We start from the raw sequence: 144179 nt of genomic DNA, 5'->3' as shown, positions 1-144179 counted from the left end.
CGGAGTCAACATTAATTTTGCGTGCTGCTGGCATTACTTTCAATGTGTGGGGGCAAATTGTGCATCACAATCCCCACGCCAGTTTTTGTGCCTTTTTTTAATTTAGCCCCCATAGACTTTAATCAATTCAATAGACTGACTATCTAAAGCTTGCAACTCATTGGCTATCTAAGGAGTCTTATTCTAAATTTGCAATCTCACCTATTTATATCAATTTCAGGCACTGATCTCAGCTGTAAATAAGATAAGAAATAGGAGCAGGAGTAGGCCATTCGGCCCTTTGAGCCTGCTCCGCCATTCAATGAGATCATGGCTGATCTTCTGCCTCAACTCCATTCACCGGCCCGATCGCCATATTCCTTGATGCCCATACTAGTCAGAAATCTATTGACTTCTGTTTTGAATATACCCAATGATTGAGCCTCCACCGCCCTCTGGGATAGAGAATTCCAAAGATTCACCACCCTCTGTGAATAAATTTCTTCTCATCTCAGTACTGAATGGCCTACCATTTATCCTGAGGCTGTGGCCCCTGGTTCTAGACTCCCCAGCCAAAGGAAACATTCTCCCAGCATCCACCCCATCAAGCCCTGTAATAATTTTGTATGCTTCAATGAGATCCCCTCTCATTCTTCTGAATTCAAGAGAATACAGGGCGAGTTAACACAATCTCTTCTCATACGACAGCCACGTTTTCTCATACGACAGCCATGCCATCCCAGGAATCAATCTCGTGAACTTTCGTTGCACTCCTTCTATGGCAAGTATATCCTTCCTTAGGTAAGGAGACCAAAATTGTACACAGTACTCCAGGTGTGGTCTCACCAAGGCCCTATAAAATTGGAGCAAGACATTTTTACTCCTGTACTCAGGTCCTCTTGTAATGAAGGCCAGCATGCCATTTGCCTTCCTAATGGCTTGCTGCACCTGCACATTCATTTCAGTGACTCATGTACAAGGACACCCAGGTCATAGAACCAGAAGATGGTAGCAGGAGTAGGCCATTCGGCCCCTCGAGCCTGCTCCGCCATTCAATGAGATCATGGCTGATCATCCAAATTCAGCACCCTGTTCCTGCATTCTCTCCAATATCCAACTCCTTCTTGAATATAATTAATGAATTGGCCTCTACTGCCTTCTGTGGTAGAGAATTGCACAGGTTCACCACTCTGGGTGAAGAAATTCCTCCTCATCTCTGTCCTAAATGGCTTACCCCTTATCCTTAGACTGTGACCCCTGGTTCTGGACTCCCTGACCATCGGGAACATCCTTTCAGCATCTAGTCTGTCCAGTCCTGTTAGAATTTTATAAGTTTTGATGAGATCCCCTCATTCTTCTAAACTCCAGCGAGTACAAGCCCAATCGACCCAATCTCTCCTCATACGTCATTCCTGCCATCCCAGGTATCAGCCTGGTGAATCTTCGCTGCACTCCCTCCATGGCAAGAACATCCTTCCTCAGATATGGCAACCAAAACTGCACACGAAACTCCAGATGTGGTCTCACCAAGGCCCTGTACAACTGCAGCAAGACATCCTTGTTCCTGTACTCAAAACCTCTCGCTACGAAGGCCAACATACCATTTGCCTTCTTAACCGCCTGCTGCACCTGCATGCTTACTTTCAGCGACTGGTGCAAAAGGACACCCAGGTCTCGTTGCACTTCCCCTTCTCCCAATCTATTGCCATTCAGATAATAACCTCGCATTTATCCACATTATATTGCATCTGCCATGCTTCTGCCCAATCACCCAACCTGTCCAAATCATACTGGAGTTTCTCGGTATCCTCCTCACAGCTCACACGCCCACCCAGCTTTGTGTCGTCTGCAAACTTGGAGATATTACATCTAGTTCCCTCATCCAGATCATTAATATATATTGTGAATAGCTGGGGTCCAAGGACCGATCCCTGCGGTACCCCACTAGTCACTGCCTGCCACTCGGAAAAAGAGCCGTTTATTCCAACTCTTTGCTTTCTGTCTGCCAACCAGTTCTCTATCCAAGTCAATACCTTGCCCCCAATCCCATGTGCCTTAACTTTACATGCTAATCTCTTATGCGGGACCTTATCGAAAGCCTTTTGAAAATCCAAATACACCACATCCACTGGTTCTCCCTTATCTATTTTACCAGTTACATCCTCAAAAAATTCCAGTAGATTAGTCAAGCACGATTTACCTTTTGTAAATCCATGTTGACTTTCTCCGATCCGGTCACTTTTTTCCAAGTGTTCTGCTATTACATCCTTTATAATGGACTCTAGCATTTTCCCCCACTACCGATGTCAGGCTTACCGGTCTGTAATTCCCCGTTTTCTCTCTACCACCCTTTTTGAACAGTGGGGTAACATTAGCTACCCGCCAATCCATGGGTACTGTTCCAGAGTCTATCGAATTTTGGAAGATGACCCGCAATGCATCTATTATTTCTAGGGCAACTTCCTTAAGTACCCTAGGATGTAGATTATCAGGACCTGGGGATTTATCAGCCCTCAATCCCATCAATTTCCCTAACACCATTTCCCTACAAATACTGATTTCTATCAGTTCCTCCCTGTCATTAGACCCTATGTTCCCCAACATCTTTGGGAAGTTATTTTTGTCCTCCTTTGTGAAGACAGAACCAAAGTATGTATTTAATTGGCCCGCCATTTCTTTGTTCCCCATTATAAATTCCCCTGATTCTGACTGCAAGGGACCTACGCTTGACTTCACCAATCTTTTTTTCTTTACATATCTATAAAAGCTTTTACAGGCAGTTTTTATGTTCCCTGCAAGCTTACTCTCATACTCTATTTTTCCCCCTTTTAATTAATCCCTTTGTCCTCCTTTGTTGAATCCTAAACTGCTCCCAATCCTCAGGTTTACTGCTTTTTCTGGCCAATTTATATGTCTTCTCCTTGGATCTTATGCTATACCTAATTTCCCTCGTTAGCCACGGTTGAGTCACCTTTTTTGTTTTATGTTTATGCCAAATTGGGATGAACAAATTTTGTAGTTCATCCATGCAATCTTTGAATGTTTGCCATTGCCCATCCACCGTCAACCCTTTGAGTGTCATTCCCCAATCAATCCTACCCAACTCACACTTCATACCATCATAGTCTCCTTTATTTAAATTCAGGACCCTAGTCTGAGTCAACTATTTCACTCTCCATCTTAATGAAGAATTCTATCAGATTATGATCGCTCTGACCTAAGGCACCTCGCACAACAAGATTGCTAATTAATCCTCTCATTACATAATACCCAGTCTAAAATGGCCTGACATATTGGTCCAGGAAACCATCCCGTATACAGTCCAGGAATTCCTCCTCCACAGTATTGTTACTAATTTGCTTAGCCCAATCTATGTAGATTAAAGTCACCCATGATAACTGCTGTGCCCTTATTGCATGCTTCTCTAATTTCCCATTTGATGCCATCCCCGACCTCCGCATTTCTGTTTGGAGGTCTATATACCACTCCCACTAATTGTCCCTTTGAGCATTTGCACTCCCCAATCTTTCACCATTTAGGAAATATTCTGCCTTTCTGCTTTTTCTACCCAAGTGGATAACTTCACATTTATCCACGTTATATTTAATTTGCCATGTTCTCGCCCACTCACTGAGCATGTCGAGATCCCCTTGAGGCCTCTTCACAACTGACACTGCCACCTAGTTTTGTATCATCAGCAAATTTGGAAATGTTACATTTAGTCCCCTCATCCAAATCATTGATATAGATTGTGAATAGCTGGGGCCCAAGCACCGATCCTTGCGGTACCCCACTAGTCACAGCCTGCCATCCTGAAAAAGATCCATTTATCCCTACTCTGTTTTCTGTCTGTTAACCAATTCTCAATCCATGCTAGTATATTACCCCCAATTCCATGTGCCCTAACTTTGTTCACCAACCTCTTGTGAAGGACCTTATCGAAGGCCTTCTGAAAATCCAAATACACCACATCTACTGGTTCCCCTTTGTCTACTCCACTAGTTACATCCTCAAAGAACTCCAATAGGTTTGTTAAACAGGGTTTCCCTTTCATAAATCCATGCTGACTCTGCCCAATCTTATTAGTTTCTAAGTGCCCAATTATTGCATCCTTTATAATAGATTTCAGCATTTTCCCAACTACTGATTAGGCCAACAGGTCTGTAGTTCCCCGTTTTCCCTCTCCCTCCTTTCTTAAATAGCGGGGTTACATTTGCTACCCTCCAATCTGCAGGAACCATTCTAGAATCTATAGAATTTTGGAAGATGACAACCAATGCATCCACTATCCCAATGGCCACCTCTTTCAAAACCCTAGGATGTAGGTCATCCAGTCCTTGGGATTTATCGACTTTTAGTCCCATTAATTTTGCTAGTACTTTTTTTTTTACTAATAGTAATTTCTTTAAGTTCCTCATTCTCACCACATCCTTGGTTTTCTCGTATTTCTGGGAGGTTTTTTGTGTCTTCCTCTGTGAAGACAAAAACAAAGTATTTATTTAATTTCTCTGCCATTTCCTCATTCCCCATTATAAATTCTTCCCTACAAAAAGAAAATACTGCAAATGCTGGAAATCTGAAATAAAAACAGAAAATATTGGAGAAACTCAGCAGGTCAGGCAGCATCTGTGAAGAGAGAAACAGAGTTCATATTTCAGGTCGATGATCTTTCATCAGAACTGGAAAAAAAGCAGGAAATGGAACAGATTTTTAAGCAAGTGTGGCTGGGAAATGGGGGAGGGGATAAAAGAACAAAAGGGAAGGTCTTGTGAAGGAATAAGCCATATTTCAGAAAGATACACCATAATATGAACATAATTGATATTTATTAATACATGAGAAACTGGGTTTAAAAATCTTAGAAGCCTCAGAGACACAGGCTGCAAACAGAAAACAGGCTTCTGAGATAAAGATCAGTTGTTAAAAGTTGTAAACATACAAGCTTTGAAATGGGAATTGGTTAAATATGCTAAAAGAATGACCCTATTGAAATGGCAGTTTGGCACTTCCAAAAGGTCTGGAGCTTGGAGGGAACACAATGAAATGCCAAGTTTAAGGTGTTATAAGCGAACACTCAGGGAAACAGAAAATTAAAAAACCATGTGCCTTTGAAAAGATGATATCAAGTAAAAGAAACACCTGCTGGTCAAATCGTTTTTATGTTAAACTTGGAAGACAGGAAACAAGATTAAATATGCAACCAATTAAGATAGCTAGAAAACAAGTAAACACTCAGGTTAAAGTGGTTTTAATTTACATATAGTAAATATGATACCTGCAGCACACTTTAAAGATATGACTTCAATAGATGCACCAAGCAATTACATTGTTTTTGTATTGAACTTGGAACACCACGGAGTCACAATGTCTGCTAAAAACCAGTTAAGCCAATGTTAAGAATTGAATAGAAAATCTTCGATAAGAATGGCATCAAACAGAAACCATTGCTGTCATATTGTTTTTATGATGGTTTTTGAAACACCTAAAGGTAGAGACATAATTATGCATGCAGCAGTTGAATTGACAGTAAGGATAGAAAGCATTCAGAGAGAATGAATAAGACAATTAGCTTACATCAGCAGAGAACTTCAAAGAATAAACCACTGCAAAACGGGTATAAAAGATAGACCTTTTCAAACAGAAAGTCAGAAGTTGCTGAACGGGCCAAGCATTTCTGAACTTTACAGGCACCATCTAAGTTTTTAATTTTGAGTCTCGGGGATAAAATGGTACTATAATTTGATGTTGGTGAATAATCTGGATTTGGAGACAAGAAATGTAGATATATAACTAAGTATAGATTTGAGAATAAGGAGCTCTGAGAAATAAGAAATGTAAGCTATTTGTATTTTGAATTGTTAATGTTGCGACTGACTCAACAGCTGTTAAATGAATGTCGGCTCTTAAATAAATACATTTTTAGAATTGTCTCAAAGCATATTTCTGTATAAACTTGCAAACCTAACTTCTGTACACTCTTGTAAGGAGTTGCAGAATTCTGGACCCTCAATATCTGGAAGGTTACAGTCTAGTTAAACATATTAAAAGTGCTATCTGAAGGATGGTAACATCTTCAATCATTCTTTTCCTTTAGGGATAGATAGCCTGAACCTTTAGGCCCATTTAAGCATCTTATAGAATTCGGCTATCTCTAACTTTAGTTGAGGGTGAACGTCTGGGGAATATGCCTGATCTGGGGTAGCCCGAAAAGGGCTAGCACTTGTAATTATCCCTTCAGCCTGTGATAAGATAGAAGTCAGAAGAGATTAAGAGACATTAAGAGATATTCAAGGCAAAAGGCGATGGTAATGGAACAGGTTAAGAAACAGAGGATGGCTCTAGATGAAGTGTAAATTGCACTGGCAGAATGGAAGACAGCTGCCATGTGGGAGAGAAGAACAGAACAAAAGTGTGGATAAAAAAAATATATATAATAGGGGCCAGGTTATGATCAGAAATTGTTGAACTCTAGGTTGAGTCCAGAAGGCTGTAAAGTGCCTAATCGAAAGATGAGGAGCTGTTCCTCGAGCTTACGCTGAGCTTCTGTGGAACAAAACAAGAGGCCGAGGACAGTGAGGTCTGTGTGGGAGTGAAGTGGAGAATTAAAGTGACAGGCGACCGGAAGCTCAGGGTCCCCCTTACAGACTGAACAGAGGTGTTCTGCAAAGCGGTCACCCAATCTGCATTTGGTCTCCCCAATGTAGAGGAGACCACATCGTCAGCAGCGAATACAGTATACTAAATTGCAAGAAGTACAAGTAAATTGCTGTTTCACCTGGAAGGGTGTTTGGGGCCCTGGACAGTGGGAAATGGGGAGGTATAAGGGCATGTGTTGTATCTCCTGCACTTGCATGGGAAGGTGCTGGGCGAAGGGAAAGGGGCGTTGGGGGTGATAGAGGAGTGGACTAGGGCATCGCAGAGGGAGCGGTCCCTACGGAATGCTGAAAGGGGTGAGGGGAAGATGCGTTGGGTGGTGGGATCACACTGGAGGTGGCGGAAATGGCAGAGGATGATCCGTTGAATGTGGAGGCTGGTGGGGTGAAAGGGGAGGACAAGGGGAGCTCTCGTGGTTCTGGGAGGGAGGGGCAGGGGTGAGGGCAGAAGAGCAGGAGATAGAATGGACACAGTTAGGGGCCATGTCAACCACTGTAGAGGGAAATCCTCGGTTGAGGAAAAAGACAGACATGTCAGAAGCACTGGTATGGAAGGTGGCATCGTCAGAGCAGATGCAGCGGAGACAGAGAAACTGGTAGAATGGAATAGAGTCCTTACAGGAGGCTGGGTGAGAGGAAGTTTCGTCCAGATAGCTGTGGGAGTCAGTGGGCTTGTAGTGAATGTTTGTCAATAACCTATCCCCAGAGAAGGAGACGGAGAAGTCAAGGAAGGGAAGGGAAGAGTCAGAGATGGACCACGTGAAGGTGAGGGAAGGGTGGAAATTGGAAGCAAAGTGAATGAAATTATCTAGTTCAGGGTGAGAGCAGGAAATGGCACCGATAAATTCTCCCATCTCTGACTGTAAAGAACCTACATTTACCTTCGCCAGTCTTTACCTTTTCACATACCTATAGAAGCTTTTACAATCCGTTTATATTTTTTGCCAGTTTGTGCTCATATTCCATTTTCCCTTTCTTTATCAATTTCTTGGTCCCCCTTTGTTGATTCCTAAAAAGACTCCAATCCTCAGGCTGACCACTTTTTCTGTCAACTTTATAAGCTTCCTCCTTTAACTGAATACCAGTTTCAATTTCTTTTGTTAGCCATGGTTGGATCATTTTTCCTTTTGGGATTTTATGCCCTAGAGGAATATGTTTGTTGCAAATTATACATTATTTCCTTGAATGTTAGCCATTGTATGTCCACCTTCACACCTTTTAGTGTAGTCTCCCAAACTACCATGGCCAACTTGTCATTCATACCCTTGTAGTTTCCTCTGTTTAGATTGAAGACCTTAGTTACAGATTGGACTACATCACTCTCAAACTTAAAGTAAAATTCAACCATATTATGCTCACTTGTCCCTAAAGGCCCCTTTACCACAAGATTATTGATTAGCCCTTTCTCATTACACAGTACCAGATCCAGAATAGCCTGTTCCCTGGTTGGTTCCTCCACATACTGATCCAGGAAACCATCTCACATGCATTCCAAGAATTCGTCCTCCACACCATTAGTGATAATTTGATTTGCCCAGTCAATTTGTAGATTAAAGTCCCCCATGATTTCATATTGTCCTTGTTACATGCACTTCTAGTTTCTTGATTGATACTGTGCCCTACATTACCACTACTGTTTGGTGGCCTATACACAGCTTCCACCAATGTTTTCTGCCCTTTGCTGTTTCTTAGCTCCACCCAAACTGATTCCAGTTCTACATCACGATCTGCTGAGTCAAGATCTTTTAACTTTACCGTACCGATCTCATCCCTTATTAACAGTGCTACGCCACCTCCTTTTCCTTTTTGTCTGTCCTTCCTAAATGTTGAGTACCCTGGAACATTCAGTTCCCAGCTTTGGTTACCCTGCAACCATGTCTCTAATGGCAATTAAATCATACCCATTTATTTCTATTAGTGCCATTAATTCATCCACCTTGTTGCAAATGCTACCTGCATTTAGAAAAAGTGCCTTCAACTTTGCCGGTTTAATATTTTTCTGCACTTTGACCCTCTTTGCTGTTGGCCTCGGTTTCTGCTCCCTACTAGTTTTGCTGACTACTTTTCTAACTTGCACTTCCAGCTTTGCCTCTCTCTGTTCTGGGCCCATACTTAGGTTCCCCCTGACAAACTAGTTTAACTCCTTCCCAACAGCACTAGCAAACCCCCCTGCAAGGATATTGGTCCCGGTTCTGCCGAGATGTAATCCGTCCAGCTTGTACATGTCCCACCTTCCCCTGAATTGGTCCCAATGCCTCAGGAATTTAAATCCCTCTCTCCTACACCATCTCTCCGGCCACACAGTCATCTGGTCTATTCTCCTATTTTTGCTCTCACTAGCACGTGGCACTGGGAGTAATCCTGAGATTACTATCTTTGAGGCCCTGTTCTTTTTTAATTTATTTCCTAGCTCCCTATATTCTGCTTGCAGGACCTCACCCCTCTTTCTACCTATGTCTTTGGTACCAATATGGACCACGACCTCTGGCTGTTCACCCTCCCCCTTCAGAATGTCCTGCAGCCGCTCAGTGACACCCTTGACCCTGGCACCAGGGAGGCAACATACCATCTTGGAGTCATGTCTGTGGCCACAGAAACATCTATCTGTTCCCCTTATGATAGAATCCCCTATCACTATTGCTCTCCCACTCATTTTCCTCCCCTCCTGTGCAGCTGAGCCACTTGTAGTGCCACTGACGTGGTCTTGCTGCATTCCCCTGAAAAGCCATCCCCCCCCCAGCAGTATCCAAACCCGCAGCAGTATGCAAAACAGAAATTCTGTTGGAGGGGGAGATAGACCTAGGGAACTCCTGCACTACCTTCCTAGTTCTTTTATTCTGTCTGGCGGTCACCCATTCCCTTTCTGCTTGTGCACTCTTTACCTGCGGCGTGACCACGTCATTAAATGTGCTAGCCACGTAGGTCTCATCCTCACGGATAGAAACATAGAAGATAGGAGCAGGTGTAGGCCATTCGGACCCTCGAGCCTGCTCCACCATTCAATGAGATCATGGCTGATCATCCAAATTCAGTACCCCGTTCCTGCCTTCTCCCCATATCCCTTTAGCCTTAAGAAATATATCCAACTCCTTCTTGAATATATTTAATGAATTGGCCTCCACTGCCTTCTGTGGTAGAGAATTCCACAGGTTCACCACTCTCTGGGTGAAGAAATTCCTCCTCATCAGTCCTAAATGGCTTACCCCTTATCCTTAGACTATGACCCCTAGTTCTGGACCCCCCAGCCATCGGAAACATCCTTCCTGCATCTAGTCTGTCCAGGCCTGACAGAATTTTATAGGTTTCAATGAGATCCCCTCTCAATCTTCTAAACTCCAGTGAGTACAAGCCCAATCGACCCACTCTCTCCTCGTACGTCATTCCTGCCATCCCAGGTATTAGCCTGGTGAATCTTCGCTGCACTCCTTCCATGACAAGAACATCCTTCCTCAGATAAGGCGACCAAAACTGCACACAATACTCAAGGTGCGGTCTCACTAAGGCCCTGTACAACTGCAGCAAGACATCCTTGTTCCTGTACTCGAACCCTCTTGCTACGAAGGCCAACATACCATTTGCCTTCTTAACCGCCTGCTGCACCTGCATGCTTACCTTCAATGACTGGTGCACAAGAACACCCAGGTCTCTTTGCACTTCCCCTTCTCCCAATCTATTGCCATTCAAATAATAATCTGCCTTCCTGTTTTTGCCACCAAAGTGGATAACCTCACATTTATCCACATTATAGTGCATTTGCCATGTTTCTGCCCAATTACCCAACCTGTCCAAATCGTACTGGAGTTTCACAACATCCTCCTCACAGCATACCCTCCCACCCAGCTTTGTGCCATCTGCAAACTTGGAGATACTACATCCAATTCCCTCGTCCAGATCATTAATATATATTGTGAACAGCTGGGGTCCTAGGTCCGATCCTTGCAGTACCCCACTAGTCACTGCCTGCCACTCGGAAAACAACCCGTGTATTCCAACTCTTTGCTTTCTATCTGCCAACCAGTTCTCTATCAAAGTCAATACCTTGCCCCCAATCCCATGTACCTGAATTTTACACGCTAATCTCTTATGCGGGACCTTATCGAAAGCCTTATCAAAGTCCAAATACACCACATCCACTGGTTCTCCCTTATCTATTTTACCAGTTACATCCTCAATAAATTCCAGTAGATTAGTCAAGCACGATTTACCTTTTGTAAATCCATGTTGACTTTGTCCGATCCTGTCACTGCTTTCCATGTGCTCTGCTATTACATCTTTTATAATGGACTCTAGCATTTTCCCCAGGCTTACCGGTCTATAATTCCCCACTTTTTCTCTACCACCTTTTTTGAATAGTGGGGTAACATTAGCTACCCTCCAATCCATGGGTACTGTTCCAGAGTCTATCGAGCTCTGGAAGATGACCAGCAATGCATCTACTATCTCCAGGGCCACTTCCTTAAGTACCCTAGGATGTAGATTATCAGGCCCTGGGAATTTATCGGCCTTCAATCCCATCAACTTCCCCAACACCATTTCCCTACAAATACTGATTTCTTTCGGTTCCTCCCCCTCATTAGTCCCTATGTTCCCCGACATCTCTGGGAGGTTATTTGTGTCCTCCTTTGTGAAGACAGAACCAAAATATGTATTTAATTTGCCTGCCATTTCTTTATTCCCCATTATAAATTCCCCTGATTCTGACTGCAAGGGACCTACGCTTGACTTCACCAATCTTTTTCTCTTCACATATCTATAAAAGTTTTTACAGTCAGTTTATATGTTCCCTGCAAGCTTACTTTCATAATCTATTTTCCCCCTCTTAATTAATCCCTTTGCTCCACAGCGACTCCAGGCACAGCTCCAGATCCAAAATGTGGATTTCGAGTAGCTGCAGCTGGAGACACTTCCTGCACACGTGTTCGCCCTGGACACCAAAAGGGTCGCTGAATTCCCACATAGCACAGGAAGAGCACTCCACGCTGCTGAGCTGCCCTGCCATGCCCTACTATTAATTTACTCCCTTTACTTCCTCTAAATTAAAGAATATTAAATACACTAGGGACCTTACTTCACTTTACACACTACTTACTCTAAACTAGAGACCTTACTTTTACTTTAACGACTGGACTGTAGAAATACTCACCAGGTCCTACTTATCAATCAGCTCCTTCCCTGGTTGTGACATCACTTTAGCAGTTTTGCAGTAGTTGCTGTTGTTTGACTGCTCCCACGCTCAGACTCTTTCCTTGGTGTAAAGTAAGAACCAATTCCTACAGGGTGAACAGTTAGGAAAAGCAAAGGTGAAGCAAGGGAGCTCCTCCTTCCATGCACTCTTTTCAAACCACACTTAGTGCAAATCACACTGCGAAGCCTGTTTTTATAGGTCCTGAAACAGAGGAGCTGGCTGAGCCCTGCTACAGCAAAACCAGTTTAATCTAGTTTCCCTAATTAGCTGCCTTCAGCTGCTCTGATATATAGTCAACAAGCAGTAAATATTCCGCGGCCATGTTCATGCCCGGGTGGCCCTGGAGATGGAGCACGCGGTGTCCGCCGGCACGCTCGAGTACTTCCGTGACCGGTGGGCGCCGCGGGGACTGGAGTGCATAATTGATTTGGACAACCAAATTTTAATTTGATTTGCTAAGGTTTATTTAAAGTTTTACAGTTTTAATTACAGTCTATTTGTTTAATTTACTTGGTCCAATCAAAAGAGGACAAGCAGTAAATACTGAATTGCTGCAACATAACTGAACTGCTTTTGTAACCTCTGTTATGTATTTTGTCCATTAATCCTACCTACTAATTATTTGCATAATTAATGTTTAAGGTTAGTTACTGCTAACTATCGTCCTAAGGTTAATAAAAAATGTTAATTCATGACTTTGTTTTCTGACTTCTTCTCTGCTAACTGGAAACATTTTTTAATTCATTCTTTCAGCAGCTTGTACGGGTCCTAATGGGTGACTGTTAGTATAGATGCTAATATAATCTGATGTATAATATAAAACAGTTTTGCGAGCCAAAATCTAAGCATCATTAAGTCCTAGACATAAACTGGGTAGCAAGCCCCATACGGTTCCTTGATGAGGAGCTACAGGAAAAGGATAAGGACATTATTGTCAGGGGATCTGGCCTCAACTTTTTACAATTTATATAAATGACTTGGATGATGGGACCGAAGGTATGGTTGCTAAATTTGCTGATGACACAAAGATAGGTAGGAAAGTAAATTGTGAAGAGGACATAAGGAGGCTACAAAGGGATATAGATAAGTTAAGTAAATGGGCAAAGATCTGGCAAATGGAGTATAATGTGGGAAAATGTGAAGTTGTCCATTTTGGCAGGAAGAATAAAAAAGAAGCATATTATCTAAATGGTGAGAGATTGCAGAGCTCTGAGATGCAGAGGGATCTGGGTATCCTAGTGCATGAATCGCAAAAGGTTAGTATGCAGGTACAGCAAGTAATTAGGAAAGCTAATAGAATGGGCTGGAGCACTTCAGCTATGAAGAGAGACTGGACAGTCTGGGGTTGTTTTCCTTAGAGCAGAGAAGGCTGAGGGGGGACCTGATTGAGGTGTACAAAATTATGAGGGGCATAGATAGGGTAGATAGAAAGGAACTTTTCCCCTCGGTAGAGGGGTCAATAACCAGAGGGCATAGTTTCAAGGTAAGGGGCAGGAGGTTTAGAGGGGATTTGAGGAAAAACTTTTTCACCCACAGGGTGGTTGGAATCTGGAACTCACTGCCTGAAAGGGTGGTAGAGGCAGGAACCCTCACAACGTTCAAGAAGCATTTAGATGAGCACTTGAAATGCCATAGCATACAAGGCTACGGACCAAGTGCTGGAAAATGGGATTAGAATAGACAGGGCTTGATGCCCGGCATGGAAACGATGGGCAAAAGGGTCTCTTTCTGTGCTGTATAACTCTATGACTCTATGGCCTAGAAATTCAGCTGTTTGCGCCAGCCGCTAGCGCCTTAGGAGGAGGAGATGTGGGGCGCTAGGTGGCTAGCGGCCGGGCGCTGCGCGATCTGTGCCTCTCCCCAACTTCAGTAAAGATTTAGTGGCGGCGCAAAGCCTTTGCGCGCGCTCAGCCGCGCGCGCAGATCCTGACGCCATTTCATCATGCAACGCCCTTTGTGCGCCCCAAACCGGAAATTCAGTGGCGCCGGCCTATTGCGCACCTGGCGCCCCTAGCAACTGGTAGAGGGGAACGGTTCCCAATCGCTGCAGGGCGTGGGGGGCGCTAATTAAAGGGCACTCCTCCTGCAGTAGAAATGGCAGCCATTTTGCAACACTCCTTCTTTGTGAGAGACGGATCTTTGCAGAGAGACAAAGGTAGAGAGCTTTCTGGTTTGGCTCAACACTTGCACAGGTACTTGTGGCTTCAGGCCACAGCTTTGCACTTGTCTTTAACTTCAGAGCCATAGCATTGATTGGAAACATATAATGGGGGCTGCAATGGGTGCAAATGTTGGCCTTCTCCATTGCATTCAAAGGGCTCAGAGACGCCGTGAGAGAGTGGCAGTCATGGCCAGAGGGAGAAGGGGCAACAGGCGTCGGCTAAGGAGGCCTTACCCACCCAGGGTATACCGCCAGCAGTTCTCATATCTGAACATGTCTGATGAGCAGTGTGTTCGGAGGCTGCGATTCCGAAGGGCGGTGGTCACTGAGATCTGCCACCTGCTTCGCGGAGATCTGCAGCCATAGCTGAGGAGCAGGACATCTCTGTCGGTGGCAGTGAAGGTGACGGTGTCTCTCAACTTCTATGCCACCGGTTCCTTCCAATCCGCTGCTGGGGACATTTCCAACATCTCCCAGTTTGCCGTACATTGCTGCATCCGCCAGGTGACCAATGCCCTTTTCAGAAGGAGATGTCAGTTCATCTCCTTCTCCATGGCCCTTGTCAAGCAGCAACAGCGTGCAATGGGCTTTGCAGCATTAGCGGGCTTCCCCATGGTGCAGGGCGCCATTGACTGCACGCATGTGGCTTTGCGGGCACCTCTAGAGCATGCCGAGGATTACCGCAACCGGAAGGGCTACCATTCGCTCAACGTGCAGTTGGTGTGTGACCACAGGCAGATCATCCTAGCTGTCAATGCCCGCTTTCCAGGCAGCAGCCACGATGCCTTCATCCTGCGCCAGACTTCTGTGGCAGACATGTTCCAGCCCAGCCTTACCCACGAGGATGGCTTCTCGGGGACAAAGGCTATCCTTTGTGCACCTGGCTGATGACCCCGCTCCGTGCGCCCAGCACCCCTGCTGAAGAGGGATACAATGACAGCCATCAAGCAACCAGGAACCTCATTGAGCAAACAATCGGCATCCTGAAGCAACGGTTCCGCTGTCTGGATCGTTCCGGAGGAGCCCTACAGTACTCGCCTGAGCGAGTCTCCCATTTCGTGGTCGTGTGCTGCATGCTGCACAACCTGGCTATCCGCAGGACTCAGCCACTGCCACCAGACATTGGAGGACCACCAGAGGAGGAGGAGGAGGGGGAGGAGGACCAGCACAGGAGGGAGGCAGAAAGTGCAAGGGCCGCCCGTCAGCGGCTTATTGAACGTCGGTTCTAGGCCCCCTCTCAGGGAATGGCTTGTGGCACAAGATTAATGTAGCCGCTCCACAAGCCCTCAGCCGAGCAGGGCAACCAGGACTTCCAAAAGAAAGCATGGACAGTGCGATTTAAGAACATTTATTATTTTGATACCTCTGTGCCCTTCCCACATAACAAACTAATGGAGAGAAGCCCCCCCCAAAAACACAAATCGAGCAGTCTCAGCCTTTCAAAAAACACAAATACACCAGTCTCGGCCTTTCAAAAAAACAAATCCACACTCCCCCTTTAAGAGCTCACCGGCGCCAGAGTGTCTGCCGTCAATCAGCAACTCGCCGCACCTGCACTGCGCCTGCCCTCGGGGGTTTCGCCCCGGGCCGCCGGCTTAGCGCCTAATGATAGTCGTGCATCGCCTGTTTTTGCGCAGCAGCAATCTCTTGGGGTGATGCCACTGAATATCGGCGAAGGTGGCGCGAAGTTGCGCCGGGCGCAAACTTTAGCGGCCGCCTGGCTGTAGCGCCCCAAACGTGGCTATACTGAATTTCTAGGCCTATGACTCTAATGTTATCGTTTATTGCGAGGGAAATTGAATACAAAAGTAGGGAAGTTATGCTTCAGTTATACAGGGCATTGGTGAGACCACAGCTGGAGTACTGTGTACAGTATTGGTCTCCTTATTTACGGAAAGATGTAAATGCATTGGAAGCAGTTCAGAGGTGGTTTACTAGACTAACACCTGGAATGGGCGCGTTGTCTTATGAGTAAGGGTTGGACAGCCTAGGCTTGTATCTGCTGGAGTTTAGAAGAGTAAGAGCTGACTTGATTGAAACATATAAGACCCTGAGGGGTCTTGAGAGGGTGGACGTGGAGAGGATGTTTCCTCTTGTGGGAGAATCTAGAACTAGGGGTCACTGTTTAAAAATAAGGGGTCACCCATTTAAGACAGAGATGAGGAGAAATTTTTTCTCACAGAGGGTCGTGAGTCTTTGGAACTCTCTTCCTCAGAGGGCAGTGGAAGCAGTCTTTGAATATTTTTAAGGCAGAGGTATATACATTCTTGATAAGCAAGGGGGTGAAAGGTTATCGGGGGTAGGCGGGAATGTGGAGTAATCAGATCAGCCATGATCTTATTGAATGGCGGAGCAGGCTCGAGGGGCCGAGTGGCCTACTCCTGCTCCTAATTCGTATGTTCGTATCAATCCCAATTTTCTTACAACATTTTTTGGGGGGGGGGGAATGGCTGACCAAGTAGAACAGAGGAAGTAAAGCATCTTCAGGAAATTCACATGCAGTGGTAATAATTTGGATCTGCACCTCAGTATTTCCTATGTACAGTTGATGCAGATATATTGTGCCCGTCAGTAGAAATGTGTGAACAGAGGTTTGCATCACAAACAGCAGTCCCTCCTGAAAAGGCTGTGCAAGGTTAAGAAGGAAGCGCCATCCATGGAGAAAGCAGAGGTTGTCAAGACTCACCATATGGTTATCCTCCCAGAAATGGCTGGCAGCATGGTTGCTGCATACAATGACCAAACCTTTAACCAGGTTGACATCAAGCCTGAAATGATTTGCCATATCTTGGAGGGTTCTCTGTCACCTGCTAGCTTGTCAAGCATGGCTCTACATTTCTCTGAAGTAAACTGCTGAAAAACAACAAGGTAGAATTTCCGCCGGGGTACCCTAACTGTGGTGAACAATCAGCAGAAACCATGAAGAAATGGCGTAAGCGGCTGTTTATGCCATTTCTCCAGTGTTCCCACTGATTTTTCGTGAAGTTATATTGGGAGAGTGGGGGAGCTTGTGGAAATTCCAGGAGTGTATAAATTAGCAAAAATTAAGCCACATTGGGGGTAATTTTCAATTTCACCACCTGGGTGCTAATATGACAGAACAGTTTGCCCACCCATTGTAGAAACCACCCAATTTTTATCTCATTGATTTCAACTTTTATAACGGACAGGCAATCCGCTCCACCACATTACCACAGTGAAGATGAAAATTACCACACAGTATTAAAAAGGAATGTAGTCACATAGATAAAGATGTAGGCTGGAATTTTATGGGGAGTCAGCAGGCGGGATCAGTGGCGGGTCGGGTGGGAAAGTGTTTTTTTTGACAGCAGGTTGGGACCCCGCTGTCAACCCACCACCACGTGTCTTTCCCAATGTCGAGTCTGTCAGCGCTGAGCAGACCTGACAGGCAGCGGCAGGGGACCCAATTAATCTCATTAACATCTAGTTGACAGATCATTAACAGGCATTTTTAACTTACCTTTTCACTTTAACTTCATGGCCACGGGAACCACACTGTTCGGGGACCACGGCTGTCAACCTGAGGTGGGAGTTCAGTGGCCATTGCTCCAGCTGATTACTTGACAGCTTAAAATGTACAGTAAAAGCTCCCACCTGACAGATCATCACTTTCCTCAGCCACAAGCTGTACCTCAGTCCATTTCCAGCTCAGATTCTGCAGGCTTTCCTCTTTCCACTCTCCATCCACTCTTACCTCATTGGAAGAACTCTCTCACCATTGACAGAACCTTTACTTCACCTACCATCTATTCCATTAACATGGGTGGCCCTTTATACTGTCTTGCCTTGGTCTTTAGAATCCAACCATGATCAGCCCAACACCAGCAGCACCAGGCACACCAGCATCACCAACAACAACACCACCAACTTTCTCCGCAATCACCTGATGCTGCAGAGGACAGAAGGCATTAGCACCCAAGCACATTGCTGCCTGGGAGGCCAGGGAAGGCCTCATCATGGCCAGATTTACTTCACTTAATGCTGTGCACCCTAGATGCCACATGAGGCCCCCGGTTGGCAACACCCCACACCAACACCATAAAGCATCCCTACAATGTCCTTTCACACTCACCACCATTGCAGGGAAGTGGGGGAAAGTAGAGGGGGGGGGTCGGTTACTGTTATGTCTCACCATTCACTGCAACTCACTAAGCCACTTCCAAAAGTGCACACAAATCTGTCCAAGATTGCAAAGTGTTGAAAATAAAGGTTTCATAGAATTGCATAGGATATACGGCCATTCAGCCCAAACAGTCCATGCTGGCGTTTATGCTCCACACGAGCCTCCTCCCATCTATCCTCATCTAAATCTATCAGCATAATCCTCTATTCCCTTTTCTCTCATATGCTTGTCTAACCTCCCCTTAAATGCATCTATACTATTTGCTTCAACCACTCCCTGTGGTAGCGAGTTCCACATTCTCACCACTCTTTGGGTAAAGAAGTTTCTTCAGAATTCCCTATTGGATTTCTTGGTGACTATCTTATATTTATAGCCTCTAGTTATGCTCTTCCCCACAAGTGGAAACATTCTCTCTGTATACACTCTATCAAACTTTTTCATAATTTTAAAGACCTCTATTAGGTCACCCCTCAGCCTTCTTTGTTCAAGAGAAAAGAGACCCAGCCTGTTCATCCTTTCCTAATATGTATACCCTTACATTTCTGGTATCATCCTTGTAAATCTTCTCTACACCCTCTCCAGTGCCTCTATATCCTTTTTATAATAAGGTGACCAGAACTGCATGCAGTACTCTAAGTGCGATCTAACCAAGGTTCGATTCAGGTTTAGCATAACTTCTCTACTTTTCAATTCTATACCTCTAGAAATAAACCCTCGTGCTTGGTTTGCTATTTTATGGCCTTGCTAACCTGTGTCACAACTTTTAGTGATTTATGTATTTGCACTCTGAGATCCCTTTGTTCCTCTACCCCAACTAGACTCGCACCCTCCATGTGATAAGTGACTTCCTTATTCTTCTTACCAAAATGTAATACCTCACATTTATCTGTGTTGAACTTCATTTGCCAATTATATGCCCATTCTGCAAGTTTATTAATGTCCTCCAGTAATTTGTTGCAGTACTCCTCAGTATTGACTATCCCCCCTGCAATTTGGTGTCATTCATAAATTTAGAAATTGTGTTTTTGATCCCTAAATCGGTAATGTAAATTGTGAACAGCAGAGGTCCCAGAACTGATCCTTGTGGAACACCACTACCCACCTTCTGCCATTGTGAATAGCTACCCTTTACTCCCACTCTCTGCTTTCTGTCTTGAAGCCAGCCAGCAATCCATTCTGCTACTTGTTCCCTGACTCCACATTCTCTGACCTTGTTCATTAGCCTATTATGGGGTACCTTATCGAAGGCCTTTTGAAAATCCAGATAAATTACATCTACTGCATTACCATTGTCTACTCTCCCTGTTACCTCTTCAAAAAATTCAATAAGTTTGGTCAAGCAAGACTTTCCCTTTTGAAATCCATGCTGACTATTCATTATTATATTTTTGGTTTCTAGATGTTCTTCTATTTTCTCCTTTAGTGGGGATTCCATTATTTTTCCTATCACTGATGTTAAGCTGACTGGTCTATAATTCCCTGGACATGTTCTATCCCCCTTCTTAAATATCGGTATTACGTTAGCTATCCGCCAGTTCTCTGGCACTATACCCTTTTCTAACGAATTATTAAATGTGTGTAGTAATGCCTCTGCTGTCTCTTCCTTAGATTCTTTTAAAATGCGTGGATGCAATCCATACAGGTCAAGGGTTTTATCCTCTTTGAGTTTGATTAGTTTATTTAATATCACCCCTTTTTTATTTTAAATGCACTTATCGCATTAATAATCTCATCATCCAATGTTATGTCCATCTGTTCTATCTCCCTAGTAAACTCTGAAGCAAAATAATTATTTAATATTTCTACCATCTCTCTATTGTTACCTGTGGTATTATCCTGACTATCCCTTAATGGCCCTATTCCCATCCCTTTCAATTATCTCATTAGATCACGAAACATTAGTACAACGTCACACTCACCTCACCTTTTTTTATTGATGTGCCTATAAAATATTTTACTATTTTGTCTTATGTTCCTTGGTAATTTAATTTCATAGTTCCTCTTTGCCTCCTTGTTTTTTTGACTTCTCTCCTAATCTTTTTGTATTCTCTCTTATCATGCACTCCCCTGCTGTATATGTACTTAATATATGCCTCTTTCCTTACTCTCAGTTGTTCCCTTATGGCTTTATTCATCCATGGAGTCTCGTTATTGTTTAGTTTGTTCTTTCCTTTTAGTGGAATATATTTTTCCTGCACTCTGTTGAACACTGTTTTAAATGTTTCCCATTGCTGTTCTACATCATTGTTTGCCAATATTGTTGCCCATTTCTTTTCCCAAGTTCTATTCTCAGCCCCCCAAAATCAACTTTTCTCCAATCTATTGACCTGGTTTTCATCATACTTAAGTCCTTCTCAATTCTCAAGGTTTCAATGTTTAATAGCACATTAACAGAAACTTTACATGAACATTGGATAAAACACCCAAGTGGCTACCCTTGTGTGTTGTTAGTTGGTATGATTGCACTAGGATGAGGGTAAGTGTGAGGGGTGGCTAGTGAGATGGAGATGTGATAATGTAGATAGAGAGAGAGGGATGGGTGGAGGTGCAAGGTAAGTTGGTATGAGTAGGATATGCAGGGGTAGGGTAGGAAAGGCAGAGTGATGGGGATGTGATGAGAGGCACAGCAGGATGAAGGTGAGTGTGGCTTTGTACTAATGTTTCGTGATCTAATGAGATAATTGAAAGGTTTGTGTCACTGCACCCAGGTCCTCCTGATGACTTCCCTGCTTGTGACCTTCTGTACAATGTGCAACCAGGTTGTGTTTGTTTCCTGGGGAGGTCTCTTCCATCCATCGAAAAGAAAGAGGACCTCCCTGCATGCTCTGACTCCCTCCATAAGCATATGGAGTGAGTCATAGGAGAAACAGTGTGCAGCCCTGCACCTCTGTGCAGTCATTGTCAGCATTTGCAGCACCTCAATGCTGTAGAACACTGACAGCACAACTGTCAAAATAAAGTTGGCTATGGTCCCTGTGATGAAATATATGCCTTCATCAGCCCCTGTGTTTTACCTGCATTGTATTGTGTGTACCGCCCCCTTTTTCCTATTGTGTGTATTGGCTCCGCCCCTGTCTTTTGTCATATAAAGGTCTCAAGAGCGGTATGAGTCATTCTGCCAGACGAATCCGATGTGGAAAGACATGCAATGTTCTTAGTGATTAAAAGCCTTCAGTTGAATCCTTTAACTCCTTGTTTTGAGTTATTGATGGCACATCAATTTTAATCACTAAAACACCAAGATGGATCGACTCCTGAAACCAGAGCGCTTAGATCTGGACCCCCATGCCTCAGACGCAGCCACACAGTTCGGACACTGGTTCCAATGCTTCGAATTTTTCATCGAAAGCTCAGCCACCGCCATAGCAGCCGCGACCACCACCGGAGACGGGAAACTGGGAATCCTGCGAAACTGGGTGAGTCATCGGTGTGATGAAATATTCCATTCATCACTGCCTGTGACTGTGGTCGGTTTCAGTGTCATTTCCCTTCCCCCAGTCCTCATTGTATTGTTTATTGGAATGTGCTGGAATGTGCTGTGTGTAGGGCTCCGCCCATACCTGGCCCCTTTTGTAAGCCAGCTCAGTCTGGTCTCAGTCTCCAGAAGGAAGATACCTCTCTCTCTTACGTGTTACTTTCTAAGTTAATAAAAGCCTTGTTTTGTTTCGCTGACATCGGGTCTCGGAATTATTGAGGCACATCAACTTTATTAACTTATTTTTCAACACTATGGATCAACTCCTGAAACCCGAACGTTTGGATTTGGATCAACATGCTCCGGACGCATCAGCACGCTTCGGACACTGGTTTGAGTGTATGGAATTCTTCCTGGACAATTCCGCAGCCGTCAAAGACGCTACGGATGCTGCGAGGATGAGACTCGGAATTCTGTGGAATTGGGTAAGCCACCGGGTTTACCCCCTCATCCAAGACGCCGATATGTACCTGGCCGCCTGCGACATCTTAAAGGCGCACTACCAGCAGCCTACGAATGAGGTGTATGCTAGGCATCTGCTCGCTACTCGCGCACAGCGACCTGGGGAATCGGTGGAGGAGTTCCTAAGCATCCTGAAAATGCTTGGCAAAGACTGCAAGTGCCGAGATGTAAAAGCCGCAGTGTACACTGACGAGCTTGTTCGCGATGCCTTTATCACAGGCCTCAGCTCCACTTACATCCGGCAAAGACTGCTGGAAAAAACGGGGTTGGACCTGAAACAGGCTGCGGACACCGCGTGATCCCTGGATGTGGCCCAGAGAAACTCGGACGCCTACTCTTCAGCCCGCGCCGTACACGCTGCCACGTGTGCACCGAGGGCGCCGCCATCTTGGAAGGCATCTTCCCCGCCCGGCAGCCCGACACCGGCGGGGCCCCGCTCTCCCCCCAGAAGCCCTACGACAGCCGCGACGCGTCAGGGACCCAACTGCTACTTCTGCGGGCAGCCAAAACACACCAGAAACCTGTGCCCGGCGAAAGGCACCACCTGCTTTAAGTGCGGTAAGAAGGGGCACTTCGGGAAGGTGTGCAGAGGGAACCCCGCCGGAAAACCAACCGCCGGAAAGCCCGCCACCGCCGCGTGTGCGCCGTGGGAGCGGCCATCTTGGACGCCATCTTGCCCGACCTCGTGGGGTCCGCCATCTTATGAGCAGACAGCGTGGACGCCATCTTGTCTCGATCAGGGCCCTACAGTGGCATCGGTCACAGTGGACCAGACCAGGCCGCACCCGCTATCCAAATCAATGGTGGACATCGAGGTAAACGGGTGCGGGGTTAAATGTTTAATTGAGAGTGGAAGCACGGAGAGTTTTATCCACCCTGAACTGGCACAACAACTCTCCCTAAAGGTGGTCCCTGCTCAGGGTACCATCTCTATGGCTGATAAAACCCAGACATCGACCATTCTGGGTTACTGCACGGTACAATTGGGCGTTAACGGAACTGGATACGATAATTTTAAAGTATTAATCATGAAGAACCTATGTGCGAGCGTGATCTTGGGCCTGGATTTCCAGTGCAACCACCAAAGCATCACGCTCAAGTACGGTGGGTCCCAGCCGCCCCTCACAGTGTGCGGTCTGGCTATCCTGAAGGTAAAGTCGCCTTCGCTATTCGCGAACCTTACCCCTAACTGCCGGCCAATAGCGACCAAAAGCAGGAGGTACAGCTGGGAGGACAGGCGGTTTATCGCGACCGAGGTAGACAGGCTCCTGAAAGAGCGCATTATTGAACGCAGCAACAGCCCGTGGCGCGCCCAAGTGGTAGTGGTAAGGGGTAGCGAGAAGAAACGGATGGTGATCGACTATAGTCAAACGATCAACAGGTACACCCAACTAGACGCCTACCCGCTACCCCGCATATCAGAAATGGTGAACCAAATCGCCCAATACCGGGTGTCCTCCACCATCGACCTCAAGTCAGCGTACCACCAGCTCCCTATCAGACCAGAGGACCGCCCGTACACCACCTTCGAGGCGAACGGACGCCTCTACCAATTCCTCAGAGTCCCCTTTGGGGTGACGAATGGGGTCTCGGTCTTTCAGAGGGAGATGGACCGCATGGTCGATGACCACCACTTGCAGGCAACCTTCCCCTACCTCGACAACGTCACCATTTGCGGCCACAATCAGCAGGATCACGACTCGAACCTCGAGAGGTTCCTGGAAACCGCACAAAAACTCAACCTCACCTACAACGAGGACAAGTGCGTTTTCAACACCACACGCCTCTGCATACTCGGCAGTGTGGTGGAGAATGGGGAAATCGGACCAGACCCCGACCGATTGCGCCCCCTACGGGAGCTGCCCCTGCCCAACACTCCCAAAGCCCTGAAAAGGTGCCTGGGGTTATTTTCTTATTATTCCCAATGGGTCCCCAACTACTCCGACAAAGCCCGCCCCCTCTTGAAAGCATCCTCTTTTCCGCTCTCTGCTGAGGCCCACGCCGCCTTCAAAAGCATTAAGCAGGATATTGAGCGGGCCACGCTACAGGCAGTGGACGAGAACACTCCATTTCAAGTGGAAAGTGATGCGTCTGACTTCGCCTTGGCGGCCACCCTCAACCAGGTGGGGCGGCCCGTAGCTTTCTTCTCGAGGACCCTCCAAGGGCCCGAGATCAGACACTCCTCCGTGGAAAAGGAGGCCCAAGCCATCGTGGAGGCAGTGCGCCACTGGCGCCACTACCTAGCCGACAAACGCTTCACCCTACTTACCGACCAGCGGTCGGTAGCGTTTATGTTCAATAATAAACAGAGGGGGAAGATTAAAAATGATAAGATTCTTAGGTGGCGGATCGAGCTCTCCACCTTCGAGTACGACATCATTTACCGGCCAGGGGCCCTTAACGAATCCCCTGACGCCCTCTCACGAGGGATGTGTGCCAGCGCCACCGGGGATCGGCTACAGACCCTCCACAACGACCTCTGCCACCCAGGGGTCATGCGGCTGTTCCACTTCGTAAAGTCCCGTAACTTACCCTACTCGATTGAGGAAGTTCAGTCTCTGACCAGGAACTGCCGCACTTGCGCTGAGTGCAAGCCTCGGTTCTACCGCCCAGATAGAGCCCACTTAATCAAAGCTACACGGCCCTTTGAGCGGCTCAGCTTAGATTTCAAGGGCCCCCTCCCGTCCGTCGACCGCAATGTTTACTTCCTGAACATTGTGGACGAATACTCCCAGCTCCCATTCGCCTTCCCCTGCCCAGACATGACCAGCGCCACGGTCATTAAATGCCTCAACAGCCTGTTCTGCCTGTTCGGTATGCCGAGCTACATCCATACGGATAGGGGGGCGTCCTTCATGAGTGAAGAGCTACGCCAGTACATGCTGTCCAAGGGGATCGCCACGAGCCATACCACCAGCTACAACCCCCGGGGTAACGGCCAAGTGGAGCGAGAGAACGGGACAGTATGGAAAGCAGTCACTCTAGCTCTAAGGACCAAGGGCCTCCCTATCTCCCGCTGGCAGGAAGTCCTCTCGGATGTGCTCCATTCGATACAGTCGCTATTGTGTGCGGCCACTAATGCCACGCCTCATGAACGAATGTTTGTCTTTCCCCGGAAATCCACCTCAGGCGTATCCATGCCGTCATGGCTCTCCACCCCAGGTCCGGTACTCGTGCGAAGGCATGTGAGGGGCCACAAGACGGACCCCCTCGTGGAGCCAGTACACCTACTCCACGCCAACCCCCAATACGCATATGTCCGGCACGCCGACGGAAGGGAGGACACCGTGTCCATAAAAGATGTCGCCCCAGCTGGCATCGACAACAACCACGGCAATAGCAGCAACGACGATCACAGCAACTCTTACCCACCCACTACTCTTTCATCACCCCCGGAAGAACATCGACCAACGGCACCCCCACCAACTACCCCTTCAACAACCCTGGCGGCACCTCCGGCAGAGACCCAGGTGGCTACCGGGGACACCCAGCCGACACCCGCGGCACCACAACAGCCACGTCGGTCGCAGAGGACTATCAAACCCCCGAACAGACTAAATCTATAGAAGGGGTGAATGTGATGAAATATTCCATTCATCACTGCCTGTGACTGTGGTCGGTTTCAGTGTCATTTCCCTTCCCCCAGTCCTCATTGTATTGTTTATTGGAATGTGCTGGAATGTGCTGTGTGTAGGGCTCCGCCCATACCTGGCCCCTTTTGTAAGCCAGCTCAGTCTGGCCTCAGTCTCCAGAAGGAAGATACCTCTCTCTCTTACGTGTTACTTTCTAAGTTAATAAAAGCCTTGTTTTGTTTCGCTGACATCGGGTCTCGGAATTATTGAGGCACATCAATCGGGTCTACCCTCTCATCCGAGATGCCACCAGCTACGGGGATGCCTGCACCATTCTGAAGGCCCACTACGTGCGGCCAATAAACGAGGTGTACGCCAGGCATCTTCTGACTACTCGCACGCAGCGGCATGGTGAGTCACGAGAGGACTTCATGCTAAGCCTAAAAGTACTGGGCAGAGACTGTAACTGTAAGGCCGTGTCTGCCATCGTGTACACAGAGGAGCTGATCCGAGACTCCTTTATTGCGGGCCTCAGTTCAAATTACATTCGGCAGAATCTGTTTGAAAAGGAGGGACTGGACTTAAAACAGGCTATGGGCATAGCGCGATCGCTGGATATGGCCCAGAGGAACTCTGAATCCTGTTCCTCAGGCCACACGGCCCACTCCGCCTCGTGCACGCCGTGGGGGCTGCCATCTTGGAAGCCATCTTCACCTCCCAGGTCTCAGGCCAGCCCAGCACCATCGGAGCCCCAGCCTCCACCCAGGAGCCCCACTACTGCCGCGATGCATCGGGGCCCGAAATGCTACTTCTGCGGCCAGGACAAACACTCCAGGCATCTGTGCCCAGCGAAGGGCACCACCTGTTTTAAATGCGGGAAGAAAGGACATTTCAGCAAAGTCTGCAGAGGGAACACCGCCTCCAAATCCGCCACCGCCGCGTGCGCGCCATGGGGGCGGCCATCTTGGACGCCATCTTGTCCACCCTCATGGAGTCCACCATCTTGTCCCGACTACACGGACCTCCAGGACCCACTGGTGGCCTCAATCACAGTGGATCAATCCAGGGCGCATCCGTTGTCCAGATCGATGATGGACATAGAGGTAAACGGGAACAAGGTTAAATGCTTGATTGACTGCGGGAGAACCGAAAGCTTTATTCACCCTAGCCTGGAAAAACGACTTTCACTAACGATAGTCCCTACACAGGGCAAAATCGCCATGGCTGATAAGACTCATACCTCAAAAATTACAGGTTTCTGCGCGGTTATGTTGTCGGTAAAAGGCACTGATTACAGAGATTATAAACTATTGATAATGCCAGATCTCTGTGGGAGCGTGATCTTGGATCTGGACTTCCAGTGCCACCACCAAAGTATCACGCTTACCTACGGTGGGTCCCAGCCGCCCCTCACAGTGTGCGGTCTGGCTACCCTGAAGGTCAAGCCGCCCTCTCTGTTCGCCAACCTCGCACCCAACTGTCGACCCATAGCGACCAAGAGTAGGCGGTACAGCTGGGAGGACGGACGGTTCATTGCGTCGGAAGTAGAAAGACTCAAGCGGGAGGGTATCATCGAATGCAGTACCAGCCCATGGTGCGCCCAGGTAGTAGTAGTTAAGGGTAGCGAAAAGAAGCGGATGGTGATAGATTATAGCCAGACGGTTAATCTATACACCCAGCTAGACGCCTACCTTCTGCCCCGCATAGCGGATATGGTTAACCAAATTGCGCAATACCGGGTGTTTTCCACCATCGACCTAAAATCGGCATACCACCAGCTCCCCATTCGGCCGGAGGACCGTCCGTACACTGCCTTCGAGGCGAACGGACGCCTCTACCACTTCCTCAGAGTCCCCTTTGGGGTAACGAATGGGGTCTCGGTCTTCCAGCGGGAGATGGACCGCATGGTCGATGAGAACCAGTTAACAGCCACCTATCCATACCTAGACAACGTCACCATCTGCGGCCATGACCAGAAAGACCACGACTCGAACCTCGCAAGATTTCTGAAAACCGCCCTCAGACTCAATCTCACCTACAACGAGGATAAGTGTGTCTTTAGCACCACGCGCCTCTGTATCCTGGGCTGCGTGGTGGAAAACGGGGAAATCGGTCCGGACCCCGACCGATTGCGCCCCCTACTGGAGCTACCCCTACCAAACACTCCCAAGGCCCTGAAAAGGTGCCTGGGGTTTTTCTCCTATTACGCCCAATGGGTCCCCAATTATTCCGACAAGGCCCGTCCCCTCCTGAAATCAACGTCCTTCCCGCTCACGGCCGAGGCCCACGCCGCCTTCAACAGCATTAAACACGACATTGAGAAGGCCGCGCTGCAGGCAGTGGACGAAAACATCCCTTTCCAGGTCGAAAGCGATGCGTCCGACTTCGCTTTAGCAGCCACCCTCAACCAGGATGGGCGGCCCGTAGCCTTTTTCACAAGAACCCTCCAAGGGCCCGAGATCAGGCACTCCTCGGTAGAGAAGGAGGCTGTTAAGTATGTGTATTGTATTGAACAATTAACACAAAGACTTAAACGTATAACTCAAACAGGTCTTTACTGGTTGGAGGTAGGGACTATACATAGGTCTTTACTTCATGCCCACAGGCGGGAACTGAGGGGGATCAGTACCCACAGTACTATTTATACCCCTATGGCCAGGAGTGGTACTGCGTATCACTACGCCCAACAAGTAGTGCAGTCCTGTCCATAGGTTCAAAGTAGCACACATATTACATACACAACATTCCTCCCTTCCTAGCTTTACAGTCATCTCCCCATTTAACATAACGTAATAACATATATACATATATAACTTCAGGTTTACATAACAGAATAACATAGATAACTTCATGTCAAAACAGATCACAGATTCAGTCTCTGCGGAAAACAGTTCACAGATTCAATCTCTGTGGTGGAGTCGGTTCACGTTGCTGGAGTGACTCATTCAATAGTCCTTCCATGGATTTAACAGTTTGAACTTCCGAACTGAATTGGCTCCGTTCGGAGGGACCACGTGTGTGATCTGGTAGAGGTAATAATGGTTCAGATGGGTCATCTTCTGTTTCGACTTTTCCTTTTCTGCTTCTTGGAGACTCTCTGGGCTCCACTGTCAGCTGCCAGCTGTATGCGCAGTTCCTCCTTCTCTCCCTCCTTTTTCCGTAGTAGAGCCACCTTCTCCCGATGTTCTGTAGACTTTCGGTGCTCCTCCATGATTTCTGTATGGTGGGAGTCGAAGTTACAAGTTGGGCAGGACAGGACATAGTAATATTCGGTGTCGTCCTGATCTAGGCCAGCGAGAGGGTCTTCTATTTCCTCCATACCCAGCTGGGCGTTAGCCAGCTTTTGTTCCAAGTCCAGACATCTTTCCTGAAGAGACTTCTTCATGCGTACCTCTTCATCCAGCTTTTTCTGGGCTTTCAGCAAGTCGTTTACTAATGACCTCATTTGAGATTTTACTGCTTCAACTTCTTTTGGAGATTGATTGATCGGACTATTCAATCCCTCTACCGGAGCAGCTGTTTCAGCGGTCTGTTGTTCTACGTTGACGTGAGTCAGCGTACTTTTGGCATCCAAGGGCTGCTCTGTTGCAGTCATCTCAGTCTGTGTTGCCACCTCAGCTCTTCCAATAACCTTTGAGAGCTCCGAACCCCTTTCGTTTGAATATTGAAGTTCGTGTTCAAGTTTTTCCCATTTCAGAGTCCTGTCCTTCAGCATATGCAGGAGTTGGCTGACCGTTAACTCCTCTGACATCAGACGTTTTGTGTGCTCCTGCTCCATTTTCTCCATCAGCTGCTTCTGTTGTCTTTCCAGATTCTCCAACTCTATATCAAAGAACTCTTTCGTTGCATTCAACTCTTGCTCACAACGGCGAAGCATTTGTTCTAATTGCTGTTGTAGTTTGAAATGGAGTTGAGTTCGAGCCCGGTGTCCCTCAGAAATGGGCACATCAGTAGACTTGCCAGACTCAGAATCCACAGTTAAACTATGTTGTTGTTGCTCAGTGGAATTCTGTGCTGAAACTTTGTCTTTTGCACCTGAGTTGGGCTTACCATCATCCGTTCCAGAGTCTGGGCCGACTATCTTCACCGAGTTCTCACTCGTTATTGTTTGTAGGAAATGCCAGTCCATATTCATTTTCCTAATCCACTCCCGTCCTAGTAGTGGAGAACCTCTTTCAGATATCACATATAAGTCCATTATTTGACTGTCTTCGCCCTTGTGGACCACTGCAACCTCTATTTTCCCGATGGGGTACACTCTTTGCCCCGTGTATGTTTTCAATATAATCCCCGTATCCTGTAGGGGAACATGTTGGAATAACTTTCCGTAATCTTTCTTATTTATGACCGTCAATGCCGATCCAGTGTCCAATTCCAGTTTTACTTGGACTCCTTCTATCTGAAGAGTGACCCAAATTGTCTGGAGGTCTGCACCCTTACCAGCGTTGAGTACTCTTAAGCTAGCCAGTTCATTACTGCTAGCGTCTGAATCGGACTCCTGTTCGGTCACCTTGTGTACCTTTGCGTATTTTCCTTGCGGTGACTTCTTGTTGCTGGTCTTCTTCCCTGACCTGCATACTCTAGCTATATGTCCAAGCCTACCACAAGTTCTACATTCTTGGTTTTTAAACCAACACTGGTTCTGATCATGCGTTGTCTTTCCACAACGATAACATTTGCCAGAACTCACACCCAATTTGTGTGCACTGAGCTCCGGTGACCGTAGCTGCATTACTGCCGTGCCTCTCGCTGCGGCTTCGTGTGCTGCTGCCATAGTGACCGCCTTCTCAAGCGTCAGCTCATTCTCCTCGAGCAGTCGCTTTTGTGTATCCTGTTTAAATAAACCACACAAATTTGTCTCGAAGTGCCTCTGTCAGTCCCGTTCCAAACTGGCAATATTTCGCTAATTTACGCAATTCCAGCAAATAATCAGCATTGCTTTCATGCTGTAGCTGCCTTCTGTCATAAAATTTAAATCGTTCCGCTAGCATCAGCGGCGTGGGGTTTAGATGATCTTTCAGGACAGTAACAATCTCATCGAACGTCTTATCCGCCGGTTCATCTGGTGATAACAGGTGTTTCAATTGCCCGTATGTCTTCGCACCCATTAAATTTAATAATGTTAGAGCTTTATCTTGGTCATGAATTTTATTGGCCTTACAATAATTTTTTACTCTTTCAACATATATGGCCCAATCTTCGAGGTCACCATCAAAGGTGCCAATATTCCCGTGTTTAGGCATTGTAGATTTGCAATTTCTCAGATTTTATTTTGTTTACTTGTTATTAAAGATGGCGGCTTCCCGCTCTTGCCGTCGTCCTCCGCCCACAAAATGGCGGTTTTCCCGCTTCTGCCTTCTTCCCCAGCGGTTTTCCTGCGAAAAATGGCGGCTTCCCCGCGCTTCTCGCTCTCCCCGCCCACTTCAATGGCGGTTTTCCCGCGCTTCTCGTCGCTGACTTTCAGCCCGACTGCGGCTCTTATCTCCTGTGCGATCGCTGGTGCGCCGCCTGCCCGAAACGGTTCTCAGCCCTTATCACCGGTGCGATCGCTGGCCCGCTAAGCGCCTCCCGCTTGAAGCGGCTCCCGGCCTCTGGCTCACCCGCTCGGCAGCTCTTGCTCGCTCCCTCCCGGGCTCTGGCTTACCCGCTCGCGCCCTCCCGGGCTCTGGCTTACCCACGAGGTTATGGAGGCTTCAGGGTCCTAATGCCTGTCGCTTCCAGTCGCTGGAAGCTGTCAGGATTTCTGCTGCCCTTCAGTTTTCAGTGGGGTGTTGAGGATTGGAACCTCTCTTCAACGTCCTGTCTTTGGATGAAGCCGCTGTGGAATAACTGCCGCAGGGTTCGAACCGACTCGTCGCCAGTGTTAAGTATGTGTATTGTATTGAACAATTAACACAAAGACTTAAACGTATAACTCAAACAGGTCTTTACTGGTTGGAGGTAGGGACTATACATAGGTCTTTACTTCATGCCCACAGGCGGGAACTGAGGGGGATCAGTACCCACAGTACTATTTATACCCCTATGGCCAGGAGTGGTACTGCGTATCACTACGCCCAACAAGTAGTGCAGTCCTGTCCATAGGTTCAAAGTAGCACACATATTACATACACAACAGAGGCCCAGGCCATAGTGGAGGCAGTGCGGCACTGGAGGCACTACCTAGCCGGCAAACGCTTCACCCTGCTTACCGACCAGCGGTCGGTAGCCTTCATGTTTAACAACAAACAGAGGGGGAAGATCAAGAACGACAAAATTCTCAGGTGGCGGATCGGACTCTCCACGTTTGAGTACGACATAATATATAGGCCGGGAGCCCTCAACGAATCCCCCGATGCCCTATCACGAGGGATGTGTGCCAGCATCCAGGGGGACAGGCTACAGGGCCTCCACAATGGCCTCTGCCACCCGGGGGTCACCCGGCTATTTCACTTTATAAAATCCCGTAACCTGCCCTATTCCATCGAGGAGGTCCGGTCTATGACCAGGGACTGCCGCACCTGTGCGGAATGCAAGCCCCGTTTTTTTAGGCCCGACCGAGCCCACCTGATCAAAGCTACATGGCCATTCGAGCGCCTGAGCATAGATTTCAAGGGACCACTCCCCTTCACCGGCCGCAATGTGTACTTCCTCAACATTGTGGATGAGTACTCCCGCTTCCCATTCGCCTACCCCTGCCCAGACATGACCAGTGCCACGGTCATCAAGTGCCTCGGCAGCCTGTTTTGCACGTTCGGCATGCCTAACTACATCCACACTGACAGGGGGGCGTCGTTCATGAGCGACGAACTGCGCCAATACATGCTGTCGAAGGGGATAGCCACGAGTCGGACCGCTAGTTATAACCCCCGGGGTAATGGGCAAGTGGAGAGGGAGAACGCGACGGTGTGGAAGGCGGTCACCTTAGCACTAAGGTCTAAAGGCCTCCCTACCTCCCGCTGGCAAGAGGTCCTCCCAGACGTACTCCACTCGATAAGGTCACTACTGTGTACTGCTACTAACGACACTCCTCATGAGAAGATGTTTGTTTTTCCCCGCAAATCAACCTCAGGAGTGTCCCTACCTTCGTGGCTCTCCACCCCAGGGACAGTCTTACTACGGAAGCATGTGAGGGGCCACAAAACGGATCCCCTCGTGGAGGCAGTACACCTACTCCACGCAAACCCACAGTACGCATACGTCAAGCACACCGACGGGCGTGAGGACACCGTGTCCATAAAGGACCTCGCCTCGGCAGGAAGCGATGACGACCCATCCTCACCACCCCCAGAAGAACCTCCACCATCCCCAGAGGTATCCTCACCACCCCCAGAAGTAACTGCAACACCCCCAGCACATGGGTATGCCCAGGAGGGCACCACGGACTCCCGGTCGGAACCTGAGGTACTGTTGCGACGTTCAGGAATGACTATCACACCCCCGGACAGACTAAATCTGTAGAAGGGGTGAATGTGATGAAATATATGCCTTCATCAGCCCCTGTGTTTTACCTGCATTGTATTGTGTGTACCGCCCTCTTTTTCCTATTGTGTGTATTGGCTCCGCCCCTGTCTTTTGTCATATAAAGGTCTCAAGAGCGGTATGAGTAATTCTGCCAGACGAATCCGATGTGGAAAGACATGCAATGTTCTTAGTGATTAAAAGCCTTCAGTTGAATCCTTTAACTCCTTGTTTTGAGTTATTGATGGCACATCAGTCCCTTTTAAGATTCGGCTGATGGCGCATCATGAATGACGTCACCAGACCCGCTTCCTCTAATTGGCCTGGCAAGCGCGCTGGGCGGGCTTGTAAGGTTCTCAAAATTCCAACATTCCCCGAAGTTATTAATTAAAAGTGTCCCTGGATGGACTTGATTTTAAAACCAGGGTACCCAAAATGGCTGCAGTAAACCTTGTGACCAGGCCAAATGGGATTTTAAAACAAAGGTTCTGCAAAACAAGCAGGTCAAGGAGTTCAAGTTTTAAACTAATCAAAGACTTTGCAAGGACTGATAAAATGAACAAAAGACTGTACGTTCCAGTCATTAAGTTGGAATGGGCTCCATCAAGCCATTAGGCTTTCTGCATTTTAAATCGGGAACCGCTCACCAGAGACATTAAGCCTGAATGGGAGCAATTCACAACTTGTCTTTAACAATGGCCAGGGTTTCGAGGCTACTTTAGACATAGAAATATAGAAACATAGAAACATAGAAGATAGGAGCAGGAGTAGGCCATTCGGCCCTTCAAGCCTGCTCCGCAATTCAATGAGATCATGGCTGATCATCCAAATTCAGTACCCTGTCCCTGCCTTCTCCCCATATCCCTTGATCCCTTTAGCCTTAAGAAATATATCCAACACTTTCTTGAATATACTTAATGAACTGGCCTCCACCGCCCTCTGTGGCAGAGAATTCCACAGGTTCACCACTCTCTGGGTGAAGAAATTCCTCCTCATTTCAGTCCTAAATGGCTTACACCTTATCCTTAGACTATGACCCCTGGTTCTGTACTCCACGGCCATCAGAAACATCCTTCCTGCATCTAGTCTGTCCAGGCCTGACAGAGTTTTATAGGTTTCGATGAGATCCCCTCTCAATCTTCTAAACTCCAGTGAGTATAAGCCCAATCGACACAATCTCTCCTCATACATCATTCCTGCCATCCCAGGTATCAGCCTGGTGAATCTTCGCTGCACTCCTTCCATGGCAAGAACGTCCTTCCTCAGGTAAGGCGACCAAAACTGCACAGAATACTCAAGGTGCGGTCTCACCAAGGCCCTGTACAACTGCAGCAAAACATCCTTGTTCTTGTACTCGAACCCTCTTGCTACGAAGGCCAACATACCATTTGCCTTCTTAACCGCCTGCTGCACCTGCATGCTTACCTTCAGCGACTGGTGCACAAGATCACTCAGGTCTCTTTGCACTTCCCCTTCTCCCAATCTATTGCCATTCAAATAATAATCTGCCTTCCTGTTTTTGCCACCAAAGTGGATAACCTCACAATTATCCACATTATAGTGCATTTGCCATGTTTCTGCCCAATCACCCAACCTGTCCAAATCGTACTGGAGTTTCACGACATCCTCCTCACAGCATACCCTCCCACCCAGCTTTGTGTCATCTGCAAATTTGGAGATATTACATCCAATTCCCTCGTCCAGATCATTAATATATATTGTGAACAGCTGGGGTCCTTGGACCGATCTTTGCGGTACCCCACTAGTCACTGCCTGCCACTCAGAAAACGACCCGTTTATTCCAACGCTTTGCTTTCTGTCCGCCAACCAGTTCTCTATCCAAGTCAATACCATGCCCCCAATCCCATGTGCCTTAATTTTGCACACTAATCTCTTATGCGGGACCTTATCGAAAGCCTTCTGAAAGTCCAAATACACCACATCCACTGGTTCTCCCTTATCTATTTTACCAGTTACATCCTCAAAAAATTCCAGTAGATTAGTCAAGCATGATTTAACTTTTGTAAATCCATGTTGACTTTGTCCGATCCAGTCACTGCTTTCCAAGTGCTCTGCTATTACATCTTTTATAATGGACTCTAGCATTTTCCCCACTACCGATGTCAAGCTTACCGGTCTATAATTCCCCGCCTTTTCTCTTCCACCTTTTTTGAATAGTGGAGTAACATTAGCTACCCGCCAATCCATGGGTACCGTTCCAGAGTCTATCGAGCTCTGGAAGATGACCAGCAATGCATTTACTATTTCTAGGGCCACTTCCTTAAGTACCCTGGGATGTAGATTATCAGGCCCTGGGGATTTATCGGCCTTCAGTCCCATCAATTTTCCTAACACCATTTCCCTACAAATACTGATTTCTTTCAGTTCCACCCTTTCATCAGACCCTATGTTCCCCGGCATCTCTGGAAGGTTATTTATGTCCTCCTTTGTGAAGACAGAACCAAAATATGTATTTAGTTGGTCTGCCATTTCTTTGTTCCCCATTATAAATTCCCTCGATTCTGACTGCAAGGGACCTACGCTTGACTTCACCAATCTTTTTCTTTTCACATATCTATAAAAGCTTTAACAGTCAGTTTTTATGTTCCTTGCTAGCTTACTCTCATATTCTATTTTCCCTTTCTTAATTGATCCCTTTGTCCTCCTTTGTTGAATCCTAAACTGCTCCCAATCCTCAGGATTATTGCTTTTTCTGGCCAATTTATATGCCTCTCCTTGGACCTTATGCTATCCCTAATTTCCCTTGTTAGCCATGGTTGGGTCACCTTTTTGCTTTATTGTTGTGCCAAACTGGGATGAACAAATTCTGTAGTTCATCCATTCGGTCTTTGAATGTTTGCCATTGCCTATCCACCGTCAACCCTTTGAGTGCAATTCCCCAATCAATCCTACCCAACTCACTCCTCAGACCATCGTAGTTTCCTTTAGTTAAATTGAGGACCCTAGTCTCCGAGTCAACGACTTCATTCTCCATCTTAATGAAGAATTCGATCATATTATGATTGCTCCGACCCAAGGGGCCTCGTACAACAAGATTGCTAATTAATCCTTCCTCGTTACATAATACCCAGTCTAAGATGACCTGATCTCTGCTTGGTTCCTCGACATATTGGTCCAGGAAACCATCCCGTAAACACTCCAGGAATTCCTCCTCCACAGTATTGTTACTAATTTGGTTGGCCCAATCTATATGTAGATTTAAGTCACCCATGATGACTACTGTGCCCTTATTGCACGCTTCTTTAATTTCCCTCTTAATGCCATCCCCAACCTCCGCCTTACTGTTTGGAGGTCTATAAACCACTCCCACTAACGTTTTTTTCCCCTTAGTATTTCTCAATTCTACCCATACAGATTCCACCTCATCAGAGCTAATATCCTTCATTACAATTGTGTTAATCCCTTCTTTAACCAGTAATGCTACCCCACCTCCCTTTCCTTTTTGCCTATCTTTCCTGAATATCGAATAGCCCTGGATGTTGAGTTCCCACTCCTGGCCTTCCTTGAGCCACGTTTCCGTTATCCCAACCAAATCGTATTTGTTTACTTCTATTTGCGCAGCCAATTCATCCACCTTATTACAAATGCTCCTCGCATTAAGACACAAAGCCTTCAGGCTTGTTTTTTTAACGCTCTTAGACCTATTAGAATTATTATTTACTGTGGCCATGTTTGATTTAAACCGTTGACTTCTCTGACTGCCACTTTTGTTATTCTCCTTCCTATCTTTTGCTTTTATCCTTGTTTCCCTTTCCTCTGTCTCCCTGCTCAGGTTCCCAACCCCCTGCCATTTTAGTTTAAACCCTCCCCCACAGCACCAGCAAACACTCCCCCTAGGGCATCGGTTCCAGCCCTGCCCAGATGCAAACCGTCCGGTTTGAACTGGTCCCACCTCCCCCAGAACTGGTTCCAATGTCCCAGGAACTTGAATCCCTCCCCCTGGCGCCATTCCTCTAGCCACGTATTCATCTGAAGTATCCTTCTATTTCTACTCTGACTAGCACGTGGCACTGGTAGCAATCCTGAGATTACTACCTTTGAGGTCCTGTTTTTTAATTTATCTCCTAACTCCCTATACTCCGCTTTTAGGACCTCATCCCGCTTTTTACCTGTATCATTGGTGCCTATATGCACCACGACAACTGGCTGTTCACCCTCCCCTTCCAAGATGTTCTGCAGCCGCTCGGAGACATCCTTGACCCTTGCACCAGGGAGGCAACACACCATCCTGGAGTCTCGCTTGCGGTCGCATAAACGCCTATCTATTCCCCTTACAATTGAATCCCCTATTACTATAGCTCTACCCCTCTTTTTCCTCCCATTCTGTGCAGCAGAGCCACCCCTGGTGCCAGGAAGTTGGCTGCTGCTGCCTTCCTCTGATAAGCCATCCCCCCCAACAGTACTCAAAGTGGTTGATGAGCCATCAATAACTCAAAGACAAGAAGTTAAAGGATTCAACTGAAGGCTTTTAATCACTAAGAACATTGCATGTCATTCCACATCGGATTTGTCTGGCAGAATGACTCATCCAGCTCTTGAGACCTTTATATGACAAAAGACAGGGGCGGAGCCAATACACACAATAGGGGAAAAGGGGGCGGTACACACAATACAATGCAGGTAAAACACAGGGGCTGATGAAGGCATATATTTCATCACAGTGGTGTATCTGTTGGAGAGGGGGATGGCCACAGGGGACCCTTGCACTACCTGCCTGCGCCTAGTACTCTGCCTGTTGGTCACCCGTTCCCTTTCTTCCTGTCCAACCTCTACCTGCAGTGTGTCCAACTCCGTAAATGTGCTATTCACGATGTCCTGAGCATCGTGAACGCTCCAGTATGTATCCAATCGCAGCTTCAGCATCGCAATGCGGTCTGTCAGTAGCTGCAACTGGATGCACTTCCTGCACACATAGTTGTCAGGGACACGGGAAGTGTCCCTGAGTTCCCACATATCGCAGGAGGAGCAGATCACGGGGCCCGGCTGTCCTGCCATGACTTACCCTTTAATTAATTGAATTTAAATTAAATCAATCAATCCCACTAATTACACTACAGTTAACTGGTTTACCAACAGTCCCTGCTGCACTAGAGAGACCTTAGAAACTATAAAACAGAGTTAAAGTTTAAAAAAAGAGAGAAATACTCACCAACCAATCACTTACCTGCTTCCTGGTGACGTCACACTTTGATTACTTTTTACCTCTCTCCCCTGCTGTTGAATTGGTCGGGCCTCGCCTCGCCCCTCCTTTTAAAGTTGCCGCGCTGCTTGTACCTCACCAGGTCCGCTCTGGTCGGGCGTCGCTACTCACTCCACTCCCAGGTCAGCCGCTGTGGTCGGGCCTCGCCTCGCTCCTCCTTTTAAAGTTGCCGCGCTGCTTGTACCTCACGCAGGTCCGCTCTGGTCGGGTGTCGCTGCTCACTCCACTCCCAGGTCAGCTGTTGTGGTCGGGCCTCACCTCGCTCCTCCTTTTAAAGTTGCCGCACTGCTTGTACCTCACGCAGGTCTGCTCTGGTCGGGCGTCGCTGCTCACTCCACTCCCAGGTCAGCCGCTATCACTCTACAACGACTATCACTCTACAGGTCATTTTTATAAACATTTTTAAACATTTAAACGAGCTCACCCAAATCAGACAAAGGACTGTACTGATTTGGCGCACAGATAAGGGCTCCCGATGGGGGTATAACTATGGGCCCATCAGGAAGCCATGCTCTCTCTTGCCTCTTCTCTCCTGCCTCCTGCCTCTCAACTCGCTGCCAGATTACAAACAGGACGCGTTGTATGAAGAAGACTGCGTGGGGCTTCGAATAAACAGGCCCTCAGTCCAGCTCATTCAACCCAACAGGATCAACCAAGGAAGAACATCAACTGAAGAAGAGCCCATCCTGCGAGGTAAAATACCCAGGCAGAGACTTTAATATTGGGGTCTTTTACCTGGATGGCACCCTTGCAGCGCGCTGGAACCACATGACGTCGGCAGGCCACAGAGTGCACAAGGAGTGAACCCAAAACCTTCAACTGTTTTTTTAAACGTAACAAGTTCTTGGATTGGTGAGCATGAAGTTCTGGCCCCTCATAGTCTAATCTAGTTAGGTATAGGGGGTGGGAATTAAGGGGATTGCTAATATAGTTGTTTTCCCTCGATTGTGCTGTGTGTTCCCCATTCCCTTTAAGTATAAGCATTTTATGTCTGTAGTGTGCTGTACCAGTAATTTTCTCATGTAAGATCGTTTTAATTTTTCAGTTCAATAAAATCTTGGTTCTTTTACACCAAACCACTTGTCTACTCGATTTTCTGTATCGCTGCTTGTATCTAAGTCCGGTGTCCAGAACCCAGGGGGCGAGCGATTCGAACCGCTCAAAGAAGGTAGTCAGAGGCAAAGCTGACTGACCAAACACGCCTGTGCAAACCCCCTACAGGCTTAACAAGCCCCATCAACGGAAAGTCACTTCACAGAGCAGGATGGAGCCAGCAGCGGGGGGGAGGGGGGTTGATTCACCACCGACATCGCCCGCCCCGGACACACCGAGGTAAGTAAAATCTCAGCCTTAGTTAAGGGACAGGTAGCAGAGAGTTGAAGTAAATGAATGTTATTTGGAATGGCAGAATGTGGGTAGTGGTGTGCCCCGGTAATCTGTGCTGGCATCTCTTTTGTTACTTATTTATATAATGGCCCTGAAATTAGGATCGGGATCTTGGCGCGCTGACATTTTAATTCTGGCCCGCATTGCATTTCCTCTCACTGGCCCGCTTGAGGTCCTGCCACGCTGTGCGTGCATGACCCAGCAGCGTACTTAGTGCGATGAGCCGGCTGGGATCACGTGAGCACAGGGCAACCAATGGGAGGTTGCAAAAGTTCATTCATGAGTTTGACAGTAAGAGCTGTCAAACTCATGAAAACTCCTGGCCCCAAAACACTACTTAAACCTGAAATAAAATTTAAAAAAAACATTGCACTACTTAAATGAACCATAAAGAACTCTGAAAAACTATTTTAAACAATAATTTTAAAATTTGAAAAAAATTTATTTAAAAAATCGGGGCTAAAACTAAACTTACCTTACTGTAAATTCTTTAAAAATAACAAACCTGTGGAAAAAAAAATTCTCAATTGTATTAATAGACCACTTACCTTTAAAACTAAGTACTTACGTGTGGTTTTTCAATGCGTAAATACCGGAGGCCTTTACACACGCGCAACTCTCTAAAAATAGAGGAAATCCAAGTCGCACGCGCTGCCCGATACCACGCACGTGTTCAGCCTCTTAACCCCTTGGGTCAGAGGACAGGAAATGCCGGTTTTCAGCGCATGCACTGTGCATGCTGAAAACCGGCAATTCCTCCGGGCACACGCGTGAGTACCCCGTCCTTACTCACGTGTTGTGCCCGGAATTACTGGGCCAATGATTTGGACACAAGTACAGGAAGGCTGATATCAAAGTTTTCTGCTGATGCCAAATTAGGGATCATAGCAAAATGTGAGAAAGGACAAAGAAGATCATAGGTGGATGGAAGCGGTTTAATGGCGGGACAGATAGGTAAAAAATGAAGTTCAACGCAGAGAAGAAAAAAACATTGAAAGAAAGTACACCCTAAAGCGCTTGGGATTTTTTATTACGTTATAGGTGTTATATAAATTCAACTTGTTTTAGTTGTAAAGGGTAGGCTTCTTAACAATGTGGAGCAGCAGAAAGTTCCAGGAGTGGAGATACTAAGATCTTTAAAGGTGGGAGTGCAAATAAATAGGTCATAATACACAAATGGTATTCTGTACTTTTATATAGGGCAATTGAGTATAACAGCAAGGAAGTACTGTTGAATTTGTACAAGACATTACTTAAGCCACAGTTGCAGTATTGTGTGTAGTCCTGGTATGCAATGATTAGAGCCATGGAAAGGATACAGTGAAAGTTCACAAGAATGATAGAAATGAAAGGTTACAGTTATGAGCAAAAGCTTGAAAAATTGGAGCAGAGAAGTTTAAGGAAGGAATCTAACAGATATTTTCAAAATGATGAGACGTTTTGAGAGGTTAAAGGGGCACTCACCTGCTCTCATTTAGATCACTGGAATTGTTTGGCAGACATCTTGCTGTTCGGCACTGGCAATATATTGGCTTTTTTTCTCTCCATGACTGTTGCTTTATTTTACATGACACCCATCTGCCATCTAAAGGAAACAGGGCCTTTTTCCTGGGCTGGACTTGTTCAATAAGCACATCCATGGCGGTATCCGAATATTGGAGTGTCCTGGCCACCAACATTGTGCCTGCTGCTCCAAAAATGTACTTTCCACACACCACCAATGAAAATTCCACCTTCCCTTTAAGAGGAGCAATCTCTCTATAAGAAGTGGCAGGCCCATCTATTTTCCTGCCCTTCCAAATGCAATTACTGCTGGCAGCTTGCCAGTCAAAATTAAATGCGGCCCGACTACACAAAGGGAGAGGAGACCCGACCAGCTGCCCAACCTGAGTACGCTCCAGACAAAAATTGACACCGATAAGTCGTGAAAGATTATTTCCACTGGTTGATGGATTGCTAAGAAAGATAGAAAGAAAGACCTGCATTTATATAGCACCTTCCATGACCTCAGGACATCCCAAAGCACTTTACAGCCAATGAAGTAATTCTGAAGTATAGTCACTGTTGTAACATAGGAAACCAATTTGCGCACAGCATGGTCCCATAAACAGCAATGTGTAGAAAATACAGGGGGTATTTTTGGTGTAATGGGGTTATTGTCTCTGGCCAGTCAGAAGTATCTGAGCTGCTCCAGAGCCCCGTGCGGTTTCAAATCGCTCCCCTTTCTGGTTCTGACCGCCGGACTTATTTCAGTAGCGATGTAGACAAAACGAGACTCGTGGTTGGGTGCAAAGAAGATCAGTATTTATTGAAATAAAGAATAAATTGCTGTACAGTGAAAATAATAGTGAATACAGCACACCTATACTTAATACAGCGTACTTTTACTTAATACAGCACACTTTTACTTAATACAGCACACTTTTGCTTAATGGGAGGAGAAACAGATACATCGAGGGAAAATTGACTAAAATTACTATTTAACAAAATCCCCCTTTAAATCCCACCCCTAATATCTATCTAGGTTGCCTTGCAAAGGGCCACAAAGTTTTAGGCTCACCAGTGAATGCCTGCTCCATGACCCTGCGGTCTGTCTTAGATTCTTCACTGCCCCAAAGTAGAGATACCCCAGTAATTCAAAAATAATTGCTGGTATTCCACTTCTTTGGGCAGGCTGTTGAGCTGTTCCCCTTGTAGGCAGGGCATGGAGGTGAGGCAGCAGAGAGAGAGCGAATGGCTTCCTGAGGGGCTATCTTTATACCCCATTGGGAGCCGTTGTCTTCACGCCCAAATCTGGATGTCTCTGGGCTGTACAAAAGAGACTGAACTGTCCCCATTGACGGTAATGGGTTTGAATGTGTTACCCATTCATTTGAACTGGTATGCGACCAGTTTGAAATGTCCCACTGAATCCTTAAGTGTTCAGTCAACAGCACTCAAGTGGTTTGTAAACAATCCATTGTCCTGCGGTCACCGCCCAACCGCAACTGATTGACAGCTTTAAGTACTTAAGCCCTTGAGTCAACATTGTAGAGGGCCTATAAACAAACAACCCTTTGTCCTGTGAGTGAAACTTCCTAAACTGCAGTTGGTTGACAGTTTCAAGTACTTCAACATATTCACACAGGCTGGTGTTTTCAAATCCTTTTTGTCAGCCAGCGATGGGAGATATTCAGGCAGGCTGTCTTTGTCTTCTGCCACGAGGCCTGACAGACATTTTGATACCCTGGGTTTTTAAGGTATATTCCACCAGGTTTTCTTTAATCAAAAAAAAAAATCTTCGGGGGCTGTAGAAATTTTCCAAAATTCTTGCGAACCTCTGTTTTTTTGTATGTTGGTTGAGGGATAAATATTGGCCAGGACTTATGCTTCCTTTTATGGGTAAGAAGAAAGCATAAACTCAGGAATATCACCAAAAATTGAAGTTTTCATAGAGTTTTATTGGAACATGTAATGCCTTACCACAAGAGGTTTTTGAGGCGTAAGGCTATGACATCATTTAAAATTAGATATGTATTTGAAAAGGAAGAGCGTCAAAGGATGTGGGATAAGGGGAGGGAAATGGGATTAGAGTAGATTGCTCTAATCAAGAAACTAGTACTAGCATAGACTGAATGGGCCAAATAGCAATCCTCTGTTTTGTAATTGTAGCTTGTATGTATTAAAATATATTGGCCCTGAAGATATTCTGTGGGATACTAATGTAGAACCACTTAACGTGTTTATCTGAAATTCCATTCAGCTATTTTAACATGCCATTAACCCATTTAAAATAAATGGGTAGGGTAGAGTAAGGCCATGCCGGGATTTATAATTGAGGGCATGAATTTTGAAATCAATTTGATGGGGAATGAGGAGCCAGTTGATGCCTGGGAATATGGTGTTAGTATAGGATAGAAGGACTTGGAACCTGTGCAGTGTACAACTTGGGAGGTGAACAGGAGAATGTTGGAGAAATTGAACTTGAAGGTCACAAAAGAGCAGATGAGAGACATATGTTTTAGGAACATAGGAATAGGAGTAGGCCATTCAACCCCTCGAGCCTGTTCTGCCATTCAATTAGATCATGCCTGTTCTGTATTTACCATATTTACTCGTCTTTGCTCCATAGCCATTGATACCCTTACCTAATAAAAATCTATCAATCTCAGTCTTGAAAGCTTCAATTGACCAAGCTTTTTAGGGGAGAAATTTCCAAAGTTCTACTATGCCTTTAAGTGAAGATGCTTCTTGATTTGACTCCTGAATGGCCTGGCTCTAATTTTAAGATTATGCACCTTTCTTCTAGATTCCCCAGCATATGAAATAGATTCTCTTTATTTATCCAATCAAATCATTTTTAACATTTTAAACACCTCAATTACATCACCCCTCAATCTTCTATATTCAAGGAAATACAAGCCAAGTTTATGCAACCCGTCCTCATAATTTAATCCTTTAAGCCCCTGTATCATTCTAGTGAACCTGCACTGCACCATTTCCAAAGTCAATATATCCTTCCTGAGATGCGATACCCAGAACTGAATCCAATACTCCAGATGGGCTCTGACCAAAGCTCTATACAACTGAAGCATAATTTCCTCCCCGTTGTATTCCAGCCCAAAAGGCCAACATTTCATTAACCTTTTTCATTGCTTTTTCGACCTGTTCATTAGTTTTTAATGATTTGTGTACTTGGACACCCAAATCTCTTTGCTCCTCCACAGTTCCTAGCTTCTCCCCATTTAGAAAATACTTGTTCTATCTTTCTTCAGTCCAAGGAGAATGATCTCCACATTGAACTCTATCTGCCATAGTTTTGCTCACTCACTTAATCTATCAATGTCCCTTTGTAACTTCCTGCTCCCATCGGCACTACTTATTGTGCCTCCTAACTTAGTGTCACAAAAGTGAGATGAATGGTGTCTCAGCATTCTTTCACTTTCTGTGTTGTATCCTGCCTGGTAGCCCAGCTGAGAACTGATGAAACTTAGAAGATAGATAGCTGGTAGATACAAGTGCCAACCTTAGCTGATACTTGGAACTCCCTCAGAGATTTGATAAGTATGTTATCCTTTGTATTACTAGTGCATTATGAAATATCATTTCTTATTTTTTTGACAAGTTTCATTATTATCTTCTGATGCCTGACCTAAGAAGATTAGAGTTAGAAAAACATGGTTCAAAATGTCTGTGACACTATTTTTATGATTAAGTACAATTTGTCTTTCAAAAAAAAATGATTGTACAATGTTAGTTTGGTTCCTGTAGGAATTGAAACTCCTTGGCCCAGATTTTGCTGAAAAAATAACAGCGTGTGAACGACACATGCCTTTATTAATGTACAAATCGGCCAGCAACTTGTGGCGAGGAAGAGATACCCTGTGAATTGCGAATCGCCGCAAGTTGCTGGCCGATTTGCGGTGCTCCACCATTAATTCATGAAAACGGCATCTCAGCTTAACCTCCCTGTGATTTTCATGAAGTTGCTGCATTTGCACATTAATTGCCCATTAAACACACCACAGAAAGTTAGGTCTAGTAATTAACAGTGTAAGTATCCTTTTAACAATGTGATAATTGTTAATGAATGCCAATCAAGCTCAGAAAAGGAACAATTAAAAGTGTGGAGACCCATTCCTTCAGGTTGTTGGAGATTTAAAAAGTGTCAAATTTTTTTTTTTTTTCTTACTTTTCCTTTCTGTCTCTTTTATCCCTCGCTCTCTTAATCCAATTTTTCTTTCCATCACTTTATTTCTCTTTCTGTACCTGAGTGGACCTTAGAAACATAGAGACATAGAAAAATAGGAGCAGGAGTAGGCCGTTCAGCCCTTCGAGCCTGCTCTGCCATTCAATATGATCATGGCTGATCCTTTATCTCAATACCATATTCCCGCTCTCTCCCCATACACCTTGATGCCTTTTGTGTCTAGAAATCTATCTATCTCCTTAAATATATTCAGTGACTTGGCCTCCACAGCCTTTTGTGGTAGAGAATTCCACAGGTTCACATAGAAACATAGAAGATAGGAGCAGGAGTAGGCCATTTGGCCCCTCAAGCCTGTTCCACCATTTAATGAGATCATGGCTGATCATCCAAATTCAGTACCCTGTCCCTGCTTTCTCCCCATATCCCTTAATCCCTTTAGCCTTAAGAAATATATCTAACTGCTTGAATATATTTAATGAATTGACCTCAACTGTGGTAGAGAATTCCACAGGTTCACCACTCTCTGGGTGAATAAATTCCTCCTCATCTCAGTCCTAAATGGCTTACCCCTTATCCTTAGACTGTGACCCCTGGTTCTGGACTCCCCTGCCATCGGGAACATCCTTCCTGCATCTAGTCTGTCTAGTCCTGTTAGAATTTTATAAGTTTCAATGAGATCCCTTCTCATTCTTCTAAACTTTAGCGAATATAAGCCTAATCGACCCACTCTCTCCTCATACGTCATTCCTGCCATCCCAGGTATCAGTCTGGTGAATCTTCGCTGCACTCTCTCCATGGCAAGAACATCCTTCCTCAGATAAGGTGACCAAAACTGCACACAATACTCAAGGTGTGGTCTCACCAAGGCCCTGTACAACTGCAGCAAGACATCCTTGCTCCTGTACTCGAATTCTCTCGCTATGAAGGCTAACATACCACTTGCCTTCTTAACCGCCTGCTGCATTTGCATGCTTACCATCAGCGACTGGTGCACAAGGACACCCAGGTCTTGTTGCACTTCCCCTTTTCCCAATCTATTGCCGTTCAGATAATAATCTGTCTTCCTGTTTTTGCCACCAAAGTGGATAACCTCGCATTTATCCACATTATACTGCATTTGCCATGCATCTGCCCAACCACCCAACCTGTCCAAATCATACTGGAGTTTCTCTGCATCCTCCTCACAGCACACACACCCACCCAGCTTTGTGTCATCTGCAAACTTGGAGATATTACATCTAGTTCCCTCGTCTAGATCATTTATATATATTGTGAATAGCTGGGGTCCTAGCACCGATCCCTGTGGTACCCCACTAGTCACTGCCTGCCACTCGGAAAAAGACCCATTTATTCCAACTCTTTGCTTCCTGTCTGCCAACCAGTTCTCTATCCAAGGCAGTACCTTACCCCCAATCCCATGTGCTTTAACTTTGCATGCTAATCTCTTATGCGGGAACTTATCGCAAGCCTTCTGAAAGTCCAAATACACCCACTGGTTCTCCCTAATCTATTCTACCAATTACATCCTCAAAAAATTCCAGTAGATTAGTCAAGCATGATTTACCTTTTGTAAATCCATGTTGACTTTGTCCGATCCTGTCACTGTTTTTCAAGTGCTCTACTATTACATCTTTTATAATGGACTCTAGCATTTTCCCCACTACCGATTTCAGACTTACCAGTCTATAATTCCCCATTTTCTCTCTACCACCTTTTTTAAATAGTGGTGTTACTTACATTAGCTCTCCTCCAATCCATGGGAACTGTTCCAGAGTCTATAGAGTTTTGGAAGATGACCAGCAATGCATCTAGTATTTCTAGGGCCTCTTCCTTAAGTACCCTAGGATGTAGATTATCAGGCCCTGGGGATTTATTGGCCTTCAATCCCGTCAATGTCCCTAACACCATTTCCCTACAAATACTGATTTCATTCAATTCCTCCCTGTCATTAGACCCTATGTTCCCCGACATCTCTGGGAGTTTATTTGTGTCCTCCTTTGTGAAGACAGAACCAAAGTATGTATTTAATTGGTCTTCCATTTCTTTGTTCCCCATTATAAATTCCCCTGATTCTGACTTCACCAATTTTTTTCTCTTCACATATCTATAGAAGCTTTTACAGTCAGTTTTTATGTGCCCTGCAAGCTTACTCTCATAATTTATTTTCCCCCTCTTAATTAATCCCTTTGTCCTCCTTTGCTGAATCCTAAACTGCTCCCACACCTCAGGTTTGCTGCTTTTTCTGGCCAAATTATATGTTCTCTCCTTGGATCTTATGCTATCCCTAATTTCCCTTGTTAGCCACGGTTGAGTCACCTTTTTTGTTTTATTTTTATGCCAAACAGGGATGAACAAATTCTGTAGTTCATCCATGCGATCTTTAAATGTTTGCCAAGGCCTTTTCACCGTCAACCCTTTAAGTAACGTTCCCCAATCCATCCTAGCCAACTCATGCCTCATACCATCCTCTGAGTGAAGACATTTCTCCTCATCTCAGTCCTAAATGTCCTACCCTGTATCCTGAGACTGTGACCCCTCGTTCTAGAAACCCCAGCCAGGGGAAACATCCTCCCTGCATCCAGTCTGTATAGCCCTGTCAGAATTTTATACGTTTCAATGAGATCCCCTCTCATTCTTCTAAACTCCAGTGAATACAGGCCTAGTCGACCCAATCTCTCCGCATACGACAGTCCTGCCATCCCAGGAATCAGCCTGGTGAACCTTCGCTGCACCCCTTCTATGGCACGTATATCCTTTCTTAGGTAAGGAGACCAAAACTGCACAAAACTGCAAAGTCACCCTCCTTCTCAGTCTTTTAATCAGTCCTCAGTCTTTAAATCTCCAACAACCTGAAGGAATGAGACTCCACAGTTTTAATTGTTCCTTTTTTGAGCTTGATTGGCATTCATTAACAATTATCACATTGTTAAAAGGATACTTACACTTTTAAATAGTGAGAGGGAGGTAGAGGAGCAAATCTGCTGGGAAATCGCAGATATGCAAAAGCTATAGCGTAGTCATATTGGGGGACTTTAATTACCCAAATATCGATTGGGATAATGCTAGGGTAAAGGGAAAGGAGGTTGAGGAATTTCTGAAATGTTTTCAGGAGAATTTGCTTGACCAGTATGTCCTTGGCCCAACTAGGAAGGAGGCATTGTTGGATCTGGTGCTGGGGAATGAGGTGGGCCAGGGCGACCAAGTGTCTGTGGGAGAACACTTGGGTAGGAGTGATGATCGTATCATAAAATTTAGATTAGCAATGGAGAGGAGCAAGGAACAATCTAGAGTGGAACTTCTAAACTGGAATAGGGCGAACTGGGATGTGAAAGGACCTAGCCAGAGTAAAATGGAAGCAAAGGCTGACAGGGAAAACTGTAATGGATCAATGGGAGATCTTTAAGGAGGAGATGTTCCAAGTACAGGCTAGGTACATTCTAAAAAGAGGGAAGAATAAGGGAATCAAAGCAAGGGCTCCTTGGGTGACGAGGGAGATAGAGAAGATGATGAAACAAAAAAAGAGGGTGTAAGATGAATGTCAGGTGAATTCTTCAAGGGAGAACCAGACCAAATACAATAAATTGAGAAGTGAAGTGAAGATGAAAATAAGATTAACAAAGAGAGAATATGAGAGTAGCATGATGGGTAACATAAAAGGGAGCCCAAAAATCTTGTACCGGCATGTAAACAGTAAGTGGGTAGTAAGAGGCAGGGTGGGACCTATTAGGGACAAAGAAGGTGATATATGCTTAGAGGCACAGGGCAAGGCTAGAATACTCAATGAGTACTTTGTATCGGTGTTTACTAAGGAGGTGGATGCTGACAAAATATCAGTGGAAGTGGAAAAGGTAGAAGCAATGGAAGGGGTGAAAATTGATAGACAGGATGTACTAGAAATGCTGGGTATGCTTAGAGTGGATAAGTTGCCTGGTCCAGATGGCTTGCATCCCAGGTTGCTAAGGGAATTGGGGGAGGAGATAGCGGAAGGGCTTGCCATAATTTTCCAATCTTCCCTAGATGTGGAAGAGGTGCCTGAGGATTGGAAAGTGGCAAATGTGATACCATTGTTCAAGAAAGGGTGCAAGGACAATCCTAGTAACGATAGGCCAGTCAGTTTAAAATCAGTGGTGGGTAAAGTTTCAGAAGCAATAATCAAGGAAAAAATTAATGGGCACTTGGAGAGGTTTAAGCTAATTAAGGAGAGCCAACATGGATTTGTAAAAGGCAGATCATGTTTGACTAATCTAATTGAATTTTTTGATGAAGTAACAGAGGATTGATGAAGGGAATGCAATGGATGTTGTCTACATGGATTTTCGGAAGGCGTTTGACAAAGTACCACATAGAAGGCTGGTTAACAAAATTGAGGCTCATGGAATAGGTGGGTCAGTGGTAGCTTGGATAAGGAATTGGCTTAAGGGCAGAAAATAGCGAGTTGTGGTAAATGGCTGTTTTTCAGACTGGAGGATGGTAGACAGTGGTGTTCCCCAAGGGTCAGTGCTGGGACCACTGCTTTTTTTGATATATATAAATGACCTGGATATTGAAATACAGAGTAGAATTTCTAAATTTGCTGATGACACCAAACTTGGGGCTATGGCAAACAGTGATGATGATACCAATCGACTGCAACAGGACATAGAAAGGCTGGCAGAATGGGCAGACAAGTGGCAGGTGGAATTTAATACAGAGAAGTGTGAGGTGATGCATTTTGGCTGAATGAACAGGGAGAGGCAATATACACTTAATGGCACAGTTTTAAAGAGTGTTCAGAGACAGAGGGACCTGGGAGTTAATGTGCATAGGTCCCTGAAGGTGGCGGGACATATTGAGAGAGTGGTTAGCAAAGCATATGGGAACTTGGGCTTCATAAATAGAGGTATTGAAATTCGGGTCTCCACGGGTGAGTGCGCACGGGGCACTTACCCATAAGCCCAATGGAAGTGCTGGTTTCCTGCATGCACTGCGCATGCGCTGGAAACCGACACTTCCGTTCCCCTGAACGAAAAGGTTCAGGGGTCGAACGCGTGCGCAGGAGAGGCTGCACGTGCACATCGAACTTTGTTTTTTTTTACAGGTTTTCCCGGGAGGGTAAGTCTCCAGAAATTAGACATGTAAAAAGCAGGTGTAAGGCCTGCTTTTTACAAGGTAAGTGGTGAATTAATTAAAATTAAAACATTTTCACAGGTTTATTATTTTTAAATACTTTAAAGCAAAGTAAGTTTATTTTTAGCCCTGTTAGAAAATAAAATTATTTTTTCAAAAATTTAAATTATTGTTTAAAATAGTTATTTCATGTAATTTATAGTTTATTTAAAAAATGTGATTTTTTAAATAATTTATTTGAAGATTTAGTGCTGTTTTGGGGCTGTAGTATTTCTAACTTTTAACAGGTCTTCCTGTCAATCTTATGAATGGAGCATTCCCTGCTACGATTGGCTCCCCATGGCCCACGTGATCCCAGGGGACACATCGAACTAACTGCGCCCCTGGGATACGCAAGCACTGCGTGCCGGCAGCTGGACCAGGCCCCGGATCGGAATTCCACGGGGGCCCACAGCTCAACGGCCGGCGCGCAAGGTAAGTGCAGGTCGGGGGCTTACACCCCGTGAAGCCCCTGACCTGAATTTCTGGGCCATTGAGTACAAAAGTAGAGAAGTTATGCTGAACCTTTATAAAGCGCTGGTTAGGCCACAACTGGTGTATTGCATCCAGTTCTGGTCACCACACTTTAGGAAGGATGTGAAGGCACTTGAGAGGGTGCAGAGGAGATTTACCAGAATGGTTCAGGGGATGGGGGATCTTAGCTACAAGGACAGGTTGGGGAAGCTGGATTTGTTTTCATTAGAGCAAAGGAGGTTGAGGGGTGATTTGATAGAGGTGTACAAGATTATGAGAGGTTTGGATAGGCTAGATGGGGAAAGGCTGTTCCCACTAATTGATGGTACAAGGACTAGGGGACTCAGATTTAAGTTTTTGGGCAAGAGATACAAGGGGGATTTGAGGGAAAACGTTTTTACACAGCGAGTGGTGAGGACTTGGAACTCACTGCCAATGAAAGTGGTGGAAGCGGACACACTCAATGTTTTCAAGGGGAGACTGGATAGGCACTTGAGGGAAATAAACTTGCAGGGCTATGGGGGATAGAGCGGGGCAATGGGACTGACTGGGTTGCTCTACAGAGAGCCGGCATGGACTTGATGGGCCGAATGGCTTCCTTCTGTGCCGTTATGACTCTTTGATGGCAATTATTCCTCTCGATGTGGCTTGGGGTTCCAATCCCGCCCCCAACGGCGTCCGATGCATAGATGCGATATTGCGTCATTTGGCCTTGTTAAGCCCACCCTGTGGGCTTGCTGGCCAATTAAGATGACATCAGTTGACGACGCGTCATCTACCGGTTTTCTGAAAGGGGCAACGCACATTTTTTTTTGACATCTGATTTTTCAGTGTTTGACAGTTTTGAGGTGCTGCAAACACTGACAATCACTGTACAAAGGTGAGCCCTTGCAGCCAGGCTCTCCAGTGACTCCCTCCTTAGGCTAGATCAAATGGCAGCTGCAGGTGAGGTTACAGAAGCGATCTGTCACTGGTGAGGTAGGTTCTCCCAATGAGATGGGACTACACAAACATTTCCAAACTTGTCACCTACAGAAAAGTCTAAATACATTAAAAATGATTTTCCCAACATTTTCTTACCTCTGAAACTCACCAGTGTACCATTTGATCCTTCACACCGCTTCAGCAGCTGTCATCAATGCAGAAACATTACAGTTGACCCACAGCACGCCACACTTACCTGGCATGGTGTCTGGGCATCGGGAAGCCCACAGTAAACCGGTCAAAATTGCAAAAAGCCTCTTAGCTGCCAGTTAACAACCTGTTAACAAGCAGTTAAGTGCCTATAATCCTCTTCCCGCCGCTAGGTGTCAGGTCCATGCGCAAATCGGTGACCCAACACCTGGGAAGATTGTTTGGAGGCAGGATGACAGCGGGTTTCCAACCCGCTGTCAATCTTTGTGATTTTGCCAGATGTCCCGCCTCTAAACCCGCCCCCTGAGCACCGGCAAAATTCTGGCCGGTGACATGTTCCTTTGTTTATTTCTCAATCATTGGTTAAGGAGATACACTGTTTGTCCCATTGTTCACCATGGTCCCAGATGCCCTATTGCCCTCACTGCGCTGTTAATCAGCTCGCACTTCCAGCAGCTTTGTGAGCAAAAATTTTTAAAAGCTAAATGTGCGTAAACAAGTCTAACTGGCAGGGCACGCTGCAAGATACCCCATTCCAGCAAAATCTGGGCCCTTATTTTTTTACATAGAAATAGGTGAATTTTTCAACAATGAGATAAATAACCCGATAATCCATTTTAAGTGTTGGTTGAGGGATAAATGTTGGCCAGAACACTGGGAAAGCCAAATGTTAAAGACATGCAGTAGCTCAATGGGCCATTCAACCTTTTCAGGCCAAAGATGAACAGGCGCTTTTCAGACATGCCTTTCTGTTGTTGAGGGAGAGTTCAGAAGGTAGGAAAAATGGCCTGACCAAAATCAGTCATGCAAATGCCCTTCGCACAGAGTGCTTCAGATATTCTGAAAGTAAAAGGTAAATTTTCAACTTCATCGTAAGACCCCGACAACATCCCGGCTGTCATGCTGAAGACTTGTGCTCCAGAACTAGCCGCGCCTCCAGCCAAGTGGTTCCAGTATAGCTACAACACTGGAATCTATCCGACAATGTGGAAAACAGCCCAGGTATGTCCTGTCCACACAAAGCAGGACAAATCCAATCCAGCCAATTACCGCTCGATCAGTCTACTCTCAATCTTCAGCAAAGTGATCGAAGGTGTCATCAACAGTGCTATCAAGCTGCACTTATTCCCCAATAACCTGCTCACTGATGCTGAGTTTGGGTTCCGCTAAGACCACTCGGCTCCTGATCTCATTCCAGCCTTGGTCCAAACATGGACAAAGCAGCAGAATTCCAGAGGTGAGGTGAGAGTGACTGCCCTTGAAATTAAGGCAGCATTTGACAAGTGTGGCATCAAGGAGCCCTAGTAAAACTGAAGTCAATAGGAATCGGGAGAACTCTCCACTGACTGGAGTCATACCTAGCACAAAGGAAGATGGCTGTGGTGGTTGAAGGTCAATCATCACAGCCCCAGGACATTGCTGCAGGAGTTCCTCAGGGATGTGTCTTAGGTCCAACCATCTTCAGCTGCTTCATCAATGACCTTCCCTCCAACATAAGGTCAGAAATGAGGTTGTTCACTGATGACTGCACAGTGTTCAGTGCCATTCACAACTCCTCAGGTAATGAAGCAGTACATGCATGCATGCAACAAGACCTGGATGATATTCGGGCTTGGGATGATAAGTGGCAGGTAACATTCATGCCAAACAAGTGCCAGGCAATGACTATCTCCAACAAGTGAGAGTCTAACCACCACCCCTTGACATTGAACGGCATTACCATCGCCGAAACCCTCATCATCAACATCCTGGGGGTCACCATTGACCAGAAACTTAACTGGACCAGCCACATAAATACTGTCAACAAGAGCAGGTCAGAGGCTAGGTATTCTGCAGTGAGTGTCTCACCTCCTGACTCCCCAAAGCCTTTCCACCATCTACAAGGCACAAGTGAGGAGTGCGATGGAATACTCTCCACTTGCCTGGATGAGAGTAGCTCCAACAATACTCAAGAAGCCTGACACCATCCAGGACAAAGCAGCCTGCTTGATTGGCACCCCATCCACCACCTTAAACATTCATTCCCATCACCACCGGCGTACCGTGGATGCAGTGTGTACCATCTACAAGATGCACTGCAGCAACTCACCAAGGCTTCTTCGGCAGCACCTGCCAAACCTGCGACCTCTTCCACCTAGAAGGACAAGGGCAGCAGGCGCATGGGAACACCACCACCTCCAAGTTCCCCTCCAAGTCACACACCATCATGCCTTGGAAGTATATTGCTGATCCTTCATTGTCGTTGGGTCAAAATCCTGGAAATCCTTCCCTAACAGCACTGTGGGAGAACCTTCACCACATGCACTGCAGTGGTTCAAGAAGGCAGCTCACCACCACCTTCTCAAGGGTAATTAGGGATGGGCAATAAATGCTGGCCTTGCCAGCGATGCCAACATCCCATAAACGAATAAAAAATAAGTAATCTAGTGGAGCACATCACCTGCCCGTTACAGAACCCGATCATTTTTCATATAGAAGTACATGCTGAGAGGTGCATGGTCCTTTAAATATCTCCTGCTTGAACTATATGTCTTCACTCTGTCAACTCCCAGGATGTCTAGGCATCAGCTGGAGCTGGTATAATGGCAGTGAAGACAACGCAAAATCACATTAGTGGCAGAATGGTTTCACACATCCTTCACGTGAATTTATTAATGAAGCTCCTGCCTGTTTCTGCTGGGAGCTTCCACTGCCCGACAAAAAAAAATCACACAATGGGCAGATCAGATTGAGCTGATTATTACCCAATTTTCTGCTCCAGTACACCCTGTCTGTGCCTGCTTCCAATGCACAACGGAGACAGGAATCAGCCTCTGAGCTGGTTGGGGCATCTTCTACATTTATGTGGTGTCACTGCTTGCATATTTTATGCATTCCACAGCTGGATTCTATAGCGTTACATTGGTTTTTCCTAAGGATCTTTAAAATAGTTTTTATAAAACTGATTTTCATCAAAAATGCACATATTGGTGTTCTGATGGTGCATCAGTAAAAATGTCTTCCTCCTGCATTTGAAGAAACCCTCTAAAATGCCCCATTATTTTCTTACCAAAAATTGCAAAGTGCAAAGCACAAAGACTGACTTAGTATTTACAGCATAGAAGCTCAGGTCCTTTCTGGTGTTTATGCTCCACACGAGCCTCCTCCTACCCTTCTTTATCTCACCCCATCAACATATCCTCCCTCATGTGTTTATCTAGCTTCCCCTTGAATGCATCTATGCTTTTTGCCTCAAATACTCCATGTGGTAGCGAGTTCCACATTCCTGCACTCTCTGGGTAAAATATTTACTCCTGAATTCCCTATTGGATTTATTAATGACTATCTTATATTTATGGCCCCTAGTTCTGGTCTCGCCCGCAAGTGGAAACACTTTTCTACATCTACCCTATCAAACTCTTGCATAATCTAGAAGACCTCCAAAGGGTCCCCCCTCAGTCTTCTCTTTTCTAGAGAAAAGAGCCCCAGCCTGTTCAGTCTTTCCTGATAGATATAACCTCTCAGTTCTGGTTTCATTCTAGTATATATTTTTTTACCTTCTCCAGTGCCTCTATTATCCTTTTCATAATATGAAGACCAGAACTGTTCCCAGTACTGCAAGTGTGGTCTAACCAAGGTTCTATACAAGTTTAACATAAGTTCTCTGTTTTTGAATTTTATCCCTCTAGTAATGAACCCCAGTGCTTTGTTTGCATTTTTTTATGGCCTTATTAATCTGCGTCGCTACTTTTAGTGAACTGTATCTGTACCCCCAGATCCCTCTGTTCCTCTATCCCATTTAGACACTTGTCTAAGGAGTATGTGGCTTCCTTCTTCTTTCTACAAAATGTATTACCTTGCACCTTTTCTAATGTATTTATGTATATATGTAATAGTGCCTCTGCTATCTCTTCCCCAACTTCTTTTAATATGCACGAATGCAATCCATCCAGACCATGGGATTTATCCTCTCTAAGTATGACTAGTTCATCAACTATCTCCCCCCTTTCTATCTTATGTCTTTATATCCTTTTTGATCTCTTCTTCTAATGTCATGTCCACCTTGTTAGTTTCCTTGGTAACTACCAAGGCAATGTAATCATTTAATATTTCTGCCATTTCGCTGTCATTGCCTGAGTTTATTGTGTGTATCCCTGAGTGGTTCTGCCCCATCCTGATTTTTCTTTTGTTATTTATGCGTCTGTATAATATTTTACTATTTCTTTTTATGTTCTTTGATAATTTAATTTTGTAGTTTATCTTGGGCCTTCCTAATTGATTTTTTTGACTTCGTTCCTAACCTTTTCATATTCCCTTTTGTCATCCTCTCACTTACCAAAAATTGCATCCAGAGATGTACACGTATTGCATGAGTGACACCAGCATACTCACTGCATGCTGTTCATGTGTTGCTGACATCACACATGAGATGTGTGTGCATCTCTGGATCTGATTTTTAGCAGGAACTTTTGGAAGCCAGCTGTGTGCTTAGACTAGTCATTTACAACAGGTTAGTACTGTGTCTGAGCTGGGCAATAGTGACAAATGTATCTCAGATATACTGTAGTGCAGGTATTATTTATCTTGTTTGAAATTAGTAATAAGAATATAAGAAATCCGAGCAGGAGTAGGCCTTGAACTTGCTCCGCCATTCAATAAGGTCATGGCTGATCTTTTACATCAACTCCACTTTCTTGCCCTATTCTCATATCCCTTGATTCCTTTAGTGCCCAACAATCTAGCAATCTCAGTCTTCAATATACTCATCGACTGAGCATCCATAGCCCTCTGGGGTAGATAATTCCAAAGATTCACAATCCTCTAAGTGAAGAATTTGCTCCTCATCTCAGTCCTAAATGGTTGACCCTTTATCCTGAGACTATGCCCTCTTGTTCTAGACTCTCCAGCCAGGGGAAACAACCTCTCGGCATCTATCCTGTCAATCCCCCTCAGAATTTTATAAGTTTCAATGAGATCACCTCTCATTTTTCTAAACTCCAGAGAATATAGTCCCATTCTACTCATTCTCTCCTAATAGAACAGCCCTCTCATTCCAGGAATCAATCTAGTGAACCTTCATTGCACCCCCTCTAAGACAAGTATATACTTCCTTCGGTGAGGAAGCCAGAACTGTGCACAGTACTCCACGTGGGGTCTCACCAAAGCCCTATATAATTGCAGCAAGACTTCCTGGGGGCGAAATTGGGTTATTCTAGCAGTTCACCAATAATGTTACAAGAAATCATACATGCAACCACCCACCGATAATCAGTCCAGTGTTGATTGTAGGCCACGTCCTTTCGACTGCAGCTGTTTGCCTTTCGACTGCAGCTGTTTGCCTTTCGACTGCAGCTCTTCGAGTTGAGATGCTCAGCCAGGCCCCTCCTTCCGACTGCAGTGCCAATATTTTTCCTCACTGGTTTTTATACAGTTTTCTTCCCCTTTTCCAGTAAATCAATCATTCAAAAATGGTGAAATGCTCCTTTAATGTTCGACATGAGCTGTTTGAGCTGTCAAACTTTCACACTCACACATCCTGTGTGGCTATCCATTAGTTGCCTTTATCAAAGCACAAATTTGTTCACTCGCGCATAAAGTTTACAAAAGTGGCAGAACACCATTTGGTCACATTTCATGTGTTATGTCATATCCTGCATTTCAAAACTGCAAAGGTTTGACTCCTCCTTTTTAGCCATCAAAAATCGTTCTACAATTTTTTTGCCTATTTTGTTGTAGACACGATGGGCTCGATTTTTCAAGCCCCGTGGAGGTGGGTTTGGAGGTGGGAGTGGGGGAAAATTGCAGAATCGGGGGGCACGAACCCTTCCCGCCCCCAACCCGCCTCCATGCCCATTTCCCAGGAGGCGGATACCCGACCTGTGCTGGGAGCCGCCTCCCCGAGGCGAGAAGGGGATTAGTGCCAATTAACAGGTAGTTAACAGGCAGTCTTTGGCCTAATCCCTATTTTTAGCCCTGAAGTGTGGGCTTCCCGACGGCTCCAAACCACGCCAAGTTATCGAGGCGGGCCATTGGGCTGAAGGGCTTGGAGGGTTCGAGATGTCCGGTGTTCAGGTGAGTGATGGGTGCATGAGTGCAGAGGTAAGTGTGTTTGGTGTGTGTAAAGTGTTTAAATAAGTTTTACTTACCTTTACTTACTAATGCAGCCTTCTTTCCTTCAGGTCTCGGGAGTCCCTCATCTCACCGGCACAGAAAGCAGAATGGCCGCGAGCTGTCAAAAGCTGCAGCATTTAGCTTTCTGTTCTGGAGAGATTTCTAACTGAGTCTGTGGAGAAGGACTCAAGTTAGAAGTCAGATTGTCAGTGTTTGACAGCTGCACAGAGCTGTCAAACGCTGATATTTCATCTGTCAAAAGCTCTTGACAGATGAAATGTCAATCCCTGATGTCACCTGTAACTGGGTGTCCCTTAATTGGCCTGCTGAGCCCGCTGGGTGGGCTCAACAAGGTCAATCAAGGGAAAATCACGTGGGTTGGCCACAAATCGATGGAGGCGGGACTACAACCCAAAAAGTGAGTCCCGCCTCCATCACGTCACCATTGACAAAAACCAGCTCGATGTCTGCAAATCTAAGGGGGTTTGTTTATCTCTGTTGTCTATGACTACCCCCTGCAGTTATAACCATTAGTTCTGTCAGTATTTGCTTATCCAAAACACAGCTCTTGACATATCTCCATCACAAAGCAGCTTGCAAATACAACAGTTGCTTTTGAAAGCCCATTTTCTCCCAAGTGTTTGCTGCCTTTTAGTAAAGTACATCAAAGCACATTCCATGTCCACTTATCAGTGAAAGACCATCTGTTACAATTTTATTTCACTTCGAAAAACCTTTTGGCCTGGCAAAGCAATTTAGTATACACCAAAATTAAAAATTAAGGGTCTGTGTATGCCTTAAGTTTTCTCGAGCCTTTGTGCCAACTGTTTAAATTATTTTTGTGTCTAGCACCATTACTAGCATCAATTGGTTTGGATATAGGCTTAGAGGGAATGGTGTCAAAATCTGAAGATGATACCAGCATAGAAGGTACAGTTAATTCTTTAGAAGACCACATGAAGCTATAATGGGATATTGGTAAGGTATGTGAAAGGGCTAAAAAGTGGCAGGTGGAATTCAATGTCAGTAAGTATGACGCATGCATTCTGTTAAAAAGTGTAATAATTCAAATGTCAATGGAAGTAGGCCCAGTGCTCTGCAAGACAGAGGGATTTGGGGGTACAGGACATTACAGCTTCCTTTGAGCATCTCAATTGGAGCCATGGGAGTAGCAGGTATCCCTTGTCACCCAACAGCCACCCTGGTCTTTGCCTCTGCTATTAAAATAGAGCAGAGACACTGGGCTGCTGAAATATAAAAGCATCATGACAGTTTTCAGCAAGTCATGAATTCTCATTGATGGCCCTCTCGGCCTTTTGTGTTGGAGAACCGTCAAATTGTATAAATTGAGTTGCTCTAGCAAACAGGGCAGTGACGACTTGCTTGATAACGGTGTGCACAGACAATTGGCTGATTTGACAAAAGTCTCCTGTGGCTCTCTCTCCAATATGTTACCCCACTATTCAAAAAAGGTGGTAGAGAAAAAGCGGGGAATTATAGACCGGTAAGCCTGACATCGGTAGTGGGGAAAAGATGTAATAGCAGAGCACTTGGAAAGCAGTGACAGGATCGGACAAAGTCAACATGGATTTACAAAAGGTAAATCGTGCTTGACTAATCTACTGGAATTTTTTGAGGAGGTAACTGGTAAAATAGATAAGGGAGAACCAGTGGATGTGGTGTATTTGGACTTTCAGAAGGCTTTCGATAAGGTCCCGCATAAGAGATTAGCGTGCAAAATTAAGGCACATGGGATTGGGGGCAAGGTATTGACTTGGATAGAGAACTGGTTGGCAGACAGGAAGCAAAGAGTTGGAATAAACGGGTCATTTTCCGAGTGGCAGGCAGTGACTAGTGGGGTACCGCAAGGATCGGTCCTAGGAACCCAGCTGTTCACAATATATATTAATAATCTGGACGAGGGAATTGGATGTAATATCTCCAAATTTGCAGACGACACAAAGCTGGGTGGGAGGGTATGCTGTGAGGAGGATGTCGTGAAACTCCAGTACGATTTGGACAGGTTAGGTGATTGGGCAGAAACATGGCAAATGCACTATAATGTGGATAAATTTGAGGTTATCCACTTTGGTGGCAAAAACAGGAAGGCAGATTATTATTTGAATGGCAATAGATTGGGAGAAGGGGAAGTGCAAAGAGACCTGGGTGTTCTTGTGCACCAGTCACTGAAGGTAAGCATGCAGGTGCAGCAGGCGGTTAAGAAGGCAAATGATATGCTGGCCTTCGTAGCAAGAGGGTTCGAGTACAGGAACAAGGATGTCTTTCTGCAGTTGTACAGGGCCTTGGTGAGACCGCACCTTGAGTATTGTGTGCAGTTTTGGTCGCCTTATCTGAGGAAGGATGTTCTTGCCATGGAGGGAGTGCAGCGAAGATTCACCAGGCTGAGACCTGGGATGGCAGGAATGACGTATGAGGAGAGATTGTGTCGATTGGGCTTATACTCACTGGAGTTTAGAAGATTGAGAGGGGATCTCATCGAAACCTATAAAATCCTGTCAGGCCTGGACAGACTAGATGCAGGAAGGATGTTCCCGATGGCCGGGGAGTCCAGAACCAGGGGTCACAGTCTAAGGATAAGGGCTAAGCCATTTAGGACAGAGATGAGGAGGAATTTCTTCACCCAGAGAGTGGTGAACCTGTGGAATTCTCTGCCACAGAGGGCGGTGGAGGCCAGTTCATTAAATATATTCAAGAAGGAGTTGGATATATTTCTTAAGGCTAAAGGGATCAAGGGATATGTGGAGAAGGCAGGGACAGGGTACTGAATTTGGATGATCAGCCATGATCTCATTGAATGGCAGAGCAGGCTCGAGGGGCCGAATGGCCTACTCCTGCTCCTATCTTCTATGTTTCTATATGTTAATCATGTAAAGTGTGATTCCCATTGGGAAGCCCATTTTGCAGGTCTTAGATTGCTTAGATTCTGTTGAAATAGACTGTTTTCCAAGGATAGTGCAGAATGTAGAGGAAGACTTCCTAAGTATAAGAGTTTACAATACCTGCAGTTAATTCCCAAGATATGGCCAAAAATCTCCACAAGTAATCTCAATGAACAGTGCCTGTTAACAAAGTACTTCCACCTTTATGAAAGTGTCCTGGCAAACTGTTGCTTTTGAACACTGGCACACATTCACAAGGGTGGATGTGGAAGGTGGAAATCCTGGATTTGAGAACACCACCTCATCTCTGCTGATCTCAACCCTTCCCCTTCTATCCCATCTCTTCTCCTACTCTCTCTTATCTATTCTCTTCCCCATCCTCCTTCTTCCTTCCACCTCCTCTCCTTTCCCTTCCCTGCCGCTTCTCCTATCCTCCCCTCTGCTTTGCTTCCCCTTCCCTCCCCACCTTACCTTCCCTCCTCACCCCTCCCATCTTCTCCATACTCCATTCACCCTTACCTGTCTCTCCTACTTCCTGTCCCTTCCTCTCCTCTGCTTTCCTTCCCCTCCTTTACCTCTCTCAATCTCTCCACCTCTCTATCTACTACCCCCTCCCATCCCTGTCTCCTCTCTTCCTCTTCTGTTATCCTCCTTTCCTCTTCTCACTCCCCTCTCCTTCTCGCTCCCCACACTCTTTCCCTATCCTTCTCCCCTTCCTCCTCATTTGCCTCCTTTCCTCCCCCTCCTCACCTTCTCCCTGGCTCCATATCCCCACATATCCACCAACCTTGTTTGACCCGAATACTACAGTTGGTCTTGATTCTCCAAGTGCACTAATAAACAATAAAATCTCATGAAACAAAATAGACAACTACAACTTAATGTCTGTTTTAACCTCTAATCTGCATCCTGGGAAAATGTTAAATTACTAATTCAGTACCTCTGTTTTGTGGTAACTGTTGTGTATGTACCTTTAAGAGAATAACTGGTCTCAGACTGCAGTACCGGCAGTCACCACCCCTGTATAAAAGGCGCTAGTAAGCCTCTGTAGTTTCAGTTTCCCGATTGACTCCTTTCAGTAAAGACTTGTTTTGTTCAACTCCTGCTGTCCGTGTCTCAATCATACACGGACATAATACTGGCGACGAGCAGATACGAACTTACCTACAGTCTGCACCACCTCCTGGGATCCATTCCTGCAGAGAAGTGAGCAGAGGTCGAGGCCAGAAGGAAGAAAGAAGCAGTAGAACCGGGCGTCGACCATGGGCACCCGCCCCTGTGTTAGCGGAGTTGAAGATTGCTGGAGAAGCTGTCGAAAGCGGGGCCTGGTTTCTGTCGACGGTGCTTCAGCTAATCGGGCTGGTGGCAGGTAGTACACTGATCCTTCCTGGGCTGCGGCAGTCGCGAACTTGAGCGGGTGGCTTGCAACGGGGCCGAGCAGCGTTGTCGGGAAGAGGAGAGAGAGAGGGTGGAGCACACAGGGCGCGGCCGGTGCTACGAAGCCGGGCTGCATATAGACCCGAGAAGAGGGAGGCAAGAGTCCCACAGGGTTGTTCCATGACGAGAAAATAATAAAAAAAAGAAATATTAAACGCGCAGGAAACCGCGAGGAGCTGCAGGTTGCAACGGAAACCGTGGAAAGCAGCGCTAGCAACAGCGGGGAAGAAGGCAAAAGCGCGGGAGGCGCCATCTTAATCAGCGGGGAAGAAGGCAAAGCGCGGGAGGCGCCATTTTGTTAAATCGGGGAAGAAGGCAAAGCGCGGGAGGCGCCATTTTAGATTTTCAAGATGCCGAAGACTGGCTGTATCACTGCCTTTGATAATACAATAGAGGACTGGACTACGTATGTGGAAAGAGTCGAGGTATATTGCGAGGCAAACGAAATAGCCGATGAGAAAAAGGCATCGGTATTGCTAAACTTAATGGGCGCTAGAACGTACGGCCTATTGCGGGACCTGATTACTCCAGCCAAACCGAAGGCGAAGAGTTTTAACGAAATTGTTGCTGTCCTACAGGAACACCTAAACCCTGCACTGCTGTTGATAGCCGAAAGATTTAAATTCCACAGGAGAACTCAGCATAAAGATGAGAGCAATGCTGAGTACCTTACGGAACTACGCAAGCTATCAAAGCACTGCCAGTTCGGAGCAGGACTGGCAGATACACTACGGGACAAATTTGTCTGTCGACTCCTGAGTGAAGGAACACAGAAGAAGTTACTCTCAGAGAAAGAGCTGACGCTAGATAAGGCTTTCAGCGTGGCAGTATCATACGAAGCAGCAGCCAGGGGAGCTGCGGAAATTCAACAAAAGCCACAGGAATACGGCACCCACGAAATGACACGGGGATTTGCAAAATGTTATCGCTGCGGCAGAACTAACCATGACCAGAAGGACTGCTGGTCCAAGGACAAAATATGCAGGCAATGCAGAAAGATGGGACACATTGCACGAGTTTGCAGGTCTGGGAAGAAGACCAGCGACAACAAAAAGGCTACTAAAGAACCGTACAAGAAAGTACAAAAGATGACGGACAGTAGTTCTGAAGACCAGATGAGCGATAGTGAATCCGGGAACAGGAGACTAAGCTGTCTCAAACTTCACAATGTAATCGCAAAAGAGGATCACCGAACCATTTGGGTCACCCTCACGATAGCAGGGTCCCAAGTTAAAATGGAATTGGATACAGGATCAGCGCTAACCGTCAAGAATCGACGAGACTACGAGCGGCTATTCTCACACATACGCTTGAGAGAGACATCCATCATCTTGATGACGTATACGGGGCAAAAAGTATAACCCAGAGGAAAAATAAGGGTGCCTGTCGAATACAACGGCAAGAAAATACGGAAATTGTATCTCTACATACTGCAAAATGGTGGACCACCGTTATTGGGATGTGACTGGATCAGGAAGATAAGCTTAGATTGGCACTCCATTCATGCAATGACGGTGGAAGGTAAAAAAGATGAAGACGTCACTCCTGGACGATTGTCAACAATCTTAGCTAACGCCAAAGAGGTATTTCAACAAGAACTGGGCACTCTTAAAGGCGTAACCGCCTCGATAAAAATAGAAGAGAATGCAATTCCCAAGTTTTTCAAAGCAAGACCGGTACCATATGCAATTCGCCCAGCCGTCGAGGCAGAGCTGGAGAATCTGGAGAAGGCAGGCATGTTGTCTAAGGTCGACTGGAGCGAGTGGGCGACACCCATCGTTCCTGTCATGAAGAAAACGTTAAGCAATAAGTCTGAGGAGCCAAGGAAGGTTCGCATCTGTGGGGATTTCAAGGTGACGGTGAACCCAGTCCTTCACACAGTACAATATCCTCTTCCAAGGATAGAAGACATCTTCGCCTCACTGTCTGGAGGGAAGCGTTTTACAAAAATTGACCTAGCACAAGCATATTTGCTGATGGAGGTTGAAGAATCCTCTAGGAAGTATCTCACGATAAACACTCACAAAGGTCTTTACCAGTATCATCGATTGGTATTCGGAGTAGCATCGGCTCCGGCGATATGGCAAAGAGCGATGGAACAAGTCCTGCAAGGGATTCCGGGGACTCAGTGTTACTTGGACGACATCCTTGTGACAGGTGAAGATGACAGTGAACACCTTAACAACCTAGAACAGGTGCTCACTAGACTACGGGAACATGGGCTACGAGCCAATCGCCCCAAGTGTGAGTTTTTTAAGAAACAGATATCGTATTGTGGCCACGTGATTGATGAAGAGGGGTTACATAAGTCCCCTGACAAAATTGAAGCGGTTGTTAAGGCCCCAGCGCCTGAAAATGTGTCGCAACTGAGGTCATTCCTCGGATTGGTGAATTACTACCATAAGTTTTTGCCGAATTTGTCGACAATCCTGCACCCACTGAACGCCCTGCTACGAATGGGAGTAGCATGGAAATGGAGCAATGACTGTAAGCGGGCCTTTCAGAAGAGTAAGGACTTAATCACTTCAAGAGAAGTATTGGCTCACTACAACCCAGCATTGCCGATCAGACTGGCGTGTGATGCGTCTCCCTACGGCATTGGGGCGGTACTGTCACATAAATTCCTTGATGGTTTAGAGAGGCCGATAGCTTTTGCGTCACGCTCGTTAACTTCTGCCAAGCGTAACTACGCCCAGATTGACAGAGAGGCCCTCAGCCTAGTGTGGGGGGTGAAGAAGTTCAATCACAACCTGCACGGTCAAAAATTTACTCTACTAACCGATCATCAACCTCTTGTCTCCATTTTCAACCCTCAGAAGCGCGTACCGATAATGACAGCGCAACGGCTGCAGAGGTGGTCCCTTTTCTTAGGGGCACACCAATATGACATCGAGTACAAAGGAACTAAACAGCATGGGAATGCTGATGGATTGTCATGCCTACCGTTGCCGACGGTGGAAGAAGAAGACCTTGCAGTGGATCCAATGGAGTTATTCCACTCGACCATGGTCGAATGTCTCCCTGTGACGAATGCAAACATAGAAAAGGAAACACGGAATGACCCGACACTATCACGGGTCTATGATTTAACGGTGAAGGGATGGCCAGCACATGGCGAACCACTGCTGCCAGCATTCTCGCTGAGAAGAGAACAGCTGTCAGTGTGCAGAGGAACCTTGATGTGTGGATCCAGATTAGTAATTCCACCTAAGTTGACAGATAGAGTGCTCAATGAGCTTCATGAGGGTCAGCTGGGTGGGGTAAAAATGAAGAACTTAGCCAGAGCGTTTGTGTGGTGGCCGGGAATCGATAGAGAAGTCGAAGAGATGACCAAGAGCTGTGCAGGATGCCAGAAGGTCCAAAACGCCCCACCACAAGCTCCTCTACATCCATGGGAGTGGCCCTCATCTCCATGGCAAAGGGTGCACATTGACTTTGCTGGTCCCTTCATGGACTCGATGTTTTTAATTGCGGTGGATGCACATTCAAAGTGGCCAGAGGTAATAAAAATGTCCTCAACCACCACGGAAAAAACTATCACAGTTTTACGAACCATATTCGCCAGGAATGGGCTGCCTGAACAGATTTGCTCTGACAATGGACCATAGTTTGTGTCTGAAGAGTTCCGGAGGTTCTTAAAGAACAATGGTGTTAAGCATTACACATCTGCCCCATATCATCGAGCCACTAATGGATTGGCCGAGAGGTTTGTTCAAACATTCAAGAAGGCTATCAAGGCAATGTGTAATGAAGATATACCCCTACAACACAAGGTGGACAACTTCTTGTTTGCCTACCGGAATGCGACACATGCGGTTACCAACCAAACTCCAGCCATGATGTTCTTCAATCGAAGACTACGATGCCGCTTGGATTTGGTTAAGCCAAACGTCCGAAGAGATGTGGAGAACAGGCAGTTTCAGAACATGAATGAATGGCCGACCAGGAGTTTTAAGATAGGTCAACCAGTTTTGGCCCGGGACTACCGCACTGAGAAATGGCAGCCAGGAACGATTTGTACACGGCAAGGACCTCTCATGTATACTGTGGACGTTGGAGAGAGCATTGTAAGATGCCATGCTGACCAGATTCTAGAGTCACTGGAAAACGTCAACTCCACGCCACGATCTGATACACCTGGTAATGAAATCGACGTACCAATTGCAGCTACCGCAGAATCGGTGATATTGGAAGCAGATGAACCAAACAATGACATTGATCCCGACTCAACCTTGCCAGAGGAACCTGATACCCCAAAGAGGCGTTATCCAGACAGAATCAGGAAGCCTCCTCAAAGACTGAACTTATAATTGCTTAAACTTAACCAATGTATCTAGCAACCGTAATTGTGATTGTAATTAGTTATCATTTAGTTGTTAAATGAATGTTATGTACTGTTTATCTAAAAGGGGAGGAATTGTTGTGTATGTACCTTTAAGAGAATAACTGGTCTCAGACTGCAGTACCGGCAGTCACCACCCCTGTATAAAAGGCGCTAGTAAGCCTCTGTAGTTTCAGTTTTCCGTTTGACTCCTTTCAGTAAAGACTTGTTTTGTTCAACTCCTGCTGTCCGTGTCTCAATCATACACGGACATAATAGTAACTGTCTCACGAGAGTGCTTTATTCCCATCAGTGAACACTAAGGATAGAATTTACGTAATTATCTTTAGCACAATGGAACTCCTTTGAACGTCATCCTTTTAAAAACACTCCAGTGCAGCACTGAAGGAGTTCTGCATTATTGGAGTTGCCGTCTTTCAGATAAGACATTCAACTGAAGCCCCATCTGTCCTCTCAGAGAACGTAAAAGATCCCATGGCACTATTTCGAAGAAGAGTAGGTGAGTTATCCCCGGTGTCTTGGCCAAAATTTATCCCTTGATCAACATAACAAACACAGATTGGGCCTTAATTTGCCGCCCCCTACGGGAGCGTACGAGGTGTGCCCATAAGAGCCGCGCAAGTTCCAGGTTTAGGCATGCACTACGCTTTCACTAAAATTCAGAACTTGTGATCTGTCAAGAATTTTCTTGACAGATCATCTGCATCCCCAGGAAAAGGGCCTCCATGGGTGGAGAGTTGGGCTATTTACCCAACTTCTGCCCAGCGAATGCCCATGAAATTCTTACGCCTGGTAACAGCAGACGTAAGGCCCGCTTTTACCAGCGTAAGGGTTTTAAAAAACAGAAAAATAAAATTTTATCAATAATTTATACATTTAAAAATCTGTGAAATAAGATACATTTATTTTTAGCCCCTTTTAAACATGTAAATTTATTGTTCAAATAATTAAATATTTGTTTTAAATAGTTAATTAAATGCCATTTTAATTAATTTTAATATGTGATTTTTAAAAATTTATTTGAAGTGTAGAGGTATTTTTGGGGGTATTCCCATTCAAGCTTATCGGGTTTCCATACATACAGATTCCCCATAAGTATGAATGGGGTTTCCTTCTGTAATTCATTGTTCCGGCCCACATGATCCCAGGGGTGCTTGCGAACTGCTTGCGGCCCTGGGATACGTGGACCTCTACCCACGGGTACACAGAGAGTCCCAGGACCACGAGTCTCTGTACCTCCCGGACCACCAGGTACGCGCGGATGTTATTTGCGGATTGGAGGCATTTCCCCGCGGGAAGCCTCCAGCCACAAATTCAGGCCAATATCTGATCATTATCATATTGCTGTTTGTGGGAGCTTGCTGTGCGCAAATTGCTGCGTTTCCCACATTGCAACAGTTACTACACTCAAAAAGTACTTCATTGGCTGTAAAGCACTTTGGGACGTCCGGTGGTCGTGAAAGGCGCTGTAGAAATGCAAGTCTTTTTTTATCATTGGTAAGATCCAGTTAGGAAGATGACTTCTAGTTTACAGAACAGAGTTGATCTTTTTAGATCTTACCTATTTTGTTGTCTGGCTGATACATAAAGATATTCCTTCCACAATGTGACCAATTATCTTTGGTTCGTTTGATTAGTTCCTTGTAACTGCTGGCATCGTATTTTATGGCCATATATTTGTTGACAGGCAGTCAATTTAATGCTGCTCAAATTCTTCCACAGAAAAGGCAGATTGCCAGCACCTCTCTTATTTCCTCCCTTTGCATATCAGACACATTAGTCAACATTATGCTCCCAGGTTGCATTACCACATAAATTAGAAATTGTTTTTTGGAAATAATACATATGCTTTTCCTTTTTAATCAAATTATAAAAATGTACACAATTGAAGTTACGTCATTGAAGCAATAAAGGAAACCTCTAAATATAGAGATATATTAATACTGGTTTCCTGATTACATTATTTTTATATGCATTCACAAGATCACAAGTTGGGCTTGGAAGGACCTTTGGATCATTTGATCTCATCCTCCAGAATACCAATCTTACACCCTTCCCATTATCGTATCTAGATGTTTCTTAAATCATTCCTGTGTTCTGGCTTCAATCACCTTTTGGGGGTACATGTATCAGCTGTTGATAACACTGTGTAAAAAGGATCTTGGCATCTGTCCTAAACTTACCATTCACAACCCTGAACTTATGACCTACTGTCCTACTGTCTTGGCGTATCTGGAAATATTGATCAGGATTAATTTCTCTATTCCATTAAGTACTTTACATAATGACCCCTCTGAACCCATTAATGTGAAGTCAGCTGATTAACATAATTTTTCAGAGCTCCCAGAACATAATGTATGATGTGCTGGGACTGTGCAGGGGTGGGATTTCCTGCTGGCTGCTCTTAAAGGTACATATATTTTTATGCTGCAAAATCTTTGCGGAGTTGGGGGGTGGGGGTGGGTGGGTAGCAGGAGCAATGACTCCACTCAGTGACGTGGCTTTGGAGATCCTGCTACAGGTGATCCTGTAGCGAAGGGTGGCTCTATTTGGAGGAGATGGTCACCCTTCAATTAAAGTTATTGCCAGAGCAGTATGGATGGAGGTGATGGAGTGCGTCAATGCTGCATGATTTTCTGATATGAACTGATAGCAGGGGAGGATTCCTGTTGTTACCCCAACTTGAAAAATTCCAACCCCCCATGCTGTCTGGTCCAACCGCTATGTCACCCATCACATCTATAAGCTCAAGTGTAGCTATCTGACGGAAGGCTACTGAAACTGAGGTTCAGCAGGGAAGAATTTACAAACTGTGTCATCTGTTTCAAGATAACCTACAGACAACTCACACATGGGGATGGTACTGCCAGTGACAGTCAAGGTGACAATGACACGCAATGTCAGCAGGTTAAGGCAGAGGACGTCACCAGTATCAGCCAATGTTCTGTTCATAGATGTTTTGTTCAAGAAGGTCAACATCTTCATTTCCTTTCCCACTAACCAGCAGCACCAGTATGACAGGGCTGCCCAACTCCACCAGACTCCTGTTTTTTCGAAAGTATAGGGGGTGATTGTTGGCAGCACTCTGGCCGTCTGGTCTCCTCGCCATGATGCAATTGGCTATATGAACAGAAAAGGCTTCTACGTCAACATTGTATAGCTGATAAGTGACCATCAGCAATGCAGAATACAAGTTAGCTCCCATGATAATATTATTTAATAACAAGCATGGGCTTGACAGGCTGAATGGCCTTCTTCCATGCTGTAACCATTCTATGATTCTATAACCTGTTCTAGGTGTGACAAAAAATGAAATAGTTCTGTCCGGCTTTAAAAAAGAAAGACTTGCATTTATATAGACCCTTTCACAACCTCAGGACGTTCCAAAGCGCTTTACAGCTTAAATTAAATACTTTTGAAGTTTAGTCACCGTTCTAATGTAGGATAATGCAGCAGTTAATTTGCGCTCAGCAAGCCCCACAAACAGCAATGTAATAATGACCAAATAATCTGTTTTAGTGACGTTGGTTGAGGGATAAATATTGGCCAGGACACCGGGGAGAATTCTCCTGCTCTTCTTTGAAATAGTGCCACAGGATATTTTACGTCCATCTAAGAGGGCAGAAGGGGCCTTGGAGTAACGTCTCATACGAAAAATGGCACCTCCGATAGTGCAGCACTCCCTCAATACTGCACTGGAGTGTCAGCCTGGATTATGTGCTCAAGTCTCTGGTGTGGGACCTCAACCATGACCTTCTGACTCAAAGATGAGAATGTTACCACTGAGCCACCTCTGACACCTTAGCTTTATAAAGATTTCCAGCAGGGATAGGGGGAAAGAGCGAGGAGTGGAACTAACTGGATTGCTCTTCGAAAGAGCTGGTGCAGACTCGATGGGCCGAATGGCCTTCTTCTGTGCTGTATTTTTCTATGATTCTATGATTCTAAGCGACATAAATTTTGGGAGGCCTTCTGGATGGTAGATCTGGGGTGAGATACCATGGATGCACCCCATAGCCTGTCCCATATTCTGGAGTCTTGACATTTTGCACATTGATGGTAAGCATAAGTGAAACTGCTGTGCCGGCCCCAGTTGACTACAAAAGTTTGAAATACTTCTGCTGTCAATTTAGGCTGGTTTCTGGAATATAATCGACTGCTCTTTGATCAATCGCTTTTGGGAAACTGGCCTTTTGAATTTAAATCCCCGCTCCTTGAGTCCCTGAGCAAAACTGAAGTAGTCGGCTCTGATTTTTGTTAGGCAAGGGTATTATGAGATATACCAAAGTGGGTAAATGGAGTTAGATAGAGATCAGCCATGATCTGATTGAATGGTGGAACAGGCTCGAGGGGCTGAATGGCCTACTCCTGTTCCTATATCCCTATGGAGGTGACAAAACGATTTAGTGTTAGAGGGGCTGAGTCAATGGCAGAGATGGGAAATGTTGTGGAGATGGAAGTAAGTGATCTTTGTGATGGAAAGGATATGGAAGCTGCAGCTCAACTTGGGCTGAGCAGGATGCCAACATTGCAAATGACTGGTTCAGCATGAGATAGTTGCCAGGAAAGAAGCTGGAAGCAAAAGTGATGAGGAAGAAAAGGAGTCTACTATAACTGTTGCATTATTTTTGACATTCAGTGGAAGCTTCCCAATAGTAATATCATTTTGAACAAACAAATTATCCCTTTAATCAATTGTACCAATCAAGTGGTGGCTGTAGAATGTATAAGGAATGATCAACTAATTGTTCTTTCCATAATGGCTTCCATTAAAAATGCTTCATTAACTAACATGTATATGAAGTTAATGCATTCAGAAACCTTGTAAATATAAATTCTGGGCAGATATGATTAATAACTTTGCTAAATAAAATCTACTTCATAAAACCCATTGAAAAGCACATTTTTATAAAGTGCATATCTCTTCTGTATTTTCATGGTTTCAGATTCACAGGAAAGCACACAACTATATGTATGCACACTTGCTGCTTCTGCCATTTAGGCTACAAGCATTCTTTGTCTCCAGTTCTCCCTCAGCTGTTGACTATAGTTTTTATTTTATCCAATCTGACAGTAACCCTTGTTAAAGCTTTCTCTCATTTTGCTTGACTTTTGTCATGCAAGTGTATATGCTGATGAGAGTGCAGTGGCCATTATCTGTGTATTCTTGTCACTAACCTTTAGTTTGTGGCTTATTCTTTCCTTAACTGCTGCAAAAAAATCTTTCCTGGTGATGTTTCAATCCTCTAACACTCGAAGAATCAGTGGTACACACTGTTGCTGAATCTAAATTAGGCTGCATTAACCCCAGCACAAGTAACATAGCCCTCAGCACACCAAGAAAGACTGAAGGCACTGAACCATGAGTAATCTCATTATCCAGAACATGGCTGGAAAGGCATTGAATGCCAAGGAGCTACAGGATTGAATGAAAATACAAGTTCATTCCCATCACTGAAGCCCTGAGGATTTGCTTTCAAGTGCCGATTTGTATTGGGTATTCAAACTTCACAGTTGCATTTCTATATTTCTTCAGGTTATTGAATATGAAGAATAATGATGAGCAATGAGTTAATGTAAAAGAAGCCACTGAGTGGGATCACCACTCAAGACCCATTACATGAGCCTAAAGGATGACGTGATTGATTTTTCAGTTAAGAATCACTGAGTGCTGGCAGAACTGAGACCACAAGGACACACTTCTGCACATACTTTGCTGCTGCCCCAGCCTCTAACCTTTCTAGATAGAGGTCCTGAGGCCACTGGAGCTATGACTGGTCTAATCATTGCCCCAGGCCCAAACTTAATGCTTATACAGCCTATGGGAGCAGGACAAGGAACCAATGCATCCAGAGAACACATCAAGATGATGAACTCCCTCCTGTGGCGCTACCCAACATCTCCCACAACAAACATGTAGACAAAGCAAGTATGCTATATTTACCAGTCAGAGCAAGCATGCTGGAGCTGGGACACATGGAAAATGTAGCGGCTGCAGAACATTCTGAGGTGGGAGGGGGAACAGCCAGACATCGTAGTCCATATCGGTACCAATGACATAGGTAGAAAGAGGGATGAGGTCTTGCAGGCAGATTTCAGGGAGCTAGGAAAGAAATTAAAAAGTAGGATCTTAAAGGAAGTAATCTCCGGATTACTTCTGGTGCCATGCGCTAGCGAGTATATAGAAATAGAAGGATAGCGCAGATGAATGCATGGCTGGAGAGATGGTGCAGGAGGAAGGGCTTTAGATTCCTGTGGCACTGGGACTGGTCCTGGGGAGGTGGGACCTGTACAGGTCGGATGGGTTGCACCTCAACAGAGCCAGAACCAATATCCTCGTGGGGACGTTTGCTTGTGCTGTTGTGGAGGGTTTAAACTAATTTGGCAGGGGGATGGGCACCAAGATGTAACATTAGAAAGATGAAATAAAGTGCTCAAAGGATTGGGAGAGGCAGAGAGCACTAAAGTAAGAAATAGTAAGGTATTAGGGGGGGTCAAACTAAGAGAGAATACAGGATGGTCTAAGATGGGTTTACAGTATATGTAAGTGAACGCACGAAGCGCAGTAAACAAGGTAAGTGAGCTACAGGCACAAATAGCCACATGAGAATAGGCTGTTGTGGTAATAAGGGAATGGTAGCGTAGTGGTGATGTCACTGGGCTAGTAATTCAGAGCCCTGGACTAATGATCCAGAAATGTAAGTTCAAATCCCACTATGACAGCTGGGGAATTTAAATTCAGTTTATTAAATAAATCTGGAATAATTACTTGTATCAGTAGTGGTAATCATGAAACTATCGGATTGTCGTAAAAACCCATCTGGGTCACTAATGTCCTTTAGAAAAGGAAATCTGCCATCCTTACCTGGTCTGGCCTATATGTGACTCCAGACCCACAGCAATGTGGTTGACTCTTAACTGCCTTCTGAAATGGCCTAGCAAGCCACTCAGTTATAACAAACTGCTACGAAACAATAATAAGAATGAAACCAGGCGGGCCACCCGGCATTGACCTCGGCACCAGCTACGGACACGGCAATGGCACACCCAGCCCAGTCGACCCTGCAACATCGGGGGACTTGTGCCAAAATTGGGAGAGCTGCCCCACAACAGCCTGACATAGACATACTCACAGAATCATACCTTTCAGCCAATGTCCCAAACTCCTCCATCACCATCCCTGCGTACGTCCTGTCCCACCGGCAGGACAGACACACCAGGGGTGGTGGCACAGTGGTATACAGTTGGGAAGGAGTGGCCCTGGGAGTCCTCAACATTGACTCCGGACCCCGGTCTCCAAGCATGGGCAACGAAACCTCCTGCTGATTACCACCTACCGCCCTCCCTCAGCTGATGAATCAGTACTCCTCCATGTTGAACACCACTTGGAAGAAGCACTGAGAATAGCAAGGCCACAGAATGTACTCTGGGTGGGGGACTTCAATGTCCATCACCAAGAGTAGTTCGGTAGCACCACCACTGACCGAGCTGGCCGAGTCCTGAAGGACATAACTGCCAGTCTGGGCCTGCGACAGGTGGTGAGAGAACCAACATGAGGGAAAAACCTACTTGACCTCGTCCTCACCAATCTATCGGTCGCTGATACATCTGTCCATGACAGTATTGGTCAAAATTTGGAGAGCTGCCCCGCAACAGCCTGACATAATCGTACCGTTCAGCCAATGTCCCAAACTCCTCCATCACCATCCCTGGGTATGGTACAGTATTGGTAACAGTGACCACTGCAGAGTCATTGTGGAGACGAAGTCCCGTCTTCACACTGAGGATACCCTCGTGTTGTGTGGCACTACCACTGTGCTAAATGAGATAGATTCAGAACAGATCTAGCAGCTCAAAACTGGGTATCCATGAGGTGCTGTGGGCCATCAGCAGCAGCAGAATTGTATTCCACCACAATCTGTAACCTCATGGCCCGGCATATCCCTCACTCTACCATTACCATCAAGCCAGGGGACTAACCTTGGTTCAATAAGGAGTGTAGAAGAGCATGCCAGGAGCAGTACCCGGCATACCTCAAAATGAGGTGCCAACCTGGGGAAGCAGCAACACAGGACTAAATGCATGCTAAAAAGCGGAAGCAGCATGCTATAGACAGGGCTAAGCGATCCCACAATCAACGGATCAGATCAAAGCTCTGCAGGCCTGCCACATCCAGTTGTGAATGGTGGTGGACCATTAAACAACTAACGGGAAGAGGAGGCTCCATGAATATCCCCATCCTCAATGATGGTAGAGCCCAACACGTGACTGCAAAAGACAAGGCTGAAACGTTTGCAACCATCTTCAACCAGAAGTGCCGAGTGGATGATCCAAAATGGCCTACTCCTGAGGTCCCCACCATCACAGAAGCCAGTCTGCAGCCAATTTGATTCACTCCATGTGATATCAAGAAACGGCTGAGCACACTGGATACAGCAAAGGCTATGGGCCCCGACAAAATCCTGGCTATCATGCTGAAGACTGGTACTCCAGAACTAGCCTTGCCTCTAGCCAAGCTGTTCCAGTACAGCTACAACACTGGCATCTATCTCACAATGTGGAAAACTGCCCAGGTATGTCCTGTCCACAAAAAGCAGGACAAATCCAACCCGGCCAATTACCGCCCCATCAGTCTACTCTCAATCATCAGCAAAGTGATGGATGGTGTCATCGACAGTGCTATCAAGCAGCACTTACTCACCAATAACCTGCTCACTGATGCCCAGTTTGGGTGCCGCCAAGATCACTTGGCTCCCGACCTCATTACAGCCTTGGTCCAAACATGGATTAAAAAGAGGCTGAATTCCAGAGGTGAGGTGAGAGTGACTGTCCTTGACATCAAGGCAGCGTTTGATCGAATGTGGCATCAAGGAGCCCGAGTAAAACTGAAGTCAAGGGGAATCGGGGGAAACACGTTCCACTGGCTGGAGTCATACCTAGCACAAAAGAAGATGGTTGTGGCGGTTGAAGGTCAATCATCATAACCCCAGAACATCGCTGCAGGAGTTCCTCAGGGCAGCGTCCTAGGCCCAACCATCTTCAGCTGCTTCAATGACATTCCCTCCAACATAAGGTCAGAAATGGGGATGTTTGCTGATGACTGCACAGTATTCAGCACCATTCACAACTCCTCAGATAATGAAGCAGTCCATGCCCGCATGCAACAAGACCCGGACGACGTTCAGGCTTGGGCTGATATGTGGCAGGTAACATTTGCACCACAGAAGTGCCAGGCAATGATGAGCTCCAACAAACAAGAGTCTAACCACCTCCCCTTGACATTCAATGGCATTGCCATCACCAAATCTCCCACCATCAACATCCTGGGGGTCACCATTGACCAGAAACTTAACTGGACCAGCCACATAAATACTGTGGCAACAAGAGCAGGTCAGAGACTAGGTATTCTGCAGCGAGTGTCTCACCTCCTGACTCCCCAAAGCCCTTCCACTATCTACAAGGCACAAGTAAGGAGTGTGATGGAATACTCTCCACTTGCCTGGATGAGTGCAGCTCCAACAACACTCAAGAAACTCGACACCATCCAAGACAAAGCAGCCCGCTTGATTGGCACCCAATCCATCACCTTAAACATTCACTCCCTCCATCAACAGCGTACCGTGGCTGCAGTGTGTACCATATATAAGATGCACTGTAGCAACTCACCAAGGTTACTTCGGCAGCACCTCCCAAATGTGCAACCTCTTCCACCTAGAAGGACAAGGGCAGCGGGTGCATGGGAACACCACCACCTCCAAGTTCCCCTCCAAGTCACGCACCACCTGACTTAGAAGTGTATTGCTGATCCTTCATCATTGCTGGGTCAAAATCTTGGAACTCCCTACCATACAGCACTGTGGGAGTACCTTCACCACACAGACTGCAGCGGTTCAAGAAGGCGGCTCACCACCACCTTCTCAAGGGCAATTAGGGATGGGCAATAAATGCTGGCCTTGCCAGTGATGCCCACATCACATAAATAAATAAAAAAGAAATAACTGAGACCTGGCTCAAAAAAGGGCAGAATTGGGTATTAAATATTCCTGGTTATAAGGTGTCAGGAAAGATAGGGAAGGAAAGATAGGAGGTGGTCAAGAAGAATTTTACAGTGCTGGAGAGGGAGGATGTCCTGGAGAGGTCAAGGACAGAATCTGTATGGCTAGAGTTAAGAAATAATAGAGGTGCCATTACACTACTAGGTGTATTCTATAGACCTCCAAATAATGGGAAAGCTATGGAGGAGCAAATATGCAGCAAAATTACAGGGAGGTACAAGAACTATAGTGTAATAATAATGGGGGACTCCAACTATCCTAATGTAGACTGGGATCATAATAGTGTTAAGGGCAGAGAAGGGGAAGTATTTCTGAAGTGTGTTCAGGTGAACTTTCTTGATTAGTATGTTTCCGGCCCGATGAGGGAGGAGGCATTGCTGGATCTGATTCTGGGGAATGAGGTAGGTCAAGTGGAGCAAGTGTCAGTCGGTGAATATTTAGGGAACAGTGATCATCGCATCATGAGGTTCAGATTAGCTATAGAAAAGGACAGGGAGTAATCTAGAGTAAAAATGTTTAATTGGGGAAAGGCCAATTTCAGTGGGATGAGAACAGATCTGGCCCAGGTAAATTGGAATCAAAGATTGGCAGGCAAAACTGTGATGGAACAATGGGCTGCCTTTAAAGAGAAAATAGTTCAGGTACAGTTGAGGTACATTCCCACTATGGGGAAATGCAGGGCAACTAAAGTCAGGGCTCTCTAGATGACAAAGGTGATAGAGAATATGATGAAGCAGAAAAAGAACGCGTATGACAGATATCAGGCTGCAAATACATCTGAGAATCAGGCTATATATAGAAAGGTCGGAGGAGAAGTGAAAAAGAAAATAAGAGGGGCAAAGAGAGGGTATGTGATAGAATGGCAGCTGACATTAAAGGTAACCCAAAAGTCTTCTATAGGCATATAAATAATAAAAGGTTAGTAAGAGGAGGGGTGGGGCTGAATGGGGACCAAAAAGGAGACCTATACATGGAGGCAGAAGGTATGGCTGAGGTACTAAATGAATTCTTTGCATCTGTTTTCACCAAGGAAGAGGATGCTGCCATAGACATAGTAAAGGAGGAGGTAGTAGAGATACTTGATAGGATAAAAATTGATAAAGAAGAGTTATTAGAAAGGTACTTTCTAATAACTTAAAGTAGATAAATCATCAGGAGCAGATGGGATGCATCCTAGGATGCTGAGGGAATTGAGGGAGGAAATCGCGGAGGTACTGGCCATAATATTCCAATCCTCCTTAGATACGGGGGTGGTGCCAGAGGACTGGAAAATGGCAAATGCTACACAATTGTTCAAAAAAGGGTACAAAGATAAACCCAGCAACTACAGGCCAGTCAGTTTGACCTCAGTAGTGGGGAAGCTTTTGGAAACAGTAATCAGGGACAAAATTAACAGTCAATTGGACAAGTGTGGGTTAATTAAGTAAAGCCAGCACGGATCTGTTAAAGGCAACTCATGTTTAACTAACTTGATTGAGTTCTTTGATGAGGTAACAGGGGGAGTTGATGAAGGTAATGCGGTTGACGTAATGTACATGGATTTCCAAAAGGCATTCGACAAAGTGCCACATAATAGACTTGCCAGCAAAGTTGAATACCATGGAGTAAAAGGGACAGTGGCAGCATGGATACGGAATTGGCTAAGTGATAGGAAACAGAGAGTAGTGGTGAACGGTTGTTTTTCGGACTGGAGGAAGTTATACAGTGGTGTTCCCCAGGAGTCGGTTCTAGGACCACTGCTTTTCTTGATATATATTGACTTGGATGTGGGTGTACAGGGCACAATTGCAAAATTTGCAGATGACACAAAACTTGGGTGTATAGTGAACAGCGAGGAGGAGAGTGATAGACTTCAGGAAGACATAGACAGGCTGGTGGAATGGGCAGACATGTGGCAGATGAAATTTAATGCAGAAAAGTGGGAAGTGATACATTTTGGTAGAAAGAATGAAGAGAGGACATAAAAACTAAAGGGTACAATTCTAAAGCGGGTGAACAGAGAGACCTCAGGGTATGTGTGCACAAATTGTTGCAGGTGGCAGGGCAGGTTGAGAAAGCAGTTAAAAAGGCTTACAGGATCCTGGGCTTTATGAATAGAGGTATAGAGTACTAAAGTGTGGAAATTATGATGAACCTGTATAAAACACTGGTTCGGCCCCAACTGAAGTATTGTGTCCACTTCTGGGCACCACACTTTAAGAAGGATGTGAAGGCCTTAGAGAGGGTGCAGAAAAGATTTACAAGAATGATTCCAGGAATGAGGGACTTCAGTTACATTGATAGACTGGAGAAGCTGGGGTTGTTCTCCTTGTAGCAGAGAGGGTTGAGAGGAGATTTGATAGAGGTGTTCAAAATCATGAGTGGTCTGGACAGAGTAGATAGAGAGAAACTGTTCCCATTGGCAGAAGGGTCGAGAACCAGAGGACACAGGTTTAAGGTGATTCTCAAAAGAACCAAAGGTGACATGAGGAAAAACTTTTTTATGCAGCGAGTGGTTAATATCTGGAATGCACTTCCTGAAAGGGTGGTGGAGGCAGATTCAATCACAGCTTTCAAATGGGAGTTGGATAAGTATATGAAGGAAAGAAATTTGCAGAGCTACGGGGAAAGAGCGGGGGAGTGGGACTAGCTGACAAGCTCTTGCAGAGAGCCGGCACGGGCTCGATGGGCCGAATAGCCTTCTTCCGTGCTGTAACCATTCTATGATTCTATGATTCTAAGTAATGATAGACCCCCTTCCTGTGGGTCAGCCCTCCATTCAACCCAGCCCTTTATAGCCATGGTGACCCTAGGACTGACTGTTGAAGAAAAAGGCTGCTGTACCCCAGGGGACAGTGACCATAGAGCGATAGAGATAGAAATTCATCTGGGCCTGTTTATGGGCTGCCAGCACTGGTCACTCTGTTTGTTGGCAACTCGTCTCAGTAGCAGTATGAATATCGGGCATTCCTGACCCAATTTGAAAGCAGCAAACACCTCTTAAAGGAGGTGCATATTTTGTTCACATCATACACGTTTGTTTGTACTATATTAAAAAGTTATAGCTTTTCTTCATTCACAGTATTTATTAACAACTTAGATGATGAGATAGAGAGCCACATATCCAAGTTTGCTGATGACACAAAGATAGGCAGCATTATAAGGCAAATGTGAGGTCATCCACTTTGGACCTAAAAAGGATAGAACAGAGCACTTTCTAAATGGTGAAAAGCTAGAAACAGTGGCGGTCCAAAGAGACTTGGGGTGGTCCATGTACATAGATCATTAAAATGTCATGGACAGGTACAGAAAATATTCAAAAAGGCCAAAGGAATGCTGGCCTTTATATCTAGAGAACTAGAATACAAGGGGGTAGAAGTTAGGCTACAGCTGTACAACGCAATTGATGCTAGGTCAACTGTTAATGTTAAATCTGAAATTGATAGATTTTTGTTAACCAAGGGTATTAAGGGATATGAGGCAAATGGAGTTAGGTCACAGATCAGCAATGATCTCATTGAATAGCAGAACAGGCTCAAGGGGCTAAATGGCCTACTGTTGTTCCTATGTTCTTTGTTGTCATCTTTAATGTTCCTTTCAGGTTTATATATTAGGTGATGCAGTCTGTCGGAGGTCAATATCATTGAGAGTCCAGTTCCTGATTATGGATGTCTCTGCACAAGTTGGGGGCTCTGTGTAACTGTTGTAGCTAATTTGGGGCTAAGCGGGCCAGGTGATATTCTAGGTCGACGCAATCCCAACAGAAGCTTCTTAAAGTCAATAAAACTCTGACTACGAGTGAATGGCAAAGTAAAAGAATGCTTTATTGCAGAGCTCTGGGAGAAGCTGCTGTGCATCCCGTGTGCAACCGCCGCACTTCTCGTTTTCCCCAAGAAAGTCTCCTGCTTTTATACAGGAGTCAAAACAACTTTGACAGTTGAATACCTAATTCTAGCGATCCCCCGTGACATCTAAAACGGTTATCTATTCTTGAGCAAACGGTTACATATTCTTAAACAAGTGATGACCATATGTTAAAACCGGGGCGGCCTCTGGCCGCAGACGAGATAAGCAGAAGTCCAAACTGTTTTTCGTTGTAAGGTGACCACAATCGTTCAATAATAAAACTGCAGCTGGCATTATCTCACCCCAGCCTACGTGCGAGCTCAGGGGCCCCTTTGTTAACCAGTTTTAATGTCAAGTATCCCGACAGTCTTTGCAAAGTCCTTAATGCTGAAATTCTCCTTAACATAACAAAAACAAAATGAAGAGCAAGAAGGAGGAAGGACAAAATAAATACTCAAGTCAAGGATGAAAGACTGATGGAGCTGATGAAAGACAGATGCCTGCAAGGCAGGAATGAACCAGTAAAAAACAGAGCAGGTGGGATAAAATAAAGAACACTCAGTCCACAGGCGAGTGGAAGGTGGAGGGAAGCGGGGTGTGCAGGAAGGTTGGGTTACAGGCAGTACATTTGCAAAATAGTTTCAGCAATAGCATGCAGGATCTATAAATCATACAGTATGTGCCTTAACCCTCCCCCTCAACATACTTATACTCACTCATATCTGTGTACAGTTTGCTTTATACCATAGTGATTTATTCCACTCAGAACTTATTTCTGCATACTTACCAATTCCACCATAGCCTTTTTTTAAAGTATAAATGACTTTTTTTTAATATACTAACATAATTCTGGTAACGTTGCTCACAGTGTGACAGAGAATACACTAAGATGTGGGGCTGGATTTTGTCGGTGTGGGCGGGCTGGGGCATGTCAGGTGGAAATTGTGTCAGGACCCCGACTCCTAATGGAAGTGTTGAAAAAGTGGGATTTTCCCCTAATTGCGTAATTGATTTCCTGCGTGTGGGAACACCTGGCCCAATGAGTCTTTTCATACAGAAAGTTGCCTTCGATAATGTCATCAATGCTGCTGGATTTAAGACCTGCAAGCAGCCTTGCTTCCTCTGGAGACTGCAAAGACTCTGCAAATTGTATGAAGGTGTTGATTTCCCGACAATGTCCACGATCAAGCAAAAGTGTGCTCCTCGGTTTGATGAGCCCTCCCTCCAAGCTCTGGTGCACGGAGCCAGTTGTAATAAGGAGGTGCTGTTCCCTTCCTCAGGGAGAAAAAAGTCACCCCAGCAGACAAAAGCTGTGTGGCTGCAAGTGGCCCAGGAGGTCAATTCCATTTCACTGAGCCGCAGAACCTGGCTGCAATGCAGGAAGAGGTTTCATGACCTTCTCCACACAGGAAAAGTGAGTATGACTTTCCCATCACCCTCAATCTGATCCCCATCGCCTCTCCTCACCAGCACTCTGCTTTGCCAACCTCTTCCTCCACATGCCACTTGACACTTACATGCCTGCACCCTTACCCATTCCCTCTCTCTCTATGGTCACATTCACTTAACTATTTGACCATGCAGCCCTCACACTGCATATCACTGTGATGCCATGACAGCAACAACTTTCAACACACAGGGAGGGTCCTTTGTATCCTTCTAAGCATCTATGCTATGGATTATCTACACTCACTCCTTCATTCTCACTCAAACTCCACTTGTCTCCCTCATTGCAGGAAAAGAGAACCCACAATAAGAGGGAAAGAGCCATGACAGGAGGAGGGGCACCCTCAGTAGCCCAGCTCACCACCTGGGAGGAGGCGGCCCTGGAAATCGCCGGGATCGAGGAGGATTCCCAAGTGGGGGACAGACAGATGGGCGCATCACAGCAAGCTGGTGACAGAATAGTTTGGCATCTCTCTCATTGACATTGCATGAGTCACTGATAATGAATCCGATGCTCTAACAGATTGACTTATGATCATCTGCACTATTCAATGTTCAAGTAACCTTGACCTCACATCTCTAACTCTTTCCTTTACTCCCCCACAGGACCATTGAAAGCCCCCGTTCCCACTGTCCAGGAGGAAGAGCCTGAGCTTCCAGACTCCTCAGACTCCTCAGAGGAAGCTGCAACCTCTGAGGGCGCAGCCTCAGCAGAACTCAGCGCACCCAGCACCAGCGCAGACTCTCACACCTCGGTGGGACCATCGCGAGATAGAGTAGTGTTGGCACCTGGTGTATCACAGCTCACAAGTGAGCATCAGCAGATGGTGGAGACAGGGACAGCAGTGGAGAGTCCTCGTCGGAGGGTGCAGGACTCTGCCAGCTCGGCTCAGCTGCATGTCGACCATGTGCCTCCGGGTCCATCCAGGAACAGGTGCAGGAGTCTTTGACAGGTTTTGTCTCCAGGGTCACTGCGAGTGTGGAGTGAATGGAGGAGTCCATCGCGAACATGAGCAGAGCCTTTGTGGAGGCATTGGCGCATGAATGCATCACCATGGAAAGGATGGCAACAGCCATGGAGGAGCTAAGTCACCAGATTGTAGAAAACATGGTCGTTGTTCAGAATAGACTGGCATCTCTTGAGGAGCGATGGTCAGCTACTGAGCATAGAAACCAGACCTTCATGGAAGTCCTCTGGAGTAGGACTTCAAGTGCAGAAACGGGTCCTCATGGCCCCCCTGAAGTGCAGCAAGGTGTTGTCAGGCCACTTGCTAGCTCTGAAGTGGGGCTAACCCATGAGAGGGATGTTGGTGGCAGACAACAAGGAAGTGGGGGCTCCTCTCCAAGCGCTCAAATGACCATGCCACTGCATGGCAGGCCCGGGTTACGTGCCGCCATCCATGGCGGTCGCAGGGTAAGCGCTCTCCCTGAGTCGGTCGGCCCACTCCCACTACAGACGCTGTGCATCGGCGCTGATGAGTTTGGCGAGTCAGCGGGGAGGCAGCAGAAGCAGCGATGGAGACCACGACGACCTGCTGTAGCACGGCGGCCGGCAGCTCCTCAGCGGGAGGCTCGGAGGTAGAACCGGTAGGAGGGGAGGCGGCCAGGGAGGGGAGGGGATCCTCCTTTGTGCCTTGACTTTAGATGCCGTTTTGCGCCATTTAACAGCAGTGTATTTTTAGATTAGATATATTCAGTCAGGTTATCTGCTGCACTCACTTCTGTTAGAAAAGTAATTTTAAATGGTTTCGGTATCCTCTTACACTTTCTACTTCTGATAAGTTAGGGTGGAGTGGTTTATTATATTCGGGCCCTGAAATTCTTCAAGGATTCCATCGCTGCAATTCCGGCGGAGCTTCCAAAGAAATGTTGGAAAAGTTGTGTCTCCGCTATTTCTGGGAGTTTCCCAAAGAGCCTTGTTAGGGGTGGAACTTTAAACCCGCCCTTTACAAAGCAAATGAAAGGCCAGGGCGAGGGGTGGGGGTCCTATGCTGAGAGTTCATAGTCCTGGTCACAGATAGGGATTTGGTGTTGTGGTGGCAGCTGGCATGCCCAGTGAGGTGAGGCGTGCTGGCCTCCGTGTGGGCATATGTGGGCCCCACTGGTGGGTAACAGCCACGCAGCGGTTCAAGAAGGTGGCTCACCACCACCTTCTCAGGGGCAATTAGGGATGGGCAATAAATGCTGGCCTTGCCAGCGACGCCCACATCCCATATACGAATAAAAAAAAAAGCAACCTGGATCCCTGGAGAGAAACATTTTTTGGGAGAAAAAAATATTCCTTGCTTGGGGACCTGCAGGGGTCGGGGGGGAGCTGAACAATCATACCACACCACCACAGGCAAGAGGGCTGCTGATCATCTGGCCGCAACGATGTGCCTGAAGTGGCACTTGCATCCACCTACACCGTGCAAATGAGGTGGTTTCCCACTGACCCTATAAACCCCAGTGGGCTCCGTGCTGGAGGGCAATCTTAGTGCAACCGCCAGGATCATAGAGCATGGACTTTTGGGGCCTCAGTGTGTAAAGCTTGGTGGGACACAAGGTTAATGGTGCAAACCTTCAAAAGTTCTCTTGCTGCTGGCACAAGAAAATCTGCCATTATTTCTTGCATTTCTATAACACATACTTTAAAGACCTCTATTTGTGATTTGTGAGTCAATTCAACGGCATATGGAATCTGTCCACCGTCTTCACTTATCCCACAGAGTCTGGCTGCATTCTCAGAGACATGATCAAAATTCTGAGAACAATATCTCACGTGCTTCGTTAACGTCAGACTCACTCGAAAGCCTTCAGAATGCCACCATATGCAAAAAGATAGTAAAACATAGGAACAACCAAAAGTTTAGCTCAGGAGAATAGTTGATCAAATGTAACAGTTTTTAAAAAGTCTAAATTAGGAACAAATTAAAAATTAACAGAGGTGTTAACCTGTTTATTTTGAACAGTCAAAAGTCTACATTCAAACAACAGGAAGAGGAATGTCACGTTACATGCTTGTCTGCCAGTTTTCCCCAACTGTAGTTTCTAGGCTTAAACCCTTGACCATAAACATCTTCAGGTAGAATTACTCTGGGGTTTCTATTGATCTTCTACTGTAACATCAGAGGAAACTCTGGAGAAATGGCATAAATGACAGAAAGTCCAGGTGCTTAATTCAACCAGATCTGGATGAATAATTTGAATATTAAACTTGTATGGTCTTAATTTTTTTTAAAATAATATATAAGTCGCTGGAAAAAATAATATTTGTTAAATTCAAATGAGTTGGTGAAACAATATTGAGTATTGGGCCTCATTAATCCATGTGAAAGGATAAAATTCACAACAGGGAGGGAGGGAGGTTAGTGGTTGTACTGTAGTTAGACACATTCCACCCTATATTTCATGATAGATAATTCCATCCCATTCACGAAAGTTAAAGAAAAGGGAGCATGTTGTTCAAATGGTGGAGCATTGCAAGCCTTTTCCCATCTTTATCAAAATATTTATCCAAACCTTTCAAGCAGAACTGAAAACATTTAAAAGGATTCATAATATTTACTTAGTTAAAGATATGGAAATCATTTTCTTTTCAGTCATGTGCGCATCTGACATGCACCTACAAGACAACCGTCTGTGTTTCATGCTGACATCAGCATATCCTCTGTCCTGTCAGGGTGTCAATGTTTGCTGACTGAAATCAGAATTTTTTTTTTTACAGCCTCAGATACTTTTTGTCACTGGTGAATGTGCAATGTTGAAATTCAGGAATTTAAGTGCAAACTCCATAAGCAGCTTGAGTTTACAGTGCCGAAGCACTGAGAAGCAGGACAGCAATGGAGGTGAATAAGAACCACAGTGTAAAGCGGCTCAGAAAAGGCTCTATTTCCAAAGCATAGAAACATAGAAACATAGGCCTAGAAATTCAGTTCGGACGCTATTGCGGCGCTAAAGTCGGGCGCTCGGCAAATTTAGCGGCCGCCGGAAAGTGCAGGCGACCTCGCCGAAATTCAGTAGATTTGGCCAACTTTTTGGCCGAGCGCTGCAATAGGCGTTGGAACCCTGTGTTCAGGCGCTAATCCGGCGATGCGGCCTGATAACACCGATTCCGGGCGCAGCGCAGGTGCGATCATGTGGTGAGTGTCAGCAGACACCCTGACGCCGGCCAGCTCTTAAAGGGGGAAGGGTCAACTTTGACTGCAGCCACGCCCTGCATGCTGTAGCCCTGCAACTAGGCCTCAGGACTGGTTGTGTCCCAAATCAACGCCTGGAGGTAATGGAGAGGGCCCGTGAAAGAGCCCAGCGGTTCTCTGACCATGCGCTGGGTGTGCTCCTTCATGGGGTACGCAAGAGAAGACGGGTCGTGTGCCCGGCTAGTGGCAGGAAGGCTCCCAGGAGCAAGTTCAGGGAGGCCTGGACCAAAATTGCCCGGAGGGTCTCCTCCAACTCCGATGTTCCCAGGAGTGCGGACCAGTGCCGCAAGAAATACAATGACCTATGTCGGCTGGTCAAGGTGAGTACCCTTTCCAGTGTCCCCCTCATCCTTGCATGTGCACCTCCCATTAGGGCCAAAGGGACATCAAAGGTCTAATGCCCAGCCCTCCTCCCGCTGCAATGGCACTTGCATGTTAATCAATAGCTCTTTCTGCACTTATCACACTGTCCAAGCTATTCCACCATGGGAGGCCTCACACACAGCAACAGGGCACCACACTGTCCAAGCTATTCCACCATGGGAGGCCTCACACACAGCAACAGGGCACCGCACTGTCCAAGCTATTCCACCATGGGAGGACTCACACACAGCAACAGGGCACTGCACTGTCCAAGCTATTCCACCATGGGAGGACTCACACACAGCAACAGGGCACCACACTGTCCAAGCTATTCCACCATGGGAGGACTCACACACAGCAACAGGGCACCGCACTGTCCAAGCTATTCCACCATGGGAGGACTCACACACAGCAACAGGGCACCACACTGTCCAAGCTATTCCACCATGGGAGGACTCACACACACCAACGGGGCACCACACTGTACTTAGACGCCGTCCTTTCTCTTGCAGGCCAAGCTGGCGAGGAACGCCAGGAGCCTGCGTGCCACTGGTGGAGGCCCTCGCGATTACCAGGAGCTAACGGTTCTGGAAGAGAGGGTGGCCCGACTCCTGCGTCACCCGGTGACTGGGCCTGTGGCGCTCGGCGATGCAGACCCTATACTGGAACCCACTGGTAAGGACAGGACCGGGTGCACCTCTCTCCTTGCCCTCGCGCATCAGATCTACATCCTTCCCCACTGGCCGAAAAATGCGCATAATGCACCAGTGCGGCCTCCCTCGCTGTCGGCCTGTCCTCACTCTAAAGCTACACTTGTGCCTTCCTGCTTTCAGCTGGTGAGGAGGAGGTGCTCCCTGAAGCCCACACAGCCAGGCCCTCGGAGGAGGAGGACGTCGAGGAGCAGCAGGAAGGCGCCACCTCGGGGGAACCCTCCTCCGCTCCAGGAGATGGCAATGAAGGGGAGACGTCTGGCGTGCCGGAGAGCCAGGGGGAGGCGGGGGAGGGGAGCCCCGAACCTGGTCCCAGTGGCATGGACGCACACGGCAAGGCTCCGGCGGCACGCCAGCCTTCTGCCCAGAGGGGGGAGGCGCCCTCCAGTCCGGACTCGGACGTCGCCCAGGAGGTGTGCCTCCTGGACGAGATGTCGGCGGCGTCGGAGCGGCGGCACGTCGAATTCATGGAGGTGGTGGCACAGATGCCTCACGCCATCGAAAGCCTCGCACAAAGTGTGGTGGCTTTCGGCCAATCCCAGGCCAAAGGGCTGGAGCAAATCGCAGCAGCGCACGCCAGGGGGGTGGAGCTCCTTGTGGCAGCGCATGAGAGGGGGGCGCAACAACTCGAGGCAGCGCAGCACGCCAGTCGCCAGCTGAGAGGTGCTGGGCAGACAATGGCACTGCAGATGCGGGCACATGCCGGCGCAGTTGTGGCACTGACTTCTGCCACCCTCGCACTGGCGCGGAGGCATCGCCAGGCCAGCTGCCGCCCTGCTGCCGCACACCGGTCTGGCGACCAACAGTTTGGCGCGCTTGCTCCCCGGCCAGGCCGCCCGAGTGCACGTGTGTCTGGCGAGCAGCGCGCGCCTGGCATCACCCACCTTGTCCCCATTGGTGCAGGCGAGCCTGCCACTCCCCCAGCCAGGGTGCAAGGAGCTGCTGCAGGCAGTGAAGAGGGCCACCCACAGCTGCAGCAGCCACCAGCCGGCCCCTCCCGGGCCCGCCCTCGTGTAGGCCGACCCCCAAGGGCATCTGGCGAGACGCCTTGTCGCCCTGAAGATCCTTCCCCCAGCCTCGCCACAGCCTCACGGCCCAGCTTGAGGCGCAGCAGCAGGACGGGCCGGGGCAAAAGACGGCTGTCGACGGACTCGCCCTCTCGCCACACCGAATAGAGTGTGGTGAGCGAGGGTTTGGGTGATGCGGGGGCTTCTGTTCTGGGGGGCATTATGTTGTTTGGTTTTATGGGGGTGTTTGTGTTGTGGGGGGGGCTTGTTTTTGTTAGGCCAGTGAGGAAGGCCATTTGGATGTTGATGTTTTGTTAGTCCTCCCCAGGTTTTGGGAGTGACAGAAGTTTGTGACTGTTTTTTGGGGGTCTTCTCTGTTTTGCTCTTCCATGTGGGAAGGGCCCTGAGTTTTTGAAATAAAGATGTTTATTTATTCACCATGTGCAGGTGTCATGTTTCAAGTGGTTGTTGGGTTAACCGGCTGAGGGCTTGCGGAGCGGCTGCCTTCAGCTGCGTTCAGTGGCCCAGGCCATTCCCTGACAGGGGGCCTAGAAGTGTCGAGCAATAAGCCCCCGGCGGACGGCCCTTGGACCTTGTCGCTCCCTCCTGGCCTGGTGCTCCTCCTCCTCAGGGTCCTCCTGCTCGTCCTCCTGAGGTGGTGGGGCAATGTCAGGTGGCAGTGCCTGAGTCCTGCGGATAGCCAGGTTGTGGAGCATGCAGCACACCACGACGAACTGGGAGACTCTATCCGGCGAATACTGAAGAGACCTGCCCGAACGATCCAGGCAACGGAACCGTTGCTTGAGGACGCCTATCGTTTGCTCTATTAGGTTCCTTGTGGCTTGATGGCTTTCGTTGTATGCCAGCTCCGCTGGGGTCCTGGGCGTGCGCAGCGGGGTCATGAGCCATGTGCACAAAGGGTAGCCCTTGTCCCCGATAAGCCATCCCCTTGGTGGAGGCTGTGCCTGGAACATGTCAGCCACAGTAGTCTGGCGCAGGATAAAGGCATCATGGCTGCTTCCTGGGAAGCGGGCATTGACAGCTAGGATGCGCTGCCTGTGGTCACACACCAGCTGCACATTTAGGGAATGGTAGCCCTTCCGGTTGCGGTATTGCTCGGCATTGTGGATAGGTGCCCGCATAGCCACATGCGTGCAGTCAATGGCGCCCTGCACCATGGGGAAGGCCGCGATCCTGGCAAATCCGACTGCATGCTGCTCCTGCTTGTGTTGGGTCATGGGGAAGGAGATGAATTGGTGCCTCCTCGCGAAAAGTGCTTCGGTGACCTGTCGGATGCAGCGATGCGCGGCGAACTGGGAGATGTTCGCAATGTCCCCAGCAGCGGCTTGGAAGGAGCCGCTTGCATAAAAGCTGAGAGCCACCGTGACCTTCACTTCCACCGAGAGAGACGTCCTGGACATGAGCTGTGGCTGCAAATCTGCGTGAAGCAGCTGGCAGATCTCTCCAACCACCTCCCTTCTGAAGCGCAGCCTCTTCACACAATGCGCCGCAGTCATGGTGAGATATGAGACCTGCTCCCGGTATTGCCTGACTGGGTAAGGCCTACGTTGGCGACGCCTAATGGCCCCTCTGCGTCTAGGCATGCCTGGCCCTCTCTCAAAGCGTCTGCGAGCCCTTCGGACAAAATGTAGCAACTGAGGGTTGGCCCCCCATTCAGCCCCCATTACAAAGTTCCAAACAGCAAAATCACAAGGATGCAAATGTCAAAGCACTGGCTAGAAGCCAAAAATACCTCTCCTATGGTGTCCGAAATCAGTAATCTCTGTGCCTTGTTCTCTGTGCAGAAATCCAAAGCAGTAAAGTCATTGCAGCGAAATGGCTGGCTTTTATGGGTGAGTGGATGTGCCCTTTAATTAGCGCTCCCCGAATCCCACAGGGCCTCTGTTGAGTTCCATTTCACAGTTCTTAGCAGCGCCACGCCCACATCGGCCGGGCGCCACTGAATTTCCGGTTTGGGGCGCACAAACGGCGTTGCACGACGAAATGACGTCATAAGATGCGCGCGCAGCTGAGTGGGTGCTAACACTTTGCGCCTGCGCTAAATCCCAGCTGAATTTCGGCGTAGCCGCAGATCCGGCGGTGCCCGGGCGCTAAGTGGCTAGCGCCGGAAATCTGGCGCTAACGGCTGGCGCAAACAGCTGAATTTCTAGGCCATAGAAGATAGGAACAGGAGTAGGCCATTTGGCCCCTCGAGCCTGTTCCGCCATTTAATGAGATCATGGCTGATTATCCAAATTCAGTACCCTGTCCCTGCTCTCTCCCCATATCCCTTGATCCCTTTAGCCTTAAGAAATATATCTAACTCCTTCTTGAATATATTTAATGAATTGGCCTCAACTGCCTTGTGTGGTAGAGAATTCATCAGGTTCACCACTCTCTGTGTGAAGAAATTCCTCCTCATCTCAGTCCTAAATGGCTTACCCCTTATCCTTAGACTGTGACCCCTGGTGCTTGCCACTTGGAATTATGGCAATGTTAGTCTGTGCACTCATGGATTTGGAGTTTGCTGACTCCACCTTGATCCCTCCTGTTGAATCCGTGATTCTTAAAGTATGATGTTTTCCAATAACTACACGGAGGCTCTAACTTAACAATCAACAGGTGTTTACTGGAGTAGGGTAGTCTCAAGACTGACAGTACAGAGGCATGCTCAAGGCTTATATACAGGTGTGGTCACTGCCGGTACTACAGTATACAGGAGCTGTAAAAGTAGTTCTCTCTTAAAGGTACATACACTACAATTCCTCCCCTTTTAGATTAACGTACCATAGCATTCAAATAACAGTTAACACTTTAACATGCACAGTAACTGAAATAGTCCACTTATAGATTCAGTCTTTGGGGCGGCTTCTTGATCCTTTCTGGATAGCGCCTTTCCTGAGGTTCTTGTTCTTGGTGCAGAGGCGATTCTGGCCCCCTTTCGTTGGTTAGTTCATCAGTTTCCACTGCTACTGTTTCTGAGGTAGATGCTACCGGTATGTCGGGTTCATCCCCAGGTACGCGAGACATGGGGTTGACTCGCTCCTGTGACGCTAAGATCTGGTCAACATGGCGTCTCACAATGTTCTCCCCGACATCCACTGTGTACATTAATGGCCCCTGCCGTGTGCACATCGTTCCGGGTTGCCATTTCTCTGTTCGGTAGTCACGGGCCAAGACTGGTTGTCCTACATTGAAGCTCCTTGTCGGCTTCTCATTGATGTGCTGGAATTGTTTATCCTCAACATTTCTTCGCACATTTGGTCTGAGCAAATCCAGACGAGATCTCAACCTTCGGTTAAAGAACATCATGGCCGGGGTCTGGTTGGTAACTGCATGTGTCGCATTTCTGTAGGCTAACAGGAAATTGTCCACCTTATGCTGTAGTGGAATTTCATCATTGCACATGGCCTTTATCGTCTTTTTAAAGGTTTGTACGAACCTCTCAGCCAATCCATTTGTGGCTGGATGATACGGGGCGGATGTGTAATGCCTTACCCCATTCCTTCTCATAAATTTCCGAAACTCTTCGGACACAAACTGTGGTCCATTATCAGAGCAAATCTGCTCTGGCAAGCCGTTCCTGGCAAATATGGTCCGTAGGACTGCAATCGTTTTCTCTGTAGTGGTTGAGGACATTTTTATCACCTCAGGCCATTTCGAGTGCGCATCCACTGCTATTAAGAACATTTAGTCCATGAATGGACCAGCAAAATCAATATGCACCCATTGCCATGGAGAGGAGGGCCACTCCCATGGGTGTAGAGGGGCATGTGGTGGTGCATTTTGGACCTTCTGGCATCCTGAGCAGCTCTTGGTTAGGTCCTGAAATTGTTGATCAATCCCCGGCCACCACACATAAGCCCTAGCAAGGCTTTTCATTTTCACCCCTCCCAGATGACCTTCGTGAAGCTCATTGAGCACTCTCTCCCTTAACTTGGGTGGAATTACCACTCGGGATCCACACATCACTGTCCCCGGGCCTACTGACAGCTGTTCTCTTCTGGATGAGAATGCTGCCAACAGTGAGTCGCCATGTGTTGGCCATCCCCTCACCGTCAAATCATATACCCGAGACAGTGTCGGATCATTGCGGGTCTCCTTCTCTATATCTGCGTTAGTTACTGGCAATCGTTCAATTATTGACGAATAAAATATCTCGATAGGGTCCACTGCTGGTGCTTCCTCCACAGTAGGCAGTGGCAAGCGTGATAGCCCATCAGCGTTTCCATGCTGTTTCGTGCCTTTATATTCTATTTCATATTGGTTCGCCCCTAGAAAAAGGGACCATCTTTGTAACCGTAGTGCAGTCATCACCGGAATGCCCTTCTTTGGATTAAAGATGGAGACAAGTGGTTGGTGGTCAGTCAGCAAGGTGAACTTCTGCCCATGCAGATAGTGGTTGAATATTTTGACTCCCCATACTAGGCTGAGGGCCTCCCTGTCAATCTGGGCGTAGTTGCGCTCGGCTGAGGTTAGTGACCGAGACGCAAAGGCTACTGGCCTCTCCAACCCGTCTGGGAATTTGTGCAACAGCACCGCTCCAATACCATAGGGTGATGCATCACATGCCAACCGAATTGGTAGTGCTGGGTTGAAATGGGCCAACACCTCTTTTGATGTGATCAATTCTTTGCACTTCTAGAAAGCTCGTTTACATTCGTCATTCCACTTCCATGGTACCCCCGTTTGCAGTAGAGTGTTCAGTGGGTGTAATACTGTGGACAAATTTGGTAAGAACTTATGGTAGTAGTTTACCAGCCCGAGGAACGACCTCAGTTGTGACACATTTTCTGGTGCTGGAGCCTTGACTACTGCCTCAATCTTTTCAGGGGACTTATATAACCCCTCTTCATCAATAACGTGGCTACAATACGAGATCTGCTTCTGGAAAAACTCGCACTTGTGGCGATTAGCTCGTAGCCCATATTCCTTTAATCTAGTGAGCACCTTCTCCAGGTTGGCGAGGTGACCACTGTCATTTTCGCCAGTGACCAGGATGTCGTCAAAATAAAACTGGGTCCCTGGAATCCCTTGCAGGACTTGATCCATTGCCCTTTGCCAAATAGCCGGAGCCGATGCTACCCCGAACACCAGCCGGTTGTATTGGTAGAGACCTTTATGAGTGTTGATCGTGAGGAATTGTTTCGAGGCTTCTTCTACCTTCATTTGCAAGTACGCCTGGGCCAGATCAATTTTGGTGAAGCGTTTACCTCCAGATAGCGAGGCGAAAATATCCTCAATCCGTGGAAGCGGATATTGTACCGTGTGAAGGATTGGGTTCACTGTCACCTTAAAATCCCCACAGATGCGGACCTTCTTTGGTTCCCCAGGCGTATTACTCAACGACCTCTTCATTACAGGAACGATGGGTGTAGCCCACTCGCTCCAGTCTACTTTGGACAGTACTCCTGAATGTTCCAACCCTTCCAGCTCTGCTTCGACGGCTGGTCGGATCGCATTCGGCACCGGTCTGGCCTTAAAAAACTTTGGGCTTGCATTTTCCTCCATTTTAATCGTTGCTGTTATGCCTTTTAGTGTTCCGAGTCCCTCCTGGAACACTTCTTGTGCATCAGTTAGCATTTTTGACAGTTGTCCAGGTGTGACGTCGTCATCCTTTTTGGCCTCAACCTTCAGTGCCTGTATGGAATGCCAATCTAATTGTATCTTCTGGATCCATTCACATCCTAGTAGTGGTGGTCCTCCATCTGGCAATACATAAACGTCCATTTTAGGTATTTCCTGGCCTTTGTATATCACTTTCACCCTTATTTTTCCTTTGGGGTAGACTTTTTGCCCCATGTACGTCTTCAAGACAATCTCTGTAGCTTTCAAGGGTATATGTGAAAATAGCCGCTTATCGTCCCTTTGGTTTATGACTGTTAGGGCTGACCCTGTGTCCAATTCCATTTTCACTTGGACTCCGTCTATCTTGAGTGTGACCCAGATAGTCTGGTGATCCTCCATTTTGATTACCTTATGTAGTTTCAGACAACCCAGCTCCTTGCTTCCGGAGTCTGTATCACTTTTCTGTTCGTCTGAACTACTGTCCATCACCTTATGTACCTTTTTGTACTTCTCCTGTGGAGATTTCTTGCTGCTGGTTTTCTTCCCTGACCTGCAGACTCTTGCTATGTGTCCTGCTTTTCCACACTGTCTGCACACTTGGTCCTTGAACCAACAATTCTTCTGGTCGTGTGTTGTTCTGCCGCAGCGATAACACTTCCCTGCTTCATATGACATTTCATTGGTGCCATATTCTTGCGGTCTCCGTTGTACCTCTGCCGCGCCCTGTGCGGCTGCTTCGTGTGATACTGCCATGCTGAAAGCCTTGTCCAGCGTAAGATCCTTTTCTGATAGAAGCCATTTCTGGGTTCCTTCACTTTGAAGCCCACACACAAACTTGTCCTTTAACGTATCTGCTAGTCCCACTCCAAACTGGCAGTGTTTCGATAGCTTGCACTGTTCCGTTAAGTACTCAGCATTACTTTCGTCTTTATGCTGGTTCCTTTTGTGGAACTTAAATCTTTCTGCTATCAGCAGTGGTGTGGGGTTTAAGTGGTCCTGTAGGATTTCTACTATGCTTTCGAAATTCTTATCCACGGGCTTCTCTGGGGTTATTAGGTTTTTCAGTAAGCCATAAGTTTTTGCACCCATGGAATTTAACAAAACCAGTGCTTTCCTAGCATCTGGCACTTCATTCGCCCTGCAGTACACCTCAATGCGTTCCACATATGTCGCCCAATCTTCGACTTCATTGTCGAACGCAGTGATACTGCCACTCTTCGCCATCCCTGGGTGTGATTTAACTGTCTAAAATGGCGTCTCCCACGCTCTCCCTTCTTCTCCGCTGGCACAAAATGGCATCTCCCGCGCTTTCCTTTCTTCCCGCGCTCGCCCTTCTTCTCCGCTGCGGCTTCTAAAAATGGCGTCTCCCGCGCTCTCCCTTCTTCTCCGCGGCTCAATGGCGTCTCCCGCGCTCTCCCTTCTTCTCCCCGCGGACGCGGTTCAGCACTTGAGCCCTGGCTGTGCTCTGCGCGTTCTCCTGTGCGCCTTTCCCATTGCCGTCGCTCGGTCCTGAACCCGGCTGCTGCTTTACCCTCTCTCTCTCTCTGTTTGTTTTTCCTCGACGCCGCTCGGTTTTCAATCACCGGCCGCGCCCTGTGCGCTTCACCCTCTCTCTTACCCCGTCGACGCTGCTCGGCTTTTTCTATGCCGTCGGTCGGCTCCAGCCGCCGCTGTCCGGGAAGGGTCTGCGCTGTACCTGTTGCCAGTCTGTTGCTGGATCGTCGTGGCTGGGGAACCAAGCCCGGCTCTCAACAGCCTCCCCTGCGATGTTAACTCTCTGCCGGATGACTGGGCGGTTGCTTGTGGTCGACGCCCGTGCTTCTGGCCTCGACTTTCTTCCACCGCCCTCCCGGAGCGAATCCTTGAAGGGAAATGCAGAGTTGCAGGCAGATTCGAATCGACCTCGTCGCCACTGTTGAATCCGTGATTCTTAAAGTATGATGTGTAAGAGCCATAAAAGCTTAAGAAAATACTTTAAAATAGTGGCTAAATGGCATAATACAGTTAATTTACCTGAACGACTTATTGTATTAAGAAACCCCCTATTTTCTTGCTCCAGTAGTATAGTCCGACACCCCCTTCATTCTTGCCACAATGGAACAGTCCCTAAGCCACACATGGGTGCAGCCATCTTACAGTTTTAAACTGCACGTGGTGAAAGAGGCAGAAGCTGTGAGGTTTGGAGCAGTACAGTTTTTGACCGTGTTCGTTTATACGTGTTTGCTTTGTAATTCTGTTTGTTAAGTGTTATAGTAAACCATTTAAAAGACAAAGCTACGTTTGGGAACGTTTTATTTCGACACGCATCTACTCGATGTTAAAAGCCCCACAGCCCAGTGGCCTGCCTGTTTGGAAACTAAGAAGCGCCACTACATTAGTCAAAAACTAGCTCCTTAAGAAGGAAGGGACGGAATCGTCGGCGAACGTATACATGAATGGTCACGGAGCCAGACGACAATTTAAGAAAGCAAAGGTACAGTGACTGTTACTTGCTTTGTTCATTCTGTTGAGAAGCTAAATAAGAGCTGCGGGTAAAATGGCCGAGGCCTTACGGAGCCAGGAGCTTCCCCCAGCCAGAAGGATTGCTGGCCAAAAGAGGGAAATAAAGCTCACCCCAAAGGCAAGGGAAGAGAAGTTACATAGAAGCATAGGTGCAAGGAAGGCTAAATTAGTTCAGATAACTGGAAAAATGAAGATAATTGATCGTCTCATGGAAGATAATGCTAATATTAAGAAAGCTGAAGACATGATGTATTACGATTTCTCCAAGCTGCATGAAGAATTTAATATACTCAATGAAGATGTATTAGCACTTCTGTCTGAAGAAGAGGGAAACACTGATCAGCACGACTGGTTTGATCTTAAATCAACCAGCATTAAGGACTATATCAAGGCCACGGAGCAGTGGATGTTAAAAATTCGTCAAGATGCTGATACAGCAGAGAAAGATAAGATTGACGATGAAGTCGGACCAGACGATAACATTTCAGAGACTTCCGCCAGACCGAGCAAAAATCGAAAAGAAGGTAGCTCTGTTTCTGGACGCAGGTCAGTCGCTTCTACCACAAGCTCGGCGCGACGCATGAGAGCGGAGGCTGAACGGGCGGCGTTGATGGCACGCGCAGCATCTTTAGATGAGAAGCAAGCTCTTGAACGGGAAGAGGCCCAACTGCAGGTCCAAGAGGCCCAACTGCAGGCCCAACTGCAGGCCCAACAGGCCCAACTGCAGGCTCAACTGCAGGCCCAACAGGCCCAAGTGCAGGCCCAACAGGCCCAAGTGCAGGCCCAGCGGGCCCAGGTGCAGGCAAAGAAAGAACGGCTGGAGATGAAAACAGCTATCGAGGTCTCAGGTGCCAGGTTGAGTGCGTACGAAGATTATGAAGGCTCACGGGATGGCGGGAGCCACTGCCAGTCAACGTTGCCACATAGAGTTGGATCCAGGGCACCTTCAAGAGTTACAACAGAGCCCGAAAGCAATTCCCCGGCATTACAGCGTGGAAGAGTGGCCTCTCCACTAACAGGAGCACGTGATGCTACCCCAGACGTCAGACGGTCTAGACTAGACCCTGCTGATGACCACCAGAGGCCTGAAGACACAGGGAGAAGCCTATACCGAGTGATGCAACGTCAGAACGAAATTACAGAGATGCTTGTAAAACAACAGAATCTGTTTCGACTCCCTCAAAGAGACATACCAGTGTTCCAAGGCGACCCACTCAAGTATAAGCCCTTCATCAGATCCTTTGAACAAGCCATTGACTCCAAGACAGAGAGCAGCAGTGATAAGTTGTACTACCTGGGACAGTACACCAGTGGTAAACCACAAGACCTGGTCAGAAGCTGTGAACACATGAGACCGGACCGGGGATACATAGAAGCCAGGAAGTTGCTGCAGGAGCACTATGGTAACGAGCTGAAGATAGCCACTGCATATATCGAAAAGGCTACCAAGTGGCCACAGATCAGATCGGAAGACGGAGAGGCATTGAACGCATATGTTCTCTTCCTCATAGGATGTCGCAACACCATGGAGGATGTTGAATTCATGGAAGAGATGGACAATCCTACGACTATGAGAATCGTCATCTCTAAGCTTCCTTACAGGATGAGAGAACAATGGAGAAGAACAGCCTTTGAGATAATGGAGAGACGGAAAAGTAGAGCCAGGTTTGCAGACTTAGTGAACTTCATAGACAAACAGGCTAAAATTGCTAGGGACCCATTGTTTGGAAACATCCAGGATGTCAGCCCGACCACCGAGGGAAGAGTGAAAGCCAAGCCTGCTGAATCAAAGGCTCTCAGGAAAGGTGGTTCCAGGGGAAGCAGCTTTGCAACTATCGTCACTCAGGCCGAGGAAGAAAGGCCCCAGAACTCATCTCCCAAAAAGAGCAGCACAGTGACGCCTGCTAATGCCTTTCAAAAGCCATGCTTATTCTGCCAGAAGAATCATACATTGGATTTCTGCAGCGACATCAAAGCACAGCCACATAAGGACAGAATCGAATTCCTGAAGTACAACGGCCTATGTTTTGGATGTCTCTCTCAGGGGCACCTGAGTAGAAACTGTAAGCAAAGAACAACATGCAGAGAGTGCACTCGGAAACATCCCAGTCTGCTGCATATCCATAAAGAAGAACAAGTCTCTAAGAAGAGTGAAGAAAACAATACCGACGAGAAGGTTGTTTCAAGTGCTCTGGTGTCGCTAGAACCAGAGACTTGTGGACTCACTGGGGCCGGTGACAGTGACTGTATTCTTGCCATCGTACCAGTAAGGATCAAGTCAAAGAGGAGTGAGAAGGTTGTGGAGACTTACGCCTTCATGGATCCAGGTAGTTCAGCAACGTTCTGCACAGAATCACTCATGCGACAGCTGAACGTTAGAGGCAGAAGAACAGAAATCCTATTACACACCATGGGTCATGAGAAGTCAATGCAAAGCTATATCCTGTCAGACCTAGAAGTGTGTGGACTTGAAGAGAAGGACTTCATAGACCTGCCTAATGTTTTCACACAGAGGGAGATTCCTGTTAGAATAGGGAACCTAGCCCTGCAGAAGGATGTGGATAGATGGCCCTACCTAGAAAAGGTGCGTCTCCCATACATTGAAGCAGAAATTGGCCTATTAATTGGAACCAATGCCTACAAAACTATGGAGCCATGGCAGGTGATAAACAGCAAGGATGACGGACCCTACGCCGTCAGGACAGCCCTTGGATGGGTAATCAATGGACCGGTAAGGAGAGATGATGGCCACAAGTCGAACAAGGAGGAACGACAAAACGTCAAAGTTAATCGCATCTCTATCGCAAGCATTGAAGAGCTGTTGATACAGCAGTTCAACGCAGACTTCTCAGAACGCAGCTGTGAGGAAAAGACAGAGATGTCACAAGAAGACCATCAGTTCATGGGTTTGATGACAAGGCCTACACAGTTCATTGATGGCCACTATCACATTGGTTTGCCACTGAGAAGACAGACCGCGAAGATGCCGAACAATCGCTGCATAGCAGAGCAACGCGCCATCAGTCTAAAGAGAAAGCTGAACAAGAACCCCGACTTTCACGAAGACTACAAAGACTTCATGAGAAACATCATAGCGAAAGGCTATGCGGTAAAAGTGCCCGAAGAACAGTTGAACAGAGACGATGGAAGGGTCTGGTACATTCCTCATCACGGGGTGTATCACCCAAAGAAGAAAAAGATCCGTGTAGTGTTTGACTGCGCCGCCTCATTCAGAGGAACTTCATTGAATGACCAGCTGCTTCAAGGTCCTGATCTTATTAATACCCTCATTGGCGTCTTGACTAGGTTTAGACAAGAGCTCGTTGCCATGATGGCAGACATAGAATCAATGTTCTACCAAGTCAGAATCCCTGACGAAGATGCTGATCTTCTGCGTTTCCTTTGGTGGCCAGATGGCGATGTTAGTGAAGCGATGGTGGAATGTAGAATGGCCGTACACCTGTTTGGAGCCACATCATCTCCCAGCTGTGCAAGCTACGCTCTCAGAAAAACTGCAGAAGATGGCAAAGGCAAAGCACCATCCGAGGCTGTGGAGACAATCTTCAGGAACTTTTATGTCGATGACTGTCTGAAGTCCGTGTCAACAGAAGACGATGCCATCGCACTGTCAAGAGACCTTAGAACTCTGTGTTCGAATGGAGGATTCCATCTGACTAAGTGGATAAGCAACAGCAGAGCAGTTCTAGCTTCTATCCCAGAAAAGGAAAGAGCCACTGAAGTCAAAGATCTGGACCTGAGCCACGATGTCCTTCCTATCGAGAGAGCTCTTGGTGTACAATGGTGCATCGAGTCAGACACGCTCAACTTCAGGATAATGGTGAACGAAAGACCATCCACAAGACGAGGGATTCTCTTCGTGGTCAGTTCCATCTACGACCCTCTCGGATTCCTGGCACCACTCATTCTGCCGGTGAAGCTGATGCTACGAGAGCTGTGTAGAGACAAGAGAGGATGGGATGAAGATATCCCAGAAGGTCAAGCTCAGAGATGGCACAGATGGCTGACAGATTTGCAACAACTTTCTAGCTTCAACGTCAGTAGATGCATCAAGCCCGCGAGTTTTGGAGTTACAAAGACGGCTCAACTACATCATTTCTCGGACGCCAGTGAGGACGGCTATGGCACGGCTACCTACCTCTTGCTGACAAATCAACAGGGCCAGAAACATTGTGCCTTCCTCATGGGAAAATCCAGGGTGGCTCCGCTGAAGCAGGTCACCATCCCGAGACTGGAATTGACGGCAGCGGTTGTTGCAGTTAAAGTTGACCAGGTGATGCGTAAAGAGTTACAGCTCCCATTAGAAGAATCTGTCTTCTGGACGGATAGCACGACGGTGCTGAAGTATATAGAGAATGAGAAGATACGTTTCAAGACCTTTGTAGCAAACAGAATCTCATCCATTAGAGAAGCTACACAACCATCTCAATGGAGGTATGTAAACACCTCATTAAACCCAGCAGATCAAGCCTCACGGGGATTGAAGGCTGAAAACTTCATGAGGAGTGAAACTTGGATACAAGGCCCAAGTTATCTGCTGGAAACAGAGAGATCATGGCCAGAAAGACCAGATATGCCAAGTCAGATTACTGAAGACGACGTCGAAGTCAAGAGATCAGTCACAGTAAATTTCATAACTACGAAAGAGAACTTTGACACAGTGAACAAGCTTGTTAACCATTTCTCAGGATGGCACCAGTTGAGGAAAGCAGTTGCATGGTTTCTAAGGTTGAAAGAGTTGCTGCTACACCTGAGCGGTAAGAGAAAAGAGTACCGAGCCACTATCAGTCAGTCTGAAAGTAACCCTGATAAGCAGAGAATGCTTCTACAGCAGTATATGCATCAGCACAAGACCACATTGAGCAAGAATTCATTGACCGTGGAGGATTTGGCCAAGGCTGAGAAGGAGATAGTTTGCTTCAGTCAAAGACAAAGATACCCAGAAGAAACCGAAGCTCTACAGCAAAATACTCCAATCAAGAAAGGTAGTCATATCTACAAGCTGGACCCTACACTGCAAGATGGAGTACTGAGGGTGGGAGGGAGACTAAACAAATCTGCTATGCCAGAGGAGGCCAAGCATCCTGCTATCCTTTCTAAGGACCTCCGGGTTGCTACTCTCATTCTTCAGCATATACACCAGAGTATTGGACACAGTGGGAGGAATCACGTGCTTGCGAAGCTAAGACAAAGATACTGGATTCCAGGAGCTAATTCCGTAATAAGAAAAATACTCTCTGAATGTATTGTTTGCAGACGGTTACACGCTAGAGCTGGGGAGCAGAAAATGGCAGACCTGCCTGAAGACCGTTTGCTACCAGACAAGCCCCCATTTACAAACGTAGGGGTGGACTATTTCGGGCCTTTCGAGGTAAAGCGAGGATGGAGCCTTGTCAAGAGATATGGTTTGCTTTTCACTTGTTTGACCATCAGAGCAGTTCATATTGAGGTGGCACACACGCTTGACACTGATTCCTGTATTAACGCCTTGCGGCGCTTTGTCTGTAGAAGAGGACAGGTGTCCATTATGCGTTCTGATAATGGCACTAATTTCGTCGGAGCGGAGAGAGAACTACGGGAAGCTATTGAAGGTTGGAATCAGCTTAAAATACAGGAAGCCATGATGCAAACAGGAATTAAGTGGATCTTCAATCCTCCGGCTGCATCCCACCACGGAGGTGTCTGGGAAAGACAGATACGCACCGTAAGAAAACTACTCAGTTCTGTACTGAAGCAGCAAGCGCTGGACGACGAGGGACTCCAAACCGTTCTGTGCGAGGTCGAAGCCATCATTAATGACCGACCGATAACTAAGACATCAGATGATCCCAATGACCTCGAAGCCCTGACTCCGAACCACCTGTTGTTGTTGAAAACACAGCCAGCCATGCCCCCGGGAGTCTTCAAAAAGGAAGATCTGTATGCCCGTCGGAAGTGGAGGCAAGTTCAGTATATGTCAGACCTCTTCTGGACCAGATGGACAAGAGAATACTTACCTCTGCTACAGGAGCGTCAAAAATGGTCCAAAATAAAGAGGAACTTCATCGTCGGAGACATTGTCTTAATTGTGGATGATTCAGCCCCTAGAAATTCTTGGTTGATGGGAAAAATAATTAAGACCATGCCAGACTCCAGAGGCGTCGTTCATCGCGTCTGTTTGCAAACCAAGACCAGTACCCTGGAGAGACCGATCACAAAGCTCTGCCTGCTAAAAGAAGCAGCGTGAAAAGCTCCTGAACGAAAGAAAAAAGTGGACACTTGTATTGTAAATATGTTGAACTCATTAGTTTATGACTCTTAATGTTTGAGTAATTGATATGCTTCATGTGCCTAGTCAATTAGGGGCCGGAATGTAAGAGCCATAAAAGCTTAAGAAAATACTTTAAAATAGTGGCTAAATGGCATAATACAGTTAATTTACCTGAACGACTTATTGTATTAAGAAACCCCCTATTTTCTTGCTCCAGTAGTATAGTCCGACACCCCCTTCATTCTTGCCACAATGGAGCAGTCCCTAAGCCACACATGGGTGCAGCCATCTTACAGTTTTAAACTGCACGTGGTGAAAGAGGCAGAAGCTGTGAGGTTTGGAGCAGTACAGTTTTTGACCGTGTTCGTTTATACGTGTTTGCTTTGTAATTCTGTTTGTTAAGTGTTATAGTAAACCATTTAAAAGACAAAGCTACGTTTGGGAACGTTTTATTTCGACACGCGTCTACAGGTAGGTGACTGGTTGGTGAGTACTTTCACAAACTTATTCTAAGTAGAATTCAATAATTAAGCTAAATCGTAGTAAATAAAAAGGTCTTGTAAGGGTTAAGTCATGGAAGGGCAGCTCAGACCCGTGTCATGCTCCTCCTGTGCCATGTGGGAAATCAGGGACACTGTCCCTGACAACTATGTGTGCAGGAAGTGTGTCCAGCTGCAGCTCCTAGCGGACCGCATGGCGGCGCTGGAGCTGCGAATGGACTCACTCTGGAGCATACGCGATGCTGAGGATGTTGTGGATAGCACATTCAGTGAGTTGGTCACACCGCAGGTAAAGGCTAGCTCAGACAGTAAATGGGTGACCAAAAGGCAGGGTAAAGGCAGGAAGGTAGTGCAGGAGTCACCTGCGGTCATCTCCCTCCAAAACAGGTTTACCGTTTTGGGTACTGTTGGGGGAGATGACTTATCAGGGGAAGGCACCAGCAGCCAGGTTCAGGGCACCATGACTGGCTCTGCTGCACAGAAGGGCGGGAAAAAGAGGGATAGGGCTATAGTGATAGGGGATTCAATTGTAAGGGGGATAGATAGGAGTTTCTGTGGCCGAGACCGAGACTCCAAGATGGTATGTTGCCTCCCTGGTGCAAGGGTCAAGGATGTCTCGGAGCGGGTGCAGAGCATTCTGAAGGGGGAGGGGGATCAGCCAGTTGTCGTGGTACATGTAGGTACCAACGATGTAGGTAAAAAGAGGGAGGAGGTCCTACAAGCTGAATTTAGGGAGTCAGGAGCTAAATTGAAAAGTAGGACCTCAAAGGTAGTAATCTCTGGATTGCTACCAGTGCCACGAGCAAATAAGTTTAGAGAGAGTAAGATAGATAAGCTAAATACGTGGCTTGAGCAGTGGTGCAAGGGAGAGGGATTTAAATTCTTGAGGCATTGGAACCAGTTCTTGGGGAGGAGTGACCTGTACCAAGGGGACGGTCTACACCTGAACTGTGAGGGAGCCGATGTCCTCGGGGTAATATTTTCTAGGGCGGTTCGGGAGGATTTAAACTAATTTGGCAGGGGGATGGGAACCTAGGTAGTGGAAAAGAGGGAAGTCATATGAAGTCAGAAATAGATGGTAGAAAGGTGAGAAGCAATAAGCAAAGGAGAGAAACACAAAGGGCCAAACTAATTCATAATGAGAGTGTGAAAAAAGCAAGCCTGAAGGCTTTGTATCTTAATGCTAGAAGCATTAGGAACAAGGTGGATGAATTAGTTGTGGAAATAGAGGTAAACAAGTATGATTTGATTGGGATTACAGAAACGTGGCTGCAGGGTGGGCAAGGCTGGGAACTTAACATCCAGGGATATACAATATTTAGGAAGGATCGGCAAAAAGGTAGGGGAGGTGGGGTAGCATTGCTGGTAAAGGAGGGGATTAATGCAATGGAAAGGAAGGATATTAACTCGGATGAAACGGAATCTGTATGGGTAGAAATGAGAAATAGCAAGGGGAGGAAAACGTTAGTGGGTGTGATATATAGGCCTCCAAATAGTAATATGGAGGTGAGGGAAGGCATAAAAAGGGAAATTAGAGAAGCGTGCGATAAGAGCACAGCTGTCATCATGGGTGACTTTAATTTACATATTGATTGGACTACCCAAATTAGTAAAAATTCTGAGGAGGAGGAATTCCTGGAATGTTTTCGGGACGGTTATCTGGACCAATATGTCGAGGAGCCGACTCGAGATCAGGCCATTTTAGACTGGGTATTGTGCAATGAGAAGGGACTTATCAGCAATCTTCTTGTACGAGGCCCCTTGGGTCAGAGCGATTATAATATGATCGAGCTCTCAGTCGAGATGGAGAGTGAGGAAATTGAATCAGAGACTAAGGTCCAGAACTTAAATAAAGGGAATTACGAGGGTCTGAGACGGGAATTGGGTAAGATTGATTGGGTGGTGTTTCTGGGGGGATTGACAGTGGATAGACAATGGCAAGCATTCAAAGATAGAATGGAAGAATTCCAGAACATGTTTATACCGGTTTGGCATAAAAATAAACCTAAAAAGGTGACTCAACCGTGGATAACGAGGGAAATTAGGGACAGCATAAAATCAAAAAAAAGGGCATATCAACTGGCAAAAAAAAGCACCAGACCGGAAGATTGGGGGCAGTACAGGATACAGCAAAAGAGGACAAAGGGATTAATCAGGAAGGGGAAAATGGAATACGAAAGTAAACTTGCAGCAAACATAAAGACAGACTGCAAAAGCTTTTATCGGTATATCAGGAGGAAAAGACTGGTAAAATCCCAAGTCGGTCCCTTGCAGTCCGATTCGGGAGAATATATAATGGAGAATAAGGAAATGGCAGACCAATTAAACTCATACTTTGGTTCTGTATTCACAAAGGAGGACACAAATAACCTCCCAGGAATATCGGCAAACATAGGGACTAATGAGAGGGAGGAGCTGACAGAAATTAGTATCTCTAGGGATATGGTGTTGGGTAAGTTGAGGGGACTGAAGGCCGACAAATCCCCGGGGCCTGATAAACTACATCCTAGGGTACTTAAGGAGGTGGCCCTGGAGATAGCAGATGCTCTAAGGATCATCTTCCGGAACTCCATTGACTCGGGAACAGTACCCGTGGATTGGAGGGTAGCTAATGTTACCCCAATATTTAAAAAGGGGGGTAGAGAGAAAGCAGGGAATTATAGACCAGTAAGCCTTACATCGGTTGTGGGCAAAATGCTAGAGTCCATTATTAAGGATAAAATAGCGGAGCACTTGACAAATGGGGAAAGGATCGGACAGAGTCAACATGGATTTACAAAGGGTAAATCGTGTTTGACTAATCTGCTGGAATTTTTTGAGGAAGTAACTGGTAAAATAGATGGGGGAGAGCCAGTGGATGTGGTGTACCTTGACTTCCAGAAAGCCTTCGATAAGGTTCCACACAAAAGATTATCATGCAAAATTAAGGCTCATGGAATTGGGGGCAAAGTATTAACGTGGATAGAGAACTGGCTGGCGGATAGAAAACAGAGAGTTGGAATAAACGGCTCGTTTTCGGAGTGGCAGGCAGTGACCAGCGGGGTGCCGCAAGGATCTGTCCTGGGACCCCAGCTGTTCACAATATATATAAATGATCTGGATCAGGGAATTGGATGCAATATTTCCAAATTCGCTGACGACACTAAACTAGGAGGAGGGGTGGGCTCTGATGAGGATGTCAGGAGGCTACAGTGCGATTTGGACAGGTTGGGGGAATGGGCGGATACGTGGCAGATGCACTATAATGTGGATAAATGCGAGGTTATCCACTTTGGGGGTAAAAACAGGAGGGTAGATTATTATCTAAATGGCAATAGATTGGGAGATGGGGAAGTGCAGAGGGACCTGGGTGTTCTTGTGCACCAGTCACTGAAGGAGAGCATGCAGGTGCAACAGGCGATTAAGAAGGCAAATGGTATGTTGGCCTTCATATCAAGGGGGTTCGAGTATAGGAATAGGGATACCTTACTACAGCTGTACAAGGTGCTGGTGAGACCGCATCTGGAGTATTGTGTACAGTTTTGGTCGCCCCATCTGCGGAAGGATGTTCTTGCCATGGAAAGAGTGCAACGGCGATTCACCAGGCTGATACCTGGAATGGCGGGAATGACCTACGAAGAGAGATTAAATAGTTTGGGCTTGTACTCACTGGAGTTTAGAAGATTGAGAGGGGATCTCATCGAAACATATAAAATTATGGCAGGCCTGGACAGGCTGAATTCAGAGAGAATGTTTCCAATGGCCGGGGAGCACAGAACCAGGGGCCACAGTCTAAAAATAGCGGGCAAATCATTTAAAACAGAGATGAGGAAGAATTTCTTCACTCAAAGAGTGGTGAGCCTGTGGAATTCCCTGCCACAGAGGGCTGTGAAGGCTAATTCAATAAATATTTTCAAGAGAGAATTGGATATATTTCTGAAGGCTAAGGGGATTAAGGGTTACGGAGAAAAGGCGGGGACGGGGTACTGAACTGGTAAGATCAGCTATGATCTCAGACGAAGATCAGCCATGATCTCATTGAATGGCGGAGCAGGCTCGAAGGGCCGAATGGCCTACTCCTGTTCCTATCTCTATGTTTCTATGTTTCTACTCGATGTTAAAAGCCCCACAGCCCAGTGGCCTGCCTGTTTGGAAACTAAGAAGTGCCACTACATGATGTTTTCCAATAACTACACGGAGGCTGTAACTTAACAATCAACAGGTGTTTACTGGAGTAGGGTAGTCTCAAGACTGACAGTACAGAGGCATGCTCAATGCTTATATACAGGTGTGGTCACTGCCGGTACTACAGTATACAGGAGCTGTAAAAGTAGTTCTCTCTTAAAGGTACATAAACTACACCTCCCTCCGCCATGCTGCTACAATGGTTTTGTTTGCTTATTTATATACAGGAGTAAAGAAGTCTTACTCCATTTATATAGGGCCTTGGTGAGACCACACATGGAGTACTGTGTACAATTTTGGTCTCCTTACCTAAGGAAGGATATACTTGCTGTTGTGTATGTATCTTTAAGGGAATAACTGGTCTCAGACTGCAGTACCAGCAGTGACCACCCCTGTATAAAAGGCCCGAGCAGGCTTCTGTAGTTTCAGTTTCCAGGTTGTCTCCATTTAGTAAAGACTTGTTATAATCAACTCCTGCAGTCCGTGCCTCAATTATTCATGGACATAATACTGGCCACGAGTAAGAAACGAACTTACCTGCAACTCGGCAGCACCTCAGACGACGTTATTAAAGGTCAAAGCCAGAAGAAAAATAAATAAATAAATAATCCAAAGAAACTCGAGAAACGGGCGTCGACCGCGGGCAACTGCCCTCCAAATCATCAAATTGAAAAGTGCAGGAGAGACTGTCGAGAGCCAGGCTTGGTTCTCCAGTCTGTGGTTTCCCAGCTAATCGGGCTGGTGGCAGGTAGTGCGCTGATCCTTCCTGGGCTGCGGCAGGCTAGAGCTCGATCGGGTGGCTCTGCTTCGGGGCCGGGCAGCGAGTCAGGAAGCAAAGAGAGAGAGAGAGGGTGGAGCACACAGGGCGCGGCCGGTGCTTCGAAGCCGGGCAGCGTTCGGACCTAAGAAGAGGGAGGGAAGTATCCCAGAGGGTCCGCTCCACGATGGGAACGGTTCTTCAATTAACGGAGCAAATATTGAAGCGCGATAGAAAAATAAAAATACCGCGGTGCGCGGCGTTGGCAGCAGCGATCGGGGAGGCGCGAAGACCATAGGGCGTCGCCATTACAGGATAGTAAAATAAATATAATCGCCAGCAACAGCGTTGGCAGCAGCGGCAGCGGCGGGAAAGCACGGGAGGCACCATCTTCACTCTGTGGGGAAGAAGGAAAAGCGCGGGAGGCACCATTTTGATCCATCGGGGACGAAGGCAAAGCGCGGGAGGCGCCATCTTAGATTTTCAAGATGCCAAAGACTGGCGATATCACTGCCTTCGATAATGCAATAGAAGACTGGACCACGTATGTGGAAAGAGTCGAGGTATATTGCGAGGCAAACGAAATAGCCGATGAGAAAAAGGCATCGGTATTGCTAAATTTAATGGGCACAAGAACGTACGGCCTATTGCGGGACCCGATTACTCCAGCCAAACCGAAGGCGAAGAGTTTTAACGAAATTGTTGCTATCCTACAGGAACACCTAAATCCTACACCGCTGCTGATAGCAGAAAGATTTAAATTCCACAGGAGAAATCAGCATAAAAATGAGAGCAATGCTGATTACCTTACGGAACTACGCAAGCTATCAAAGCACTGCCAGTTCGGAGCAGGACTGGCAGATACCTTACGGGACAAATTTGTCTGTGGACTCCTGAGTGAAGGAACCCAGAAGAGGTTACTCTCAGAGAAAGAGCTGACGCTAGATAAGGCTTTCAGCGTGGCAGTATCGTACGAAGCAGCAGCAAGGGGAGCTGCGGAAATGCAACAAAAGCCACAGGAATACGGCACCCACGAAATGACACGGGGATTTGCAAAATGTTATCGCTGCGGCAGAACAAACCATGACCAGAAGGACTGCTGGTCCAAGGACAAAATATGCAGGCAATGCGGAAAGATGGGACACATTGCACGAGTTTGCAGGTCTGGGAAGAAGACCAACGACAACAAAAAGGCTACTAAGGAACCGTACAGGAAAGAACAAAAGATGATGGACAGTAGTTCCGAAGACCAGATGAGCGATAGTGAATCCGGGAACAAGAGACTAAGCTGTCACAAACTTCACAACGTAATCGCAAAAGAGGATCTCCGAACCATTTGGGTCACCCTCACGATAGCAGGGTCCCAAGTCAAAATGGAATTGGATACAGGATCAGCTCTCACCGTCATGAATCGACGAGACTATGAGCGGCTATTCTCACACATACCCTTGAGAGAGACATCCATTGTCTTGAGGACGTATATGGGGCAAAAAGCATACCCCAGAGGAAAAATAAGGGTGCCTGTTGAATACAACAGCAAGAAAATACAGAAATTGTATCTCTACATTCTGCAAGATGGTGGACCACCGTTATTGGGACGTGAATGGATCAGAAAGATAGGTTTAGGCTGGCACTCCATTCAGGCACTGACGGTGGCTGGTAAAAAGGATGACGACGTCACTCCTGGATGATTGTCAACAATCTTAGCTGATGCCAAAGAGGTATTTCAACAAGAACTGGGCACTCTTAAAGGCGTAACCGCCTCGATAAAAATAGAGGAGAATGCAATTCCCAAGTTTTTCAAAGCAAGACCGGTACCATATGCAATTCGCCCAGCCGTCGAGGCAGAGCTGGAGAATCTGGAGAATGCAGGCATTTTATCTAAGGTAGACTGGAGCGATTGGGCGACACCCATCGTTCCTGTCATGAAGAAAACATTAAACAATAAGTCTGAGGAGACAAGGAAGGTTCGCATCTTCAAGGTGACGGTGAACCCAGTCCTTCACACAGTACAATATCCTCTTCCAAGGATAGAAGATATCTTCGCCTCACTATCTGGAGGGAAGAGTTTTACAAAAATTGACCTAGCACAAGCATATTTGCAGATGGAGGTTGAAGAATCCTCTAGGAAGTATCTCACGATAAACACTCACAAAGGTCTTTACCAGTATAATCGACTGGTATTCGGAGTAGCATCAGCTCTGGCGATACGGCAAAGAGCGGTGGAACAAGTCCTGCAAGGGATTCCGGGGACTCAGTGTTACTTAGACGACATCCTAGTGACAGGTGAAGATGACAGTGAACACCTTGCCAACCTAGAGCAGGTGCTCACTAGACTACGGGAACATGGGCTATGAGCCAATCGCCCCAAGTGCCAGTTTTTTAAGAAACAGATATCGTATTGTGGCCACGTGATTGATGAAGAGGGGTTGCATAAGTCCCCTGACAAAATTAAAGCGGTAGTTAAGGCTCCATCGCCTGAAAATGTCTCGCAACTGAGGTCATTCCTCGGATTGGTGAATTACTACCATAAGTTTTTGCCGAATTTGTCCACAATTCTGCATCCACTGAACGCCCTACTATGAACGGGAGTAGCATGGAAATGGAGCGATGAATGTAAGTGGGCCTTTCCGAAGAGTAAGGACCTAATCATTTCAAGAGAAGTATTGGCTCACTACAACCCATCACTACCGATAAAACTGGCGTGTGATGCGTCTCCCTACGGCATTGGGGCGGTACTGTCACATAAATTCCTTGATGGTTCAGAGAGGCCGATAGCTTTTGCATCACGCTCGTTAACTTCAGCCGAGCGTAACTACGCCCAGATTGACAGAGAGGCCCTCAGCCTGGTGTGGGGGGTGGAGAAGTTCAATCACTACCTGCATGGTCAGAAATTTCCTCTACTAGCTGATCATCAACCTCTCGTCTCCATTTTCAACCCTCAGAAGGGCGCACCGATAATGATGGCACAACGGCTACAGAGGTGGTCCCTTTTCCTAGGGGCACACCAATATGACATCGAGTACAAAGGAACTAAACAGCATGGGAATGCTGATGGATTGTCGCGCCTACCATTGCCGACGGTGGAAGAAGAACTGGCAGTGGATCCAGTGGAGTTATTCCACTCGACTATAGTCGAATGTCTCCCTGTGACGAATGCAAACATAGAAAAGGAAACACGAAATGACCCGACACTCTCCTGGGTCTATGATTTAACGGTGAAGGGATGGCCAGCACATGGCGAACCATTGCTGCCAGCATTCTCGCCGAGAAGAGAACAGCTGTCAGTGTGCAGAGGAACATTGATGTGTGGATCCAGAGTAGTAATTCCACCCAAATTGAAGGATAGAGTGCTCAATGAGCTTCATGAGGGTCATCTGGGAGGAGTATAAATGAAGAACTTAGCCAGAGCGTTTGTGTGGTGGCCAGGAATCGATAGAGAAATCGAAGAGATGACCAAGAGCTGTACAGGATGCCAGAAGGTCCAAAACGCCCCACCATAAGCCCCTCTACATCCATGGGAGTGGCCCTCATCTCCATGGCAAAGGGTGCACATTGATTTTGCTGGTCTCTTTATGGACTCGATGTTTTTAATTGCGGTGGATGCACATTCAAAGTGGCCAGAGGTAATAAAAATGTCCTCAACCACCACAGAAAAAACTATCACAGTCTTACGAACCATATTCGCCAGGAATGGGCTGCCTGAACAGATTTGCTCTGACAATGGACCACAGTTTGTGTCTGAGGAGTTCCGGAGGTTCTTAAAGAACAATGGTGTTAAGCATTACACATCCGCCCCATATCATCCAGCCACTAATGGATTGGCCGAGAGGTTTGTTCAAACATTCAAGAAGGCTATCAAGGCAATGTGTAATGAAGATATACCCCTACAACACAAGGTGGATAACTTCTTGTTTGCCTACCGGAATGCGACACATGCGGTTACCAACCAAACTCCAGCCATGATGTTCTTCAATCGAAGACTACGATGCCGCTTGGATTTGGTTAAGCCAAACGTCAGAAGAGATGTGGCGAACAGGCAGTTTCAGAATATGAATGAAAGGCCGACCAGGAGTTTTAAGATAGGTCAACCAGTTTTGGCCCGGGACTACCGCACAGAGAAATGGCAGCCAGGAACGATCTGTACACGGCAAGGACCTCTAATGTACACCGTGGACGTTGGAGAGAGCATTGTAAGACGCCATGCTGACCAGATTCTAGAGTCACTGGAAAACGTCAACTCCACACCACGATCTGATACACCTGGTAATGAAATCGACGTTCCAATTGCAGCTACCGCAGAACCGGTAATATTGGAAGCAGACGAACCAAACAATGACATTGATCCCGACGCAACCTTGCCAGAAGAACCTGATATCCCAAAGTGGCGTTATCCAGACAGAATCAGGAAGCCTCCTCAAAGACTGAACTTATAATTGCTTAACTTCAACTAATGTATCTAGCAACCATAATTGTAATTGTAATTAGTTATTATTTAGTTGTTAAATGAATGTTATGTACTGTTTATCTAAAAGGGGAGGAATTGTTGTGTATGTACCTTTAAGGGAATAACTGGTCTCAGACTGCAGTACCGGCAGTGACCACCCCTGTATAAAAGGCCCTAGCAGGCTTCTGTAGTTTCAGTTTCCAGGTTGTCTCCATTCAGTAAAGACTTGTTATAATCAACTCCTGCAGTCCGTGTCTCAATTATACACGGACATAATACTTGCCATAGAGGGAGTGCAACGAAGGTTCATGAGATTGATTCCTGGGATGGTGGGACTGTCGTATGAGAAGAGATTGAGTAAAGTAAGCCTGTATTCTCTTGAATTCAGAAGAATGAGAGGGGATCTCATTGAAGCATACAAAATTATTACAGGGCTTGATAGGGTGGATGCTGGGAGAATGTTTCCCTTGGCTGGGGAGTCTAGAACCAGGGGCCACAGCCTCAGGATAAAGGGTAGGCCATTCAGGACTGAGATGAGAAGAAATTTCTTCACACAGAGGGTGGTGAATCTTTGGAATTCTCTACCCCAGGGGGCTGTGGAGGCTCAGTCATTGGGTATATTCAAAACAGAAGTCGATAGATTTCTGACAAGTAAAGGCATCAAGGGATATGGCGATAGTGCCGTTGAATGGAGTTGAGGCAGAAGATCAGCCATGATCTCATTGAATGGCGGAGCAGGCTCGAAGGGCCGAATGGCCTACTCCTGCTCCTATTTCTTATAGAAACATAGAAGATAGGAGCAGGAGTAGGCCATTCGGCCCTTCGAGCCTGCTCCGCCATTCAACGAGATCATGGCTGATCATCCAAACCCTAGCACCCGGTCCCTACACCGACAGCCATCCCACCCAAGCCCTATCTCCGTAACCCCACGTATTTAATCCCCCCTAACACTAAGGGCCAATTTTTATCATGGCCAATCAACCTAACCCACACATCTTTGGACTGTGGGAGGAAACCGGAGCACCCGGAGGAAACCCACGCAAACACGGGGAGAATGTGCAAACTCCACACAGACAGTCACCCGAGGCTGGATTTGAACCCGGGTCCCTGGCGCTGTGAGGCAACAGTGCTAACCACTATGCCACCGTGTTCTTATGTTCTTCAGGCCTCTTCAGTGCTCACTCTCCCCAGCTTTTGAGCTGCATCACTGATCCCTTTCCAATTTCCATCAGTTCTTTTGGGCTGTTTCAGTGGCTGCTTTAACTTCACCCTGCAGTCTCCCCCACCCCTATAGAGCTAAACTGGAGAGGCAGAGAGAGAACAAGCAAGAGTGAAAGAGAGGGAGAGACAATAAGAAAAAGGGAAGAGGAAAGAAGTGGTAGAGAGCGAGAAAAGCTGGAAAGGGGAAGGAAAATAAAAAAAGAGAGGGAAAAGTTGGAAAGAGAGAAAAGTTGGAAAGAAAGAGAAAGAAAAGCTAGAATGCAAGAGACAGAAAGGAACAAATTGAGAGATTTTGCTCCAACAATATTAAATGCATACAACATTTTTCTTCCATGAATGCGAGGTTTTTTTTTGTTGTTTTTTTTTTATTCATTGATGGGATGTGGGCGTCGCTGGCTGGCTAGGCCTGCATTTAGTGCCCATCCCTAATTGCCCTTGAGAAGATGGTGGTGAGCCGCCTTCTTGAACCGCTGCAGTCCATATGGTGTAGGTACACCCACAATGCTGTTAGGAAGGGAGTTCCAGGATTTTGGCCCAGCGACAGTGAAGGAACGGCGATACAGGTCCAAGTCAGGATGGTGTGTGGCTTGGAGGGGAACTTGTAGGTGGTGATGTTCCCATGCGTCTGCTGCCCTTGTCCTTCTAAGTGGTAGAGGTCGCGGGTTTGGAAGGTGCTGTTGAAGGAACTTTGGCGAGTTGCTGCAGTGCATCTTGTAGATGGTACACACTGCAGCCACAGTGTGCCGGTGGTGGAGGGAGTGAATGTTTAAGGTGGTGGATGGAGTGCCAATCAAGCGGGCTGCTTTATCGTGAATGGTGTCGAGCTTCTTGAGTGTTGTTGGAGCTGCACTCATCCAGGCAAGTGGAGAGTATTCCATCACACTCCTGACTTGTGCCTTGTAGATGGTGGAAAAGCTTTGGGGAGTCAGGAGGTGAGACACTCGCCGCAGAATTCCCAGCCTGTGGCCTGCTCTTGTAGCCACAGTATTTATATGGCTGGTCCAGTTCAGTTTCTGATCAATGGTAACCCCCGGGATGTTGATAGTGGGGGATTCAGTGATGGTAATGCCATTGAATGTCAAGGGGAGATGGTTAGAGTCTCACTTGTTGGAGATGGTCATTGCCTGGCACTTGTGTGGTGCGAATGTTACTTGCCACTTGTCAGCCCAAGTCTGAATGTTGTCCAGGTCTTGCTGCATATGGACACAGACTGCGTCAGTATCTGACGAGTCTCGAATGGTGCTGAACAGTGTGTAATCATCAGCGAACATCCCCACTTCTGACCTGCACAAATGCTGAAAAGTTGTGCGGATCTGCAGAGTTCAGAGGAACATATGGGTTTAGCACTGGCCTGGTTAGGCATTTTAAAATATTTGCAATCCTCAAGAATAAATGAATTTTGGCTTCAAAGGCTGAATGTACAATCCAAAAGATGCGGGAAAATGCACCAAAAAGTACATGCTTCCAAACCCTCTTGGAAATGAACCTCCTGTCATTAGTGGTCTTATCCCCTTTCATACATTTGTCAATCCATCACTGTGAAAAATTTATGTCTGTGGACTTGTTCCTTGCAATCCAAGTGATGAATACATTAGGTATACTTGCAGCTTGTTACAACGAGCTCATGCCTCACAGCACCCTCAGAATAACCAATCATTTTCATGTCATAGACAAGGCCTTTAGGTTTTGATTTTCACAGAAAAAGGGTCCAGATTGTGTAACACGGTCCTGAAACACTAGTGAAAATCCTGGAATGCCATACAATGGAACAGAAGTGAACTTATTTTGTTACTGTAATGTGGTCACCCTGGTCATAGATCTATTTTCAGGGCGGTTTCTGAGTTTTCAGTTGTTATTCAAATAGTCAGCTTTTTTGGGGACTGTGCCAGCTTTTTGGCACCATGCTTCAGCTTTTGTGAGCATTTTATGTTGGTTGCTAGGGCATTAGAGATAGGAAGGAGCTGGGGTACAGGGACATTGCTGGGAAGCATCTCTACTTTGCGCTGGGTAGTTTTACCGTCGCAGTGGATTCAAGGCATCAGCCCTGACTGGTACTGGCACATCTGGAAGCAGCTGCAAGATGTGCAGGTAAGAGAGAAATGAGGACATGGATGGGAGTGGGGATCTGCTGATGTGGGGGAGCCTGATGTGTGTGTGTATGTGAAAGGGGTGTCTAGAAGAGTTCCTCTTGTGGGAGCCTGATAGATGAGGCCCATGGATGGATAGAAGTGGGGTGGGAGGGAGGGGACCTGCTGAGGAGGTGCATTGCAGTGCAGCAAATATAAAACAAACTATTGGAAACACACACAGCTGGCAAGTTGAGGTTAGAAATGACAAGGGTGGCTATAGAAAGGAATAACACATGAACAGTGATGCTGTTTCTACAGATCAATGAGATGGCTGAAATGGATATATATGGACCTATCCAATCGCTAATATAAATATATAATAAAATGTGTTTGCACAATTCCATTCCTAACGATTTTACTGGAACGTAACAGTTGCATGTTGGTTGTATTCACATTCGACTCCCAAATGGTATGAAATTGTTATTATCCTCTTCTGTATTATATGTCTTCAGGACATTATAATATGTCAGCAGAATTGAATCTGCATAATGTTTCCCTATGGATTTCTTTTGCAGATGTTACATGGATAAAATATGGATTTAGTAAGGGACAATGATCACACGTACATAAAATGTTATGATGTTCTATTATAGAAAACAGCAAGGCTTTGTTGTTAATAAAATATTTTATAACATATCCAACTGTTTTCACCCATTCAACAACAATAAGAATACAAGTAAGCCATGGCAGAATGAATTCTGAGTACAGTCCAAATGTTTTTAATGCAAATATTAACCATTTCACAGCTGTTTCTTTTCTCTCTCCCCACTATTTTCTCCTTATCCTTTCATTCCTTCTTCTTATCCCTTCACCCCTTCTTATCTCTTCACTCCTTCTCCTATCTCTTCACTCCTTCACCTTATCTCTTCACTCCTCCTCCTATCTCTTCACTCCTCTTTATCTCTTCACTCCTCCAATCTCTTCACTCTTCCTCCTATCTCTTCACTCCTTCTTATCTCTTCACTCCTTCTCTTTATCTCTTCACTCCTTCTCCTTATCTCTTCACTCCTTCTCCTATCTCTTCACTCCTTCTCCTATCTCTTCACTCCTCTTTATCTCTTCACTCCTCCTCCTATCTCTTCACTCCTCTTTATCTCTTCACTCCTCCCCCTATCTCTTCACTCTTCCTCCTATCTCTTCACTCCTTCTTATCTCTTCACTCCTTCTCTTTATCTCTTCATTCCTTCGCCTTATCTCTTCACTCCTTCTCCTATCTCTTCACTCCTTCTTATCTCTTCACTCCTTCCCCTTATCTCTTCACTCCTCCTCCTATCTCTTCACTCCTTCTCCTCATCTCTTTACTCCTTCTCCTTATCCCTTCACTTCTATGATTGCCAATAGCCCTTTGGTTTCTCCCCTAAGTGATGATTTAGACAAATGCGTTGGTGGGATATTCAGAAATGGAAGCAGTACATCTAAGCTCATTCCTCTGTTTACCTGAGCTTCACATTTCCAGTAAGTTATGATCAAGAATGGAACCCTCACTAATGTTCTCTTCTTTAGCCCTAGAAGCAGAGCTGAATAAAAAACGACTAATACAGAACACATCATCAACGATCGGATGGGGGCCTTCCTGCTATGTATTATTCAATATTATATAATATATACAATACAATGAACAACTGAGGTATTGGAAGTGGAGGGAAAGAGTAACTACCCATATTATTTAATTTCCTAATGCAGTAATAGCTAACATAAAGCCGGAAACTGTCTGCATAAAGTAAAATAAATGATGTTTGATAAAGCTTGCCACTATCTTCTCAAATCTCTGCAGTTTTAAGAAATGGATAATGTAGATCTAAACAGTTATTTAATTTGGGCTATGAGTACAGAACTGAAGGACATGAATGTAAAGTTAACAAGCTTCAAGGAAAGCTTGAGATTAGAAGTACTGTATTTTTTTCCCTAGGTGGTGTTTGGAGTTACGATCCCTGGGTCATGCTATTGTTGAATTAGAATTTGAACAGAAAAAGTAAAAATCCAGACTGTTGGGGATGTGAGGTCTGTTTACAGGAGTGACCGGTGATACTGAACCCCATAGGAATAGAACATAAGAACTAGGAATGGGAGTAGGCCATACGGTCCTTCAAATCTGTTCGACTATTCAATGAGATCATGGCTGATCTTCTACATTTTTTGCCTTTATTGCAAAGGGGTTGGAGTATAAGAGTAAGGAAGTCTTGCTGCAATTATATAGGGCTTTGGTGAGACCACACCTGGAGTACTGTGTACAGTTTAGGTCTGCTTACCTAAGGAAAGATATACTTGCCTTGGAAGGGGTGCAACAAACATAGGAACAGGAGTTTAGCCCCTTGAGCCTTTTCCGCCATTCAATGAGATCATCGCTGATCTATGACCAAACTCCATATACATGCCTTTGCCCCATATCCCTTAAAATCTTTGGTTAACAGAAAACTATCAATCTCAGCTTTAAAATTAACACTTGACCTAGCATCAACTGCTGTTTGCGGAAGAGAGTTCCAAACTTCTGCCACCCTTTGCGTGTAGAAGTGTTTCCCAACTTCACTTCTGAAAGGCCTGACTCTAATTTTTAGGCTATGTCCCCTAGTCCTAGATTCCCCAAACAAAGGGAATAGTTTCTCTCTATCTATCCTATCAGTTCCCGTTAATATCTTGAAAAAAACAAAGGTTCACCAGATTGATTCCTGGGATGAGGAGAGATTGAGTAGAATAGGCCTATATTCTCTGGAGTTTAGAAGAATGAGAGATGATCGCATTGAAGTGTATAAAATTCTTAGATGTTGGGCAGAAAAAGTAAAAATCTTGACAGGGTAGATGCTGAGAGGCTGTTTCCACTGGCTGGAGAGGCTAGGACTAGGGGGCATAGTCTCAGGATAAGGGGTCAGCCATTTAGGACTGAGCCGAGGAGAAATTTCTTCACTCAGAGGATTGTGAATCTTTGGCATTCTCTAACCCAGAGGGCTGTGGATGCTCAGTCGATGAGTATATTCAAAACAGAGATCAATAGATTTTTGGGCACTCGGGGCATCAAGGGATATGGGGATAGGCCAGGATAATCAATCAGTTGTAAATGAAAACATTGCAAATTCTCCTGAAGCAATACTTGTTACTGTTTTTAGTGTAACTAAGGCAGTGGTGTAATATCATCTCTTAAGGACAAAAATATGTTCTAGAAATATTGCTTGAACATAGCTTCAACGCTTCCTGTTCCACAGGGCAACACCCCTAACTCATTTAAGGGTACATCTAATGATAGGGGTTTTCTGTTTATGTTGTAACTTGAGATATTTTAAGGTAGTTTTTTGTGCTGCCAATTATAAACCTAGCAGTTGCAATTTTTAAGTAACTAACCTAAAGTTATAAACCAAAAGGTTGCTGAAGAGAAGACTCTGCCAGGTTGTTTATCAAATCTATTTTTAAAATGTTGAATTAGTATTTTAACTCACTTCTCCAAAAGAAGTGGGCCATGAGACCCTCCAACTGCATAGTAGGGTATTAAATCACTCAAAATCAATAAGGGCACAATTAACCCTGGCTCTGTCTCTCATACCTTTCTCACTCTGGAGGTTAACAATCACAAATTCACTGATTGAAAAATAAAAAAATAAATGATAGGTTCACATAAAATCCTCTCGCAGTAGCCAGTCACAATATGCACTGCACTAAGTTGTAGTCTTTTTATGCTGCATACTTTTAATTAGTGCCTTTGCTGATTTAGGTCAACTTGAAAAGGTTCTTCTTCCTAACTCTGCCTCACTCGGTCTTCCCTTACTGGAGATTAAGCTTCCCCTTTCACCAGAAGTATTAGCTGCTAACTATCTCAACTGCTTTAGCTTGGCAGTAAAGAGCTTTGCAGGGTGAAGTAGCTATGATGCGTAAACAGTTCCAAGTGAGAGTTGGGCATTGTATGGAGACCATTTAAGGCTGTCAAGGATGGAACTGCTGTAAGATAAGCAATTCTAGTCCCACACAAACATCCCAGGCTACATGTGCTTTTCAGCAGGAGCCATGGGATAGTGATTAGGAATGGGAACCTGGCTGGCTTTTACCCTCCCCAATCCAGAGATATTGAGGCAGCTGCAGTACCTTCACTACAGCACTGACTGAGGTTGGCTGACTCAGTACAGACCAGGATCTGAACTTGGAAGGCTTGCCTCAGTGCCATAATACAAAGCGCATTTGCTAATGAAGGAGTCTGATTGTTAACTTGTAATGTCAGGACTGGCTTTCACTTGCTCTGACCGGCATGAATGGGACTGTGGTGTGCCGAAACTCATAATGCTGTGCCAACCCATTCCCGCTTCATTCGGAATTTTGCTCAGGGCCTTCACTAGGTTAGCGCAGGTACTCATCTGAAGCAGGAGAGAGTATTATTAAAGAATTTAAATCAGTCCTATGATACCAATAGGACATTGGTGCCATTTGCATTGGAAAAAGTGTAAATAGCACACAGAGCTGGAACTGCCCAGTGTTACTGTACAGTTCACCTGACTGGATTTCTTGACAGGTTTTTCCAATTAGAATTAATTGATTTTTCTGTTTTCTTCTGCTTCAAAACCTTCAAGATAGTCAGGGGGATGGACAACTGCACAGTGCTCAAGATGGGAGTTATCCTGACCAATCTACTCTGGTCGGAGAAAGTGGAGGAAGATTAACAGCAGCAGGTCGGGGGACCTCAAAGAACTGTGTTTGGGGCTCTGGGTAGAATCATAAAATGTTACAGCAGGAAGAAGGTCGTTCGGCCCGTCGAGTCCGTGCCGACTCTCAGCTAGTTCCAGTCCCCTGCCCTTTCCCCATAGCCCTGCAAATTTTTTTCCTTCAATAACTTATCCAACTCTCTTTTGAAAGATAAGATTGAGTCTGCTGCCACCACTCTTTCAGGAAGTGCATTCCAGATCTTAACCACTCGCTGCGTAAAAACGTTTTTTCTTACGTCGCCTTTGGTTCTTTTACCAATCACCTTAAATCTGTGTCCTCTGGTTCCCGACCATTCTGCCAATGGGAACAGTTTCTCTCTATCTACTCTGTTCTGACCCCTCATGATTTTGAGCACCTCTATCAAATCTCCTATCAATCTTCTCTGCTCCAAGGAGAACAATCCCAGCTTCTCCAGTCTATCAACATAACTGAAGTCCCTCATTCCTGGAATAATTCTCGTAATTTTTTTCTGCACCTTCTCTAAGGCCTTCACATCCTTCCTAAAATGTGGTGCCCAGAATTGGACACAGCACTCCAGTTGGGGCTGAACCAGTGTTTTATACAGGTTCATCATAATTTCCATACTTTTCTACTCTATACCTCTATTTATGAAGCCCAGGATTCCATAAGCCTTTTTAACTGCTTTCTCAGCCTGCCCTGCCACCTTCAACAATTTGTGCACACATACCCCCAGGTCTCTCAGTTCGTTCACCCCCTTTAGGATTGTACCCTTTAGTTTATATGTCCTCTCCCCATTCTTTCCACCAAAATGTATCGCTTCACACTTTTCTGCATTAAATTTCATCTGCCACATGTCTGCCCATTTCACCAGCCTGTCTATGTCTTCTTGAAGTCTATCACTCTCCTCCTCACTGTTCACTATACTTCCAAGTTTTGTGTCATCTGCAAATTTTGAAATTGTACCCTGTACACTCACATCCAAGTCATTGATATATATCAAGAAAAGCAGTGGCCCTGGAAATGACCCCTGGGGAACATCACTGTATACCTTCCTCCAGTCTGAAAAACAACTGTTCACCACTACTCTCTGCTTCCTATCACTTAGCCAATTTCATATCCATGCTGCCACTGTCCCTTTTTTTCCATGGGCTTCAACTTTGCTGGCAAGCCTTATAAGATTGCAACATTTCTACATCTCCCAGAAGGTTATTATTAATAACAAAAGGGACCCTGCAATGGACATTTTTAAATTAAAGGGTACCCAAGATGGCTTCCGATCCTCATGGCAGAAAGCCTGTGGGATTCAAAAGTTGATTCTGCAGAGCAGACAGCTTGGGAGTAATCGAAACTAAGGCTGCAGGTTTTCTGTGAAGAGAACTCTACCAGACAGAACTTTGAATAATGTATCAGACCGAATTGGAGTCAGATCTAAATTCAGTGAGGCCCATAGTTAAAGCCATCAAACAGTCTGCATACATAATCGGAAACAGATTAAACACAGCCATCGAGGCTGGACAAGCCCATCAGGAACTTACAGGACAATACAAGTCAATTATCGGGCCGGTAGATGCAATTACCGGCCATCTAAAAACAGTTAACATGGATTGCTACCATTATTGAAAACTAGCCCGCCAAAATTAAGACAAAGAACTAACCAGATTTGGCGCGAAGATAAGGGTTTTCGAAAAGGTATAACCAAAGGCCCCAGGTAGCAGTCGCTGGCTCGCTCTCGCCCTCGACCCTGCTCTCGTGGCTCCGGCCTCTTGGGCTGCCGCTCGTACTCGTACCCTGGCCTCGTGCCGGGTTCTCTCTCCTGGAGCAGACTCTCAGCAGCCAGGGACATCATACCAACTGCTGGGAAGGGGAGCAAGGCCCAAGTCCACAGCCATCCAGGACGCCCAGGCCGCAGAAAGGGGCGAGACGAAGTCGAGCAGGTAGCCCAGGACTTGTAGTGTAGTCAGACAGATGAGACGAGATGAAGAAGATGATAATACCTCAATAAGGGCAGAGCAGAGCAGCGAGAACCGTATCGGTAATTTAAACCCCCAAGCGCCTAGTTATAAGCTGACGCCTGAGGGGAGGGACAAAGTCACTGAGAACGATAACAGCAAGCATCTTGAACAAAATGTTAATGCAGGTCTCCACGCCACAACGAATACACAGGCATTTGGTGCCTGGCCAATAAGGCCTAAACGGTAACGACTGGTGACTGTCTGATAAATATAACGTTACCACTGACGACCGCCTGAGGGAGAAGAAGAGGAGAACCCATTGGGGCGAGATGACGATGATAGCTGAGGAAAAGAGGGTGTATCACGGCAGCAGCTCCAGTACCGCGCTTCTGAAGACCACATGGCGACGGGGTACCTAAGAGGACAGAGAGCAAAACCTCAAAACCCATTTTCTTTTCCAACAGTTGACATTGAACTTGGATTGGTGAGCATAAATTCTGGCCCCTCATAGCTCAATCTAGTTAGGTATAGGGGTGGGAAAAGGATAAGGGGATTGTTAAGATTGTTGTTTTCCCTCGATGTGCCGTGTGTTCCCCATTCCCTGTATAAGGTTGTTTGCCTATAATATTGTAGTGGTAATTTTTTTTAAGACTATTAAGATTTTCCTGTTCAATAAAATCTTGGTTTTGTTTGCATCCAAACCACCTGTCTACCCGAGTTTTCTATATCGCTGCCTGTACCTAAGTCCGGTGTCTAGAACCCAGGGGCGTGGGAGCGATTCGAACCACTCACAAACAGTCAGGGGCATAAGTGACTGGGCGCACGCGCCACACCCGCCACCCCCTATAGCCTATTATGTGGCACTTTGTCGAACGCCTTTTGAAATTCCATGTACACTATGTCAACTGAATTACGCTCATCAACCCTCTCTGTTACCTTATCAAAAAACTCAATCAAGTTGGTTAAACATGATTTGCCTTTAACAAATCCGTGCTGACTTTCCTTAATTAATCGGCACCTATCCAAGTGACTGTTAATTTTGTCCCTGATTACTGTTTCTAAAAGCTTCCCCACTACCAAGGCTAACCTGACTGGCCTGTAGTTGCTGGGTTTAACTTTACACCCTTTTTTGGACAAGGGTGTTGTGGTAAACCACTGTTTGTTATTGTTGTTGTTGTTGTTGTTGTTGTTGCACACTGTTGTGCCTATGCATGCCTCAGCTGACTCCGCCCCTGGCTCCACCCACATGCCCGGGTATAAAGGTGACTGCTCTGCAGCCCCCTGCCCTTTTGGATACCAGGCAACCACGAGAGGCATGCTCTGTTCTTTGCTAATAAAAGCCTATTAATTAACTCTCTGGCCTAGAAATTCAGTTGGGCGCGCCAGCCGTTAGCGCCTTAGGAGGAGTAGATCTCGAGCGCTAGGCGCTTAGCGCCCGGGCGCAGCGCGATCTGTGCCTCGCCCCAACTTCAGTACACATTTAGCGCCGGCGCAAAGTCTTAGCGCGCTCCCTGCTGCGCGCACAGATCATGACGTCATTTACTAGTGCAACGCTCTTTGTGCGCCCCAAACCGGAACTTCACTCGCGCCGGCCCATTGTGCGCCGGGCGGCCCGAACGACTGTGAAGTGGAACGGTACACAGCCGAGCCGGGCCGCGGGGAGCGCTAATTAAAGGGCACTTACCCTGCACTATAAAGGGCCGCCATTTTGCAGCATTCACTCTTGTGCAACGGTTTTTTGGACAGAGACCAAGGAGGAGAGCTTACTGGTTTGGACCAACACTAGGACAGGTATTTTTGGCTCAGGCCAGAGCTTAGCAATTATCATTGCCTTCATTGAGAGCTCAGTGTTTGCCAGCATATAATGGGGGCTGCATTGGGTGGCAACGCTGACTTTCAGCCTTATGCCAGAAGGGCTTACAGACGCCGTGAGAGAGTGGCAGCCCTGGCTAGACGCAGAGGGGGCAACAGGCGTCGCCAACTGAGGCCTTACCCACCCAGGGTATACCGCCAGCAGACCTCCTACCTGACCATGTCTGCCGCGATGTGTGTTAGGAGGCTGCGATTCAGAAGGGAGGTGGTTGCAGACATCTGCCGGCTGCTTCACAGAGATCTGCAGCCACAGCTGATGCGCAGGACGTCTCTGTCGGTGGCAGTGAAGGTGACGGTGGCTCTCAACTTCTATGCCACCGGCTCCTTCCAATCCGCTACTGGGGACATCGCTACCATCTCCCAGTTCGCCGTGCATTGTTGCATCCGCCAGGTGACCGAAGCCCTTTTCAGAAGGAGACATCAATTCATCTCCTTCCCCATGACCCTGGACAAGCAGCAGCAGCATGCAGTGGGATTTGCAAGAATAGCGGGCTTCCCCATGGTGCAGGGCGCCATTGACTGCACGCATGTGGCTTTGCGGGCACCTCTTGAGCATGCCGAGGATTACCGCAACTGGAAGGGCTACCATTCCCTCAATGTACAGCTGGTGTGTGACAACAGGCAGCGCATCCTAGCTGTCAATGCCCGCTTTCCAGGCAGCAGCCACGATGCCTTTATCCTGCGACAGACAACTGTGGCTGACATGTTCCAGGCACAGCCTCCCCCAAGAGGATGGCTTATCGGGGACAAAGGCTATCCTTTGTGTACCTGGCTCATGACCCCGCTCCGCACGCCCACGACCCCTGCTGAAGAGGCATACAACGAGAGCCATCAAGCGACTAGGAACATCATAGAACAAACAATCGGCGTCCTCAAGCAATGGTTCCGCTGTCTCGATCGCTCCGGGGGAGCCCTCCAGTATTCGCAGGATCGAGTCTCCCAATTCGTCGTCGTTTGCTGCATGATGCACAACCTGGCTATCCGCAGGACTCAGGCACTGCCACCTCACGTTGGACCACCACCTCAGGAGGAGGAGCATGAGGAGGAGGAGGAGGACGAGGAGTACCAGCCCAGGAGGGAGGCACAAGGTCCAAGGGCCGCCCGTCGGCGGCTTATTGAATGTCACTTCTAGGCCCCCTGTCAGGGAATGGCTTGTGCCAATGAAAGAACATGATTGCAGCCGCTCCGCAAGCCCTCAGCCGGTTAAGGCAACAAACACTTCAAAGATCAAACATGGACAATGTTAATAAATAAAATGCTTTATTGTTCAAACTCAGGTCCCTTCCCACATGAAAACCAAAAACAGACGAAACCCCCAAAAAACACTCAAACACATTACTCGCTCCCACAACCTGGAGAGGATTAACAAAATAGTGCAACTAAAATGGCCGTCATTCTCGACCTTCGTAAAAAACAAACTTCACATCATCGGCCTTCAAAAAACAAACATCCAATTCTCGGCCTCAAAAAACAAACACAGCTGGCCACACATTCGACTATTTGGCCCGCTAGGGCGATGCCTTGGCCATCTTTGTGTGGCCCCTGCCCGCCCTGCTGCTCCTCCTCAAAGTAAGGCCATTGGCTGCTGCAAGGCTGGGGGCAGGCTCCTGAGGGGCACATGTCGTGACGGCAGATGCCCTTGGGGGTCGGCCTAGTCGAGGTCTGGCCGTCGAGCAGGCGGCTGTTGAATGCTGCAGCTGTGGCTGGCCAGCATCAGTCGCTGCAGCAGCTCCTGCCAGCTCCACTGGGGGAGTGGCAGTGGCGGCTGGAGGAATGGGGGCAAGCTGGCGGATGGCAGGCGCTCGCTGGTCGCCTGAGACACTGGCACTCGCCCGGGCCAGCACTGCAGCATGCGCACCAATCTGCCGAGGGACAGACCGCTGTGCTGCTGCAGCGCGCCGGGTGCCCTGGCGATGCCTGGCTGACACAGCGAGTGTGGCAGCAGTGAGTGCCCGTGTTGACCTGTTCACTGACCGCATCAGAGCAGCCAGTGACTGGACGGCACCACTGATCACCTGGCCAGTCGCTGCCAGAGCTGCCCCGAATTCCGCCCGACTCGCTGCCTGATCTGCCCGGAATTCCGCCCGACTGGTGGCCTCTGAGGGCCCGAACTCGGTCACACTCCGAGAGAGGGACTCGATGGCCTCAGGCAACCGTGCCACTGCCGCCATGAGCTCCGTGTGCCGGCGCGCCGAGTCCGCGGACAAGTGCTCGAGGCGTTCCATCTCCTCGGCAAAGACCATCTCCAGACTGGAGGCCGGACTCTCCCTCTGGGGAGAAGGCCGCCGAGCTGGCCGACCCTTCCTGCGTTGCTGGACGCCGCTGGGCCCAGCAATTGGACTCCCCTCCGACGCATCCCCCCTCTGGGGAGAAGGCCGCCGAGCTTCCACCCCCCTCCCGCGTTTCTGCAGGCCGCAGGTCCCATGAGCTCCCCTCCCCTTCGACACTTCCGCCACGCTCCCCTCCAGGGAAGACGTGTCCCCTACATTGGCCTGGGTGGCCGCGGCTGAGGGTTCCCCTGATGGGCCGCCTTCCTCTTGCTCCTCCTCCTGCTCCTCTTCTGAGGGGCTGTCACTGGCAAGTTCAGGGACCTCCTCCTCACCATCTGAAAGCAGGAAGGCACAAGAGTAGCTTTAGACTGAGGAGAGGGCGTCAGCAAGGGATGCATGAGTGGTGGCATTCAGCGCATTGGTCGGACAGTGGCAAAGGATGTAGATCTGATGCGCAAGTGGGACGAGAGAGGTCCAAACGTGGATGTCCTTACCATTGGTGCCCAGAACAGGGTCGGCATCTCCACATGCAACAGGGCCAATCACCCGGGCACCCATGATGCGCTCCACGCGATGTTGAAGCTCGGTGAGCGGCTGGATCTGGGGTCGGCCTCCCCCGGTCGCAGTCCGGCTCTTCCGATTATTAGCCAGCTTGGCCTGCAAGAGAAAGGACGGCCTCTAAGTACAGTGTGTCGCCCTGATCTTGTGTGCACTGCCTCCCATGGTGGAATAGCCTGGCCAGTGTGTCGCCCTGATCTTGTGTGCACTGCCTCCAATGGTGGAATAGCCTGGCCAGTGTGTCGCCCTGATCTTGTGTGCACTGCCTCCCATGGTGGAATAGCCTGGCCAGTGTGTTGCCCTGATCTTGTGTGCACTGCCTCCCATGGTGGAATAGCCTGGCCAGTGTGTCACCCTGATCTCGTGTGCACTGCCTCCCATGGTGGAATAGCCTGGCCAGTGTGTCGCCCTGATCTTGTGTGCACTGCCTCCCATGGTAGAATAGCCTGGCCAGTGTGTCGCCCTGATCTTGTGTGCACTGCCTCCCATGGTGGAATAGTTTGGCCAGTGTGTTAAGTGCAGAATGTGCAATTGATGCTCATGCCTGTGCCATAGCTGCTGGATGAAGGCTGGCCATTAGGGCTTTCAGGTCCCTTTGCCCATAATGTGAGGTGCACATGCAAGGATGAGGAGGTCACTGGAAAGGGTACTCACCCTGACAATGCGAGTGAGGTCATTAAACTTTTTGCGGCATTGGACACCGCTCCTGGGGACCTCGCTGTTGGCTGACAGCTTGCTGGCGACATGCCTCCAGGCTCTCCTGTAGACGCGGAACGGCGCCTTCTTGCCATTGTCCGGGTACAAAACATGGCGCCTCTTCTCCACAGCACCAACCAGCACACTCAGATCACGCTCTGAGAAGCGCTGCGCACGTTCACGGGCCTTCTGCATGGCTTCAGGCGCTATTTGGGTCCAGCAGCAGTGTTCAGGCCTAGCTGGAGGGCTTCACTATCCAGGGCGTGGCAGCAGACACAGTCGACCCTTCCCCCTTAAGAGCTGGCCGGCGCCAGGGTGTCTGCTGTCAATCACGAGATGGCCGCACCTGCGCTGCGCCCGGCCTCGGCGCTATCGATCAGCACCTCCGGCTTAGCGCCCAAAGAGAGGCGTCCAGCACCAGTTTTAGCACTCGAGCGAACTTTTAGGGCGAAGCTAATGAATATCGGAGAAGTGGCCTCGATTTGGCGGCGGGCGCAAACTTTAGCGGCCGCCCCACTTTACCGCCCCAAAAGTGGCTACAATGAATTTCTAGGCCTCTGTCTTTTATGAGGAATTGATAGCGCATGAATTTTATTAGCAAAACAAAATGTCGGGTCCAAATGCTGAACAGCAGGAGCTGCATCAACTGACGGCGCCAAACGCTGAGCAGCAGGCGCTGCTGCGAGCTCTCAGACCAACATGCCTGGACCTAGACCCCCCAAGAAGCGGGTTCGGCTACCAAATTCGCACAATGGCTGCGTTGCTTCGAGGCTTACCTGAAAGCCTCAACTGTGACCCGAGACGAAAACAAGCTGAAAATCCTGGCCTCAAAGGTGAGCCACCAAGTTTATACACTAATCCAGGACGCGACGACCTACGCGGCGGCTATCGATCTGCTTAAAGGGCAGTACGCACGCCCGGTAAATACGGTCTATGCCAGGCACCTCTTAAGATCCCGCAGACAGCAGCCCGGGGAATCGGTGGATGCTTTCCTACGGGCACTACGGATACTCGGCCGAGGCTGCGATTGCAAAGAAGTATCAGCCGCAGCACACACGGAGGGACTGATCCGAGATGCTTTCGTTGCGGGTCTAAGGTCCGACTACTCCCGGCAGAGACTGTTGGAGAAGGGAGAAATAGACCTGAAAAAGGCAGTGTCCCTCGCGCTCTCGCTCGACGCGGCCCACAGGAATATGGACGCTTTCTCCCCTAACCGCTCCGCACCGTGGACGCCGCAACCTTGGGTCATGGGACCGCCACCTCCAACTGCTGCAGCGATGTCCAAGGCACAGAAATGTTATTTTTGTGGCCAGGCAAAACACCCCAGAGCACGCTGCCCGGCGAAAAACGCTACCTGCTCCGGCTGCGGGAAGAAAGGGCACTATGTCAGCGCCTGCAAAGGTAAAACCGCTAATGCCAGCAGCGCCGCGTGCAAACCGTGGGGGCAGCCATCTTGTCCGCCATCTTGGGCTCCCCCAGCCGCGTGGGGATCGGGATCATGGGCGCCGCCATTTTGTCCGCCATCTTGGACGCCTCCAACTTCAATCACGGAGGACCCGGACTCAACCACCGCCTCATCTGACGACCACATCGACTCGCTTGACCATACGCTGGCCTCCATGACGCTGGACCAATCTCTCCCTCATCAACTGTCCAGGTCCATGATGGACATTACGGTAAACGGCCACGCCACTACCTGCCTTTTTGACAGCGGGAGCACGGAGAGCTTTATCCACCCTGACACGGTGCGCAGTTACTCTCTCCCGGTCCTGCCGACGCGCCATCGGATCTCTATGGCTTCCAAAGCCCAGTCAGCGGACGTCGGTGGCTACTGTGCAGTGACCCTTTCAGTACGGGGCACAGAATACAAAAATTTTAAACTTCTGGTCCTGCCCCATCTCTGCGCTGCCGTTCTACTGGGGTTGGATTTTCAGTGCCACCTTAAAAGTGTCACATTAGCGTACGACGGACCCCTCCCCCCACTCACAGTCTGCAGCCAGCAGCTTTTAAATCGCCCGCCGCGCACCATTTGCAGCCTCTCCACCCTTAAAGTCCCACCCCCCTCCTTGTTCGCTAACCTCACCCGTGACTGTAAGCCCATCGCTACCAAAAGCAGGCGTTACAGTGCCGGGGATAGGAGCTTCATTAAATCCGAGGTAGCGAGACTCCTGAAGGAAGGGATTATTGAGAGTAGCACCAGCCCATGGCGAGCACAAGTGGTGGTGGTGAAGACTGGCGGAAAACAGCGCCTAGTTATTGACTACAGCCAGACGATCAATCGCTACACCCAGTTGGATGCATACCCACTCCCCCGCATATCTGACATGGTCAATCAGATAGCACAATACCGGGTGTTCTCGACGATTGATCTGAAGTCGGCATACCACCAGCTCCCCATCAGGGCTGAGGACCGCCAGTACACAGCTTTTGAAGCTGACGGTCGTCTCTACCACTTCCTCAGAGTTCCCTTCGGCGCCACCAACGGGGTTTCAGTCTTCCAACGGGAGATGGACCGGGTGGTTGACCAGAACGCGCTCCAGGCCACTTTCCCCTATCGAGGCAACGTCATCATCTGCGGCCACGACCAGCAGGACCATGATGTTAACCTAGAGAAATTCCTCTGTATGGCCCAGCGGCTGAATCTAACATACAACAAGGACAAATGTATGTTTCGTACCACGCGCCTTGCCATTCTTGGCTGCGTAGTGGAGAACGGAGTCATCGGCCCCGACCCCGACAGAATGCGCCCCCTTATAGAGCTCCCCCTCCCCCACTGCCAAAAAGCACTGAAGAGATGCCTAGGGATTTTCTCTTACTATGCTCAGTGGGTGCCCAACTATGCGGACAAAGCCAGACCCCTCATCAAGTCCGCCTCCTTCCCCCTGACAGCAGAGGCATGTGCAGCCTTCACTCTCATAAAAAGAGATATTGCGAAGGCCACAATGCACGCAGTGGATGAGCCCATCCCTTCCCAAGTGGAGAGCGACGCATCCGCCTTTGCCCTAGCTGCAACCCTTAACCAGGCGGGGAGACCCGTGGCCTTTTTCTCAAGGACCCTCCAGGGCCCCGAGATTCGACACTCCTCTGTCGAAAAGGAGGCCCAGGCCATTGTGGAAGCTGTGCGACATTGGAGGCATTACCTGGCCGGAAAACGATTTACCCTGCTCACTGACCAGCGTTCAGTAGCTTTTATGTTTAACAATAAGCAGAGGGGCAAAATCAAGAATGACAAGATCTTGAGGTGGAGAATCGAACTCTCCACCTACAATTACGATATCTTGTACCGGCCCGGGAAACTCAATGAGCCCCCAGATGCCCTATCACGTGGCACATGCGCCAACGCGCAGGTTGATAGACTGAAGACCCTCCACAATGACCTCTGCCACCCGGGGGTCACCAGGTTCTTCCATTTCATCAAATCCCGTAACCTGCCCTACTCCATCGAGGAGGTCAGGACCTTGACCAGGAACTGCCAAATCTGTGCCGAGTGCAAACCGCATTTTTATAGGCCAGACAGAGCGAGCCTGATCAAGGCCACGCGCCCCTTCGAGCGGCTGAGCGGCGATTTTCAAGGGCCCCTCCCCTCCTCTGACCGCAATGTGTACTTCCTCAATATAATTGACGAGTACTCCCGTTTCCCGTTTGCCATCCCTTGCTCAGGCATGACCAGTACCACGGTCATTAAATGTCTGAATGACCTCTTCGCCTTGTTCGGTTTCCCTAGCTATATTCAAAGCGGCAGGGGCTCATCCTTTATGAGCGACGAACTTCGTCAGTACCTGCTCGTGAGAGGTATTGCTACAAGCAGGACCACCAGCTACAACCCCCGGGGGAATGGCCAGGTGGAAAGAGAGAATGCGACGGTCTGGAAGGCAGTCCTTTTAAACTTGAAATCTAAGGGCCTTCCGACCTCTCGCTGGCAGGAGGTCCTCCCTGCGGTGCTCCATTCCATTCGGTCACTGCTCTGTACACCACCAATGCCACCCCTCATGAGAGAATGTTCTCCTTCCCCAGGAAGTCCACATCGGGGATCTCGTTACCGACATGGCTGACTTCTCCAGGACCCGTCCTACTGCGGAAGCACGTGAGGTCCCATAAGGCGGACCCCCTGGTCGAGAGGGTGAGCCTCCTCCACGCCAACCCTCAGTATGCTTACGTGGTGTACCCGGACGGGCGGGAGGACACAGTCTCCATACGAGACCTCGCACCTTCGGGTGCTCCCGAAACACTCCCTTCGCCACCCACCACTACCCACGCCTACCCCCAGTATGCTTACGTAGCGTACCCGGACGGGCGGGAGGACACAGTCTCCACACGAGACCTCGCACCTTCGGGTGCCCCTGAGACACCACCATCGCCACCCACCACTACCCACACCCTGACCCCTGTAGACGGCATGCCGCAGCCCCAGGACCCGCCATTGACTACACAACCTCTCAACGAGACGCCAGGTCCGGCGTTGGATGCTGCACCATCACTGCCGCTGCTACGACGATCAGGACGGCATACAAGGCCACCTGATAGACTTAATTACACGAACTTTTAGTTTACACGAACTTTTAGTACACTTCACCTCGCCGGACTCAATTTTAAACAAGGGGTGAATGTGTTAAACCACTGTTTGTTATTGTTGTTGTTGTTGTTGCACACTGTTGTGCCTATGCATGCCTCAGCTGACTCCGCCCCTGGCTCCACCCACATGCCCGGGTATAAAGGTGACTGCTCTGCAGCCCCCTGCCCTTTTGGATACCAGGCAATCACGAGAGGCATGCTCTGTTCTTTGCTAATAAAAGCCTATTAATTAACTCTCTGTCTTTTATGAGGAATTGATAGCGCATCAGGTGTAACATTTGCAATTGCCAGTCTTCTGGCACCACCCCTGTATCTATGGACGATTGAAATATTATGGCCAGTACCTCCGCGATATCCTCCCTCAACTCCCTCAGCATCCTAGGATATATCCCATCCGCTCCTGGTGACTTATCTACTTAAAGTACAGCCAGCCTTTCTAATAACCCTTCTTTATCAATTTTTATCCTATCATGTGTCTGCAGTACCTCCTCCTTCACTATGTCTATGGCAGTATCCTCTTCTTTGGTGAAGACAGATGCAAAGTACTTATTTAATACCTTAGCCATGTCCTCTGCCTCCATGCATAGGTCTCCTTTGTGGTCCCTAATCAGCTCCACCCCTCCTCTTACTACCCTTTTACTATTTATATGCCTATAGAAGACTTTTGGATTACCTTTTATGTTGGCTGTCATTCTATTCTGATAACCTATCTTTGCCACTCTTATTTTCTTTTTCATTTCTCCTCTGACCTTTCTATACTGTATATAGCCTGATTCTTGGGTGTATTTGCAACCTTACATCTGTCATATGTGCTCATTTTCTGCTTTATCATTTTCTCTATCTGTTTCGTCATCCAGGGAGCCCTGACTTTAGTTGACCTGCCTTCCCCTAGTGGGAATGTACCTCAACTGTAACTGAACTATTTTCTCTTTAAAGGCAGCCCATTGTTCCATTACAGTTTTGCCTGCCAATCTTTGATTCCATTTTACCCGGGCCAGATCTGTTCTCATCCCACTGAAATTGGCCTTCTCCCAGTTAAACATTTTTACTCTAGATTGCTTCCTGTCCTTTTCTATAGCTAATCTAAACCTTATGATACTATGGTCACTGTTCCCTAAATGTTCACCAACTGACACTTGCTCCACTTGACTGACCTCATTCCCCAGAACCAGATCCAGCAATGCCTCCTCCCTCGTCGGGACGGGAACATACTGATCAAGAAAGTTCTCCTGCACACACTTCAGAAATTATTCCCCCTCTCTGCCCTTAACACTATTACGATCCCAGTCTATATTAGGGTACTTGAAGTCCCCCATTATTACTACTCTATAGTTCTTGTACCTCTCTGTAATTTCTCTGAAAATTTGCTCCTCTATATGTTTCCCACAATTTGGTTGTCTATAGAATACACCTAGTAGTGTAATGGCATCTCTATTATTTCTTAACTCTAGCCATATAGATTCTGTCCTTGACCCCTCCAGGACATCCACCCTCTCCAGCACTGTAACACTCTCCTTAACCAATACTGCCACCCCACCTCCTATCTTTCCTTCCCTATCTTCTCCTGAACACTTTATAACCAGGAATATTTAATACCCAATCCTGCCCTTTTTTGAGCCAGGTCTCAGTTGTTGCCACAACATCATATTCCCATGTGGCTATTTGTGCCTGCAGCTCACTTACCTTGTTTATTACACTTCATGCATTCACATACATACAATGTAAACCAATCTTAGACCATCCTGTATTCTCTCTTAGTTTGACCCCACCTTACCATTTCTTACTTTACTGCACTCTGCCTCTCCTAATTATTTGAGCATTTTATTTTCCCTTTCTAATGTTACATCCTGGAGCCTATCCCCCTGCTAAATTAGTTTAAACCCTCCCTAACAGCACTCGGGTAGAACATATACAAGGAGGTTATCTCACACGTGTCCTTACCGTGTCTACAGTGTCTATGGGCCGAATGTCGGTTGCCTCCAGTGTTCCAAAGAGCAGTGCTTCAGTGGCTGTGCTTTGCCAGAGAGGCTGTCATTGTCCTGTGCGGTCTCTTACAGCAAGAGCTGCAACCCACTCTCCCAGCTGGTCATTCATTGCCTGTGGCAGTGCAAGTAACTACGGCCCTTAATCTTTTTACCTCAGTGTAGGGGGGGCTTCTTTTAACTGGTTTAAGGTAATTCACCTGGTCAGGCAGCCTTTGCCTGCACTCTGACCAATTCCAAATAAACCAATTTTAAAACAGCGGTTCCGAATCGCTACCCCGCCTTCCAGTTCTGACTGCAGGACTTATAATTAATGATATTAAAATGGACACGTGGTTTGGATGAGAGAAAAATCAAGCTTTATTAACTAAAAGAAACTATAATCAAAATATCAAACTATACCACACGAGCACAGTAATTACAGTAAAATTGCTTAAATGGGGGAATGCAGATGGCAAAAATGAGGGGTAAGTGGCTACAATGTTGATTAAACAATCTTAGCAATATCCCCTTAAATTACCATCCCCCAAACTCCTCACTAGGTTACTTTGCTGAGGAGTCAGAAACTCTGCTCACATGTGGTCCAGCGAAGTGAGAGAGAGAGAGAGAGAGAGAGAGAGAGAGGCTCACCTGTGGTCCCGGGAAGTAAAGAGAGCGATAGCTTCTCAGGAGCTATCATATATACCTTGTGAGCCCCCTCCCCCCTCTGCTGTTTGCCTGTCTGGAAAATTTGCGCCCAAAAAGTTCCAATTCACAAGAGAAAAGCTATGATTGGCTAACTCAAAGTGGTTGGACTGGGTGAGTGTGTCTGCACAGTGGGGCCGAAATGTTCCCGCCCACATCCGGAGCCCACCTGGGCTAAAACAAAAGGGAAATACAACAGCTCTATTGTCCAGAATGATGGGTGATTTAAACCTCATTCATTCTTAAACTGCTGCCTTTCAAAAGTCAATTTCAGGGTTTCAGTCTCTCATTGTCTGTGAATGCCTTGAATTGCTGTGTAAACATAGCAGTTACAAATCGATTGTCCTGCGGTCAATTCTCAAGTGGACAATTGCTTAAGTCAATAAACAACTTCAAGTGCTTCGAAGGGAACCTCCCTTTGATTGGCAGGTCTGACTCACAGCCCCTGTATCCTCCCACTTTGTACACACAGACCTCTCGAGCTGCTTGCTTGTCCTATTCTTCTTGGCCAATGCCTTCTGTGGCCATTTTAAAACCTTTTGTGATTGTCCAAACTCCAGGGAATGATTTTATTAATAAAGTACTGTCTCAAGGTGTGTGAATATTTTCCACAGAATTCCTCGACTCCTGTGTTGTCCGCGTTCTTTTCAGACCCCTCTGCAATTTGCACAGTTCAAAACTCAAAGGGTACCATTTTAATCTTAAAGTCCTGATGTTGAGACAATTCAGGTCACGCAATTCTTCATCCGCGATGTGGACCAATATTTTTCAATCTTCAGGGAAATAGGGGAAATTTTGCAACCCCTACATCAGGCTTTCTCTGGCTGTCACATTAAGAACATGAGAACATAAGAAATAAGAGCAGGAGTAGGTCATTTGGCCCTTCAAGCCTGCTCCACCATTCAATAAGATCATGGCTGATCTTCTACCTCATCTCCACCTTCTTGCACTATCCCCATATCCCTTGATTCCCTTAAGAATATTCAAAAATCTATCGATCTTTGTCTTGGATATACTCAATGACTGAGCCTCCACAGCCCTCTGGGGTAGAGAATTCCAAAGATTCACCACCCTCTGAGTGAAGAAATTTATCCTCAACTCAGTCCTAAATGGTCGACCCCTTATTCTGAGATTGTGACCCCTGGTTCTAGACTCCCCAGCCAGGGGAAACATCCTCCCTGCATCTACCCTGTCAAGCCCTGTAAGAATGTTGTATGTTTCAATGAGATCACCTCTCATTCTTTTAGAGAATATAGGCCTAGTCTACTCAATCTCTCCTCATAGGTCAATCCCCCCATCACAGGAACCAGTCTGGTGAACTTTCGTTGCACTCCCTCTATGGCAAGTATATCCTTCCTTAGTTAAGGAGACCAAAACTCGACACATTACTCCATGTGTGGTCTCGCCAGGGTCCTATATAATTGTAAGACATCTTTACTCTTATACTCAAATCCTCTTGTAATAAGGGCCAACATACCATTTGCTTTCCTAATTGCTTGCTGTACCTGCATGTTAATTTTCAATGATTTGTGTACAAGGATACCCAGGTCCCTCTGAACACCAACATTTCCCAATCTCTCACCATTTAAAAAATACACTGCTTTTCTATTTTTCCTACCAAAGTGGATAACTTCACATTTCTCCACATTATATTCCATTTGCCACGTTCTTGCCCGTTCACTTAGCCTGTCTATATCCCCTTGAAGCCTCCTTGCATCCTCCTCACAACTTACATTCACACCCAGCTTTGTATCATCAGCACACTTGGATATATTACATTTGGTCCCCTCATCCAAATCATTGATGCAGATTGTGAATAGCTGAGGCCCAAGCACTGATCCTTGTGGTACCCCATTAGTTACAGCCTGCCAACCCAAAAATGATCCGTTTATTCCTACTCTCTGTTTTCTGTCCGTTAACCAATCCTCAATCCATGCTAGTATATTACCCCCAATCCCATGAGCCCTAATTTTGTTTAATAACCTCTTGTGTGGCACCTTATCGAATACCTTCTGAAAATCCAAATACACCACATCCACTGGTTCCCCCTTATCTATTCTGCTAGTTACAACCTCAAAACATTTTAACAGATTTGTCAAACATGATTTCCCTTTCATAAATCCGTGTTGACTCTGCCCAATCCTATTATTATTTTCTAAGAGCTCTGTTACCACGTCCTTAATAGTAGATTCTAGCATTTTCCCTACTACTGATGTCAGGCTAACTGGTCTGTAGTTCCACGTTTTCTCTCTCCCTCCTTTCTTAAATAGTGGGGTTACATTTGTTACCTTCCAATCCATGGGAACTGTTCCAGAATCTACAGAATTTTGGAAAATGACAACCAATGATCCACTATCTCTATAGCCAACTCTTTCAAAACCCTGGGATGTAGGATTAATCAGTCTGCAGTTCGTACCTGCATCAAACAGGTCACTGACACCATCTTTGCCCTCCCACTTTTGCTCCAGCCTCACTGAACAGCTCTTTGCCAGCAATTGATTGACCAACATTTAAGCTGATCTACTCCTTCCCCTGTCCCCACACCTCACCTCCACAGAAACAGTTCTCAACACTATTTTTACCAGGCCCACCAGACCACCATTGATATACATCCCACCTGACATTGTAGCTCAGTACAATACTGCAGACAAAGTCAAAAGCTTTAATAGCTGAAAGAAGAGCCATAGCATATTTTTACATGGGGTTTCCTCAATGTCTGTTGCACTGCAGCAGAAAGTTACATCTTCCGTTGAGGGAATTGCACACAAGTTTTCTGGGTAAGTTAGCTTGCATATGGATGAGGAGTATGGTGTAAGCATGGTGTAAGCATAAGTTGCCTAATATGCTAAACACAAATTTACTCTTTTTTTTTAGTTATTTAGTTAGTTATTTCTTCATACTGGAGAGGTTTTAAGCATACTTCTTGCTTCCTGCATTGTTTTCGTTGTTTTTATCATTGCACATAGTTTTGATGGGATCTGGATGCTACATGCAATTGGAAGATCAACCTAGCTAGAGGTCACCCTGCCTGTCTACTATATTGCCTGTTGTTGGGTTAATGCATCAAAGTATGGACAAAGGTATGGTCTGGTTTACCTCTGTACCATGGTGCTTGGTTGACAGGTTTATAGGAAAATAGAGCTATTGCAGGGATGGATAAATATCAGGTTTACTTAAGTTCTTCTAGAGTTTATTACTTATTTCTATTAATGAAGAGGACAGCATTCCATATGATAACCAACACTGCAGGATACAAGATGCACTGTGCTGCCTGTTACTTAGCAAACTACTAAAATAATTTTATTAACTTCATATATTCCTTACCTACCCAAAACAAACATCAGTGGTTCTGTTCCTTGCGATTGATGAATTTGGTTTGGTTCAAATCAAGTAACTGAACCAAATTGGTTTTGTCAGTCCTTACATTTGAGGCAGCTTCATGGAGAATTACAAACACAAACTTTCAATGAAAAAAGTAAAAATGACAAGGATAGGAAAAGTACAGAGTCATGACTATTATGCTTGAAGGAAAATTTCAAACTGCTTATTTGATAAAAAGGACTCCCGGTTTCTAAATTATTGCAAATAGAATTCAACTTAGTCCAATACTTACAGGAGTCACACAGAGCATGACAAATTAAATGTGGAGCGGTAAAATATAACTGCAGTTGTTATTTTCTCACAGAGGGTAGAAAGGTCCTTTGGCAACTAATCTGAAATTGTATTTGTACTGAAGGAAAGCGTATTAAGAATGCACCTGCTTAAAATTTATATAGTGACCTACTTTTTTTTGATTATAGGTTTCAAATTGTGACATGAGCTATTTTGTTGCAGCATCCATATGCTGTAAATCAAGAGCAGTTGTTACCTCATTTCAGTACCAGGGGCGGTATACATGAATCAAGCCTACACCTGTGGTCAGTCTTAAGTTAAGACTTGTTTTCTGAAGGTTTTCTCAGCTAATTTATGTTGGAGATCCGTGGAATGCAGCAGATCTTAACCCTTTAACCCAATAAAAATATACTGTGCTTATAAATAGCAGTCTACAAACAATACTGTCAACATATTCATAAAAGAGACTGTGACATAGCATCTCTATATCACAGACTTATTAGATGTCTCTGCTGGACTACTACAAAGCATACCATGTGGTGGAATAGTTTGTTTTAAGGATTTGAGGATTGTGAAACCTGACAAGCCACCTTGCTATCCTTTCTTGTGACTAGTGTTAGAATATAAAAGGGGAGAAAATTAAGGATAAAAATAAACTGACAGCAACATTAAAAATAGTGGTGTTACTTACAGTTAGCAAGATGCTACAATCAGCTTGATATATATACTTACACTCTCTTCCTCAGGCGACCGAAGGCTGCACTGGCACACTGAAGGCGGTGTTGGACTTCGTCGTCGACGTCTGCCCTTGTTGACAGTAGGCTCCCGAGGTATGGAAAGTGGTCCACGTTGTCCAAAGTCTTGTCGTGGATTTTGATAATCGGGGCGCAGTACTGTGTGGCGGGGGCAGGTTGGTAGAGGACCTTTGTCTTACGGATGTTTAGTGTAAGGCCCATGCTCTCGTACGCTTCGGTGAAGGTGTTGATGATGGTTTGGAGTTCGACCTCCGAGTGAGCGCAGATGCAAACGTCGTCTGCATACTGTAATTCGATGACAGAGGATGGGACGACCTTGGATCTGGACTGGGGCGACGGAGGTTGAACAGTTTCCCGTTTGTTCTGTAACTTAGCTCAACTCCAGTGGGGAGCTTACTGAGGGTGAGATGGAGCATTGCAGCAAGGAAGATCGAGAAGAGTGTTGGTGCGATGACACAGCATTGCTTGACCCCGGTTCGTACGTGAATTGGGTCTGTGGTGGAATCGTTGGTCAGGATCACAGCTTGCATGTCATCGTGAGGCAGGCGGAGGATAGTGATAAAATTTTGATGGCAGCCGAATTTGAGGAGGACACTCCATAATCCCTCACGATTGACAGTTGCGAAGGCCTTTGTGAGATCAAAGAAGGCCATGTACAGCGGTTGGTGCTGTTCCCTGCAATTCTCTTGTAATTGACATGTGGTGAAGATCATGTCCATTGTGCCCCTTAGTGGGCGGAATCCGCATTGCGACTCTGGGAGGAGCTCTTCAGCCACTGGGAGAAGGTGATTGAGGAGGATTCTTGCAATGACTTTCCCTGTGGCAGACAGCAGGGAAACTCGGTCGCCTAAGGAAGAGAGTGTTTGAAGACCAGGACCTCAAACCCGGCACTAAGCTCATGGTCTACAGAGCAGCAGTGATATCCGCCCTGCTGCATGCCTCAGAGACATGGACCATGTACAGCAGGCACCTCAAAGCACTGGAGAGGTACCACCAACGCTGCCTCCACAAGATCCTGCAAATCCATTGGCAGGATAGGTGCACCAACGTCAGTGTTCTTGCTCAGGCCAATATCCCCAGCATCGAAGCTTTGACCACGCTCGATCAGCTCCGATGAATGGGTCACATTGTCCACATGCCCGATACGAGACTCCCAAAACAAGCGCTCTACTCGGAGCTCCGGCATGGCAAGAGAGCCCCAGGTGGGCAGAGGAAATGTTTCAAGGACACCCTCAAAGCCTCCTTGAAAAAGTGTAGCATCCCCACCGACACCTGGGAATCCCTGGCCCAAGACTGCACAAAGTCCAAAGATGTGCGGGTTAGGTTGATTGGCTATGATAAATTGACCCTTAGTGTTAGGGGGATTAAATACATGGGGTTACGGGGATAGGGTGGGATATGTGTTGGTGTAGGGGTTACGGGGATCGGGTGGGATATGTGTCGGTGCAGGCTCGATGGGCTGAAATGGCCTCTATCTGCACTGTGGGGTTTCTGTGATTCTGTGAAAGTGGAGGAGAAGCATTCGGGAAGGCGCCGAACACCTCGAGTCTCTTCGCCGGGAGCAAGTGGAAGCCAAGCGCAGGCAGCGCAAGGAGCGCATGTCAACCCAAGCACCCCACCCACCCGCCCCTTCAACCACCGTCTGTCCCACCTGTGACAGAGGGATTGCCTAAGAGAAGATATATACTTAATACAGTAGGTGATGATTAGCTCTTTATTGAGATTCTGCAAACAGTATACTTAGGGGGTTAATTAACTCGGACGGTTCCCCAGCTCATTCACCATAACTTCGTTGGAAGAGCTACTGAAACCCTGGAAAAACAATGTAAAATCCATTTATTCACAGAATTAACAGCAAGAGAGTTAAGCAAACAAGGAAAGCGCTGTGACGCTTTGTCACTGGCACCTATGTGGTCTCTTTGGGCCAATACATAATGTTGAGGTGTACCTGATGCAGCTCTTGGCATTTACATTGATGTTTATTTTAAATATGATCAACTCTAGTGGTATTTTTCTGATTATGACCTTGTAGAGTACAAACAGTCCAAATATCCTACCACATCTCTCAGACATTGTAGAAAGTAGACTTTGCTTTGTAGAAGATATACTCATTCATTCTGCTGGTCTGTGCAGCGCTGCACTACAGTAAATCTTTGGGCAAGAGATGTTTTTTCTGCAGACTGCTAAACAAGGTTACAATATTCCATCACTGTGCTTGAAGAAAACTGAAGTTCTTAATGATGACAAGTAAGGCTGAACGCTGCTGAGGATATTCACTCTTCCTGCTTTTCAGTCATTTCTCCAACTTATTTACCCCAGTGTAGGTCTTATGTAATCAATAAGCAAGTTATGTGGTAGTTTCCCATATATATGCTGACGACACCCAGCTCTACCTCACTATAACCACTCTTAAATCCATGACCACTCCTGTGTGACTGGTATCAAGTCGCGAATGAGACAGAATTTCATCCAATTCAACAATGGCTAATCCAAAGCCCTATTATTTGGCTCCCACGAAACTCCATCCTATTCCCAACTGCTTCCTCATAGAATCATAGAATCATATAAAGTTACAGCACGGAAGGAGGCCATTTCGGCCAATCGTGTCCGTGCCGGCCAACAAAGAACTATCCAACCTAATCCCACTTCCCAGCTCTTAGTCTGTAGCCCTGCAGGTTACAGCATCCCAAGTGCACATCCAAGTACTTTTTAAATGTGGTTAGGGTTCCTGCCTCTATCACCCTTTCAGGCAGTGAGTTCCAGACCCCCACAACCCTCTGGGTGAAGAAATTTCCCCTCAAATCCCCTCTAAACCTTCCACCAATTACTTTAAATCTGTGCCCCTTGGTTTTTGACCCCTCTGCTAAGGGAAATAGGTCCTTTCTATCCACTTTATCCACTTTATCTAGGCCCCTCATAATTTTATACACCTCAATAAGGTCTCCCCTCAGCCTCCTCTGTTCCAAGGAAACTTCCAGGCTTGGTGGCCGGTGCGGACACGATGGGCCGAAGGGCCTCTTTCTGTGCTGTATAACTCTATGGCCTAGAAATTCAGTATAGCCACGTTTGGGGCGCTACAGCCGGGCGGCCGCTAAAGTTTGCGCCCGGCGCAACTTCGCGCCACCTTCGCCGATATTCAGTGGCATCGCCCCAAGAGGTTGCTGCTGCGCTAAAACAGGCGATGCACGACTATCATTAGGCGCTAAGCCGGCAGCCCGGGGCGAAACCCCCGAGGGCGGGCGCAGCGCAGGTGCGGCGAGCTGCTGATTGACGGCAGACACTCTGGCGCCGGTGAGCTCTTAAAGGGGGAGGGTGGATTTGTTTGACTGCCACTCTCTCACGGCGTCTCTGAGCCCTTTGAATGCAATGGAGAAGGCCAACGTTTGCACCCATTGCAGCCCCCATTATATGTTTCCAATCAATGATATGGCTCTGAAGTTAAAGACAAGTGCAAAGCTGTGGCCTGAAGCCACAAGTACCTGTGCGAGTGTTGAGCCAAACCAGAAAGCTCTCTACCTTTGTCTCTCTGCAAAGATCCGTCTCTCACAAAGAAGGAGTTTTGCAAAATGGCTGCCTTTTCTACTGCAGGAGGAGTGCTCTTTAATTTGCACCCCCGCGCCCCGCAGCGACTGGGAACCGTTCCCCTCTACCAGTCGCTAGGGGCGCCAGGCGCACAATAGGCCGGCGCCACTGAATTTCCGGTTTGGGGCGCACAAAGGGCGTTGCACGATGAAATCAGCCATGATCTCATTGAATGGCGGAGCAGGCTCGAAGGGCCGAATGGCCTACTCCTGTTCCTATCTCTATGTATCTATGAAATGACGTCAGGATCTGCGCGCGCAGCTGAGCGCGCGCAAAGGCTTTGCGCCGCCGCTAAATCTTTACTGAAGTTGGGGAGAGGCGCAGATCGCGCTGCGCCTGGCCGCTAGCCGCCTAGCGCCCCACATCTCCTCCTCCTAAGGCGCTAGCGGCTGGCGCAAACAACTGAATTTCTAGGCCTATGACTCTATGGGCTAAAAATTGAATAGCACGCCAATTGAGGTGCTAACTTCACCAGGGTGCTAAAAGTAGCGCCCCGGAAAAATTAGCACCCCCGCACCGGAAATTGAGTGGTTGCGCCCCAAAAGGGAAGCGGGGCGCTACTGGAAGCGCCCCGCCTCCCTCTTGGGGCGCTGCGAGTGAATATCGTGGCGCTATGTGCCGCAGCACCACGTATTGCAGGCCTTACTCCCCTTCTTAAAGGGGAGGGGCCTTGTGCAGCACGACCTGGGGCCCAGCTGGGCCCCTGGGGATCGGGAGTGCAGGCAAAAGAGCCCGGCACCCAAGAGAAGAGCGGGGGGGGGGATTCAGGAGGCCGGGGACGGGAGCGCAGGCAGGTGCTGGCAGGCGGCCAGCAACAAAAATGTCCGCCCCGCACCTCGCCTTTAAATTGCACCTCCCCGGCCGCAGGTACGCCCCCCTGACCCAGTTAGACATAGCGTCTGGCGGTAAATCAGGGAGCGCTCCCGAAGATCGTGGCCGGGGCGTGAGCGGGGCGCTGCGCACACCAATGACGT

This window comes from Somniosus microcephalus, chromosome 4 (genome assembly GCF_052327205.1).
Source record: "Somniosus microcephalus isolate GS21.2 chromosome 4, FLI_Smic_1.0, whole genome shotgun sequence".
NCBI classification, from domain to species: domain Eukaryota; kingdom Metazoa; phylum Chordata; class Chondrichthyes; order Squaliformes; family Somniosidae; genus Somniosus; species Somniosus microcephalus.
Note: the sequence above shows the minus strand (reverse complement) of the source record.